This window comes from Salvelinus namaycush, chromosome 14, assembly GCF_016432855.1.
Source record: "Salvelinus namaycush isolate Seneca chromosome 14, SaNama_1.0, whole genome shotgun sequence".
Lineage (NCBI taxonomy): Eukaryota > Metazoa > Chordata > Actinopteri > Salmoniformes > Salmonidae > Salvelinus > Salvelinus namaycush.
Window position 1 is genome coordinate 11,483,100 of NC_052320.1, and position 144,179 is coordinate 11,627,278.

Consider the following 144,179-nt stretch of genomic DNA (forward strand, 5'->3'; position numbering starts at 1 on the left):
AATGGATGACCTTAAGAATAAGATCCCATTTTATTCCAATTTCCTATCCATTACCTGGATAGATAAATAAATGCTGCTGTATTTGATGAATACTGTACAATTCAACTGTGTTCAATAGCTACCAAAAAGTATGCATTCTAAATGTAGTGTTCTTTAATTCCATCCCCATTTTATGTAATAGCCTTGTGATAAACAGAAATAGCATGCAATACCTATCCCAAACGCGTTGATTCAGTTTAAGTAAATTCGTCATTTAAAAGTGGGTTAGCAACACCAAGATGTTGCAAATTCGCCCCTATTTCGAATTCATTGACCGATACAATAAAAATCGACCCATTTTAGCCACTATACGGTCGTGTAGTGATTGTCTCATCATTTGAGAAATTCTCAACAGAAAACATCAAACACGTAATTATTTCAGGCTTATTATTGCTGAAAAACTACATGACTTACCATTTTTTCTGAGGAGGATCGAACAATAAGGGAAAATACAAAGAAATAGCCTACGCAGAGAGATCTCTATTTGTGTCTGAATTAATGGGTGTACTGTATGCTCAGCCCGTCAGCGCCGACGCAACAACTGCTGATGGAGAGGGGCGGCGCTCCCAGATTTATGCACAGCCAGTGCACACTATGTAATGCGCCTGTATGAGGCTGACATTTACGTTTTTAAATCGCTTTGCGATTGAACAAAAAAAAGAAATGTTATGTAGGGAGAAGACATATTTTCTCCAATTGAGGGAATGCATGGGAAGGTAGTGGATTTACCCTAAAGGATGTCCTCTGTCACCCCGTTTAAAGAGATAGTTCACCCCAATTTAAAAAGCATCTTATCACGGATACCACTGAAAGTGAGCAATCCAATGTTTAGATGTAGGGACAGCTTTATCATTATAATTGATGACAAATCAATGGGAGTGACCGTGGAAGCCATGTCAGAATGCTCAAAAAAAACCTGGCAATGTCACCATACCTAAAACAAATACCCACATTTTTAAGTATGGTTATATATAAATTTGCATCCAAAGTCATTTTGTGGAACAGTACCGGATAAATCATGTAGAATGGCAGAATTAGGAGCCAATCCTTCTCACTATCCTCCTCCTATCTCTCCTTCCTCTTTGTCCTAGACTCTCCTCAATGATGATGTCATCCATCTGGGCTGATCACGTGATCACAGTGTCTTGCTGCTGAATGCACTGTGCTGGCCTTAGTGTATGTATGTTAAGGAAGTAATCCGTTTTTCTGTCAACCCATCTATCCAATTCAATACCCACGATGACCAAACATGTATTGACTTTTAGGGCTCAGGTCTCTGCAAGTGCATTTTGGTAATCCAAGCTTTCTGATAAAGCCAGAGCGTACATCATGATACTCATGTTCCCCAGAAGGATTACACAACATCCGATGCTTGAAAATCCTGCATTTTGTCAGACTATCCTGAATACTGGAATTTGGCTGGCAGCTATTTAAATTAAAGTTAACATCAGTTTGTACTACAAAGTCATGTGCTACAAAGTGAATTGTCGCCTCGATACATTCTCTGCAAAATCCACTCAAAAGCATCTGTGACACAAACTACACTAGTTGTATATATCTGTGAATGTATTGTAATGTTTTAAAATTGTATAAACTGACTAAATTTTGCTGGACCCCAGGAAGAGTAGCTGCTTCCGAGGGATCCATAATAAATACAAATACAAATAGCTATTTAGAGCTTTATTTTGAACTTTTCTAAATATAGCCCACCCAGTGAGCAAAAATGGTTGAAATTACGTATTTTCAATCAGTTTTGCTCACTGGGCGGCTTACCAAGCAACAAAGATGTAAAGTGTGGGGTAATACAGTAAGTGTAAGTGTGATTTATGCAAAACAAGACGTGTGGCCCCATGCAAACTGTTCCAGTAGAAGGTCCTCATTCCCCAACAGCTGAGGGACAAGGAGGAGCCTGACATTAAACAGTTGCAAGCAAGAAGAGGGTGGAGTGTTTGAGATGGGAGTGGTCCTCCATGGAATGAGCACACTTATCCTTTAAAGGTCCATTGTAGAAGTTTTTAGTATCTCAATATAAAATAATTTCTGGGTAACACTTAAGTACCTTACTGTGATTGTTTTCGATTAAAATGATCAAAAATAAACAAAAATAGCTTATTTATCAAGCAAGAATTTTGCTAGGACTGTCTGGGAGGGGTCTGAGCAGGGAGGGGAAAACTGAAAATTATCTGTTATTGGCAGAGACGTTTGTAACTCTTTCTTATTGGTCTATTAACTAATGTACCGCCTGGTGACGTCACCAGGCAGGCCAAAACTCCATTCCACCAAAACAGGCTGACATTTCAGGCGGTCTTTTCAAACAACTCTTACACTAAAAGTGCATTATCATAATTTGCACAATTTCACAGTATTATTCCAACCTTATAGTGTGGAAATATACAGTATATAAAACACAGGTAGATCATGTTTTGGACTGCACCGGGCCTTTAATGGAATACAAAGCCTTCAATGCAGTCAAAAAGCAGTTATAGTGTAACGATCGTCTGTTGAATTAGGTGTGGTTGTTATTTTTATTTAAACAGAACACTAAACAAAACGACCCGAAAACACAACAGTTCTGTCAGGTACTCACACAAAACAGAAAACAACTACCCACAAAACCAACATGGAAAATGGCAACCTAAATAGGCTCCCCAATCAGAGACAACGAGAAACAGCTGTCTCTGATTGGGAACCAATTCAGGCCACCATAAACCTACAATCCCCTAGACCATACCAAATCCCCATAGATAAGCAAAACCCCTAGACAAGACAAAAACCCCTAGACAATACAAAAACTAAACAAACCACCCTTGTCACACCCTGACCTAACCAAAAAATAAAGAAAACAAATATAACTAAAGTCAGGGCGTGACATATAGGCCTACTCAGGGGTGTCATGCGCCCCAAAAATCTAAGGGGGCACAAAGTACGTGAGGATGGATGGGTGGGTGGGGGTGGGGGGGTACTGTGGGAGTAGTGGTACTGTGGGGGCTGACCCTTGTGGCTCAGTTGGTATGGCGTTTGCAATGGCGTTTGGTATGGCGTTTGTCAGGGTTGTGGGTTCGTTTCCCACAGGGGACCAGTACAGGGGAAAAGTATGAAAATGTATACACTTTAAGTCCAGAGCTTCTGGTAAATGATTGAAATGTAAAAAATGTCCAGAAGTTGGAGAATTTAGCATTATGCTTAATTCTAAGTAAAAAATAGGTATATTTGTCTCTGCATATCTAAGCATACCTCTTGAGAGGTCTATATCCTCCTGACTGGTGTTTCTTTTCTTTTTTTTTATAAATACGGTATGCTCTTCTGCATCTATGCTAAAATCTGGGTAACAGATTGAAAGGATTGTGAGTCTTATTCAGTACATTTAGTTATTACTTGATTTTCTAAAGTCTACCAACCTTGCCAGCAGGCATGCCAGCTAAGATAGTTAGACTCACTAGGCACAGATGTCAATTCAATGTCTATTCCATGTTGGCTCAACGTAATTATTATTGAAATTATGTGGAAATAATGTTGATTCAATCAGTGTGTGCCCAGCAGGTAGCTACTATAACTTGATAGCCTGAAATGGCTTCTTGGTAGCTAGTTAAGAGGTTGGGAGATTGGGAACCTATCTGGGCTAGCTAAAGCCAACTTCAAATCAAATCAAGCTTTATTTATACAGCACATTTCAGACATGGAATGCAACACAATGTGCTACAGGAAAAAATAAGTAAAACCAATAGAAGAATCATTAAATCAATTCTGAAACTCACAGGCAGCCACTGCAGAGACCTTAACACCTCTGTAATGTGTGCTCTCTGTCTGGTCTTGGTCAGTACCCGTGCATTCTGTATGTTTTGCAGTTGACCAATGGCTTTCTTGGGTAGACCAGACAGGAGAGCATTACAGTAGTCAAGCCCGCTTGTAATAAAAACATGTATCAGAGAGACTCGTCCATTACGACCTGAGAAACACTTTGGCAATGCTCCTCAGGCGGTAAAAAGCTATTATGGTAAAATTACTAATGTGTGATTTGAAATTGAGTTCAGAATCTGAAATAACACCTAGGTTTTTACCTGGTATTTTATCTTTATTGCCTGTGAATTAAAATGTGCAGCTAAATTCTCTCTCTGTGCTTTGGCTCCAACAATAAGTACCTCGGTCTTGTCTTGATTTAGCTGGAGGAAGTTGTGAGCCATTCAAGTATTTAAATCACTAATAAAGTCTAATAATTTATCCATAGAACTATAATCCTCTGTTGACAAAGAAATACAAAATTGTGTATTGTCTGTAGAGCAGTGAAAATCAATGCTGTGCTTTCTGATAACGTTGGCAAGGGGTAACATATATAAACTGAACAGTACCGGAGCCAAAATCGAACCTTGCGGAATGCCACATGTGATATGTATTTTCTCTGAGTTATGTTCACCAAGGGTGACAAAAAAACTATTGACCGGTTAAATAGGTCCTAAACCAATTTAGAACTGGACTGGAGAGGCCAACCCACCTCTCCAGTCTGTCCAGAAGGACATCATGGTCAATAGTGTTGAATGCAGCACTTAAATCTAAGAGTACAAGGACAGAGAGCTGTTTGGCATCTGTGTTGGCTCTAAGATCATGTACCACTTTGACCAATACTGTCTCTGTGCTGTGTTGGGCCTGAAAACCAGATTGGAGTTTTCAAAAATACAGTTGGCACTTAAAAAAAACATTTAGCTGTTTGAAAAACAATTTCTCCAGAATTTTGCTTAACAATAGCTGGCTAGAAACCAGCATTCGTGCAATATTTGGTTCCAGGTGCCAGGTGTATAAGTGACAAAAGACCCTCATATGGCCAAAAGCTGACCTGTAAAGCAAAGAAAATGGCTTATTACATGCTTATAACAGTGTTATTACAGGTTTATAACATCTTTAGCAGACATTAAGTAAAACATGAATTACGTAGGCCCTAATAGGTGAGAGGGGTCGCAGATGCACTTTACCCCATGTCTTCCATACAAACACATATGCAGGGGGCTTGTCACCGCCCATCTTGAAGGGTGTTCCGTCAGGAAAGATACCATTCCAGTCCATGTTTTGTGCAGGATACACTGGCTCAGACTGATGGTAATTTGTTCCTGGAGGAAAACAGGGCGAGTGTTGGTTTCTGCTTTGTCTTTAGACAGAGGAGTATGTATTATGAATTACACTATATATACAAAAGTATGTGGACACTCCTTCAAATTAGTGTATTCGGCTATTTCAGCCACACCCGTTGCTGACAGGTGTATAAAATCGAGCACACATCCACACAATCTCCATAGACAAACATTGGCAGTAGAATGGCCTGTCCTGAAGAGCTCTGTGACTTTCAACATGGCACAGTCATAGGATGCCACCTTTCCAACAAGTCAGTTCGTCAAATTTCTGCCCTGCTAGATCTGCCCCGGTCAACTGTAAGTGCTGTTATTGTGAAGTGGAAACGTCTAGGAAAAACAACGGCTCAGCCGCGAAGTGGTACGCCATGCAAGCTCACAGGACAGGACCGCAGAGTGCTGAAGCGCGTAAAAATCGTCTGTCCTCGGTTGCAATACTCAATACCGAGTTTCAAACTGCCTCTGGAAGCAACGTCAGCACAATATTTATTTGTCTGGAGCTTCATGAAATGGGCTTCCATGGCCAAGCAGCCGCACACAAGCTTAAGATCACCATGCGCAATGCCAAGCGTCGGCTGGAGTCTTGTAAAGCTCGCCACCATTGAACTCTGAAGCAGTTGAAACGCGTTCTCTGGAGTGATGAATCATGCTTCACCATCTGGCAGTCCAACTGACGAATCTGGGTTTGGCGGATACCAGGTGAACGCTACCTGCCCGAATGCACAGTGCCAATTGTAGAGTTTGATGTAGGAGGAGTAATGGTCTGGGGCTGTTTTTCATGGTTCGAGCTAGCCCCCTTAGTTCCAGTGAAGGGAAATCCTAATGTTACAGCATACAATGGCATTCTGTACAATATTGTGCTTCCAACTTTGTGGGAACAGTTTGGGGAAGGGCCTTTCCTGTTTCAGCATGACAATGCCCCCGTGCACAAAGCGAGGTCCATACAGAAATGGTTTGTCGAGATCGGTGTGGAAGAACTTGACTGGCCTGCACAGAGCCCTGACCTCAACCCCATCGAACACCTTTGGGATGAATTGGAACGCTGACTGTGAGCCAGGCCTAATCGCCCAACATCAGTGACCGACCTCACTAATGCTCTTCTGGCTGAATGGAAGCAAGTCCCCACAGCAATGTTCCAACATCTAGTGGAAAGCCTTCCCAGAAGAGTGGAGGCTGTTACAGCAGCAAAGGGGGGAACAACTCCATATTAATGCCATGATTTTGGAATGAGATGTTTGAAGAGCAGGTGTCCACATACTTTTGGTCATGTAGTGTATGTAGAAAAAGAGAACGTGGTATTTAACCTCAAAATGTAATGTTTGCAGACAGTAACATGGCACTGTAGTCTCCAAATGGAGAAAAAAAAACAATACAAATACTGTAGTCTCTCTCGTGACAGACTTCTCTAGGATAGGGGGCAGCATTTTCACTTTTGGATAAATAGCGTGCCCAATTTCAACTTCCTTCTACTCATCCCCAGAATATAAGATATGCATATTATTAGTGGATTTGGATAGAAAACACTCTGAAGTTTCTAAAACTGTTTGAATCATGTCTGTGAGTGTAATAGAACTACCAGAACCCTGATCTTGTTCACCAGACATGGGATGAGGTTACCAAAACCCAGTCAGTCCTGGAGGAGGATTTACCATTGACGGTGCAGTTCTCAGCCCACACCACCTCTCCATCGGGCGTGACCTTCTGGTTGTGTGGGAACTGCAGCTCGATGGTAAAGGTCACATTGGCTCCAGTCAGGGTCGGTGCATCATTACCCACAATGAACTTCACCTTGCCACCTGTTGGGAAGAATGTACACTTTGAAGTCAATATCATTAGTATACTATTTCACAGAGATTACTTGACTTACTTTACATAAAGTGAGCAGAGGTCATCCAAAAATGTCCACACATTTCAGTGTTATTCCAACCTCATAGTGTGGAAATATATATAAAACACAGGAAAATCAAATGTTGGACTGCATTGGGCCTTTAAACCCCTTTACTGTATGAGCAGCAGAGGTAATCCACAAATGTCCACAAATTTCACAGAGATATTCCTGTCACCATCAGTGTACACACATTGTGTTGAGACAGAGGATAATTGTGCATAGCTTTCCAAGAGTCTTTGTACCGAGGATCTTCATCTTTCCAGACTGGATACATTTTCGTATTCCATTATGGATATCGTGTGCAGCGACTTTTGGGCTCTGGAATATAATCATAGAAATGACATAAAAGCAGAGCATGCATTCATTAGAGTTGAAAAGGAAGGAGCTGACCACACTTTCAGTTGCAACCTTAAAGGAGGGCACTGATAAACACTGATTATTTTCATATGCAGTAGTAGTATGTTTGCTTTTTAATCCCGAGTTGGGATTAAACGCCGGTCATCCATAAATGGCACCCTAGCCAAAATCACAATACGGATATCCCAATTGGGGGAGACCGCAAGGTGCTTATCAAGAGTATGATTGTTACAATAGGCTACTGTATTGTGCAATGATCCCACCAACGGTACAAGTTTACTGTTAAATTAAGAATTAACAGCCGCTGACAGATACTCTCTATATTGTTTGGAATTAATGTAAACTGCTGATTGGTGACAAATGACACTCTTGATTTTTAACAATTAATTTAAAGCTCATGCTACTTGACCTATGTTGAAGATAGCATGCATTACTGCATTGGATCTTCCTAGAGGCCCTATGACTGCAATGATGCTTCCCCATAAAATCAAGGATGTCAACAGGTTTAATTCAGATTTGTGCAATGTTTGCAAAGCATTTGGCTATCAAAACGGACAATCTCCATTGAAAGGGTTTTAGTCCAGGACTAGGCTTCATCTGTGTCTGGGAAACTGACCCTTGGTCATGCAAAGGGCACATAGTGTTGCACTGTGGAGCCTCTTTCGTAAAGCATCTAAGACAAGACCAAATGCAGTGTTCCTCAATACACTGAAAGGTTTGAATAAAACAAGTGTTGCCTGAAATGCCAGATGTGCTGGTCCATTTTTAGCCCAGTGGGCATGTCTAACTTGATAATTTTTTTGTGCAATATGATCATTATCTGGCTAATAATGGGGGCCTCAAGGGGGGAAAAAATGGTTCGGTGAGGGCCCTCAAGGGGAAAAAAATGGTTCGGTGAGGGGCCTCAAGGGGAAAAAAATGTCCGGTGAGGGGGCCTTAAGGGGAAAAAAATAGTCTGGTGAGGGGGCCCCCACATTGGGAAATCCTGGTGAGCCACAGCCTTAAATGAGGAATAAATCCCTTTTGTAATTTTAAAAATGACTTTCTTGAAAACATATAATGTAGATATTCCTGGATTATCTGGTATACATAATGATATCCAGAGTGGCTGTACTTACTTGCTGTAGCAGATGAAAAAAGTGCCAGCACCAACACTGCAAGAGCTGTCCCTGTCCTCATGTCCTAAGTGTGCACGCTTCCTTTCCACTTTAAATATGGAACATCCCTTTTCTTCTCCTACACTGCAGGTCAGAACAAACTCACAAAAGCATTGTGATTCCTGGCTTTATAAATGCTCTAATCTCTGACATAACAGCAGTAGTACTAGACCCCTCCTACCCTACTGAAACCTGTGATCCCACCTCCCCAAAGGCACTAGTGACCTATCTGGTTTTCCTAGAACTGTAAAGGAGGGCTCACTTATGTAAGGCACATAATGAAATGGAGATTCAAATGTATTTTACATGCACGATTTAGGTTGACCTTTGTAGACCATGTGTACAAGATTTCAGAAGATACCTGAGTGTAAGAAAGAAGTTTAACTTGTCTGGTGACACAGGGAGTAATTTGGGGAGTGACGTCCACCAATCCAGTTAAAAGTAAGACATGAATAAAAGAGAACATACCTGTTGTGATTATTTCCCATTAGGCTGTGCAGAGTCTTGGGACTCAGGAAATTATTTCTGTCTTCTTTATCTTAGTTTGTTTCCATACTGTAGCCTTATAAACTCACTATTACCTACACATCCTCATGAGTGAACTTAGATTCATACTGTATTTGTTAATCTGATTACGGATGGGTGCAACAACTTGTGAAATCAGAAGTCTACCTTCCCAAGGCATTGAGTTAATAAAGCTGCATACAAACATGGCCTCTTTCTTGCTTTCTTGAGTAAGGCAGCTCCAAAATGCAGGTGTTTCAGCCTAGCTCAGTGCTTTCTGTGGTGGTGGGGCAGCCAGCGGAAAGTACAGAACGTAGGGTTTGGTAATGTTCTCTAGTTGCGCAGTGATTTGCTCAGTGTTCTGCCACTCTTGGGGACACTACGTCACCGCGAAATATACAGGGATCGCAAGAAAGTTCAAACTCCCTTGGGTGCTGCCATAGATTTACATTAGACATGCCCATCCAAGAAGGCTCAAGGTCATTGGCCACAGAAAAAATTATGTCAAATCATGTTATATATTTTTTATATTTTACCCCCTTTATTCTCCCCAATTTTGTGAAATCCAATTGGTAGTTACGATCTTCAATCAAATGTATTTATAAAGCCCTTCTTACATCAGCTGATGTCACAAAGTGCTGTACAGAAACCCAGCCTAAAACCCCAAACAGCAAGCAATGCAGGTGTAGAAGCACAGTGGCTAGGAATAACTCCCTAGAAAGGCTGGAACCTAGGAAGAGACCTAGAGAGGAACCAGGCTATGAGGGGTGGCCAGTCCTCTTCTGGCTGTGCCAGGTGGAGATTATAACAGAACATGGCCAAGATGTTCAAATGTTAATTGATGACCAGCAGGGTCAGATAATAATAATCATAGTGGTTGTAGATGGTGCAAGGAGTAAATGTCATGAGTAAATGTCAGTTGGCTTTTCATAGCCGATTATTCAGTGTATCTCTACAGCACCTGCTGTCTCTAGAGTTGAAACTGGAGCAGCAGCACGACCAGGTGGACTGGGGACAGCAAGGAGTCAGCAGGCCAGGTAGTCCTGTGGCATGGTCCTAGGGCTCAGGTCCTCCGAGAGAAATAGAGAAAGATAGAGAGAGAGAAAGAGAGAGAGAGAGAAAAATAGAGAAAAAGAGAGAGATACTTAAATTCACACAGGACACCGGATAAGACAGGAGAAATACTCCAGATATAACAGACTGACCCTACCCCCCCAACACATAAACTATTGCAGCATAAATACTGGAGGCTGAGTCAGGAGGGGTCGGGAGACACTGTGGCCCCGTCTGACGATACCCCCGGACAGGGCCAAACAGGCAGGATATAACCCCACCCACTTTGCCAAAGCACAGCCCCCACACCACTAGAGGGATATCTTCAACCACCAACTTACTATCCTGAGACAAGGCCGAGTATAGCCCACGAAGATCTCCCCCACGGCACGAACCCGGGGGGGGGGGGGCGGGGCGCCAACTCGGACAGGAAGATCACGTCAGTGACTCAACCCACTCAAGTGACGCACCCCTCCTAGGGACGGCATGGAAGAGCACCAGTAAGTCAGTGACTCAGCCCCCATAATAGGGTTTGAGGTAGAGAATCCCAGTGAAGAGATGGGAACCGGCCAGGCAGATACAGCAATGGAGGTTCGTTGATCCAGTGCCTTTCCGTTCATCTTGTCTCATCGCTGCAAGGTCGAGAGCCATGCGTCCTCCAAAACATGACCTGCCAAGCCGCAATGCTTCTTGACACACCGCTTGCTTAACCCGAAAACCAGTAGCATCAATGTGTAGGGTGAAACACCGTCTAACTGATGACCGAAGTTAGCATGCAGGCCCCCGGCCCGCCACAAGGAGTCGCTAGAACACAATGAGACAAGGAAATCTTCCCGGCCAAACCCTTCCCTAACCACGCAGAGCCAATTGTGCACCGCCCCATGGGGCTCCCGGTCACGGACACTGTGACACAGCATGGGATAAAATCCAAGACAGTAGTGGCGCCTCAGCACTGCGATGCAGTGCCTTAGACAGCTGCGCCAAAATCACGCTATATCTACTGTAGTTTTGATTGGACTGATCATGTCATACACTGATCAACACTGATCAACATCATACCTTCAAAATCTTAGCTAGCAAGCTAGACAAGCAGTCATCTTCATGAATCACATCGACAATCTACTGGCAAATCCTTTTCAATCTTTGTGATATGAAGAGAAATTATAGATAAAACGTATATCAGTGCTCATCGGCCATTGGACATTACACAAGTTGTAAATCACAAATTCAACATGAGGGGTTTGGAAGGAATCAGTGGCTAACTGCAAGAGTTGCAAAGCAATCATTATTTTGCTTCCCCTGCTATTCAGTGGAGAGGGTGTGTGGTCCCAGTCTGGGTTTAAGGGTCACTTTTCCTAGCTTAACAGGATAAACATTCACAAGCAACACCATGGGCCAGAAAAGGTTGAATACATTGGTCATGCTGTCAATCCGGCGTGACTTCTGCTGCGTTCAAAACAACTGGAAACTCAGAACTGGGAAATCTCAGATTTCAGTGAGTTCAAGACAACTGGGAACTCGGAAAAGAACAAGCTCCAACTAGGAAAATATGTTTTGAGCGGTCATCCAATTCGAAATTCCAAGTCAGGAACTCAGACCTCTTTCTAGAGCTCCGACCTGACGTCATGATTTAACATAGTTTTTTTCTGAGTTCAGTTGTCTTGAAAGCACCATACATCCAGAGAATGCCAGATTTTGATGACAAAGTTTCATGACAAAATTTGCAAGCAAGGACCGCCGCGCCACCTTCCTTTTCAAGTGAGCACAGCACAACGGTGAGTCCAAAAATGTCTTGTATACTGGTGCATCAATTATGTAATATGCCGGTGAGATATTTTAACATTTTTTATTTCACCTTTATTTTACCAGGTAGGCTAGTTGAGAACAAGTTCTCATTTACAACTGCGACCTGGCCAAGAAAAAGCAAAGCATTGTGACACAGGCAACAACACAGAGTTACACATGGAATAAACAATAAACAAGCCAATAACACAATAAACAAGTCAATGACACAGTAGAAAAAAAGAAAGTCTATATACAGTTTGTGCAAAAGGCATGAGGAGGTAGGCAATAAATAGGCCATAGGAGCGAATAATTACAATTTAGCAGATTAACACTGGAGTGAACAATGAGCAGATGATGATGTGCAAGTAGAGATACTGGTGTGCAAAAGAGCAGAAAAGTAAATAAAAACTGTATGGGGATGAGGTTGGTAGATTGGGTGGGCTATTTACAGATGGACTATGTACAGCTGCAGCGATAAGTTAGATGCTCAGATAGGTGATGTTTAAAGTTGGTGAGGGAAATAAAAGTCTCCAACTTCAGCGATTTTTGCAATTCGTTCCAGTCACTGGCAGCAGAGAACTGGAAGGAAAGGTGGCCAAATGAGGTGTTGGCTTTGGGGATGATCAGTGAGATATACCTGCTGGAACGTGTGCTACGGGTGGGTGTTGTTATCGTGACCAGTGAACTGAGATAAGGCGAAGCTTTACCTAGCATAGACTTATAGATGACCTGGAGCAAGTGGGTCTGGTGACGAATATGTAGCGAGGGCCAGCCGACTAGAGCATACAGGTCGCAGTGGTGGGTGGTATAAGGTGATTTGGTAACAAAACGGATGGCACTGTGATAGACTGCATCCAGTTTGCTGAGTAGAGTATTGGAAGCTATTTTGTAAATGACATGGCCGAAGTCGAGGATCGGTAGGATAGTCATTTTTACTAGGGTAAGTTTGGCGGCGTGAGTGAAGGAGGCTTTGTTGCGAAATAGAAAGCCGATTCTAGATTTGATTTTGGATTGGATATGTTTAATATGAGTCTGGAAGGAGAGTTTACAGTCTAACCAGACACCTAGGTATTTATAGTTGTCCACATATTCTAGGTCGGAACCGTCCAGGGTGGTGATGCTAGTCGTGCGGGCGGGTGCGGGCAGCGAACGGTTGAAAAGCATGCATTTGGTTTTACTAGCGTTTAAGAGCAGTTGGAGGCCACGGAAGGAGTGTTGTATGGCATTGAAGCTCGTTTGGAGGTTAGTTAGCACAGTGTCCAAGGAAGGGCCAGAAGTATACAGAATGGTGTCGTCTGCGTAGAGGTGGATCAGGGAATCGCCCGCAGCAAGAACATCATTGATATATACCAGAGAAAAGAGTCGGCCTGAGAATTGAACCCTGTGGTACCCCCATAGAGACTGCCAGAGGTCCGGACAACATGCCCTCCGATTTGATACACTGAACTCTGTCTGCAAAGTAGTTGGTGAACCAGGCGAGGCAGTCATTAGAAAAACCAAGGCTATTGAGTATGCCGTTAAGAATACGGTGATTGACAGAGTCGAAAGCCTTGGCCAGGTCGATGAAGACGGCTGCACAGTACTGTCTTTTATCGATGGCGGTTATGATATCGTTCAGTACCTTGAGCGTGGCTGAGGTGCACCCGTGACCGGCTCGGAAACCGTATTGCACAGCGGAGAAGGTACGGTGAGATTCTAAATGGTCAGTGATCTGTTTATTAACTTGGCTTTCTAAGACTTTAGATAGGCAGGGCAGGATGGATATAGGTCTGTAACAGTTTGGGTTTAGGGTGTCACCCCCTTTGAAGAGGGGGATGACCGCGGCAGCTTTCCAATCTTTAGGGATCTCGGACGATACGAAAGAGAGGTTGAACAGGATGGTAATAGGGGTTGCAACAATGGCGGCGGATAGTTTTAGAAAGAGAGGGTCTAGATTGTCTAGCCCAGCTGATTTGTACGGGTCCAGGTCTTGCAGCTCTTTCAGAACATTTGTTATCTAGATTTGGGTGAAGGAGAAGCTGGGGAGGCTTGAGCGAGTAGCTGCGGGGGGGGGGGAGGGGGGGGGAGCTGTTGGCCGGCATGGCCAGCCGTTGAGAAATGCTAATTGAAATTTCGATTATTATGGATTTATCAGTGGTGACCGTGTTACCTAGCCTCCATGCAGTGGGCAGCTGGGAGGAGGTGCTCTTGTTCTCCATGGACTTTACAGTGTCCCAAAACCTTTTGGAGTTAGAGCTACAGGATGCACATTTCTGCTTGAAAAAGCTAGCCTTTGCTTTCCTGACTGACTGCGTGTATTGGTTCCTGACTTCCCTAAACAGTTGCATATCGCGGGGACTATTCGATGCTGTTGCAATCCGCCACAGGATGTTTTTTTGCTGGTCAAGGGCAGTCAGGTCTGGAGTGAACCAAGGGCTATATCTGTTCTTAGTTCTGCATTTTTTGAACGGGGCATGCTTATCTAAGATGGTGAGGAAATTACTTTTAAAGAATGACCAGGCATCCTCGACTGACGGGATGAGGTCAATATCCTTCCAGGATACCTGGGCCAGGTCGATTAGAAAGGCCTGCTCGCAGAAGTGTTTTAGGGAGCGTTTGACAGTGATGAGGGGTGGTCGTTTGACCGCGTACCCATAGCGGATACAGGCAATGAGGCAGTGATCGCTGAGATCCTGATTGAAAACAGCGGAAGTGTATTTGGAGGGCAAGTTGGTCAGGATAATGTCTATGAGGGTGCCCATGTTTACGGATTTAGGGTTGTACCTGGTGGGTTCCTTGATGATTTGTGTGAGATTGAGGGCATCTAGCTTAGATTGTGGGACTGCCGAGGTGTTAAGCATATCCCTGTTTAGGTCACCTAACAGAACAAACTCTGAAGCTAGATGGGGGGCGATCAATTCACAAATGGTGTCCAGGGCACAGCTGGGAGCAGAGGGGGTTCAATAGCAGGCGGCAACAGTGAGAGACTTATTTCTGGAGAGATACATTTTTAAAATTAGAAGTTCGAACTGTTTGGGTATAGACCTGGAAAGTATGACAGAACTTTGCAGGCTATCTCTGCAGTAGATTGCAACTCCTCCCCCTTTGGCAGTTCTATCTTGACAGAAAATGTTGTAGTTGGGTATGGAAATCTCAGAATATTTGGTGGCCTTCCTAAGCCAGGATTCAGACACGGCAAGGACATCAGGGTTGGCAGAGAGTAAAATAAACTTAGGGAGGAGGCTTCTGATGTTAACATGCATGAAACCAAGGCTTTTTCGATCACAGAAGTCAACAAATGAGGGTACCTGGGGACCCGCAGGGCCTGGGTTTACCTCCACATCACCCGCGGAACAGAGGAGGAGTAGGATGAGGGTACGGTTAAAGGCTATCAAAACTGGTCGCCTAGAGCGTTGGGGACAAAGAATAAAAGGAGCAGATTTCTGGGCGTGGTAGAATAGATTCAGGGCATAACGTGCAGACAGAGGTATGGTGGGGTGCGGGTACAGTGGAGGTAAGCCCAGGCACTGAGTGATGATAAGAGAGGTTGTATCTCTGGACATGCTGGTTATAAAATGGGTAAGGTCTGTAGCTAAGAAAGTGTACTGTAGCTAAGAAAGTAATAATTTAAAAAAAGTAAAATCATACTTTTTGGAGAAATGTCCTCTGGTCTGATGAAACAGAAATAGAACTGTTTGGCCATAATGACCATCGTTATGTTTGGAGGAAAAAGGGGGAGGCTTGCAAGCCGAAGAACACCATCCCAACCGTGAAGCATGGGGGTGGCAGCGTCATGTTGTGGGGGTGCCTTGCTGCAAGAGGGACTGGTGCACTTCACAAAATAGATGGCATCATGAGGCAGGAAAATTATGTGGATATATTGAAGCAACATCTCAAGACATCAGTCAGGAAGTTAAAGCTTGGTCGCAAATGGGTCTTCCAAATGGACAATGACCCCAAGCATACTTCCAAAGTTGTGGCAAAATGGCTTAAGGACAACAAAGTCAAGGTATTGGAGTGGCCATCACAAAGCCCTGACCTCAATCCTATGGAAAATCTGTGGGCAGAACTGAAAAGGAGTGTGCGAGCAAGGAGGCATACAAACCTGACTCAGTTATACCAGCTCTGTCAGGATAAATGGGCCCAAAATTCACCCAACTTATTGTGGGAAGCTTGTGGAAGGCTACCCGAAATGTTTGACCCAAGTTAAACAATTTAAAGGCAATGCTACCAAATACTAATTGAGTGTACGTAAACTTCTGACCCACTGGGAATGTTATGAAATAAATAAAATCTGAAATAAATAATTCTCTCTACTATTATTCTGACATTTCACATTCTTAAAATAAAGTGGTGATCCTAACTGACCTAAAACAGGAATTTTTACTTGGATTAAATGTCAGGAATGATGAAAAACTGAGTTTAAATGTATTTGGCTAAGGTATATGTAAACTTCCGACTTCAACTGTAGCTTAAAGACTGTTTTAGAGAAATGTCATCATCGAATATTGTCAGAACTTTCATTGTCTGCTTATATGCCCCCTTTATTTATCCTACGATTCTGACTTGGTGTACAGGGAGAATACAGTAAGAACAGCCCATGTTCTGAATTATGTTGCTGTACATTTACAGCACAAATAGTTATATTGACTACGTCCATCTTAACTTGCTCATTACTGTCTTAATCATAATTACGGATTGCCTCTTATCCGCTCATCGGTCCCTTATGCCATAGTTTGTACATCTCAATTGTCAGTAGAAACCACATTTGTTTAAGCAAGTCAGCCATGTGTTCAGCGAATGTGACAAATAAAGTTTGATTTGATATCTGCTATGTTTTTTTAAAGGCAGTAAATGAGGCTGAATGAACTGTTTCGCTGCCAGACAATGCTCCGCTGATAGTCAGGTGTAGTGGTGGAAAGGATTAACACCATGGTGGTGAAAAGAAGGCTCTGCTGTTGGGACAGCTTTATGCAGGCTCTAACAGTTTGTGGGCACCATTTGTCACTGTTATAGTGCAATTTATGTGTTGTTTAGCTTTGCATGCATGCATCAACAGCAAAACAATTGGGGAGTGTCGTGTCATTGGCTATGCCGGATTAAGTGATATGACATGCTATTCTATAAAATCCTTTCTCTGTAATTAATATTACCTGATTGAGCTAATCATGTAAATGTAATTAACTAGAAAGTCGGGGCACCACGAAATAGTGTTTATAGAGCTGTTATCTTCCGAATAAACTCTTAAAGACCAAGTAATATTTTACATCAATAGCAGTGAATATTAATCTCATCTGAAAGTTGTAAATTCTTGGTTATCTTCACGAACCCTGGCTAACAAGTTGAATCAGCAATACAAAATTGGGTTTAATTATTTATTTACTAAATACCTAACTAATCACACAGAATTACATATACACAGAATGCAAATTATGTCATACAGAAAACGTCCCTGGTGGACGGAGCCGACATAACGGCTGGTTACACAAAGGAAAGGTGGTTGGGTTTGAGTGAAAGAGCGGGAAGACTGAGGAACAAAGGGATAAGCTATGCTATCGTAAATACAGTATCTTATGCATTCTAAATTACCACCCATTTGGAGAAGGGAAATGCAATAATATATTTACTCTGAGCTGCGCTTCGGTAGGTTGGTCGTAGATGCTGGCCGTGTTGGCCAACAGAGATCTTCCTGTCCTCGGAAGAATGTCACTGGTGGTAAATTGGAAACGTTGTAGTATCGTCATTGTGTGTTAGACTGGATACGTCGTCCGTCCTTTCCTAGCCCACGTTTATAGCGGCCGCTGCTAACTCAACGGCTAGGAGGTATCACTTCTGTAGTGAATAAGAGTTCAAAGTTCATACCAATCGCAACCAAAGCTCATGCTAAGGTTGGCTTCGTTCTGTAGTTATTATCTGAATCCTTCTGACATCGGACCGTCGTCCTAATGTACCCGGAACAGCAAGTTATTTGCCCTTTTAACGCAGAGGCTGCAGGCCTCGTGTACTCGGAACAGGAGGTTACATTTTCGTCAAGGGCTTATATAGTGGAGGGAGAGAAGGGTGTGTTTCATAGTTTATAACCCATGTCTCTTCACAGGGGCGGGCCACTGATTGAGCAGAGCTCTAACTTTATAAAAACCCAATTCTCTCATTTGGAAGCTAAAATTACATTTAATCTTTTCACAAATAGTTTCATATTCAAATATTTAAATTGCACAACAATTCCTTGTGAATCTGATAACTAGAATGTGTAGACTTTCCCAGATACATTTTATGTCGTCCTGTCATCAGTCATGATGTCTCAGATGACAACCGAACTGACATCATATTCAACTGGTTCTATTACCGAAATATGGTTCCTTCCCCCCACTTGTTTGATGTTCCCAGACTCTCTATGTTTAACAAAGGCTATTCAAGACTCCTTCAGTAGAGTCAGAGAGAGAGGGAAGGGAGAAAGGTATTTATGGGGGGGGTCATAAACCTTACCCACAGGCCAACGTCATGACAGGAGTTTGCCTCACCAAGATTTACATTCTAAAATCGCCACTAAATATCTACTATGGTGTGTACAGTAGATGTACTTCTTATAGGATACTGTAAGAAGTCTAGTGAAACTGCTGGAGTGTTGAGAATGTTACTAGCTTTTATTAAAATTGGGTAATTACCAGTGATGTATATAAACCCTGGATTGGTGTTTGCTATGTATTGGCTATTGAGAGGCGTTGAAAACACCGGTCGGCCATATTGGTACTCCACGAGTAAAAGCATTCCTCCATAGGAATGAATGGAATTCTAAAGTATTTCAATTAAATTACATGTATTTAAGTATTCTGTAGCGGGGACATAGATTTCAGTAATCTCTAAAAAATTATACTTCAGGGAAAAAATGGTTTTGTATGTTTAGCTCACATAATATAATTTAAAAGTAAGCATTAAGGTGTCTGTAATATGATAAACGTGTCATAAACAAATGTAGTCATTAATAAATGAATTTCTATTGCTTCCAAAATATTTTTTACAATATAATAAAATGCCTTATTAGTCATCTAGTATAGCCTATATATAAATCATTGGTGATTACAGAGTCACGTGTGAAAACTCAGTGCTAATAAGTGAATAGCCATTTAAAATACAACCTGGACCCATTGCATTTAGGCCAATCTGGACTCAATATGTCCCAAAGTAGTCCTAATGATTCTGGGATTTACCCTCAAATAGTTGCAGCTCTATTCTAATGAGGCTATTCAGTATTAAAATATTCTGACAATCCGAGCAATAATGATTAAATCTTGCCAGAATAAACAGTGAATGAAATACCACAACACTCTTGATGCATAAATTCAACAATCTGAGGTATAATAACTGGAATACAGAGGAAGTTGTACTGATTAGTGAAGCGTTTCTGTGTCAACAGAACAATAGGTCATACAATGCTGTTAAGAGAGACTACTTACAAGCAGGAAAAATGGCAGGAATGTAAAGTTAATAAAGATTACTAGGGCGCTTGTGACTCCTAAATTCATGCAGCTTTGTCCTCTCCTCCCTTTAGAACCATAAAAGTCAGTGTAAAAAAAAAAAGTGTATTAATATTTTATGGTCAAATTGTGAGACTGTTTAAACAATGTCACCATTCAGAGCAAAGATATATAATTACTCTCTCCTAATTTTCTATTTAATATTCCTAACTTAACACTTACATCTAAGAAAAACTACACATTGTAAATAAATGCTTTTGTCTTTTTTAGAAAATAAATGCATTCTTTAATAGCTCAATGCGATTCAAAATAATGTAAGCAAATGCTTCTACCATGTATGTCCAAGTAAACATGTGAATCTCTCTTCAGTTATCACTCTCGCTGTGAGGAGAGGTGTTGGAGGCAGTTCATGAATCGGCGCGGGGTGTCCCACTCTGAGCCAAAGTGCTGAGCATCTCATTGTCAGACGACAGCGCAGCCAGATGTGCGGCCAACTCGCTCTGCTTTGCCTCAACAACGTCCTCCCGAACAGACAGCATTATCTCTGCCACGAGTCTTTTGGATGAGTCTATATTAAAGATAGACTCCTTGTCTGAGCGGTCCACCGCTCTTAATGAATAAAAAATACATTTAATATGTGCAGCGCTTTTCATAACAGAGTTCTCAAAGCTCTACGAAAGCTCTACAAAAATAAAAACATTTAGAATCAAGGCTGTTCAAATATCAACAGTGGGCTAGGTGTTAAAAAGCTTTTCAGATTAGGCCTATGAGAAAGAGAGTATTACCTTGGCCTCTGGGACTCTGGAGTTGAGAATTCTCCCTCGAATGATGATGGACTGGTCGATCGCATTGTCTCAGTTGGGAAATGAAAAGCACCCCTGCAAACTGTGTAAATGTGCATCTTTTTGGGGGGCTCCTCTGGAACCTTCCTAAGGCGAAGCACTGGGCGCCGTGGCAGCCGCACCTTTGGCTTTCCCTCTGGAGGAGTAGGGACGAGGCCAGAGACATTGAAGACTGATTTGGAAGAGGTCAGGAGGGATTTGGACAGACTGTCTTCTTCGTCTGTGGAGGAAATCCTTCGGGCCTCTTTGTCAATATGGATATCAGATCGACTGGAGGGAAACTCCAATGAGCTCCGACAGTTGCTCATGGCATAAAGTGAGGATGATGCTGAGACATCCTTTTGCAACTGTGTCAGTTTCAATTCTGTGCCGTATGAAACTTCCTTTGAGGTTGAAGTAGGCACACCAATTACGGAGAGAGAGTCAATGCTTCTACTGAGGTGAGTAGCATTTTCAATGTCTGGCAGCCTCACCTTTGGCTTTCCCTCTGGAGGAGTAGGGACGAGGCCAGAGACATTGAAGACTGATTTGGAAGAGGTCAGGAGGGATTTGGACAGACTGTCTTCTTCGTCTGTGGAGGAAATCCTTTGGGCCTCTTTGTCAATAGGGATATCAGATCGACTGGAGGGAAACTCCAATGAGCTCCGACAGTTGCTCATGGCATAAAGTGAGGATGATGCAGAGACATCCTTTTGCAACTGTGTCAGTTTTAATTCTGTGCCGTATGAAACTTCCTTTGAGGTTGAAGTAGGCACACCAATTACGGAGAGAGAGTCAATGCTTCTACTGAGATGAGTGGCATTTTCAATGTCTTCAGGATTCTTCAAAGCATCAAGGTAGGACATTGACAGGCATCCTTTGACGGGCATGCAATTGACTGGGGATGCTGGTTTTGAAGTAATTACCTTCTGAAGATCAAGGTCTTCCTGTGAGGATATTGCACCAGCGCTCCGTCTGAGGAAACCATCCTCATCCAGTAGGTCATCACAGACAGTGTCCATGAGGCCTGAGGCAATATATTTTATCTTCAGGGATGACATCCAGGTCCCTGGATATCCCTCAAAATCTTCAGTTGAGTAAGATGCTACATCATCTAGGTCAGGCTGGAGTCCAGCCACATTAGGAACAAATGGTGTGTTGCTTGCCTTGAGAGAGGTTCCCATAGCACCCAAAATGTTGCTGACAGCATTGATGGCAGTCTGGCTTGCCTTGGGGGAAATCGTCCTGTTGGGAGAATCTTGTCTAATCATATTGATTATTTTAGTGTTGACCTGCTCCAGAACTTTGATGATTTGGTCTTTGGCAGTAGACTGTAGTTTGGGGGTAAGTGAAATGGCATCTACGTTGGCATTCATGGTCTCACTGGCTTTCCCGGTCAGCTGACAGGCCTGGTCTTTACTGAGTTTTCTGGATACACTTTTCAACATATCCTCAATAATTTCTTTCTCTGAGCAGTCCTCGCTTTTGAGGTTCACCGATCCAAATTGAGGCAAAGAGACAGAATGTCTTACCTCATTCCTCACAGATTGGGCCAGGGTTTCTTTGAAAGGTTCTGTGCTAATTTGGTCCAGAACTCCATCCACAAGGGTGACATAGAGGTTAGGGAAAGAGGTGCTTCTGGTGGCCTGGTGAGCTTTCCTTCTAGGGGATGAGTTAAAGACATAACTTACTCTAATGACTCTTTTTTCATCCGTATTCTTCTCACCTGGAGATATGAGCGCTGTGTCTTGGATCAAAATTGGCTTTACCTCATGGTCTTCAATCTTTACTGCAGGGACCTGTGATTTTGTGTGGCGTTCATCAGATCCAGACAGGCTGCTCTGAATTGGTCCAGGAACAACAACATTTGATGTACCTTCTTCAGGATCGTCATGTAGTAGGGCTAGTGGCTGGTCGTCTAAAATCCTTTCACTGCACATATCGATGGCATCTTCCACTAAATCATCAGCGATCAACTCAACTTTTGCAGAGGCCATTGATTTCGCTGGGTGCTCGCCTGTTGCCTCAGAGAGCATTCCTTCCATATCTGCTCTGGAAGTAGTACAAGAACATGGAACACTGGCCATCACAGTTGTCTCCATGTCACCCAGAAGACTGCTCACAGCATTGATGGCTGTTCGGCTTACCTTTGGAGATAGAATCAGAATAATTTATCGCCATGCAACAAATGCAGTGGTGTAAAGTACTTAAGTAAAAATACTTTAAAGTACTACTTCAGTAGTTTATTTGGGTATCTGTACTTCACTATTTATATATTTTTGACAACTTTTACTTCTACTTCACTACATTCCTCATGAAAATAAAGTACTTTTTACTCCATACATTTTCCCTGTCATCCAAAAGTACTCATTACATTTTGAATGCTTAGCAGGACAGGAAAATAGTCCAATTCACACATTTATCAAGAGAACATCCCTGGCAGACTCACTAAATACACACGCTTCATTTGTAAGTGTTGGAGTGTGCTCCTGGCTATCTGTAATTTAAAATTACAAAAAAATGGTGCTGTTTGGTTTGCTTAATATAAGGAATTTTAAATGATTTATACTTTTACTTTTGATTCTTAGATATATTTAAAACCAAATACTTTTAGACTTTTACTTAAGTAGTATCTTACTGGGTGACTCATTTTTACTTGAGTCATTTTCTATTAAGGTATCTTCACTTTTACTCAAATATGACAATTGGGTACTTTTTCCACCACTGAACAAATGATACTAGGAATGTATCTTGGTGTTGCAAATAGAAGCATCCCCATCAACAATCACATCAACAATCAATCAGATCACCATCAACACAGATAAAACATCAACACAAATACATTAAGAACACCTGCTCTTTCTATGACATAGACTGACCAGGTGAATCCAGGTGAAAGCTATGATCCCTTATGGATATCACCTGTTAATTCCACTTCAAATCAGCATAGATGAAGGGGAGGAGACAGGTTAAAGAAGGATTTTTAAGCACTGGGACCATGTGTGTGCCATTTAAATGGTGAATGGGCAAGACAAAACATTTAATTGCCTTTGAACGGGGTATAGTAGTAGGTGCCAGGCACACCAGCTTGTGTCAAGAACTGCAACGCTCCTAGGTTTTTCACGCTCAACAGTTCCAAGAATAGTCCACAACCCAATGGACATCCAGCCAACTTGACACAACTGTGGGAAGCATTGGAGTCAACATGGGCCACCATCCCTGTGGAATGCTTTCGACACCACTCAATATTAGATTAGGAAGGTGTTCCTAATGCTTAGTATACTCAGTGTACATGACCTCCCTTGTAGGAAAAGTGTCATGGCATCACACAGCACATATAAATGTTGCATACAACATTACACAGTACATACAACATTAATATATTGACTTACTTCTGGGGATAGACATCTCTTGGGAGAACCCTTCTTGATCTTGACAACAAAATTTGTCTTGACCTCCTGGAAAACTTTCTGTATCAGTTGTGCTGCAGCAGATTCTAGTCTGTAGATCTCTTCTTCATCTGTAGCCTCTTCAGCCACGGTGCTAGAGCTTGTTCCTCCGCACTGTCGGGATACTTCCTTCAGCATATCCTCTAGCATTTTCCTCTCAAAGTAATTATCAATTTGAAGGTTCAACAATCCACATCCAGGCATAGAAAGGGTGCGTCTCACCTCATTCTTCACTGATTGGGCCAGATTGTCTTTGAAGGGTTCTGTGCTGAAGTGGTCCATAACTGCATCCACAACAAGTCCATACAGGTTGGGAAGAGAAGCGCTTCTGGTGGCTGCATTTTCTTTCTTCACCTTGTGCAAGAGAATAGGCTTTGAAACAACTTCTTCAGTATTGACTGAGGGGACAGAAAGGACGTTGTCTGTTTCACTGGTGTTACCATTCTCTACTCTTTCTTCTTTGCATTCTACAGTGGTTGTGGTATCCGTCTCCTGGGACGAGATTGATGCAGCTGCGGAGGCCTCTGAGCTGCTTGTCTTACTGTTGTTTTCTGCAACCTCTGAAGTGTCAGATGAAAACACCATTCCATAACTGGGAGAGTTGGATAAAGATGAGATCACTGGCTCCGAGGGAAGTATTTCCAGAGTCAGGGAAGGAGCTTTTTCTACAAAAGAGATTTGTATGTCACTTCTGATAGCCCTTGAGTTGATTGGTTGTTCATCTCTTTCACCCTGATGCTCAGGAAAAGCCAGCTCGAATAGGATGCTGTCATATGCAGTGCTAATAAGGTCACAGGCGACACCTTCTAGTTTTGAACAGGAATCTCGGCGGTTCTCGGGGTCTGCCTTTTTTAATGCAGTCAATGCAGGTGGCTGAATGTTTGTTATACCTGAGGTGCCTTCTTCAGCATCACAGTCTAGTGCAAGCTCTTCAATGTTTTCCTCATTTAATAAGTGTCTAATGTCTTCCAAAACATTGCTTACCACATCAATGGCTGTTTGGCTGGCCTTTGCAGAGACAACTCTGAATTGGGTAGGGGAGTCTTCTCGGATCATTACGATAACCTGCTCCTGGACTTCCTCCAGAACATCAGTGATCAACGTTGTCACATAGGCGTTTATGTCTTCTCCGTTGGCCATCCGCTCCTCTGGTTCTGGATCATCTGCTTGAGCATTGGGTTTGATTGTGTTTCCCCCACGGAGTCTGCAGGCAGGTTCATTGCTAGGATTGGCCGCTCGAGAGACGCACTTCAACACATCGTAAGCGATTCTGGCACTCAGAGCCCTTTGTGCCGCTGGTGTAGACCCTGGAATCGTCAGTTTGACCTCATCCCTGATTGACTCCGCCAGCTGCTTCCTGACAAGCTTGGAGCCTAAGTGGTCGAGGATGACAGATTTCAGCTGAGCTCTGTCTGGGATGCTTTGTCCCTTGATGGCTTTGAAGATCCTAAAAACAGGTTCTTGGAAACCCTTCAGCGGTGCCAGACCATCCAGGCATGGTCTCCTCTGGAGTGGTGCAAGGCTTGGTCTCCTCTGTAGCATGGCTGGCTTTTCCTTAGATTTCCCTATTAATAACACACACACATTTTAAAAAATGTATTTAATTTAGCATTCACTGACTATGAACATACTCTGAAAGATATTTCGTAATGAAATTATGGTTCTTTAGTAAGGAAATGTTCTTACCTGACAGAGAAACTGTTTTCTTTACAGTTTTGGAGTGAGCAGGTTTGAGAGCAGGCTGAGCAGATGCTATAATAGATTTTTTTTTTTTAAATACAAAATACGATATGATATACAGCACAACACATTCAACTGCTCCTTGTAGGTTGCATTTGGCATAGTCATTTAAACATTGCTTAACTGTGTGATGAATTCAAATGAACTCTTACCTGGTTTTTCAAATATTTCTTCCAGCAGCTTATTTGGTTTGATAGAGGCCTCTCTCAACCTCTCAAACTCCTGGAGGTTTTTCAATTCCTCTTCCATTATCCTCAACTGAATAGCCTGTTTTTGTTCCATAATGCACATTTTCTGTGAAGAACATAGAGTCCAAAAATAGCAACTTAGCATCCACAAAAGTTGAGGTAAAATTATTTCTTAATTTTCATGATTTATTCAAACGTGAAAATAATTGTGGGTAGTTTTGTGAAGTATGATGAAAGTGTGACATTTGTACCTTTCTGATTCGCTTTTCTTTGGCCTCTTTCATATACTTGGCCTTGTTCAAATCGTGCCTCACATCCTTTTCAATGAGTTTCAGCCTGGATCGCTCCTTAGAAACCCAATCCTCTTTAAACTCTCTCTCTTGGTCATACAACGCAGTTTGCAGGCCATATTTCTGTCCCCTGTCCCTATCAATACATTAAACAGATGAGTCATGACATTGCCAACACAGAGTAGGCCTATATAACTCTACTTTATTACCTCATGCACTTCTTGCCTACCTGGAACCAATAGTTGACTGCAGATGCTTCAGGTTCTGTGCTCCTTTATTCAGTAAGTACTCTATCATATCTTCCAGGGTAACGTCCTTAGGTATATGGCCTTCCTCTTGCAACTGAACCATTCTCAGTATCTGTTCCTTCTTAAATATGATAAATACAATTTTTGTACATTTTAAACACTTATCTACCTAATAAAATACATGTTACATTGTTTTTAGAGTGATGAATGATCATTTCACATTTTCTCGTGAAAATAACATGTGTGATCTTCACAGAAGTTCACATTTAAGAACGCAGTCAAACTGCCCACATACCAACTTTTTGCTGTACGTTTTATGATGGTCAGTCTTGACCGTATCCAGGTAATGTTTGTATGTGTTATACTCCTTTAATGAGCATACAACCTTGAGAAGAGAGAGAATCAAAATGTTTCTTGCTATAATACTCCTGGAGTTAATTATCGGTAAAGCTTACAGTCTTCTACTACACTGTTCAGAAACAATAATATTAACTTCAAACTTACGTTGTCCTCTTTAGTGATGAAGTTTCGCTTCTTTAACTTCTCATGCATTTCCTTCTGATGGAAGTATTCATTGAGGTTTGGGTCATGCAAACTGTTGTACGTCGGCCTCATAATGTGACAGTTTGGGTCACTGAGGTTGAAATCAGATGTAGGCTGATACAACTGAAGGAACAAGGATATAAACAAAAAAAATAAACATTCTACTGGATCCTTCTTCCATTCTAAAGCACCACTCTACTGGACCCTTCTTCTATTCTACTGCACCATTCTACTGGACCCTTCTTCTATTCTACTGCACCATTCTACTGGACCTTTCTTCTATTCTACTGGACCCTTCTTCTATTCTACTGCACCATTCTTTAAAAAAATGTTATACTGTATCCTGTTAAATATATGTTCTGCTTACCTTTTTACCCAGGCTGGCTCTATGAAATTTAAAGGCGACCCCAGGTAGGACCGGAAGCTTTGTCATGGCAGGCAATCTGCTGCTCACTGACGGCTTTGTTTCTATCATGATCTGAGGAGGCTTCCCTTTCAGTGGACGAGTTTGCTTCTCTGGTCGCGAGGGTATCTGACACAGGGGCTTTGAGGTCTTCTCCTGAAAACAGCAACATAGCAATAATGTATTTCTTACAAACTCACCTGTGATAGTTCATCCGACCATTATGACATGGCGGCGAGCCTGATATGTCATCATAGGTTGACGCCCAATGAACTACTGTTGCCATAGCCTGAGTGCCAATCTATTTGTTTTTTATATCAACTCCCTGCCACTCACTGTCATGCCAAATATGATTTTTGGCTTAGCTATAAGAGCAATGAAGTTGACAAGAGCACAAACAGATCTGGGCCCAGGCTACTGTTGCCACAGAGATTCTAATTATGTGACCTGTGTCTGACCAGTCGCAGTGCATGTGTAAAATCACTGGGGAAGCTGTGGGAGTAAATGGTACATATAGGGACAGATATAAATTTGTACATCAGACCACAGGAGGAGAAGGCGACACATAGGCGCATAGGACAGCTGGACACACTAATGTTAGAGGGACACATAGTCTGCTGATCCTAATAAGGGCAAACATACCAAAGAGCACACCAAGCTAAACATAAGTACGAAGGCCAAAGACATAGGCCCATAGGATAGATGGACATATATTATTTTTAGGACAAGAAGGGGTCCTGCCACCATTATAACCTAACTGAAAGCAGATATGGGCGTTATTGGGCGTGAACAAGCAGGAAGCTTAAACTGAAAGATAATGGTGGCAGATGGACTAAGGGAAGGAACTTCATTTGCATGTGGGATGGACTCATTTGATGTATGTGTATAAGAACAGAGCCAGTACTTATGGAAGTTGGTCTTTTCCGCGGACTGACACGGCTTCTGATATTTTGTATTAAAAGCCTTTATTGAATTCACAAGTTCTTGTAAGTGTTATATTTGTAATACGATTTTCCACGACAAAGCCAAGACAGTAAAAAAGCCATATTACAACCTATGTTGTGATATTTGCTCTTTATACAACGGCTGGATCTAACCCTGAATGCTGATTGGTTTAAAGCTAATTCCAGCCAGTGTCTATTCCACAAGTTACCACCGGCTAAATCTATGATGTTAAAATGCCTATTTACTCTGTTCCATCTGACTGCGTAATCCACTGTCTCGTCAGTCCAGGCAGGGAAGTTAAAACTTGATCTCCACTGTAAAAAGCATCTAGACATTATTTAACAATTATTTTATACTAACAGTGAGTTTTCAACAGCAGAGATTTGTATAAACCTTGCTGTCTGTCTCTCCGACATTTGCAACATTGTTTCAATATTCAAATTTGATCTCCAACTGTCCCATAGTAATGAACGTGTAGGGGTCGGGTTTTGGGACGAGAGAGAGAGGCAGACAGCATTTCTCAGCCAGTCAAAATCACGAATCAGCTGGCATGATTTTTATGGATATATACAAAGAAATGTCAAGTGAAAAAAGGTAAAATAAAACTAAGTGCAGGTAGTTTGCAGTCTTTCCAGCTTCAGTTTGAAGTTATTGTGTTAGCTGTGTTGTTGGCTAGCTCCTCTGAACAACAGTGTCCTAAAAACAGAACAGATGGCGCCGACAGATATGGCAGCTCTGCTTCTAGCTCCTAAGCAACTTTGCAGTATTTTTTTTGTGTGTGTTATTTGTTACATTATTAGCCCAGAAAATGTTTTGTGTTATTAGATGCAGCCGGAAAGAACTTTTGGATATCAGAACGGCGGTACCTCACTTTTCGGAATTGGATCCTTTGTTCATACCCCCCAGGGCAATTTAACTTATTCCAAAGGTTGCTCCAAAACACTGCCGGCGGAGAAGAGGTATTTGGAGTGGACTTCTAGTCCGACTGTGGAGGCGTGCACACCATCCACCGCTTCAGAGTATATTACTTGCTAATGTTCAGTCTCTGGATAATAAAGTAGACGAGCTCAGGGCGAGGATCTCCTTCCAGAGAGACATCAGGCATTGTGACATACTCTGTTTCACGGAAACATGGCTCTCTCGGGATATACTGTCCCCGTCCATACAGCCATCTGGGTTCTCAGTACATCGCGCAGACAGGAATAAAGAACTCTCCAGGAAGAAGAAAGACGGGGGTGTATGTTTCATGATTAACCACTCATGGTGTGATTGATATAACATACAGAAACTCAAGTCCTTTTGTTCACCCGACCTAGAATACCTCACAATGAAATGCCGACCATATTACCGCCCAAGAGAATTTTTGGGGGTTATAGTCACAGCCGTGTATATTCCCCCTCAAGCCGATACCACGATGGCCCTGAAAGAACTACACTTGACTTTATTCCATCTGGAAACCACAGATCCTGAGGCCGCATTTATTGTAGCTGGGGATTTTAACAAAGCAAATTTGAGGAAAACGCTATAAAACGCTGTGGATTTTAACAAAGCAAATGAGGAAAACGTTACTGAAGTTCTACCAACACATTGACTGTGGTCAATATTCCTCCTCAAGCAGATACCACGACAGCCCTCAAAGAACAACACTGGACTTTATGCAAACTGGAAACCACATATCCTAAGGCCGCATTTATTGTAGCTGGGGATTTTAACAAAGCAAATTTGAGGAAAATGCTATCAAAGTTCTACCAATACATTGACTGTAGTACTCGTGCTGGTAAAACATTGGACCACTGCTACTCAACTTTTCGAAATGCCTAGAAGGCCCTCCCCCGCCCTTCCTTCGGCAAATCTGATCACGACTCCATTTTGCTCCTCCCTTCCTATAGGCAGAAACTCAAACAGGAAGTATCCGTGCTAAGGTCTATTCAATGCTGTTCTGACCAATCGGAATCCATGCTTCAAGATTCAAGCCCACGCTTTTAGTTTGTTTTCATAGGCTACCTAGCTACAATTTGTGCTGTCCTAACTTCCTCGCATTTGGCAACAATGAACCAATTATGTTAGCTAGCTAGTTAATGTGAGTCTACTAGGCTACATATTGAACTTCAATCGTCTCAGGCCAGTGGCATGAATTTATGGTTAGATCAGAATTGCCGTTATAATCATTGGCCTGTACAGAGAATTAAGTCAAAACCTCAAGTCTAAATCCCTATCTCCATCCATGCCTCAGGAAAGGGCCGATTTAGCAAACTAGCTACTGCAAGACATCAACACAAGAAGACTAGAAATCAACACCCTTTTCTGACAATGATGACGTTTTGCTCAGGGTGTGATTTGATTGGTGTGAAGCCAAATCGGCCTCCCTTGGGGGGCATTTTGCTGCACCAGGACAACCCACAGTTGAGCTCAGCTCAATGCTGATTGGCCAACAAAATCAAAAAATCAATCAGATTCAGCGACTTGCGAATTTACGGATAATTATGATAACACAGAGACAAAAGAGAAATTATTTTATATTTTTATTGGTTAAATATTTGGGAAAGCCTGGCTTCCCTTGGCATCTATGAATACACACCACTGTGTCTGAGTTTGAACTGGAGTCATCTGCATGCCACAAGACTGTGTTAGCCCACTGCTGACCGAATGTCTAGGCTCTAGCTCAAGTATTAGGCAAGGTTATTCTGTTCACGGAACCACCGCTACACTTCACCCCTCCCCTGACCTCCTCTCACAACACCCCAGCAGCTGATAGACATCAACTGTGCGATCAAGGTCCAATGGCACCAATGAGACTGACTGTGATTGAACCCAGATCATATCCACACCACAAGACTGAGGGCATTAGTTTATGTGGCCCGGGTTACCTCGGTGGGAGGAGTTTGAACTGGTTGAAAAGTGATTGCATTCGTTTTGGAACCGCACCGCCTCCTGGGGGTGAGCCAGGTGCCCCGCTCTGGCCGAAGGCGAAGTCGGCTCAAAACAAAAGTGACGTAATTATTAAGCTCATGGAGTGATGAGTAGGATTATGTGTTTTCACATGCAAAAGTGATTGCTTTGATAAAAACGCTTTATCTGCCTTCCCAATGAAAACTAGTTTGAAGATGCACCATGCTGCCTTGTTGACAACATGACCGACTGGCGCAGATTACTGTTGTATTGAGAAGGGTGCTCCTTCCTCCCTGCTTTCACCCAATGATGTGACTGGCCATTGCCTGGTTCAACCCGGGCCAGCGTAATAGAACTCCCTCACTGTGTGTGTTGGCCAGAGGGTTGTTGCCAGAGGCCGGATCCATAGGATGTCCCAAGGATACCGCCTAGCATCAACCATGAGACTGACTGGGTTTGAACCGAGGTGAATCTGCATGTCACAAGACTGTGTTAGCCCACTGAGCTTAAATCTAGGCATTAGCTCAGACAGATAACACACATTTCAGGCAGGGTTACTCATCACACAAGAATAATTCACTTTGTAGTCCTTTGTAGCTCAGTTCAGAGCACGGGACTTGTAAACTTTGATGACAATTAAGCTTGATTCACATAGTCCTACTGTTTATGTTCAGACTTCATATTATTGGAGTACACAATCGTCTATTTTACCTTTTCAATTACACAATACTTAGGCTAGACAATTGTTTACAAGTTTAGCAAAATGCAAAGGTGAAAGCAAAAGTGTTTACCTGACTGCTTTTAAAAACGTCGTTCTCCATTGCACAGCATGACAGGAAAGAGCAAAATGCCTCTGAACATGATTATTTGTCAATACATATGCATCATAATGTAGTGAGAATACTGTACCATCTGTGACGCAACGCATTGGCATATCCGAAATTCCATTAATTATACCGCATGTATTGGAGTCACATTGTTTAATTTTTCCCTTCTAAATCTGTTGGATAAAAAAAGTAAGGATCAATGTATATAATTAACGATTTAGGCCTATCAATAAAGATATTTTACATGAAAAACTGGGCTATACATTTCATTGTGTCAAAGCAAATTACTAAAGTTACACAGAATTTACACACAAAAACAAAAAAAGATTTATGATAGCAATTTTACTGGATTTTACTGAAGAAGCAGACGGGTCGATTTCTGATGGATGAAACAGATTCCGCATTTAATTATCCAAGTCGTAACGGGCATTCCCGAGTCTTTTCGGTGACTGGTATCATTTGTCTCCATTCACCTAAGGAGCCGTTAATTTTGCTCCCAACGGGCTTGTCGTTCAGTAGTTCTTAGGAATTGACCTAAAACCATGATAAAATTGTCAATATATAATTTAAATCGTAAAAAGTTGCCTACCAGATCGTGAAATTTGAGTTCAAATACACTTTTACCTGACCAGATTATTAGATGGCCTGCAAAAACAAATTGAGAAAAAAATGTAATGCACTGAAAAAATGAGCCCGAACTAGACTGAGGCTCCTCACTAGATTGTTCCTGCACTGAGCAATTACCATCTTCAGTGAATATTTTTATAATTTGTCAGCAGATGATCGATGTCTGGATTCTGGGGCTCAAAAAGCAATAACAGTAGGCTATGCAAATCAGGAAGCCAAATTAACGGCTCTTTCACAGCTGCAATTCGGTTCCCGACGGTCACCAAAAAGAGCCGTTCAAAGAGAGTCGTTCGTTCGCGAATGACCTACCACTACAACAAAGCAAGATGGCTGAAGTTGTGGAACTCCAGAAACTAAAGGTTGTTAACCCGTTTTAGCTTAGTTTGAAACGTCTAATACCGGTATTATATTTTGGGGAAATCAAGTATTGTATGTTGTTAGCTATCTTTACTTTGTAAATCATGATCTAGCACGCTGGGGATCTTCGGACACAAAGAGTCGTAGGTAGCTAGCTAGCAGATGCTAGCGGACAGGACGGAAATAGTCCATGCTTGCTGCACGGTGTAGCTAGCTAACAAGGCATTTTGAGGTTTGAGATATCCATGCGTGTATTGGGTTGGGGTGGCTTTGTTATTCAACGAGGGCCAAAGTTTGCTCTGCTACTGCTGTGAAGTTGGCAACTGACATCAGCGCATGCGCGACTACAAGGGAATGAATGAATGAAATTGTACAGGATGTTTGGCCTAACGTTCAAGCACTTCGCTGTTGGGCAGTAACATTTGAATTGCAAAAATTGCCATTTAGTAGGAAATCTCAAATGTAATCTAACCAGTAATCTACACTCATGTCTCTCCCACAGCTTGCTGAACTGAAGCATGAGTGTGAAACCAGGGGTCTAGATGTGAAGGGCAACAAAGTGGAACTGATCACACGACTACAGGCTTATCTGGAGGAACATGGTGAGCATGCAATAATGTATGGACTAAATACACATGGGGTCAGGTTCCCATACTCTAATAAAGCCTGGTGCTGTTTCCAATCAATCAAATGTATTTATACAGCCCTTTTACATCAGCTGATATCAAATCAGCCGATGTCAATCAAATCACATTTTATTGGTCGCATACACATATAGCAGATGTTATTGCGGATGTAGCGGAATGCTTGTGTTCCTAGCTCCAACAGTGCAGTAATATCTAACGACACACAAATCTAAAAGTATGAAAGTGGAATTAAGAAATATTAGGATGAGCCATGTTGGAGTTGAGTGTGTGTGTGATGGGATTTATGGACAGTGTGGATATAATACGTAGTATATCTGAAGAATACGTGAATAGAATAGTATATGTACAGCAATAGTTGAATAGCATGGCCTTGACTAGAATACAGGATATACATATGAAATGGGGAAAATGGTATTAAACATTTATTGAAGTGACAAGTGTTCCATGTCTATGTACATGGGGCATCAGCCTCTAAGGTGCAGGGATGAGTAACCGGGTGATAGCCAGCTAGTGACTAAGTTCAGGGCAGGATACTGGGTGGAGGCCGGCTAGTGATGGTTATTTAAGTCTGATTGTCTTGAGATAGAAGCTGTTTTTCAGTCTCTTGGTCCCAGTTTGGATGCACCTGTACAAACCTCGCCTTCTGGATGATAGTAGGGTGAACAATCCGTGGCTCATTTGGCTGAGGTCCTTGATTATGTAATTGGCCTTCCTGTGACACTGGGGGCTGTAGATATCCTGAAGGGCAGGCAGTGTGATATGTTGGGCTGACCGCACCACCCTCTGGATAGCCCTGCGGTTGTGTACGGTGCAGTTACCGTACCAGGCAATGCTACAGCCCGACAAGATGTAGGCAATGATACAGCCTGACAAGATGCTCTCAATGGTGCATCGGTAAAAATGTGAGGGTCTTAGGGGCCACATTTCTTCAACCTCCTGTTGCGCCTTGTTCACCACATCGTCTGTATGGGTGGACCATTTCAGATTATCAGTGATGTGTATGTTGAGGAACTTTAAGCTTTTCACCTTCTCCACTGCGGCCCCATCGATGTGGATGGGTGCGTGCTCCCTCTGCTCTCTCCTGAAGCCACGATCAGCTCCTTTGTTTTGTTGAGGTTATTTTCCTAGCACCACTCCGCCAAGGCACTCCTCCTTCCTGTAGGCTGTCTCGTCATTTTTGGTAATCAGGCTGTTGTCATCTGCAAACTTGATGATTTGAATTGGGCTATGAAAGTGTAACTTGCTGAATTCCAAATAAACTTATACTAGCCCCTACCCCTTGACACCCTTTTATATTTAAAAGGTGTGAGCAATATGGTGAAAAGTCTACCCAGTCTATGAAATGGTCAGGTGAATCATAAGCCTGATTTTCATCCTAAACAGAGGATGACATGGGCCTAAATGAAGATGATGTTCTGGGAGAAGAGCCAGAGGTAAGCCTGGTTTTAAACCACTATAGCAGCAATGGCACTTCGTGTATGGATTAGATGGGTTCCACCATGTCCAGTAGAATTTTGATCATACAGTATAAAGTCACTTTGTACATGCTGCAATTGCTTATGTGAAATATCTGCTAGGAAAATAAATGTAAAATCGTAGGTGCATTTCTTGATGATGCTTTATGCATTTGAACATGTAGGACCTCACGAAAGAGGATGCCATCACTGAGGATAATGACAAGAAACCCATAGTGTCTGAGGAGTAAGTTTTTCCTTTTATGTGAACACACATTGAAGAGTGACATTTTCTCCATTTTCCTGATGATCTGATGTCCCTATTGAAATATGTTAATCATGTGATTTTAATGTGTTTTAGGACGGCTGAAAAGAAAGTGGTAAAAATCACACCCCCAGCGTCTGTGGATGAGGTAATATGATGCTTGCTGCAATCTCACCAGTCATGACAAGTCTTCAATGCAATGGTGGTGTGCTAACCTTATAATTAAAATGTTTTATCCTGTTTTCCCAGAGGGTACAGAAAAGAGCAGAACGCTTCAATGTCCCTGCGTCAGCTGATGGCAAGAAGGCCATACGTGCTGCCCGGTCAGTATCCCACAAATATTCCCCACACTATTGATAGGGCATATCTATTAACCTATATTGACAATTTGCATTGTGTTTCCCCCCCCCCCCCCAACCCCTTTACGCTGCTGCTACTCTCATATATGCATAGTCACTTTAACTATACATTCATGTACATACTAGCTCAATGGGGCCGACCAACCAGTGCTCCCGCACATTGGGAAACCGGGCTATCTGCATTGTGTCCCACTACCTGCCAACCCCTCTTTTACACTACTGCTATTCTCTGTTCATCATATATATATGCATTGTCACTTTAACCATATCTACATGTACATACTACCTCAATCAGCCTGACTAACCTGTCTGTATGTAGCCTCGCTACTGTATATAGCCTGTCTTTTTACTGTTTTATTTATTTACCTATTGTTAACCTTATACCTTTTTTGCAATATTGGTTAGAGCCTGTAAGTAAGCATTTCACTAAGGTCTACACCTGTTGTATTTGCGCACGTGACAAATAAACTTTGATTTGATTAAATATGTATTGTGTTCAGGTTTGGTTTGCCCGCTGCTGCACCTCCAACTTCCACCCCAGGTCAGTGTGAATCTTCCAGTGGTTTTATTATTATTTTTTAAATCCAAGAACCATAACCTGCAGTCAGTTTATAAACAAGTGTTGAACAACCTCATTATCACAAGTAATTATGTTTTCTCCTGCATTTGCACTCTGGTTTTAATTAGTGTTTCTCTCTATCAAAGGTGTTACTGTGAATAAATCCACTGTGAGTAATCCAAATATGTGATAAACAGTGACCTCCCCTCATTTAAATAATGTAACCATAAGTGACCCAGAAGATTTAATCAAACATCTATCTCTGTGTAGGCGGTCAGCGTTGAACAGCTAAAAAAGCGAGCAGAGCGATTTGGCGGGAACGTTTCTTCAGTTTCCAAGAAGGTGAGCGCCTAGGGATAGAGCAGCTTCTATCCTCCCTGGACAGCTTTAGGTACACCTATCTAGTACTGCCTTAGACCCCCCCCCCCCTTTGCCTCCAGAACAGCCTGAATTCATCAGTGCTTTCTAAAAGGTGTCGGAAACATTTCACAGGGATGTTAGTCCATGCTAGTGCGATAGCATCACGCAGTTGTTGCAGATTGTACGGAGGTACATTCATGCTGCGGACAGCCTTTTCCATCTCATCCAAAAAATGCTCTACTGGGTTGAGGTCTGGGGACTGTGCAGGCCACTCAAGTAAACTGAATTCGCTGTCATGTTCCATGCAATGTTTTTCTACTCAAATTGTCCAGTGTTTGAACGCGTGCCCACTGGAACCACTTCTTGTTTTTAGCTGATGGGAATGGATCCCGGTGTGATCGTCTGCTGCAATAGCCCATCTGTGACAAGGATTGATGAGTTGTGTGTTCCGAGATGCCGTTCTGCGCCGTTATTTGCCTGTTTGTGGCCCGCCTGTTAGCTTGCACCATTCTTGCCATTCTCCTTTAACCTCAACATGTTTTCACCCACAGGAGTGCTGCTGACCAGATGTTTTTTTGTTTGCTGCACCATTCTTGGTAAACCTTAGACACCGTCATGCTTAAAAAGCCCAGGAGTGCGGAAGTTTGAGATACTGGATCCGGTGCACCTGGCACCGTAGATTATACCACACTCAGTTGCTTAGGTCACTCCTTTTGACAAGTCTAACGTTCTATCGAACAGTAACTGAATGCCTCTGCCTGGTTTATATAACAAGCCACAGCCAAGTAACGCACTGTCTGTAGGGGCGATCCATTTTCGTGAATGGGGTGGTGTACCTAATGAACTGTATAGTGTGTATTTTTGACTACAGGGCATCCTGAAAGAAATACTCAATTGCAACTTTGTGATTATTACACTTCAGCATTTCTGATTAAGCCACCTCCAAGTTAAATATTTAAGACCATATGTCAAATCACATTTTATTGGTCACATACACATTTAGCAGATGTTATTGTGGGTGTAGCAAAATGCTTGTGTGTTACAGGTTGAGGAAGATGAAAAGCTGAAGAAGCGGAAAGAAAGATTTGGGATCCTCGCTGCGGTTACACCTGACGTTGAGGTATGTTTTCACATTCTGTATTGAATCAATACAGGTATTATACAATTTCTTTGATACTTAATACCGTAGAGATTTTTTTTTAGTGGTTACATTTTTTTCCCACAGGCAAAGAAACGGAAGCGTTCTGAACGATTTGGAAATGTGACTGTGTAAATTGTGGTATTTACAGATGTTTTATGTTTATTTTATTTTGTTGCAAACAGAACTGAAATGTACTGTATATAGCTTGTCAATTATCAGTTGCATTACATTTTGTCATTAAAGTTGTTTTCAATTATTTTCTGTGATTCTTTCTATGGGTTTGCTACTTGATTATCATCTAGTTGTACCAAGTGGAGTACACGGCCTGGTAGCAGGGCACCCGCCTCATTGGGTCCCCCAAGATAGCAACTAACTACTTTTTAGCTACTTTGCAACTACTTAGCATGCTCGCTAACCCTTCCCCTAACCTCACTTCGTACCATATGTTTTTCAAATTCGTACCATAAAATGTATGATGGACATCCACAAATTAATACACACCAAGTGACTCGGATTTACATACAGGATAATATGAAATGTCCTGAGACCGGGTTGGTTTGTGAGTAATTCTGCTGAGTAGTAATAAGAATAGTCATGGATTTCTTTGAAATAGCAATTTCTAAGAAGAATCTCGGTCGCTTTTAAAATCGAAGCAAAAATGTTGGATTTATTGGGCGATGTCTTCCACACCTTCAGATGGGCCGTTCAGAAAGCCTATCTTGAGCGGAGGGAGCATTGATACAGCCAGGCAGGGAGGTAGAAACACTCGGACACAGCAGGCCCCGGAGTTCTTCATAGGGGACATGGTCGTCTGACGTTCACAGCTCCTCAATTGGTAGGCTGAATTATCCACTACTGAAGGGTGGTTATTCCACGACTGTAAAAGCGACCAGACCACCACACCTGCAATAATACAAAACAGTCCCCAGACGAGGCGATATTCTGCATCCCACGTCCAAACCGGGAATATGTTATAGATTAACTCACCCTTGTCTCCTGATTGTAGGCCCTTTGCATTTACTTTTCTGTCAGGCCTTGGACACCAGAGAGGTTTTGTTTATTTGCCACAGATGTTTAGAAATTATGTTTAGGGACATATGGCATATGTACGCCATCCACACCATTGACGTCAGTTCCTGTGACGTACCACGAGTCTAAAATATTGTCCTTCTCAGTAATGGCGGCTTCGTTCCCTTCTCCTTCTGGAACAAACAACAAATGGTACTTCACCCGAGAACAGATCGAGAATAGCCCGTCTCGTCGTGCGGGGCTTGATCCAGACAAGGAATTATCCTACAGACAGCAAGCCGCGAACCTTCTACAGGACAGCGACTCAATGTGTATCTTTTTGTCTGGCCGGGGACAATTTGTGCCTGCTAACGGTTAGCTATAGAGATTGATGCCGGTTTGGCGGCATGGCTAGTTGCTATCTTATATGGATACTAGAGGTCGACCGATTATGATTTTTCAATGCCGATACCGATTATTGGAGGACAAAAAAAGCCGATACCGATTAATCGGCCTATTTATTTATTATAAAAAAATGTTTTAAATATATATCATACACACATTTTTGTAATAATGACAATTGCAACAATACTCAATGAACACTTATTTTAACTTAATATAATACATAAATACACACACGCAGCTCTGAAGTGACAATGATACTGAATAGTCTGCTTAGGAGACAAATACTCTCAACTGTTTGAATAAAAATAGAGTTTAAGTTACCTGTGATGAATGTTGAAAACAAAAACTTTAATTTCTATATGCAGGAAATCCTATTTTAATAATGGGCATGGTAAGAATTGACAACCAAAGTGCGAGTCATAATTCCCATGACACCTAGCAAAATCTGAAAAGCGGTTCCTTCATTTATTCCATAGGATATTTTTAGATTCACTTAAAATAAGGTCTGTGTTTCGTGTAGGCTTACATCACCGTGCCAATTTTATAACTGTGTAGATATCCATAGGACAAGTTAACTCTGATCAATATTGGCTAATTATAAGCGAAGATAAAAATTGTAGAGTGGATTTATGAAAATATGTTGACAAACGTTACCTTATCCTAGTGAGATATACACGGTATCAAAACGTCGAGGCGGTTTAAGCCTGCACGAAACACAGACCTTATTTGAAGTAGATTAAGACATTCTCTATGGAAGACATGAACGGTAAAATAACGAAGGAAACCCTTTCAAATTCAGCCGCAAGTTATTACAGGAATTATAACGCGTCGACTATTTCTCTCTAAACCATATACCTTTGACTAATCCAGAAACTATCACCTCGAAAACAAAACGTTTATTCCGTTCCGTATTTTATCTAACGGGTGGCATCCATGAGTCTAAATATTCCTGTTACATTGCACAACCTTCAATGTTGTCATAATTACGTAAAGTTCTGGCAAATTAGTTCGCAAAGAGCCAGGCGGCCCAAACTGTTGCATATACCCTGACTTTGCGTGCAATGAACGCAAGAGAAATGACACAATTTCACCTGGTTAATATTGCCTGCTAACCTGGATTTCTTTTAGCTAAATATGCAGGTTTAAAAATATATACTTGTGTATTGATTTTAAGAAAGGCATTGATGTTTATGGTTAAGTACACATTGGAGCAATGACAGTCATTGATTGATTGTTTTTTATAAGATAAGTTTAATGCTAGCTAGCAACTTACCTTAGCTTACTGCATTCGCTAACAGGCAGGCTCCTCGTGGAGTGCATTGTAATCAATGCAAGATTGGATCCCCTGAGCTGACAAGGTTAAAAATCTGTCGTTCTGCCCGTTCCTAGGCCGTCATTGAAAATATGAATGTGTTCTTAATTGACTTGCCTAGTTAAATAAAGATTAAATAAAGGTGTAAAAAAATAATCGGCAAATCGGTGCCCAAAAATACCGATTTCCGATTGTTATGAAAACTTGAAGTCGACCTCTAATGGATACTATATTCATGTTAGCCTATTTATTAATCTGTGTTGTGTACAGACTGGTGTAGTTACTAACTATTTGTAACAAGCAGCCCAGACTTGCTGCTGTGACTCGCGAGGGCCAGGGAATTGTGTTCTATTAGCACAACTAGATAGTTAGCCAGTTAGCTAACGTTGTGTGTAGGCCTAGGCATACGCTTCCTGCGGAGAACAAAAGCCAAGCAGGGGCCGTTTGTCAAAGTTATTTATTATTAACGGGGTTCAGGTGTATTAAACAGGTTCTTATATTTTGATAAAAGCATTGGTTTTGTTGGCCATAGTGTTAGGGTGATATCAAAGATATGTGGCGCTGTTGTGGGAGCTAAGCTGGCAAACTTTTTCTGCTATTACAAGTGGCTAGCTAGCTAGTAGGCTAAAAACATCCTGGGACAAGCGAACGTTAACTGGCGTTAATTAACTACATAATATAAATGGTATTGGTGAGGTCCAATGCTGTAATGTGATAAAATGCCCCTGTGTATTAAAGCTTGTTAGTTTCTTATTTCTGATACCATGTCATTGGCTTCTTCGTGGCCATTTATTAATTACTTCCTTAACTACAACAAATTCTGACCCAGAATGTCAAACTGGTCTCAGAGTAATTCGTATTATTGTGTACGTAAATCCAAGAAACATAATATAGTATGATATGTTACATTTCGTATGGTATGTATTAATTTGTTCATGTGCATCATCCATTTTGTATATGTTACTAAATACAATACTTAGCAAAACGTACAATATGTTACGAATTCTAGCTAGGTTGCTTACATTAGCTAGCTCACTAATGTTAGCTAGGTTAGGGTTACGTTTAGGAGTTAGCTAACCCTTCCCATGGCCCTTTAACCTAACATAAAATGTAGTTAAAGTTGCTAATTAGCTTAAATGCTGAAGTTGTCCATGATGAGATTCGAACTCGCAACCTTTGGGTTGCTAGACATTTGTGTTTTACCTCACCCATCCACCCCAACCATACTAAATGGATTGACTCGGATTTACATACAGAATCTGAAAACTCAGACCAGGTTGAGAATGCTGTTCTAGCCAGCTAGTATGTTGTTCTAGCTAGCCAGTTATGTCCTACTATGTACCATCAGTCAACAATAGGAGTAGTTACAATAGATCACTTAGCTACACCCACAACTAGCTAGTTTAGTTGAAAATAAGTTGGTAGCTGCTGTTACATAACATAACCGTAATTTCTCAAAAAATACTTTGAGTTAAATCTCACTGAGATATTATGTTATCCTTAACCCTTATGCATCAGGTCCCAGCTAACAATTAATACTGCTATTGTGTATATGCACCGATTCTACATGATCCAGTCCTTCACCAGGTTCCACAGAAATGTAAGTACTTTTGCACACTGACAGCCTCCCTTCCACAATTGTGTCTTGTAAAGTTTTAATTAAATCTTATGTGAAATGCATAATGCGTAGCACTAACAAGACACCAGTTTTGATCAAAATGTACAACTTTTTTTTTTTTACCCCTAGGTCATAGCTCCAGCAACACTGTTCCTGGCTGCAAAGGTTGAGGAACAGCCCCGCAAGTTGGAGCATGTTATCAAGGTGACCCATGCATGCCTCAACCCTCAGGACCCTTCACCAGACGTCCGCAGTGATGTAAGTCTCCATGGTCTGACCACTCCACTTCAAACTCACTATGACATTTGCAGTGTGATCCTCTGACCACAAACTGATTGTGTAGATCCAGTGTTCTACCTTTTTTGGTATTTTTAAACACCCAAAGTACGTACTTGTGTCAATATGCATGATGGTAGTTGCATCATAACTGTTTGACATTGATTTCTCTGCTTGTAGGCTGTTGGTGTGTTATGATTATTATTTTTTTGTTTAGATATTGCTTTATTTGATACAAGTTCTGGCAAGAAACGGAGCAATAACATTTAATGCAACTTGACTTTAAAGTTCTTGATAACATTTGAAGTGGTCTTGATATCGTTTGTGAAAAAGACATAGCTCCAATACATTCTCTCTCACAGGTTGTGCCTCACCAGCTCGTTTTCTCCCGTTGTGCTGTTTACAAACACACATGACTGGCTCAACTGTTCTGGGGAACTACGGTAAGCTTCGTCATGTGACAGGTGCAATGAACGCAATCTGCTTTATCTCTTAACGTGTTGACTGAAGTTATTAACTTAAAGTAGCTACAAATTTTCACATTTATTTAAAATCTTCAAATAGTCAAACTGTGTGAAAATGCCCTAAAAAAGCCTAAGGTCAGGTCCGTGAACAACACACACAAATCAACTTTACATGTCCCATGTTTACTGTACTGTGGTAGTAGCAAGATGCACTCTAGTGCCCCCTGTATTCTCTGCTTGCCATCACATATTGCCCGAGTCTCAACTGACTAACCATGTTGACGCTTAACTGTATCGTTGCTGCTTCAGCACCTGGTGCTCACCTAAAGTATGTATTTCCCTTCCAGAACCACTAATGAACAGGATAAGGATCCACGTGTTGCCGTCAAGCTGGGGCCGTTTGTCCCAGACTGCCCGTACCCAAGAGCCCAAGGCCTGTCCTTCACCCAGCGGCCCTGCTCCCAGCCCTGCCTGGAGGGAGTTCTGCATCAAACACGTCCTGGAGGACAAGAACACCCCCTACAGACAGTGTAGTTATGTGTGTAACAAGAATGGCAAGCGCTTCCCGAATGCAGCCCCTAAGGTTGAAAATAAAGAATGGTGAGTGAAGCAACTTGGATATAAATGTCTTCTATCCAGCTCTCAAAACAACAACTACATGTTGTATGTAGGCTTAAATTGGGGAAATCCCTTGAAGTGTATCAATGAAGAGTCCTTTTCAAGTTTGTTTGCCATAAATACATTGGGAATATCTGCGCCATCTGTGATTCTCTGTGACCTTAGTTCTTGTCTGACGTGTGACTCTTATGTCTACGTTCAGGGTGACCTTCTGCGTGGAGCACTTTAGGTGGAATGCCATGGCTCTCCAGGCCCAGTTGAGGAAGGCCTCATCTGGTCCCTCTCCTGAGGCCTTCCTATCTCTGCTCAGTGGATACAACTGCACTGAGACCGATGAGCAGGACAGTGGCCGCAGTGAAGCCAGCCTCATCCTAGGTGTGAAATGTTTCTGCACCATCTTTTTTCTTTCTACACATATGCATTGGCAACATATTTTAACCTCCTATTTTATTTATCAGAGACCATGCACAACAAAATGTGTTGCACCATATTTAACAGCTCATTTTTTACTCTCCGGTGTCCTGATAGCTGTTCTTTTTTTATAATAGTTGCTATTCCAGGTAAAGGGAGCATTTACTATTAAGTGCATGGTCCCATTCCTGTACATTCCTCCACTGCATTGAGCTAAGTCACAGTCCAGGGGAGCTGATGAGGATTGTCTGTCCAGCTGTCCTCATCTACAGAGTGAGGGTGAGCAGGGACCACTCGTTCCTGACCAGACCTGTAGTGGAGACCCAGACAGTGAAGCTGACAGCATTGACAATAACCACAAGGACCCTCTTAAGTAAGACTGCAATATTCGGATACTGTGTTCTCTACCACATTACATACAGTTGAATACAATTCTTCATACAATTCCTGACATTTAATCATAGTAAAAATTCCCTTAATTAGGTCAGTTAGGATCACCACTTTATTTTAAGAATGTGATGTCAGAATGATAGTAGAGAGAATGATTTATTTCAGCTCTTATTTCTTTCATCACATTCCCAGCGGGTCAGAAGTTTACATACACTCAATTAGTATTTGGTAGCATTGCCTTTAAATTGTTTAACTTGGGTCAAACGTTTCGGGTAGCCTTCCACAAGCTTCCCACAATAAGTTGGGTGAACTTTGGCCCATTCCTCCTGACAGAGCTGGTGTAACTGAGTCAGGTTTGTAGGCCTCCTTGCTCGCACACGTTTTATCAGTTCTGCCCACAAAGTTTTTTTTATAGGATTGAGGTCAGGGCTTTGTGATGGCCAGTCCAATACCTTGACTTTGTTGTCCTTAAGCCATTTTGCCACAACTTTGGAAGTATACTTGGGGTCATTGTCCATTTGGAAGACCCATTTGCGACCAAGCTTTAACTTCCTGACTGATGTCTTGAGATGTTGCTTCAATATATCCACATCATTTTCCTGCCTCATGATGCCATCTATTTTGTGGAGTGCACCAGTCCCTCCTGCAGCAAAGCACCCCCACAACATGATGCTCCCACCCCCGTGCGTCACGGTTGGGATGGTGTTCTTCGGCTTGCAAGTCTCCCCCTTTTTCCTCCAAATGTAACGATGGTCATTATGGCCAAAGAGTTCTATTTTTGTTTCATCCCAGAGGACATTTCTCCAAAATGTATGATCTTTGTCCCCATGTGCAGTTGCAAACTGTAGTCTGGCTTTTTTATGGCAGTTTTGGAGCAGTGGCTTTTGTCGTTATAGGACTCGTTTTACTGTGGATACAGATACTTTTGTACTCATCTCCTCCAGCATCTTCACGGGGTCCTTTGCTGTTGTTCTGGGGTTGATTTGCACTGCTCGCACCAAAGTACGTTCATCTCTAGGACACAGACCTCGTCTCTTTCCTGAGCGGTAAGACGGCTGCGTGGTCCCATGGTGTTTATACTTGCGTACTATTGTTTGTACAGATGAACGTGGTACCTTCAGGCATTTGGAAATTGCTCCCAAGGATGAACCAGACTTGTGGAGGTCTACCATTTTTTTCTGAGGTCTTGGCTGATTTCTTTGGATTTTCCCATGATGTCAAGCAAAGAGGCACTGAGTTTGAAGGTAGGCCTTGAAATACATCCACAGGTACACCTCCAATTGACTCAAATGATGTCAATTAGCCTATCAGAAGCTTCTAAAGTTATTTTATTGTAAAAAAAAAAAAAGTTTATTTATAAAGTATTTTCTTTACTGCATTGTTGGTTAAGGGCTTGTAAGTAAGCACTTCACTGTAAGGTCTACACGTGTATTCAGCACATGTAACATAACGTTTGATTTGATGTCTTGTTTTGAGGTGTTTCGACTGATTTCACTTCTATGCTAATATGGCTAAAATTCGCTAGCTAGCTTATCAACAACTAACAATGTATTTGAGAGACAAGTGCTCATTGTGCAAATGTATATATGTTTTCAATAAACATTTGGAGACTAAATATATTTTGTTAACAATATAAGCCAACCCTGTCTGTTTTGCCCCAATGTTCCGCATGCATCGGTTTTGTTGCTAAATAACCAACCTGTTTATAGCACCGTAAAACCACTCTGCTTGACCTTCCATGTACAATACAGTGCCAGTAGAGGGCACAGTGTGATATTTTGCTGCAGACTGTACAGATAGTTTGCAAGATTTCGTGATTAACTTGTTAGCAACTGCATGTGGAACCTCTGTTCAAGGTTCTCCAGCCACCCAAGTCATAGACTGCTCTCTCTGCTACCGCACAGCAAGCGGTACCGGAGCGCCAAGTCTAGGTCCCAGAGGCTTCTACACAACTTCTACCACCAAGCCATAAGACTCCTGAACATGTAATCAAATGGCTACCCAGACTATTGGCATTGCACCCTCTCCCCCTCTTTTACGCAGCTGCTACTCTCTGTTTGTTATCTCTTCGTAGTCACTTGAATAACTCTAACCACATGTACATATTACCTCAATTACCTTTACTAACCGGTACCCCTGCACATTGACTCTGTACCGGTGCACCGTGTGTATAGCCTCGCTATTGTTATTTTACTGCTGCTCTTTAATTATTTGTTACTTGTATTTTCTTTTTTTTAGGTATTTTTTCTTAAAACTGCATTGTTGGTTAAAGGGTTTGTAAGTAAGCTTAACAATGTAAGGTCTACTTCACCTGTTGTATTCGGCACATGTGAAATTTGATTTGATTTCAATAGCTGACATTATTGATAATATGTTACAGACTGCACCAACTTAACGTGAGTTCATACTGTCTGCGATAGAGGTCAAATGACTCAATCCTAGATCTAAGACAGGGAGAAACAGACACTCAACCCCCCCTTCCTCCCTGGCTCCATCCGTTGCTAGGTAATGAATAAGTTGCTTGGATACAGGCCTAGTATCCACCTTTAGCGTCTTTATCTCTTAGTCACATGACCAAGCTTGAATAACAGCACTAATGGGGAGGAGGACAGAGCTGCATCAGTGGGGGGTGTGACTGTGGCTTTCCTCCCAGACAGTCCCTACCCCATTCCTTCTTTTTATTTTCACTCATCCTGCGTTCAATGAAACAGGGACAATACGGTTTTCTCAATGTAGTATGTGCTGGAATAGAACAAAATGTAGTGAAAAACAAGCATGCTGGCAGATACCCATGGACTCATAATCTCCACCCGGCACATAATCTCCACCCGGCACAGCCAGAAGAGGACTGGCCACCCCTCATAGCCTGGTTCCTCTCTAGGTTTCTTCCTAGGTTTTGGCCTTTCTAGGGAGTTTTTCCTAGCCACCGTGCTTCTACACCTGCATTACTAGCTGTTTGGGGTTTTAGGCTGGGTTTCTGTACAGCACTTCGAGATATTAGCTGATGTACGAAGGGCTATATAAAATAAACTTGATTGATTGATTGATTGACTTCCAGTCATTGCGCTAACGCTAGTTTATTACTGGCTTGCGAAACTGCCTCTTACTTCCTTCACACTGTGCATAGAGACATACAACATTCATCCACGAGTTCATCTGACTCTGGATAAGTAGATAAAGGGCTTCATTGGCAAAATCCTGAAGTATCCCTGCAGTGGAATGACAACAATCAGTAAGCAAATAAACATATTCACAGTCAACAATATGCTTATTTTTCAAAAGTGGCTTGTATCATTCTCTTTCATTCAATAGAGAAGCTTCTACTTGTTCATAGAGATCATCAGTAGGCCCAGAGGCGTCATGCCCATAAGGGACACAGGGGCATGTGCCCACTCAGATTTCTACTGTTTAATAATTATTATTATAATACTGTAATAGTACTAGCCACCTGGCAATTTTCTGATGAAGAAAAGTAATCTAGATTCTAGATTCTTCAACTCGTAGCAATTTTCGGGCCAATCTCCAACCATTCATTCTTAAAAACCTCTCTGTGATAGGCGGGACGCTTGCGTCCCACTTGGCCAATAGCCAGGGAAAATGTAGAGCGCCAAATTCAAAAAAATTATATAAAATCAAACTTTCATTAAATAACACATGTAAGATACCAAATTAAAGCTACACTCGTTGTGAATCCAGCCAATATGTCAGATTTCAAAAAGGCTTTTCGGCGAAAGCATAAGATGCTATTATCTGATGATAGCACAACAGTAAACAAAGAGTGTAGCATATTTCAACCCTGCAGGCGCAACACAAAACGCAGAAATAAAATCTAAATCATGCCTTACCTTTGACGAGATTCTTTTGTTGGCACTCCAATATGTCCCATAAACATCACAAATGGTCCTTTTGTTCGATTAATTCCGTCCATATATATCCAAATTGTCCATTTATTTGGCGCATTTGATCCAGAAAAAAACAGCTTCCAATTTGCACAACGTCACTACAAAATATCTCAAAAATGACCTCTAAACTTTGCCAAAACATTTCAAACTACTTTTGTAATACAACTGTAGGTATTTTTAAACGTTAATAATCGATCAAATTGAAGACGGGTCTATCTGTTTTCAATACAGGAGGGCAACAAACTAACGCTACTTTTTTAGTCTTGTGCAACTCTCAAACAGTACATGTGACGTTACACTGATTCCAGATGGCCGTACTTCTTCATTGCACAAAGGAATAACCTCAACCTATTTCCAAAGACTGGTGACATCCAGTGGAAGTGGTAGGAACTGAAAACGGTGATTAGAAATCTAGTATCCCAATGAAAACTCATTGAACAGACAGTGACCTAAAAAAAAAAAAAAAATGAATGGTTAGTCCTCGGGGTTTTGCCTGCTACATAAGTTCTATTACACTCACAGACATGATTCAAACAGTTTTAGAAACTTCAGAGTGTTTTCTATCCAAATCTACTAATAATATGCATATCTTATATTCTGGGGATGAGTAGAAGGAAGTTGAAATTGGGCACGCTATTTATCCAAAAGTGAAAATGCTGCCCCCTATCCTAGAGAAGTCTGTCACGAGAGAGACTACAGTATTTGTATTGTTTTTTTTCTCCATTTGGCGACTACAGTGCCTTACAGTGTTACTGTCTGCAAACATTACATTTTGAGGTTAAATACCACGTTCTCTTTTTCTACATACACTACATGACCAAAAGTATGTGGACACCTGCTCTTCAAACATCTCATTCCAAAATCATGGCATTAATATGGAGTTGTTCCCCCCTTTGTTGCTCTTCAAACATCTAATTCCAAAATCATGGCATTAATATGGAGTTGTTCCCCCCTTTGCTGCTGTAACAGCCTCCACTCTTCTGGGAAGGCTTTCCACTAGATGTTGGAACATTGCTGTGGGGACTTGCTTCCATTCAGCCAGAAGAGCATTAGTGAGGTCGGTCACTGATGTTGGGCGATTAGGCCTGGCTCACAGTCAGCGTTCCAATTCATCCCAAAGGTGTTCGATGGGGTTGAGGTCAGGGCTCTGTGCAGGCCAGTCAAGTTCTTCCACACCGATCTCGACAAACCATTTCTGTATGGACCTCGCTTTGTGCACGGGGGCATTGTCATGCTGAAACAGGAAAGGCCCTTCCCCAAACTGTTCCCACAAAGTTGGAAGCACAATATTGTACAGAATGCCATTGTATGCTGTAACATTAGGATTTCCCTTCACTGGAACTAAGGGGGCTAGCTCGAACCATGAAAAACAGCCCCAGACCATTACTCCTCCTACATCAAACTCTACAATTGGCACTGTGCATTCGGGCAGGTAGCGTTCACCTGGTATCCGCCAAACCCAGATTCGTCAGTTGGACTGCCAGATGGTGAAGCATGATTCATCACTCCAGAGAACGCGTTTCAACTGCTTCAGAGTTCAATGGTGGCGAGCTTTACAAGACTCCAGCCGACGCTTGGCATTGCGCATGGTGATCTTAAGCTTGTGTGCGGCTGCTTGGCCATGGAAGCCCATTTCATGAAGCTCCAGACAAATAAATATTGTGCTGACGTTGCTTCCAGAGGCAGTTTGAAACTCGGTATTGAGTATTGCAACCGAGGACAGACGATTTTTACGCGCTTCAGCACTCTGCGGTCCTGTCCTGTGAGCTTGCATGGCGTACCACTTCGCGGCTGAGCCGTTGTTTTTCCTAGACGTTTCCACTTCACAATAACAGCACTTACAGTTGACCGGGGCAGATCTAGCAGGGCAGAAATTTGACGAACTGACTTGTTGGAAAGGTGGCATCCTATGACTGTGCCATGTTGAAAGTCACAGAGCTCTTCAGGACAGGCCATTCTACTGCCAATGTTTGTCTATGGAGATTGTGTGGATGTGTGCTCGATTTTATACACCTGTCAGCAACGGGTGTGGCTGAAATAGCCGAATACACTAATTTGAAGGAGTGTCCACATAATTTTGTATATATAGTGTAATTCATAATACATACTCCTCTGTCTAAAGACAAAGCAGAAACCAACACTCGCCCTGTTTTCCTCCAGGAACAAATTACCATCAGTCTGAGCCAGTGTATCCTGCACAAAACATGGACTGGAATGGTATCTTTCCTGACGGAACACCTTCCAAGAAAGGCGGTGACAAGCCCCCTGCATATGTGTTTGTATGGAAGACATGGGGTAAAGTGCATCTGCGACCCCTCTCACCTATTAGGGCCTACGTAATTCATGTTTTACTTAATGTCTGCTAAAGATGTTATAAACCTGTAATAACACTGTTATAAGCATGTAATAAGCCATTTCTTTGCTTTACAGGTCAGTACTGGCAAGTGTCTGATGGCACATCCTCCTCCCTCACCATTGGGACAGACGATGTCCCTCTGGGTTCCTACATCGTGGACATTGTAATCTACCACTACCGCAGCCATGAGAAGTTCATCCCTCTGGGATACGCCTCAACACAGTTCTCCATCACTGGTTAGTGTCATAAATGGATGAATGAATGGATGAACGAATTAATGGATGAATGAATGAGTAGCTGACTTGAAAAATAAGATACGTGTCTGAGGGTTTTTCTCCATCTCTATATCTTTAGATCAAATCCCCTTCGCAGTCTCGATGACCCAAGTGAACGACATCAACGAGGCAGACCTGAGCTTCGTCCAGAACAGAGCCATAGCCTTCACCATCAGCCTCCACGACCCCAGCGAGTACCTGAGTGACGCCGACATCACCTACAACTGGGACTTTGGTGACAGCAGCGGGGCGCTCATCTCCAGAGAGCTGACTGTTACCCACACCTATATAGTGGCTGGTGGCTTCAAGCCCCAGGTGGTTGTACAGGCCGTTATCCCTGATAAAGCATGTGCCACACCAGCTGGTGTCAAACCCACTGGTAATGCTGTCACCATCGGGCCTGCAAACCCGGTCGGCACAACAGGTCATTCTCATCTTGAAGCGCTTTAGTCCAGAAGTGAATTTCTAAAGTCTTAACTTGGATTCTTTGCATCCTTAGTGTCTTCAAGAAGAGAGGATGTGGGGAATCATGGAAAATACTTTTGAGATTCACTCAATATGTAGGCTATGCCAGGATTGACAAAGCAAATAGAACATTTAATCGTCCTGTTTCTACCTCCAGTGAGAGCTCCTGCTGCTGATGCGTCAGCTGCTCCAGTGATGGTGGCCACACAGGAAGCTACAATAAATGTAGGCCCATCAGCTCCCGCTGAGACTGACACAGAGGACATCACTGAGGAGGGAGCCTCCACCGCTCGGGACACGAAGATACCTTCTCAAGTTAATCCTGACACTCCAACTGGCCCTGCTGCTGAGGAATTAGAGCCAGCAGGTGCTGTATGTTCTAAACAAATTAACTGTTCATCTAATGTGCTTTAGATTGTTGGATTTTCAATTTAGTAACTGGAATCCATTGTTGTTTCTCCTGATACAGGACAGACTGCTACAGGCCAAGCTCCCGTGGGGATAGTTGTTAAGCATGAAGCCAATGACAAAAAGGATGATGACTGTGTGATCTATCGCTATGGGTCCTTCTGCACTGGCATTGACATCGTTGGTAAGTCCATTGTCTCTAAATAAATCAAATCAAATGTTATTTGTCACATGCGCCGAATACAACAGACCTTACAGTGAAATGCTTACTTACAAGCCCTTAACCAACAATGCAGTTTTAAGAAAATACCTAAAAAAAGGCAAGAGATAAGAATAAGAAATAATTAAAGAGTAACATGTAACATGTAAATCTCTATCCTATTATTGTATTTGATTTACATTCAGGATTATTTTACGGACCGTCTTTCTGTCTTTGTCTTCAGAGGGCATTGAGAGTTTGAAGATAGTGCAAGTGGACAATGCTGTGATCAAGATGGATGAATCTGAGGTTGAACGAAACGTAGTGGATCTAACTGTCACCTGCCAAGGGAGGTGAGTATTCCTTCTCCAGACCCAATTAAGGGAGACTGTCTCAGACAATCACACCATTTATTATTTCCCTAAGCAGACAAATCCACTAGGTATGTAGACCTATATTCCACCACTTAGGCACTAGGATCAGTTTCATTGCCCCAGATCACAGGATGCTGCTGAGGGGAAGATGGCTCATAATAATGGCTGGATTGGAATAAATGGAATGGTATCAAACACATGGAAACCTCGTGCTTAACGTGTTTTATACCATTCCATTCACTCCGTTCCAGCCATTACTATGAGCCCGTCCTCCCCGATTAAGGTGAAACCAGCCACCTTTGCCTCAGATTAATCCTAATCCTGGATTTAAAATCATTCTTGCATTTTAGTCCAGGATTAGTCTGGGTCAGGGAATTCAGATTCAGAAAACTGTAATGTCCTCAGAGAGGCAATTCATCTTGCAGCAGTCATAAAACATATCACATCTAAAAATAAATAGCAAAGGAATCCGGTCCTTAGAGTTTCACTGAGTGTTTCTGACCCTGTGACTGTTCTCCATCCAGCCTTCCCACAGAGGTGTGCACGGTGGTGTCCGATGCAGACTGTTTTATGCCCATCCACACCATCTGTAACACAGTGGCCCCCTCTTCTGAGTGCCAGCTGGTACTGCGTCACTTTTTCAATGACTCCGGCATCTTCTGTATCAACGTGTCCATGACCAACGATGTCAGTCTGGCAGTCACCAGCGCCAAATTTAGCGTGACCGTGGGTATGTACTGTAAGATGTCTGCTCTGCACATCTGCCTCGCCACGTCTTGAACCTGGGTCCCTGGGACAATCAGTCCAACACCTTCAGTCCAACACCTATTGTTATTTGTAATAATATAATTAATATATTGTAATATGATGTTATATTAAGTTGTTTTACACAAATTATTGTCTGGGTTTTTTGGTGGCAGGTTCCAGTCTGTCCTCAGCGGGCACTGTAGCCATGGCGATGGTGGTCCTGATCGTTGCCCTGGTCGCAGGAACCATGGCCTACACTTACAAGTGAGTCACAAATCAACATTGGTCTACTCTAGTCACAGCTCTCTGAAGAGTTCCATATCACCACAAGGTATAACCTTTTCAGCTTGCTTGAGACATGACCCCTATGGTGTCTGTCTACACTGTATAGCCATGTCTCAGGGCAACTGTATGCAGCATATTGTACCATTGATAACACTTTTCTCATGACCTTTTTATCCTTTATTTTACCAGAAGAGTCACATTGAGATTTACATATTTTTGTAAGTGAGCCTTGGAAAAAATGAATGTAATTAATAATTTTCCTTTTGTTCCACAGACGGTTCAAAGCCTACCTTCCTCTGAAGGAGGGGTCTGTGGTTGGCTCCACCTCCCAGAGCGCTGAGAGCAGTCCTGGTTGGAGCTCTGGGTCTCTACTGTTCTGGAACCTTCTGAGTTGATGGGGCCTCATAGAGAACAGCCCACTTCTCGATGACAGGCTGGTGTGAATGGAAAACAACCCATTCAACTGCCAAATACACAACAGCATAGAAACATCTTATTTTCATCTGTCATCTGAAATGTTTTGCTTTTTCTTTTATCGTTTTTTTAATATATTTATTTTTTACTGAAAGTTCATTAATGGATATAATTTGGCTTATTTCCATCAAACTTAAATGTGCATCCTCAAATGTTTATACTGGAAGTTTTATCAGTGAATAGTATTGTAAACTACTGTGAAGTCAGACATTTTTATGTCTTTTCCCCATTAAAATCCACCCAAAACTGTACTAATGTCTTTCTTTTTGTCAAGATAAGGTGGTGAATAAGGTCCAAGAGAACAAATAGCTAATTGATTCAATGTTTTATTAGGTATCATAATAAGATCATGCAACAGTAACAGTGTTTGACAATGGCTTGCCTGCAGGGGCATTTCAATACTCTTCTCCCTCCTCCTCTCCCTCACCCTCAATGGAGTCAACCCCTACCTCTTCATAATCCTTCTCCAGGGCAGCCATGTCCTCTCTGGCCTCAGAGAACTCTCCCTCCTCCATGCCCTCACCCACATACCAGTGCACAAAGGCACGTTTGGCGTACATCAGGTCAAACTTGTGGTCAAGCCGAGCCCAGGCCTCTGCCACAGCAGTGGTGTTGCTCAGCATGCACACAGCCCTCTGGACTTTGGCCAGGTCTCCACCAGGGACTACAGTGGGAGGCTGATAGTTGATGCCAATCTTGAAACCAGTTGGACACCAGTCAACAAACTGAATGGAACGTTTGGTCTTGATGGTGGCAATGGCAGCATTGACATCTTTGGGTACCACGTCACCACGGAACAGAAGGCAGCAAGACATGTACTTGCCGTGGCGAGGGTCACATTTCACCATCTGGTTGGCCGGCTCAAAGCAGGCGTTGGTGATCTCAGAGACAGAGAGCTGCTCATGGTAAGCCTTCTCTGCAGAAGTAACTGGGGCGTAGGTGGCCAGAGGGAAATGGATACGGGGGTAGAGCACCAAGTTGGTCTGGAACTGTCAGATCAACATTGAGGGCACCATCAAATCGAAGGGAAGCAGTGATGGAGGAAACGATCTGGCTAATGAGCCTGTTGAGGTTGGTGTAGGTAGGACGCTCAATGTCGAGGTTCCTACGGCAGATGTCATAGATAGCCTCATTATCCACCATGAAGGCACAGTCAGAGTGCTCTAGGGTGGTGTGGGTGGTCAGGATGGAGTTGTAGGGCTCCACCACAGCTGTGGACACCTGGGGAGCTGGGTAGATGGAGAACTCCAGCTTGGACTTCTTGCCGTAGTCAACAGACAGGCGCTCCATCAGCAGGGAGGTGAAACCAGAGCCGGTGCCACCACCAAAGCTGTGGAAAACTAGGAAGCCCTGAAGGCCTGTGCACTGGTCAGCCTGACGAGAAAGAGGAACACATCAATAAATGGGCAGAAAAAGATGTCCACATTATGAACAGATAGTTGATAAAATATTTAATTCAGTCATTCTGAAATTCACACCAGTTTGCGGATCCTGTCCAGCACCAGGTCGATGATCTCTTTGCCAATAGTGTAGTGTCCACGAGCGTAGTTGTTGGCAGCGTCTTCTTTGCCAGTGATGAGCTGTTCAGGATGGAATAACTGGCGATAGGTCCCAGTGCGCACCTCATCTGAGGAGAGAAAATTAACAGCTCATTAAGGAGCTCAATAGCAAGAAAGCAAAGGAAAACCTCTTTGACATACCCTTTTTTCAATTGAATGAGAAACAGAAATCTTACCAATAACTGTGGGTTCCAGGTCCACAAACACAGCCCTGGGGACATGCTTTCCAGCCCCAGTCTCACTGAAAAAGGTATTGAAGGAGTCATCTCCTCCGCCGATGGTTTTGTCGCTGGGCATCTGCCCGTCCGGCTGGATCCCATGCTCCAGGCAGTAGAGCTCCCAGCAGGCATTGCCAATCTGGACTCCAGCCTGACCTACATGGACAGAGATACACTCACGCTGGAAAATAAATGGAAAAACATGTAATGTAACAGAATTACAATACATTTGACAAAAATGTACAATTGGCTAAATCACCACCTAGTGGAAGAATGGGTAGGCTACATGTAAACTAGAGAACCGTTACAATGGATAAACTAGAGAACAATTACAATGGATAAACTAGAGAACAGTTACAATGGAGACAAATCAACTGATGTGCAGAGGAATATTGCCATTTACACCTATGACCATTACTAAGCTGACAATGAGGTCATATTACATCACTAAGGAATTAAAAGGAAGCTGGGGTGGAATAGGTTTATTTTCAGGGTTAAACTAGACAGTCTACAACTGTAGACACATGTTACAGTAGAGAGAGACATATATTCCCCTTCTGTCCCCACCTAGTCTGCCCTCTCCCACCTAGCAACACAATGGATGACCTTAAGAATAAGATCCCATTTTATTCCAATTTCCTATCCATTACCTGGATAGATAAATAAATGCTGCTGTATTTGATGAATACTGTACAATTCAACTGTGTTCAATAGCTACCAAAAAGTATGCATTCTAAATGTAGTGCTTTGTTCTTTAATTCCATCCCCATTTTATGTAATAGCCTTGTGATAAACCGAAATAGCATGCAATACCTATCCCAAACGCGTTGATTCAGTCTACGTAAATTCGTCATTTAAAAGTGGGTTAGCAACACCAAGATGTTGCAAATTCGCCCCTATTTCGAATTCATTGACCGATACAATAAAAATCGACCCATTATAGCCACTATACGGTCGTGTAGTGATTGTCTCATCATTTGAGAAATTCTCAACAGAAAACATCAAACACGTAATTATTTCAGGCTTATTATTGCTGAAAAACTACATGACTTACCATTTTTTCTGAGGAGGATCGAACAATAAGGGAAAATACAAAGAAATAGCCTACGCAGAGAGATCTCTATTTGTGTCTGAATTAATGGGTGTACTGTATGCTCAGCCCGTCAGCGCCGACGCAACAACTGCTGATGGAGAGGGGCGGCGCTCCCAGATTTATGCACAGCCAGTGCACACTATGTAATGCGCCTGTATGAGGCTGACATTTACGTTTTTAAATCGCTTTGCGATTGAACAAAAAAAAGAAATGTTATGTAGGGAGAAGACATATTTTCTCCAATTGAGGGAATGCATGGGAAGGTAGTGGATTTACCCTAAAGGATGTCCTCTGTCACCCCGTTTAAAGAGATGGTTCACCCCAATTAAAAAAGCGATACCACTGAAAGTGAGCAATCCAATGTTTAGATGTAGGGACAGCTTTATCATTATAATTGATGACAAATCAATGGGAGTGACCGTGGAAGCCATGTCAGAATGCTCCAAAAAAACCTGGCAATGTCACCATACCTAAAACAAATACCCACATTTTTAAGTATGGTTATATATAAATTTGCATCCAAAGTCATTTTGTGGAACAGTACCGGATAAATCATGTAGAATGGCAGAATTAGGAGCCAATCCTTCTCACTATCCTCCTCCTATCTCTCCTTCCTCTTTGTCCTAGACTCTCCTCAATGATGATGTCATCCATCTGGGCTGATCACGTGATCACAGTGTCTTGCTGCTGAATGCACTGTGCTAGCCTTTCCGTTTTTCTTTCAACCCATCTATCCAATTCAATACCCACGATGACCAAACATGTATTGACTTTTAGGGCTCAGGTCTCTGCAAGTGCATTTTGGTAATCCAAGCTTTCTGATAAAGCCAGAGCGTACATCATGATACTCATGTTCCCCAGAAGGATTACACAACATCCGATGCTTGAAAGTCCTGCATTTTGTCAGACTATCCTGAATACTGGAATTTGGCTGGCAGCTATTTAAATTAAAGTTTACATCAGTTTGTACTACAAAGTCATGTGCTACAAAGTGAATTGTCGCCTCGATACATTCTCTGCAAAAGCAAAAGCATCTGTGACACAAACTACCCTAGTTGTATATATCTGTGAATGTATTGGAATGTTTTAAAATTGTATAAACTGACTCAATTTTGCTGGACCCCAGGAAGAGTAGCTGCTGCCTCGGAAGCAGCTAATGGGGATCCATAATAAATACAAATACAAATAGCTATTTAGAGCTTTATTTTGAACTTTTCTAAATATAGCCCACCCAGTGTGCAAAAATGGTTGAAATTACGTATTTTCAATCAGTTTTGCTCACTGGGCGGCTTACCAAGCAACAAAGATGTAAAGTGTGGGGTAATACAGTAAGTGTAAGTGTGATTTAGGCAAAACAAGACGTGTGGCCCCATGCAAACTGTTCCAGTAGAAGGTCCTCATTCCCCAACAGCTGAGGGACAAGGAGGAGCCTGACATTAAACAGTTGCAAGCAAGAAGAGGGTGGAGTGTTTGAGATGGGAGTGGTCCTCCATGGATTGAGCACACTTTTCGGCAGCCACTGCAGAGACCTTAACACCTCTGTAATGTGTGCTCTCTGTCTGGTCTTGGTCAGTACCCGTGCATTCTGTATGTTTTGCAGTTGACCAATGGCTTTCTTGGGTAGACCAGACAGGAGAGCATTACAGTAGTCAAGCCCGCTTGTAATAAAAACATGTATCAGAGAGACTCGTCCATTACGACCTGAGAAACACTTTGGCAATGCTCCTCAGGCGGTAAAAAGCTATTATGGTAAAATTACTAATGTGTGATTTGAAATTGAGTTCAGAATCTGAAATAACACCTAGGTTTTTACCTGGTGTTTTATCTTTATTGCCTGTGAATTAAAATGTGCAGCTAAATTCTCTCTCTGTGCTTTGGCTCCAACAATAAGTACCTCGGTCTTGTCTTGATTTAGCTGGAGGAAGTTGTGAGCCATTCAAGTATTTAAATCACTAATAAAGTCTAATAATTTATCCGTAGAACTATAATCCTCTGTTGACAAAGAAATACAAAATTGTGTATTGTCTGTAGAGCAGTGAAAATCAATGCTGTGCTTTCTGATAACGTTGGCAAGGGGTAACATATATAAACTGAACAGTACCGGAGCCAAAATCGAACCTTGCGGAATGCCACATGTGATATGTATTTTCTCTGAGTTATGTTCACCAAGGGTGACAAAAAAACTATTGACCGGTTAAATAGGTCCTAAACCAATTTAGAACTGGACTGGAGAGGCCATCCCACCTCTCCAGTCTGTCCAGAAGGACATCATGGTCAATAGTGTTGAATGCAGCACTTAAATCTAAGAGTACAAGGACAGAGAGCTGTTTGGCATCTGTGTTGGCTCTAAGATCATGTACCACTTTGACCAATACTGTCTCTGTGCTGTGTTGGGCCTGAAAACCAGATTGGAGTTTTCAAAAATACAGTTGGCACTTAAAAAAAACATTTAGCTGTTTGAAAACCAGAATTTTGCTTAAGAATGGATGGTTGGAGATTGGCCCGAAAATTGCTACGAGCTGAAGAATCTAGAATCTAGATTACTTTTCTTCATCGGAAAATTGCCAGGTGGCTAGTAGTATTACAGTATTATAATAATAATAATTATTAAACAGTACAAATCTGAGTGGGCACATGCCCCTGTGTCCCTTATGGGCATGATGCCTCTGGGCCTACTGATGATCTCTATGAACAAGTTGAAGCTTCTCTATTGAATGAAAGAGAATGATACAAGCCACTTTTGAAAAATAAGCATATTGTTGACTGTGAATATGTTTATTTGCTTACTGATTGTTGTCATTCCACTGCAGGGATACTTCAGGATTTTGCCAATGAAGCCCTTTATCTACTTATCCAGAGTAAGATGAACTCGTGGATGAATGTTGTATGTCTCTATGCACAGTGTGAAGGAAGTAAGAGGCAGTTTTGCAAGCCAGTAATAAACTAGCGTTAGCGCAATGACTGGAAGTCCATGGGTATCTGCCAGCATGCTTGTTTTTCACTACATTTTGTTCTATTCCAGCACATACTACATTGAGAAAACCGTATTGTCCCTGTTTCATTGAACACAGGATGAGTGAAAATAAAAACAAGGAATGGGGTAGGGACTGTCTGGGAGGAAAGCCACAGTCACACCCTCCACTGATGCAGCTCTGTCCTCCTCCCCATTAGTGCTGTTATTCAAGCTTGGACATGTGACTAAGAGATAAAGACGCTTTATGTGGATACTAGGCCTGTACCCAAGCAACTTATTCATTACCTAGCAACGGATGGAGCCAGGGAGGAAGGGGGGGTTGAGTGTCTGTTTCTCCCTGTCTTAGATCTAGGATTGAGTCATTTGACCTCTATCGCAGACAGTAGTTCTATGACAAGCAAGAACTCACGTTAAGTTGGTGCAGTCTGTAACATATTATCAATAATGTCAGCTATTGAAATCAAATCAAATCAAATTTCACATGTGCCGAATACAACAGGTGTAGTAGACCTTACAGTGTTAAGCTTACTTACAAGCCCTTAACCAACAATGCAGTTTTAAGAAAAAACACCTAAAAAAAAGAAAAAAAAGAAAATACAAGTAACAAATAATTAAAGAGCAGCAGTAAAATAACAATAGCGAGGCTATACACACGGCGCACCGGTACAGAGTCGGGAGGGGGTGCAATGCCAATAGTCTGGGTAGCCATTTGATTACATGTTCAGGAGTCTTATGGCTTGGTGGTAGAAGTTGTGTAGAAGCCTCTGGGACCTAGACTTGGCGCTCCGGTACCGCTTACCGTGCGGTAGCAGAGAGAACAGTCTATGACTAGGGTGGCTGGAGTCTTTGACAATTTTTAGGTCCTTCCTCTGATACCGCCTGGTATAGAGGTCCTGTATAGCAGGAAGCTTGGCCCCAGTGATGTACTGGGCCGGTACGCATTACCATCTGTAGTGCCTTGCGGTCGGAGGGCGAGCAGTTGTCATACCAGGCAGTGATGCAACCAGTCAGGATGCTCTCGATGGTGCAGCTGTAGAACCTTTTGAGGATCTGAGGACCCATGCCAAATCTTTTCAGTCTCCTGAGGGGGAATAGGTTTTGTCGTGCCCTCTCACGACTGTCTTGGTGTGCTTGGACCATGTTAGTTTGTTGGTGATGTGGACACCAAGGAACTTGAAGCTCTCAACCTGCTCCACTACAGCCCCGTCGATGAGAATGGGGGCGTGCTCGGTCCTTCTTTTCCTGTTGTCCACAATCATCTCCTTTGTCTTGATCAAGTTGAGGGAGAGGTTGTTGTCCTGGCAACCCCCGGCCAGGTCTCTAACATCCTCCCTATAACTTATCTCGTCGTTGTCGGTGATCAGGCCTACAACTGTTGTGTCTTCGGCAAACTTAATGATGGTTTTGGAGTCGTGCCTGGCCATACAGTCATGAGTGAACAGGGAGTACAGGATGGGACTGAAGACGCACCCCTGAGGGGCCCCTGTGTTGAGGATCAGCGTGGTGGATGTGTTGCTACCTACCCTTACCACCTGGGTGAGGCCCGTCAGGAAGTCCAGGACCCAGTTGCAGAGAGAGGTGTTTAGTCCCAGGGTCCTTAGCTTAGTGATGAGCTTTGAGGGCACTATGGTGTTGAATGCTGAGCTGTAGTCAATGAATAGCATTCTCACATAGGTGTTCCTTTTGTCCAGGTGGGAAAGGGCAGTGTGGAGTGCAATAGAGATTGCATAATTTGTGGATCTGTTGGGGCGGTATGCAAATTGGAGTGGGTCTAGGGTTTCTGGGATAATGATGTTGATGTGAGCCATAACCAGCCTTTCAATGCACTTCATGGCTACAGAAGTGAGTGCTATGGGTCGGTAGTCATTTAGGCAGGTTAAATTAGTGTTCTTGGGCGCAGGCACTATGATTTGATATGGAATTGGTTATGGGATCGTTACGGGAAATCTACCCCATTTGAAGAATGTTTCTTTTTTTATATAATTTTTTACAGCTGGATATGGTCATGCTGCAACGGACAGTAAACATTAAAACAAATATCTTCATAGCTTGAAATGGATATAAATCATCACTATGACACTCATGTACTACATAGGTCTACATTTCACTAACAATCCACGACGATGTCAGTGGATCCCTCTCAGTGGATAGGACCGGGATGCCTGCATTCTGCAAGGTTATCCTATCCCAAGAATACACTTAATATGTTGTGAAATCTGTTGGAGAAATCTGTTGTGAATGTATTGTAATGTTTTTAAAAATGTATAACTGATTTAATTTTGCTGGGTCCCAGGATGGGGATCCTTATTAATAAATACAAATAGAAGTATTCTAGATTTCACATTTGTCACAAGGATCATATGGTGTATTTGGTGTAAATATGGTGTAAAAAATATATTTAACCTTTATTTTGACAGTGGGTCATGCTGAGACCAGGGTGAGCAGATGAGCCCTGTATACACATCAATACACATCAACACACTCTACACACATAAATATACACATCAATATTCACATCAATATTCACATCAATACTCAAAAAGCAAAGCACAACTATAGAAACCAAACACATTTTTCTGTAAAATGCTAGGCATCTCCATTAGATGTGTTTCTTTGAAGCAGCTTGGAGGTGGTGAGAAGATAATGAGGCTCTTTTCTGCAGATCAATATGAATGGAATAGGCTACGATGGAAACATTTTCAAGGCATTCTCTATGCAGGATATATGCGACTTTTTTCTGCAGATCAATATGAATGGAGTAGCCTACGATGGAAACATTTTCAAGGCATTCTCTATGCAGGATATATTATACTTATTTCTGCAGATCGATATGAACGTAGTAGGCTACGATGGAAACATTTTCAAGGCATTCTCTATGCAGGATATATGCTACATTAGACTAGGCTAACAGATTTCAAATCAGTGTTGACATGAAACTCAAATTCAGTCAGTAGTGAAATATATATATTTTTTTGTGTGGATTTGCCTGTAGTCTTATTGAGATAATACAATAATCTACTGTATATGAAAATACCATCACTGAAACAGGGATATGCAATAAAGGCTACTGGTGTAGGTGGTCCGTTCTTGCAATTAATCTGTTTGCGGCTGCAAAAGTGTTTGCATAGGCATTAAGGTATAGCATTTATAACAGCTGGGTGATGTTAGGGGGAGGTGCTTTTGACGATGCTCTCGTTTATCCAATGGAAAAATGCAGAGTTTTCTTTACTGGGCAGATTTACCACGACTTGCCCAGTAGCGATAAAGGAGACGAAGTCGTTAGGCCAAGACTTGTATATATATTGAGCTGTACGTAGTCATTTGCATAGAATTTTACATCGACTTCCTTGCAGTCATATTGTAAGACGCCCTATCGAGTAGCCGAAATAAAATAAATATGGTAAGATTGTTTTTATTGTATTTACATTTATTTACTGAATAATTTGAAATTGTATATTTGAAAAATGTGACATTTATATCAAACTCTTTAATAAGAACCTGATTTAGAACCGTTTATGCCTAAACAGCTATTATTGTTATTATATATATATATATATATATATATATATATATATATATATATATATATATATATATATATATATATATATATATTTGTTAAGTGTTTCATTTGATTCTATATGACATTTTAATTATAGCATTAGTATTAAATAGATATCCAAGGCAGACTTCTGTTCTGCTCAAATTATGTCTGCGCCTGATATAACATGAAATACCAGATTCGAGCGCATGTTACAATAATGGCGTAATGTCCCAGACAAAACCGGGGTTAGGAAGGTTGTGATGTGAACGGAATTCCGTAGAATGTTCCAACCACTAGGGGTGCCAACAATATAATTAAATAGGCTAGAACAACTTAATGTATCTCTACGGTGCCAACCGGTCCCGTTTTGTCCCGGTGTTTTTGTAAATAAAATAGCACGATCTTCGATATGTTCACCGCTTCCTTTCTCATCCCCGACTGCAGTGGGATAATTTAGCTCAATAGATCGAAATGGAGGATGCACAGTGTTCTTATTTCATCAAATGGCTTACGCCCAAAGAAACATTATCCTCTTTTGCTGAAATGCACTGACAGCATGCATCATAGTCATCAAACATGCATGTTGCCGGTGATAGAGGATCAGGATACCCACCAGGAGAGAAATGATTCTGGATAATGTAGCATATTATTATAGAGCTATTATTATTATTTGAGAGATTCTGATACTGGGAATGCTGTTAGAACGTAACTACCATATAAAGTCTACACTGATACATGAATGCCTAGCACAGAGCAATTCCTAAGGCGTTGCCTTTCTTTCAAAACAAACCTACATTAAAACATACTTAACTCTCTTACAACTTATTTTGAGAACATTACACCTCTGGGTGATTTATTTTCAAGATGTTCTGAATGTATAGAAAAGTTGTCCAGACAAAATAGGCCTATGTTTTCTCCACAGCGTGAGTGTATCTCAGTTCATGTGGGTCAGGCTGGAGTCCAGATGGGCAATGCCTGCTGGGGGCTCTACTGCCTGGAGCATGGGATCCAGCCAGATGCCCAGTGACAAGACCATCGGAGGAGGAGACTACTCCTTCAACACCTTCTTCAGTGAGACTGGGGCTGGAAAGCATGTTCCCAGGGCTGTGTTTGTGGACCTGGAGCCCACAGTTATCGGTAAGATTTCTGTTTCTCATCGAATATGAATTGAGTCAAAGTGGTGTGGTAGAAATGATTTATTGCTTTCTTGCCATTGAGCCCCTTATTAATCTGCTGCTCTCCTCAGATGAAAAAGGTTCCATGTAGAACCCTTTCCCCTGTAGAATAACTCTTTTAGAACACCCCTTTCTCTGAGTGTTCTGCTTCTCATGAGCTGCTGTTTTTCTCTCCTCAGATGAGGTGCGCACTGGGACCTACCGTCAGTTATTCCATCCTGAACAGCTCATCACTGGCAAAGAGGATGGTGCCAACAACTACGCTCGTGGAGACTACACTATTGGCAAAGAGATCATCGACCTGGTGCTGGACAGGATCCGCAAACTGGTGGGTACCACATAAATAATCAATTACATATTTTATCAACAAACTGTTCAGAATGTGGGGATCTTGTGTTCTCCATTTATTGATGTGTTCCTCTTTCTCGTCAGGCTGACCAGTGCACAGGCCTTCAGGGCTTCCTAGTTTTCCACAGCTTTGGTGGTGGCACCGGCTCTGGTTTCACCTCCCTGCTGATGGAGCGCCTGTCTGTTGACTACGGCAAGAAGTCCAAGCTGGAGTTCTCCATCTACCCAGCTCCCCAGGTGTCCACAGCTGTGGTGGAGCCCTACAACTCCATCCTGACCACCCACACCACCCTAGAGCACTCTGACTGTGCCTTCATGGTGGATAATGAGGCTATCTATGACATCTGCCGTAGGAACCTCGACATTGAGCGTCCTACCTACACCAACCTCAACAGGCTCATTAGCCAGATTGTTTCCTCCATCACCGCTTCCCTTCGATTTGATGGTGCCCTCAATGTTGATCTGACAGAGTTCCAGACCAACTTGGTGCCCTACCCCCGTATCCATTTCCCTCTGGCCACCTATGCACCAGTTATTTCTGCAGAGAAGGCTTACCATGAGCAGCTATCTGTGGCAGAAATCACCAATGCCTGCTTTGAGCCGGCTAATCAGATGGTGAAATGTGACCCTCGCCACGGCAAGTACATGGCATGTTGCCTTCTGTACCGTGGCGATGTGGTGCCCAAAGATGTCAATGCGGCTATTTGCAACAATCAAAACCAAACGTTCCATTCAGTTTGTTGATTGGTGCCCAACTGGTTTCAAGGTTGGCATCAACTACCAGCCTCCCGCTGTGGTCCCTGGTGGAGACCTGGCCAAAGTCCAGAGGGCTGTGTGCATGCTGAGCAACACCACTGCTGTGGCAGAGGCCTGGGCTCGGCTTGACCACAAGTTTGACCTGATGTACGCCAAACGTGCCTTTGTGCACTGGTATGTGGGTGAGGGCATGGAGGAGGGAGAGTTCTCTGAGGCCAGAGAGGACATGGCTGCCCTGGAGAAGGATTATGAAGAGGTAGGGGTTGACTCTGGCGAGGGTGATGGACAGGAGGATGAGAGGAATACTGAGTGTTCATGCAAGGATGCCCCTGGCTCCCATATCTTATAAAAGCACAATAAAAAAAGCAATGCATTTTTTTTAACGGTTTCATATTTTATTGTTGCTTGTTTAGGTTTAAAACACAACTGGCCTGTCATAGTGACAGTCACAGGGAAAAAAACGAGTGTCATTGAAGATTCACCAATAAAATGTGTTGAAATTGATTCCCATGTATATGTTTTGTTGTATACTATTTCATAAATGACTTATCTATGTTTTCAAAACCAACATATTCACCAGAAGTAGAGGAATCTGTATTCAATAGACCTTGGTGGCAGATAGCCTAGCGGTTAAATGAGCGTTGGGCCACTAAGTGAAAGATTGCTGGTTTGAATCCTAGAGCTGACTAGGTGAAAAATGTATCATTGTGCCCTTGAGCAAGGCACTTAACCCTAGTTATTCCTTTAAGCTGCACTGGATAAGAGCAACTAAAAAATATACTGCAGTTACAATGTAGTAAAATCTTAATAATTTGGTGACATATGAATTCTGAAATTGTAGTACTGCAGTTGAACTGCAAAATCAATGGATACAGCATACTACAGTGAATGGGAATATTTTGGACATATAACTGCAGTTATACAGTGTTACTTCAACTTGCACAAGTAGGCTCTGAAGATGCTTACACTTATATCAGAGAAAAACCCTCATGCAGAGTTTCAACATGCCTATGAGATACTGTGTAGTATTCTACTCTGATAGCCAATTGGGACAAGGCATATCATAAGATCTTCCAATCAGTTTCGACAAAGCCTGTCTGTCCACTGTATCGTGGAACTATAAATGGCCCCACCCACTGAATTTGGTATCACACTGACTTCTTACTACAGACTCCTAAAGGTCTGCCTGTAAGTGTTGAACTAAAAGAAGATTCATTTTCTCCGCACCACATATTGAATCTTCTCAGCTTAAACATGGTGAGTATAAAACAAATACTATTATTGTTGCTTTCAATAATTTTGTATCAGTGTTCGGATGAAGGCTGTTTCTATTTTATTTCTTCAACACAATTCGTCAATTCGACTAAAACGATTTTTAAAGTCATACTCTTACACAGATTTCGTTTTGTAGCCTAACCCAAACCCAAATGATAAACAGTCACAATTATTTTGATAATTCCAGTCAACTACTCTAACAAAACTTGATGTCAAAATGGATGTCTCTGCTTAGTGGCATATTTGTCAGTGACATTTCTCTCTGCTTTGATGTCTGGATTGTCTACATTAGAAGTGACCCAGGGAAGATGACTTATTATAGAGGTAAATGTAAACTCGGTCATTGACACTCATAATATATTCAAATAATTGCCTCGTTTATGAACTAGGCTATAAGTAATGAGTAGGCAAGTCTATCCTGTAAAATGTATTTAGAACTCAAATATTTCATGAGATATTTCAGAATTTCTGATGATATCAAAGTTCAAACTGCTTTGCTGATATGCTATTACATTTTTTAGTGCAATATTAAATACCTTGATTTAACATTGCATATTAAAATAGATTTGGTTAGCATTAAAGGTCTACTAAATACATTTGAAGTAAAATGCATTGTGTTGGTCAGATGAGAATGATTTGTCAAATGAACCACCCACAGTAAACTATGTCGGACATTTGGCTTCAAAAACACTGTCTGTTTGTCTGTTCAACAGCTGATCACTTGTTTCTTCAGTCAGGTGATGCGTTCCCATGTGTTCTGGTTTAAGCCGGTAGCCTATCTTCTTCTACAATGAAAGCATTTTCTGTCATGCCCCGTGCCCACACCTCTCCTCCCCTACAGAGTTGCTAAGAATAATGTAGAACAAACAATCCTATTGGCATTTTTGAACAAATTAAATATTGTTGTTGCTATTCCAGTTTTAGATGAATGTTTTGGTACAATTGTCTATTGTGCCCAAAGATGTACTCAGATATAACAGTTTGCCCACTGGGCACACACTGGTTGAATCAACGTTGTTTCCACGTTTCCATTTCAATGTAATTACGTTGAAACAACTTGGGATAGGTGTTGAATTGACATCTGTGCTCAGTTGTTCTTTCAGAAGATTGTACATTAAAACTTTTGACTATAACTAGACTTATGTGTATAGTTCATATTTGATCGATTTTCAAATTAAAAGTAGTTATTGGTTTGAGAAAGTCGTAAACAACTCTCTTTCCCCAGCGTGAGTGCATCTCGGTCCACGTGGGTCAGGCTGGAGTCCAGATTGGCAATGCCTGCTGGGAGCTCTACTGCCTGGAGCATGGGATCCAGCCGGACGGACAGATGCCCAGTGACAAAACCATTGGAGGAGGAGACGACTCCTTCAACACCTTCTTCAGTGAGACTGGGGCTGGAAAGCATGTCCCCAGGGCTGTGTTTGTGGACCTGGAACCCACAGTTATTGGTAAGCTTTATGTTTCCTACATTGAGTCAAAGGTGTTTCTTAGATATGATTTTTTGCTTTTGTGGTATTGAGCTCCTTAATGAGCTGCTCATTTTCTCTCCTCAGATGAGGTGCGAACTGGGACCTATCGTCAGTTATTCCATCCTGAACAGCTCATCACTGGCAAAGAAGACGCTGCCAACAACTACGCTCGTGGACACTACACTATTGGCAAAGAGATCATCGACCTGGTGCTGGACAGGATCCGCAAACTGGTGTGAATTTCAGAATGACTGAATTAAATATTTTATCAACTATCTGTTCATAATGTGGACATCTTTTTCTGCCCATTTATTGATGTGTTCCTCTTTCTCGTCAGGCTGACCAGTGCACAGGCCTTCAGGGCTTCCTAGTTTTCCACAGCTTTGGTGGTGGCACCGGCTCTGGTTTCACCTCCCTGCTGATGGAGCGCCTGTCTGTTGACTACGGCAAGAAGTCCAAGCTGGAGTTCTCCATCTACCCAGCTCCCCAGGTGTCCACAGCTGTGGTGGAGCCCTACAACTCCATCCTGACCACCCACACCACCCTAGAGCACTCTGACTGTGCCTTCATGGTGGATAATGAGGCTATCTATGACATCTGCCGTAGGAACCTCGACATTGAGCGTCCTACCTACACCAACCTCAACAGGCTCATTAGCCAGATCGTTTCCTCCATCACTGCTTCCCTTCGATTTGATGGTGCCCTCAATGTTGATCTGACAGAGTTCCAGACCAACTTGGTGCCCTACCCCCGTATCCATTTCCCTCTGGCCACCTATGCACCAGTTATTTCTGCAGAGAAGGCTTACCATGAGCAGTTAACTGTCTCTGAGATCACCAATGCCTGCTTTGAACCAGCCAACCAGATGGTGAAATGTGACCCTCGTCACGGAAAGTACATGTCATGCTGCCTTCTGTACCGTGGTGACGTGGTACCCAAAGATGTCAATGCTGCCATTGCCACCATCAAGACCAAACGTTCCATTCAGTTTGTTGACTGGTGTCCAACTGGTTTCAAGATTGGCATCAACTATCAGCCTCCCACTGTGGTCCCTGGTGGAGACCTGGCCAAAGTCCAGAGGGCTGTGTGCATGCTGAGCAACACCACTGCTGTGGCAGAGGCCTGGGCTCGGCTTGACCACAAGTTTGACCTGATGTACGCCAAACGTGCCTTTGTGCACTGGTATGTGGGTGAAGGTATGGAGGAGGGAGAGTTTGCTGAGGCCAGAGAGGACATGGCAGCCCTGGAGAAGGATTATGAAGAGGTGGGACGTGACAGCGGCGAAGGAGATGAGGACGGGGAAGAGTATTAGAAATGGCTGTCTTTCAAACTCTTTATCACCCTCTTCTTTCATTTCTCTTTTCCATAGATCCACCTTTATCTTTTCATTCTGCCTTTCCATAGATCCACCTTTATCTTTTCATTCTCCCTTTCCATAGATCCACCTTTATCTTTTCATTCTGCCTTTCCATAGATCCACCTTTATCTTTTCATTCTCCCTTTCCATAGATCCACCTTTATCTTTTCATTCTGCCTTTCCATAGATCCACCTTTATCTTTTCATTCTCCCTTTCCATAGATCCACCTTTATCTTTTCATTCTGCCTTTCCATAGATCCACCTTTATCTTTTCATTCTCCCTTTCCATAGATCCACCTTTATCTTTTCATTCTGCCTTTCCATAGATTCACCTTTATCGTTTCATTCTGCCTTTCCATAGATCCACCTTTATCTTTTCATTCTGCCTTTCCATATATCCACCTTTATCTTTTCATTCTGCCTTTCCATAGATCCACATTTATCTTTTCATTCTGCCTTTCCATAGATCCACCTTTATCTTTTCATTCTGCCTTTCCATAGATCCACATTTATCTTTTCATTCTGCCTTTCCATAGATCCACCTTTATCTTTTCATTCTGCCTTTCCATAGATCCACATTTATCTTTTCATTCTGCCTTTCCATAGATCCAGCTTTATCTTTTCATTCTGCCTTTCCATAGATCCACATTTATCTTTTCATTCTGCCTTTCCATAGATCCACCTTTATCTTTTCATTCTCCCTTTCCATAGATCCACCTTTATCTTTTCATTCTGCCTTTCCATAGATTCACATTTTCTATTATTTCCATCCACTACACTTCTAACTTCAGTCAAAAAGCACTTTAATTTTGGCAAGAAATGTACATTGTATGGAAAACTACATGTTTACTTGTCGTAATTTTCAGGTTCCCCTTTAGAGGTGTTCATACCTTTAGTTTATAATCCTCTCCCTTATGTGTATTCTTGTATTGGTGGCTTAGACAAATTCATTGGATTCTAGGAACACTGTTAACAATCACACAATTTTAAATAATGTCTATCAGTGGAGGCTGCTGAGGGGAGGACAGCTCATAATAATGGATGGAATGGAGTCAATGGAATTGTATCAACCACATGGAAACCACGTGCTTGATACCATTCCATTCACTCCATTCCAGACATTATTATGAGCTGTCCTCCCTCAGCGCTGCTGTCTATTATGGATTCATAATAATTTATAAACTATTTTTTTTAACTACTAACTTAAAGTTGAAATAATTTCAGTATTAAACTTTGTCATGAGACCTTATCTTTAAAAGAGTGGTGCTTGTGTTTGTTAGTTTGCTTTGCTACTTAACCACTTTCATGTCTAGAGGGCAGTGTTGTGCAATAAATACATGTCCATTTCCTTCTGTGAACATGAACGGGTAACAATTCCCAATACATACCCCAACAGATCAATACTTTCCTGAACGCTAAAAAATATCACAAAGGTAGTATTAAAACAACACACTCAGAAAATCACAGCCATAACTGCATAGAGGGTAGACATAGACTCTGCATTTTCTCACCCTCAGAATGCTAACGAATAATACATGCAGAATATTACATTCTATGTTATCTACATTCATTGTGAATTGGAAATGTGAACTGTGAAATGTACTCTCCAATTTACCAATGTGAAAGCCAGCTAGGCCTGAGAAGAGCCCAGTCCCAGTTCACAGCCCTGATCTAAAATAGGTCCTGGTATTCATACCCTGCCCTGTCATGGGGGAGATCTGTCAAGCTGTTGGACAGGACAGGTGGGGTTTAAAAATACTGTTCCCAATGTGTCTAGATTGGACCTAAACTGGACGACTGCAGATGCAAAACATGATATAGGCTCGTTTACAATTATATTGTTGTTACCTGCCTAGCAACCTCTTCAAGAGGTTTGAACCTTGTGGCGTAACGGTTAAGGTGTTGGCTTGACAGTTCCTTGGACCTGTGTCCAGGTCCCGGTCAAAGCTATCCCCCGATTTTGATAAAATAGACATATATGAGCAAGGGGCTTCACGTGGGTCTGATGTCATGAGACCAGAAGGATGCAAACAACAATATATACTGTAGATCATTAGTCATGTGCAAGTACGTGCCCCGTGAAGAAAATAACATATAGAGTGCAAGCGGAAAGTTTTCAGATCCCTTGACTTTTTCCACATTTTGTTATGTTACAGCCTTATTCTAAAATGGATGAAGTTGTCCCCCCCCCTCATCAATCTACACGCAATACCCCATAATGACAATGCAAAAACAGGTTTCAGATTTTTTTTTTTTTTTTACAAATGTATAAAAAATGAAGGTTTTCATCAATGAACTTTGCTGCTTTCATCTTTCCCTCAATCCTGACTAGTCTCCCAGTCCCTGCAGCTGAAAAACATCCCCACAGCATGATGCTGCCACCACCATGATTCACAGTAGGAATGGTCCCAGGTTTCCTCCAGACGTGATGCTTGGCATTCAGGCCAAAGAGTTCAATCTTGGTTTCATCAGACCAGAAAATTTGTTTCTCATGGACTGAGAGTCCTTTAGGTGCCTTTTGGCAAACTCCAAGTGGGCTGTCATGTGCCTTTTACTGAGGAGTGGCTTCCGTCTGGCCACTCTACCATAAAGACCTGATTGGTGGAATGCTACAGAGATGGTTGTCCTCTGGAAGGTTCTCCCATCTCCATAGAGTAACTCTGAAACTCTGTCAGAGTGACCATCAGATCTTGGTCACCTCCCTGACCAAGGCCCTTCTCCCCCGATTGCTCAGTTTGGAAGAGGATGAGTCTTGGGGGTTCCAAATTTCTTCCATTTAAGAATGATGGACGCCACTGTGTTCTTGGGGACCTTCAATGCTGCAGAAATTTGTTGGTACCCTTCCCCAGATCTGTGCCTCGACACAATCCTGTGTCGGAGCTTTACAGACAATTCCGTCGACCTCATGGCTTGGTTTTTGCTCTGACATGCACTGTCAACTGTGGGACCTCATATAGACAGGTCTGTACCTTTCCAAATCATGTCCAATCAATTGAATTTACCACAGGTAGACTCCAATCAAGTTGTAGAAACATCTCAAGGATGATCAATGGAAACAGGATGCACCTGAGCTCAATTTCGAGTCTCATAGCAAAGGGTCTGAATACTTATGTAAATAAGTTATTTCTGCTTTAATTTGCAAACATTTCTGAAAACCTGTTTTCACTTTGTCATTATGGGATATTGTGTGTAGATTGATAAGGAAAACGTTTATTTAATCAATTTTAGAATAAGGCTGTAACGTAACAAAATGTGGAAAAAGTCATGGGGTCTGAAAAGTTTCCGAATGACTTTTTCCACATTTTGTTGCATTACAAACATTGATTAAAATTGATTTGTCTTTTTTTATCTACACAAAATACTCTGTAATATTTTTATTTTATTTCAATTAACAAAAAATAAAACATTAGTATACACTATATATACAAAGGTATGTGGACATCCCTTCTAATTAGTGGATTTGGCTATTTCAGTCACACCCGTTGCTGACAGGTGTATAAAATCGTGCACACAGCCATGCAATCTCCATAGACAAACATTGGCATTAGAATGGCCTATCCTGAAGAGCTCAGTGACTTTCATTGTGGCACTGTCATATGACGTCACCTTTCCAACAAGTCAGTTGGTCAAATGTCTGCCCTGCTAGAGCTACACTAGTCAACTGTAAGTACTGTTATTGTGAAGTGGAAACGTCTTGGAGCAACAATTGTTGTCGAAGTGGTTGGCCACACAAGCTCACCGAATGGGACCATGAAGCGCTGAAGCGCGTAAAAATCGCCTGTCCTCGGTTGCAACACTCAGTACCGAGTTCCAAACTGCCTCTGGAAGCAACATCAGCACAAGAACTGTTCGTCAGGAGCTTCATGAAATGGGTTTCCATGGCCAAGCAGCCGCACACAAGCCTAAATCACCATGTGCAATTCCAAGCATTCACTGGTGTGGTGTAAAGCTCACCTCCATTGGACTGGAGCAGTTGAAACGAATCTGGGTTTGGTGGAAGCCAGGAAAACGCTACCTTCCTCAATGCACAGTGCCAACTGTAAAGTTTGGTGGAGGAGGAATAATGGTATGGGGCTGTTTTTCATGGTTCGGTCTAGGCCCCTTAGTTCCAGTGAAGGAAAATCTTAATTCTACAGCATACAATGACACTCTAGATGATTCTGTGCTTCCAACGTTGGGGAAGGCTCTTTCCTGTCTCAGCATGGAAATGCCCCAGTGCACAAAGTGAGTTCTATACAGAAATGGTTTGTCACGATCAGTGTGGAAGAACTTGACTGGCCTGAACAGAGGCCTGACCTCAAACCCATTGAACACCTTTGGGATGAATTGTAACGCCAACTCCGAGCCAAGCCTAATCGCCCAACATCAGTGCCTGACCTCACTAATGCTTTTGTGGCTGAATGGAAGCAAGTCCCAGCAGAAATGTTCCAACATCTAGTGGAATGCCTTCACAGAAGAGTGGAGGCTGTTATAGCAGCAAAGGGGGGACCATCTCCATATAAATGACCATGATTTTGGAAATAGATGTTCGACGAGCAGGTCTCCACATATTTTTGGTCATGCAGTGTACAGTATTTTTATGTTTAGTGTTAGAGAAAATGTGCACATTTTCTATAGGTCTCTCTTGATCAAACATCTGCCCTCATCACAGTGAACGTCTCACAGAGCTCTAGCTTTGCTTCCTGAGCTTGTTAATATTTCTTCTCATATTAGTATTTGTCTATGACAAAGAGAAAGTGTTTTTTTGTTTAAAATCCATGAATAATTTTAGATGAATGGCTATAAATCGATCTCTGAATATGCTACAGTGATGAAACCACTCTCCTGGTGCGCTATGATGTAAGGATTGCAGGCATGTGCTTTGTCAGTTGCTTTGACATAAGGTTCAGCCAGGAGTTGATGGACAGTCGAGAGAGCGCATTAAATGGAAGGAGGGGCATCCCAGATTCAAGTGGTTTCAGATTTCACATCTTTCATCACACACACTCAGAAAATCTAATACGGTGTCCGTGGGAACCAGGGCTATCACTCAATGCAAGCCATTTCAATCTATGGTGTCCACAGATTGATTTATAAGTGAAAATGGCAGTCGAAACCGGTACCAGAACCACGCAGGTCCCCTAAACAGGGGACATTACATCTAAGAGCTTTTTAAATAAATACATGTTGGCTCCTGGGTCAAACTAAAGTCACTTCTGATTGTGGGCCTCTTTAGTGTATTATTGCAATGAAATATGTTACAGAAACTTTTGATGTTTTACAAAACAATGTAATGGAGAGTAAGGAAACTGGTAGGGAGTCTTATGTAGTTATGACCATGATATAATGCAAGTGCATTGTCCATAGCGGGGAGTTGAAACAGTAAGGAAATAGATCTATAGAAATAGAGTCCTCTTTTACATTACCAGGAAACTGGCAAGAGTACCTTATTTCAAATAACTTTTTCCACTTATTTATCAATCATCTTTTGAGGCGAAGACAACCTTTTGGGACAATAGGTAAAATAAAGCTAGGAATAATGATTTAGAGAGTGCACAATCTCAGAGTGATCTCCATTAAAATACGCTACATTTTCCTCTCTCCCCCAAACATGAGGTATAATCTCATTGACTCTACAACAAAAAAATATATATATGTGGGATTGGATATTACTCAAAAATGCAACAACAGAATACTTTCGTAGATTAAAATACGTGTACTTCAAAAAGGTACAAAAACACACACACAAACAAACAGTGCCCAGATGCTTACAAAAGTTGGGAGGAAAATCTGCTTAATTGATTTTGAAGCGCAAACTGTTTGTTCTGAATGAAATGCATTTTAAATAGTGTGACCTACTCAAACATACAGACCAACAAAATCCCTAAACAACTGCTCACAATTACATTCTAACAAAGCAAACCCATTTGTTCAAATAATTACCCTCTCAAAATCTTCACAAAATGTTCCCCAATTGTTTTGACAGAATTGACCCCCCACCCACCCACGTTTGTCACTGTGACTCCATTTAGTCATGCTTTTATTGAAATCAAACCATAAAATAGGGTGCTTTACCTTACTTTTGATCAGACAAACAGAAAACAGTTTACATACAGTAGACATTACACCAGAAATTCAATACCACACACACTGGTTAAAGTCCTAAAATGTATCCTCTATTCTGTGTCATTTGAAAACCTCTTACTGAATTATACAACGCCTTTTATTAGTGCAGTACCACTCCCGTTACAGATATTGTTTTAAACACAAGTGCAGTGTGACACACTCAAACATTTGCCTTGGAAAGCGAATATTTGATGTGAAAACATAACCGTACATGACATTGCACTGCTGTGGTGGGTTGTGTTGCCATTGTGGTTAAAAGAATCACTGATTCTCAGGCATTGCCGAATCAATATTCTATATTTCATGTCTTACAAGAGCCCTGTGATGTCAAAGAGACTGCGTCAAAGAGACTGTGAGATGTCTTTACTGATGTCTACTGAAGAAAGTTGAGAATATGGCAAAAAAAGAAAACAGATAATCTAATGTTGGCATAATATATATTTTTTCTAAACAAATTGGAACACTGAGTATTACCCCCCCCAAACAGCTAATCTTTACTGTCTTCATCTATCTCAGCGTTTCCCAAACTCGGTCCTCGGGACACCAAGGGGTGCAAGTTTCGGTTTTATGCCCTAACACTATACAGCTGATTCAAATGATGATTAGTTGATTATTTGAAACAGCTGTGTAGTGCTAGGGCAAAAACCAAAACGTGCACCCCTTGGTGTCCCGAGGACCAAGTTTGGGAAACCCTGATCTATCAAACTAAATTTCAAGGAAAAAAATGAGTGATGGATATTCAGTTTATTTGAGATTTTCCAAGAGATTACATTTCTATAGGCAAGACATCAGTTAAATGAATATCTAATTACATAACTAATTATTTAATGACACTCAGGCTGCGTTTAGGCAGACAGCCCAATTCTGATATTTTTTTCACTAATTGGTCTCTTGACCAATCAGATCATCTCTAAAAAAAAAAAAAAGATCTGATTGAAAAGATCTGATTTGATTGGTCAAAAGACCAATTAGAGGAAAAAATATCAGAATTGGGCTAACTGTGTGAACACAACCTCACCTGTCCAGTCAACAACCACTCTAATCTGTCGGTGTTAAGCCGTTTGATAGCGTAGACTTAACTTGTGTATAACATGCAACAACATCTCCAGTGTAGATACTGAAACTCACCAGTGGATCCCCCCTTTACAAGCACAGTGTCCATTCAGACCCTCTTCCTGACATTCAGATTCATTGATGTCCTGTAGTCTCGATTCATATGGATTCATATGTCCTTCAATTCGGCTCCAGATATTCCAAGACTGAAAATCAGTTTGGGCTCAAAGAGCCTCAACACAGTCACAAGAGGCTGTGTGTGGAGAAGCTGTTGTCAGTTTCCTTCCATATAAGGCTTGAATTTCTTGGTAGTCTCTTTGTTCTGGATGATCCTTGCTTAAAAATGTGGGCAATCTTACCTCAACACCAATGCAAGCTGGTGACCTGTGGGGAAAAGTTCAAGCAGACAAAACAAATTTGAAGACAAGTTAATATGTCTCATCAACATTATCACATTGAAGTACCTCAGAGTCAAAACAGTAACTTTTGGTGTAATCAGATCAAACAGACATTTCCTTACATGTTGCAAGGGTAAGAAGTTGAGCGCCATTGTGTTTTGACTGCTTGAAACAAAAGCAACAGGTGCCTTCAGTGTATATCTGTAACTGGCAGGACAGTCAGAGAGCTGTGTTAGTTACCTGGGTCGACAGAGTTTCATGACAAGATGTGTACGAAGAGAATGGCCAGGCCAATGTTGAGCAGAATCACCATGGTTATCATGATGGTGTTCGGACCCTGCAAAAGAGAGAGTAGATATATTTAATGTTTTATTTAACCTTTATTTACACAGGTTTATCATGTTGTGATAAATTCTGCAAGACAGACCTGTTCAAGATAGTAGCAGTCAAGATAGCAGCAGATGTTGTTAGAACAATGAATATGCCGGTAAAGTACTTTTAAACTCCTATAGATCTATAAAACATCAGCGATATGAATGGGATGAACAAAAATCTCAATGATCCTTATGGTAACATTTTACAATGAAGCTGCATCTATTCCTGTGTAGCAATTCTGTAATGACTCTAGTAAGAACATTTTTTAAATGTGGTGACGGGGAGAAAAGCTGCTGCATTATAAGGAACACAATCTGTCTACATCAGCTGTGGCCGACTGGTAGGTTCTCATATGCAGTAAGCCCCTTTCAACACAGGGGGCCTGGGCTATTGGAAAACCTCCCCTAGAATACATGCCTTATAGGGCAGACTGCTTAGGGCTCACATACCAGTCAAACCCCTAGTCTGCACGGCATCTAAAATCTACATAATAATTCCGAACAAACAACTGTTGCTTCTGTAAACACCTATGTAACAGTCACCTATGTTTATTTACATATTTTCATTGATGGGAATTGGTCATCTGGATGACAAAATAGGAATTTTCTTAGCAACTCAGAGCTACTGATGGTAGCTGTTGGTTGCTGGAGAAAAATGTTTGTCATGTAATCTGTTCATAATTTCACTTGTACGCTCCCAACCAGAAATGGGAGAATTGTCTTGATTGTGTTAGTCAAAAAGTAAATGCTGTTGAGAATATGTACAAACATAACTAGAGGGGTAATTATTAACATAACGGAGTAGAGGAGGAGGGGAGGTTACTGAGATAGGGAGTCTGATTAGTCTAGTTTGAAGGACCAGCACCAATGGCAGTAAACAGTCTCCAGAGTAACATCATGTTACAAATTTGCACTTAGAGGAGAGAGAGGACCTACTGTATGCTATGAGTCTACTTTTAGAACTCAGGTCATGGGAGAATGTACTACAGAACATATAAGAAGAGTCTTCATTTGACTTAATTTGTTCTCAAAACTGTTCATTACATGAGATATTAATTGCTTGAATTGCCTTACCTGCTCAAATTCATCTAGCTCTGTAACTTCACTTGTACCTGGGCTCTTTACCATGTTCTTCATCAGCTTGGCCTCCGCTTTGGGTTCAACCTTAGGTGCTGGTTTGGGTGCAGGTGTGGCAGGTTTGGAAGCCGGACTGGCCTCTCGTTTTGGCGATGGCTTTGGTGACGGCGATGGCTTGGGTGACACTTTATTAACAGACTGAGCGCTGGACCCTGGTTTGCTCTGAGATACAGTGGACACTGGTCGTTCATTGACCGACTCTGTTCTTTGTTTGGGCTCTGCCTCATTAAGCTCGGGGGTGACGGCAGCTTTGGAAGACTCTTTGGAGGCGGGATGAGGGGGTGGGACTTCTTCTTCTGAGTAGGTGACACTGGTCCTTACCAAGAGAGTAGCGTCGGACACTTTAGCATCAGAGATCGTCTTCTCCAGGGGCTTGATCTCCAGGTCGGAGCCCTGCTCTATCTTGTTGCTCAGGCGACTGGAGGCGCGGGAGTTCCCCCGGCTGCTAATGGGGGCAGAAGTGGGGCACTCTTCAGGGGGAGCAGTGGCAGGGGCGGAAGTGGTGGTGGCCACATTGGACGAGGGGGTGGTGGGTCGGCTGTTGGTTCTGCTGTTGGGACGGCTGCTCCCCCGACTTCCACCACCTTTGTCCCCGTTCCAGCCAGCAGGGCCGAGCAGATGGGAGTCCTCTTTGCTGATGCTGCCCTGTTTGGAGTGCCTGGATGCTGGAGGGGTGATGGCCGGGCTGGGGGAGGGTGTGCAGGCTGGAGTGGAGCCAGGCCTGTCGTGCAGCATTGGGCTTTCAGCAGGTGTCAGTGGCTGCTCTGCTAACAGTTGCTCATGCATTATAGGGTCTGTGTGCTCATTGGCCTCTGAGATCTCCTGTAATGCTCTCTTCTTCATGTACTCTGGGCCTGTGGAACAACATGAATAAATGTTATGGTTGATGAGACTCTAATCTCAACAACAAGCTAACACCCTGACTAGACTGGCCACGTTGTGTGAGCGGCGAGCGTTGCAAGATAAATGTACACATACATGTTATTCAATCAAATTATCAAAACTGCTCACGGGCGTTTACGTAGCCAGGAGCGAAAATAGAACTTGGTTCTATTTGAGATGCTTGATGAGCTGCAAGTCCCGCCTCTTCCATCTACTTATTGGTTTTCACGAGCATACTAACCCACATGGGTGATTGAAAGATAAACGAGGAGAGATTAATTAAAGAAAAACAAACTAAGTTTCCTCTTTTATCTGTGGATTGTCAGAGTAGAGAGTACAAGATTTTTTAGGACTCAAAATGGGTCAAAATTCTACAAAGATCCAGAAAAAAGGGACCATATACATTTCAGGTAAAATAACAAACCAAATCTCCCAGGACAAATTAGCTAGCAACAGCAAGCTAGCTAAACATCCATGAATGTTTCATGTGTGTTTCGACCTTTCCCCAAATTAATATAGTTGGTTCACGGTTGTTTTTGGTATTTTAACCTTCGTGCCATGAAAGCGTCTGGTGGGGACACACAAAATCAACATGCGCACGATGGCGCACGCGCTGTGCCAGTTTGGCCAATATGTAAGACTAGATCAGACTAGATAAAGATCAGACTAATTTGTTTAGCTAAGTGGAGACAGTGAAGGATGGATTTTCCGTGGTATCACCAAGGTCTCTATTTGAGGGGTATCACCAAGGTCTCTATTTGAGGGGTATCACCAAGGTCTCTATTTGAGGGGTATCACCAAGGTCTCTATTTGAGGGGTATCACAAGGTCTCTATTTGAGGGGTATCACCAAGGTCTCTATTTGAGGGGTATCACCAAGGTCTCTATTTGAGGGGTATCACAAGTTCTCTATTTGAGGGGTATCACAAGGTCTCTATTTGAGGGGTATCACAAGGTCTCTATTTGAGGGGTATCACCAAGGTCTCTATTTGAGGGGTATCACCAAGGTCTCTATTTGAGGGGTATCACCAAGGTCTCTATTTGAGGGGTATCACCAAGGTCTCTATTTGAGGGGTATCACCAAGGTCTCTATTTGAGGGGTATCACCAAGGTCTCTATTTGAGGGGTATCACAAGGTCTCTATTTGAGGGGTATCGCCAAGGTCTCTATTTGAGGGGTATCGCCAAGGTCTCTATTTGTATTTGGAGCCACTCTGTCTGCTTGTAACACAGTCATGTTCCAGTCACCCCAGGAATGTCTTGCTAGAAAACCTCATGTGGGGTGACTACAGCTGAACTGAGAAAACAGAGCAACTGCTGATCCCATTAAAAATCCCATTAAGATTGATTATTCATAGTTCTCATTTTCACAGTCTGATAAAAAACATGGTACTTTAGGCTGTAAATATCACAGAGTGGACAGCTGGATTGCAATATGCCAATCCAAACAAGTTGAGTCTGTAATATAGGCCTAATGAAATATGAACTGCTAGCTGGTTCTTGATGTACAACCTATAACATAATTCTGCATGGTAGGATTTGAAATACTGACTTGTAAGAGCCTTCTATTTACAGGCTCTGATGTAACTACTTACTATCTGACCTAAAGTGCAGGCAAGCAAACACGGACCCAGACAAAAAGACTAATAGATGGAGTGAGAAAAGATCGATCACATACTGTTGTTTAGCTCCCAATTTTTCATTCAAGAAGATCCAGGAAAATTCTTGCAGGTAGAATCTGGGAAATATTATATCCTCTAGCAATGTTTCTCCCTGTCAGCTTTGTGTGAGTGATAGTTGATGGTGGAATTCACAGTGGGGTATGCCCATTTGTACCATAAGACACAGACATTTCAGGCAGGCACTCAACAGTCAGTGACAACTTGTTATCAGTGTCTTTTTAGATCTGCTAAGCACTCCACGGTGTCCTGTGTGGGTAGAGAGTGACTGAGAGGAGAAAGAAATGCAGGGGCACACTGTGTGGCCCTAGGCCACTGACAGACCTGTAAGGAAACTGATATGATCCCTCTACCCAAGTAAGACGCTTCTTTTTTTAGACCTTCAAAGGCGACTACCCTTGCAGAGAGCCTACCTCAGCCAAGCAAAGAACAGAAACAGCAGCAAGACAGATCTTTCTATCGGTCTGTACAGCAAGATGCTAGATACCTTGAACAGGACTTTACTTCGCTTTTAAAATCTTGTAATATCGTTCAATTCACTTTTCAATACTGTTCTTGAAAGTATTGCTTTACTGTTCTTCCAAGTCTTGTACAGCACTTGGCTATTGGAAGGTATGTGAGAAAGCCTGGATATCCAGGTTCTTGGGTACTGTATCTCTTGTCAGTATCATGCCCTGGATCATACAGTTGAGAAGTCCACTTCACATACCTGGCTGATAGAAGGAAGGGGACAGTTCCCTGGCCACCACCCTGGCGACGCTGGACTCCTGGTTGGAGGCCTGGGAAGCCTGATTGGCAGCATCTGACTTGGCCTTAGCATGGGTTGTCCTGCAGGGAAACAAACAAAGCCTAATTTACTCAATATCCACAAACCCAACCTAATAATGACTTACTTGACTTATTTCTTATACTCCTGATATACTATATACAGTGCATTCGGGAAAGTATTCAGACCCCTAGACTTTTTCCATATTTTGTTACACTACAGACTTATTCTAAAATGGATTAAATAAATGTTTTCCCTCATCAAACTACACACAATTGTTGTATTTTTGTATTTAACTTTTATTTAACTAGGCAAGTCAATTAATTAAGAACAAATTAGTATTTACAATGACGGCCTACACCAGCCAAACCCGGATGACGCTGGGCCAATTGTGCGCCGCCCTATGGGACTCCCAATCATTGCCGGTTGTGATACAGCCTGGATTCGAACCAGGGTGTCTGTAGTGAGATGCAGTGCCTTAGACCACTGCGCCACTCGGGAGCCCCAATAGAACACCCCATACATTTTTGCAAATGTATTACAAAAAACAAACAGAAATACTTTATTTACATAAGTATTCAGACCCTTTGCTATGAGACTCGAATGAGCTCAGGTGTACCCTGTTTCCACTGGTCATCCTTAAGATGTTTCTACAACTTGATTGGAGTGCACCTGTTGTAAATTCAATTGCTTGGACATGATTTGAAAGGCACACACCTGTCTATATAAGGTCCCACAGTTGACAGTGCATGTCAAAGCAAAAACCAACCATGAGGTCGAAGGAATTGTCCGTAGAGCTCCGAGACAGGATTGTGTCAAGTCACAGACCTGGGGAAGGGTACCGAAACATTTCAAAACATTGAAGGTCCCCAAGAACACAGTGGCCTCCATAATTCTTAAATGGAAGAAGTTTGGAACCACCAAGACTCTTCCTAGACATGGCCGCCCGGCCAAACTGCGCAATTGGGGGAGAAAGGCCTTGGTCAGGGAGGTGACCATGAACCCAATGGTCACTCTGACAGAGCTCCAGAGATCCTCTGTGGAGATGGGAGAACCTTCCAGAATGACACCCATCTCTGCAGCACTCCACCAATCAGGCCTTTATGAAAGCCAGTCCTCAGCTTGGAGTTTGCCAAAAGGTACCTAAAGCACTCTTAGACCATGAGAAACAAGATTCTCTGGTCTGATGAAACCAAGATTGAACTCTTTGGCCTGAATGCCAAGCGTCACGTGTGGAGGAAACCTGGCACCATCCCTACGGTGAAGCATGGTGGTGGCAGCATCATGCTGTGGGGATGTTTTTCAGCAGCAGAGATGGGGAGACTAGTTAGGATCGAGGCAAAGATGAATGGAGCAAAGTACAGAGAGATCATTGATGAAAACCTGCTCTAGAGCGCTCAGGACCTCAGACTGGGGCGAAGGTTAACCTTCCAACAGGACAACGACCCTAAGCACACAGCCAAGACAATGTAGGAGTGTCTCTGAATGTCCTTGACTGGCCCAGCCAGAGCCCAGACTTGAACCCAATCAATATCTCTGGAGAGACCTGAAAATAGCTGTGCAGTGATACTCCCCATCCAACTTGACAGAGCTTGAGAGGAACTGCAAAGAAGAATGGGAGAAACTCCCCCAAATACAGGTGTGCCAAGCTTGTGGCGTCATACCCAAGAAAACTCGAGCCTGTAATCACTGCCAAAGGTACTTCAACATAGTACTGAGTTAAGGTTCTGAATACTTCTGTAAATGTGATATTTCCATTTTTTTTTTTTTATACATTTGCACAATTTCTAAAGAACATTTTTGTCTTTGTAATTCTGGGGTATTGTGTGTAGATTGATGAGATTTAAAAATAAAATCAATTTTATAATAAGGCTGTAACGTAACAAAATGTGGGGTCTGAATACTTTCCGAATGCACTGTATATATACTTTTTTTTTTACATCACATAAATGTTTGGGGTGAAAAACAACATGTTACAAAGAAAAATACATTGAACAAATATTTGTAATTACTTTTTATTGTATGTGCACTGTATTGGCCATTAGGACTCAGTTGATGGTAATTATGAAACATTTAGTATTACAGTAAATGGGGACAGTGGGTATAAAACATAGTTAGAGCATCCTGATTTCCACTACAGAGGACATGTATTAACAAGCTTTTATTAACCTCTTGAGACCCAGCAATACATTTTTGTCCTGTCTAGGGGAGATTTGTTTTTGGTCCGTAACTCTAAAGCCACACATGCCACTTTGTACCTTTAGAGAGGATATTCTGGGCTTTTCAAAGATATTTCATATGTGGGGTGTCACCGTGTGTAATTATTAATTTTGTGAGTAAAATTGTTTCTAATGGGTAAATATCTCAGGAATAGTTTGGTGAGTTTTTAGAGTAGTGTAATAATTTTTTCACATTAAATAAGAGCTTATAGCTCCTAGCGGAGCAAAGGACCACAAAAGTGCATCTTTAGTGAACTCTGTCTGTTAAACTTTACAATGGCTAAATCTGTAGCTACTTACGTCATCGTGATCAAATATTAAAATGTTCAAATAAACAGATCTGACCTAAAAGCTGAAATATTGTTAATCAGATTTTGATCATTGATCATGACAATTGTCTGTGAAAATGATTGGGATATTCTGCTACCCTTTCACTAGGTTTTAGGTGATCACTGTTGCCATTGCAAACCCAAGCACCCCATAGACCTCATTCCCCTCCTATTTATTTGGAAAGATACTTTGGCTGGACTATAAAAAGCAAAGAGAACATCCCCAACACTTAAGTCTGTTCCCATGCCTTATAGCCAGCTAGCCCTTTGGTCCAAGAGATGAATACTGATACGAACCAAAAACTGAGGGGTTGTGCTGTAAGAACCAACGTTACTGTAACAATCCAAAACCAGACTCAGATGGACCAAAATACTACAGAGATTATTGTTTACAATATTTCATCTTTTAAAAAATATTTTATAGGGCTGTTGTGTGGAGTTGAGTTGGTTGCATGGTTTATTATTAGTATTAGCTGGAGAGGGTGTCCTATTCTGCCGTTGGAGAACTGGAACAGAAATAAATGACTCTAACACCTCAACCCAGACAACGAGATACTGCCAGGGGACGTTATCCTGTATGTTATATTCACAGAAGTATTAGTTTATCATGTGAATTTATTAATTAAGTTATTTCTTAATTAGAATACTGTATAAGAGGCAAATGCAATAAATTAACATTCCCAGTCTGCTGGTACTCCATTAAAAAAGTTGACCTATTTGCTGTGTACTACTTTAAAAATAAATAAAATGCATATACAGTATATCGTGTCTGCACAATGTGTCTGTGTGGCATAATGGCTACATAATATTGCATTAAATAAATGTATATCAAATGTTGGACCTTGACAGCACTTCAAGATGTATACTGTATTTAAACATAATCTACAGAGACTCCTCCTCCTGCCCAACACTTTCTCTTCTATTTTTCTCTGGTTACCTCACAGGGTTATTATAAACCACTCGTGAAGGAGTGAGTGTGTTATTATAAACCCTAGTGAAGGAGTGAGTATGTTATTATAAACCCTAGTGAAGGAGTGAGTGTGTTCGGGGTTCAATGCTACTGATATCTACCCCAGGCTTACTGATTGTGATGACTCCGTGAATACTTGACATACTGTAACGTTACACTGGGACTTTAAATAGATCCATCCACTTGAAGACTTTGAGGGGTAGGCAGCACCATAGAGATCCAACCTGGACTCAGGGGTAGATGTAACATAGTAAATGTAAATCCAGGACATTACAATTAGTCTGATATTTCACTTTTCATTTGGTATGTATTAATTGGTGGCTGTCCATCATCCATTTCATATGAAATGTTTAATACAAATTACAATTTGTATTATATTATATGTTACGAATTGCAATTAGTACAATATGTTACGAATTTGCAAAACATATGATATTTTACGAATTCCAATTTCTTGTGGCTGATGTTAGCTAGGTGGCTAGATGGCTTACGTTAGCTAGGTGGCTAACATTAGCAAGGCTAGGAGTTAGGGTTAGGGGTTAAAGTTACAGTGAAGGTTACAGTTCATATTAGGGTTAGGTTAAAGGGGAAGGGTTAGCTAACATGGTAAGTAGTTGCAAAGTAGCAAGTAGTTGCAAAGTAGCTAAAATGCAAAAGTTGTCCGTGATGAGATTCGAACACGCAACATTTGGGTTGTTAGACATTTGCGCTATACCCTCACCATTCCACGCCGACCAACCACCCTTAACCATACCAAACACAACATTCAAATTTGAGTGTCCTGGATTGACTTTACTATGTTACATCTAGTCTATGAGACCAGGTTGAGAGATCCTATTAAATTACTAGAGGGACTATGTCATAAACCCTCAAAGTTCCAGAATGGTCCAAAAATTCTAGTATTCTAATTCCTAATTATGTGGAAGCACTTCCCCAACAGAATAATTACGTTGAGGAGGCTGAGAATCCCTGTCTTTATATAGTACAGTAGATCAACAACTGTCTGCTCTTAAGTCAACAATCCCTCTTTTAAGGGCTTCTTCACTGTTTCTTATACAGTAGTCTCAGACACGCTGAAGTCTTGATAAAATGGCAAACAGAGAGGCAGAGAGTCTGTTCGATTGAACAGCTGACAAGCCCATCTGCAGTTTACAAGTTTATGAACTAGGATATGACGTATCTTAATATAAAACAAACTCTTGAACACTAAAACTCAAAATGAATACTTAAACAAATTCAATTCTTCTAGACTAGAATGGCAGTTATAGCAGTGTAGCGTTATAACAGTATAGTGAGTGTAGTTGGACTTCAATGAACATACAGTATATACCTAAAATGTAAACAGTTGACAGATACGACAGGCTCCTTCAAGGAATACATAACAAATACGACCTGGTGTGTAGTGTTTAGAGGTTCCTAAAATGGCCGTTCTGTTGGGTTGCCAGGCAGTGCTGTGCCTTTCCGTGGGAGGAGTGTCATGACAGATGGTGCTTCTTGACTACCTGCAGTACTCCTCACAGTCCTCTTAGATAGCTTGTAAAGTAAACCATCAGTGTAGGCCCTGATCCCAGATCTGTTTGTGTGAAGTGAACCGACGAGGAGAGGGCCACCAATGCTAGTATATTGCTTCTGAACTACTGATGGTAGCCTTGTTCCAGATCTGTTTGTGCTATTTAGCCAACTCCTATTGTTCGGTAATAACCATAGGAATTGGCAAGAAAGACAGCACAAACAGTTCTGGGACCAGCCTGCACTGGTGGTTTTACGTAGCCTGGTCACAGATCTGTTTGTGCTGTATAGCCAGCTCCTATTGCACGACAATGACCATAGGAGTTGGCAAGACAGCACAAACAGATCTGGGCCCAGGCTACAGAATTATCAGTGCTCACTGCTCCTGAACCAAGGCAGTTTTACCACACATAGTGGTCCTCTACTCATTGGTTCACTTCAAAAAGTTTGTTGAACAAAGTCTATGTGAAGCTGCAACCTAAATACCTATGCACTATTCTGAGGGCAAGAGGCCAGTGAAAGCAAGACACTCAGTCGGTCGTCACAAACTTGTCATAGACAGAAATATTCCTCAGCACCTCCCCCCCATCCTCAGACGATCCTGCAGGTGAAGAAGCCGGATGTGGAGGTCCTGGGCTGGCGTGGTCTGCGATTGTGAGGCCTGTTCCCTGGCAAAAGCTCTGTTGGACATTCCTGTAGTCAGCATGCCAATTGCACACTCCCTCAAAACTTGATACATCTGTGGCATTGTGATACATCTGTGGCAAAACTGCACATTTTAGAGTGGCCTTTAATTTCCCCCAGCACAAGGTGTGCCTGTGTAATGATCGTGCTGTTTAATCAGCTTCTTGGTATGCCACACCTGTCAGGTGGATGGATTATTTTGGGAAAGGAGATCACTAACAGGGATGTAAACAAATTTGTGCACAACATTTGAGAGAAATAAGCTTTTTGTGTGTATGGAAAATTTCAGGTATCTTTTATTTCAGCTAATGAAACATGGGACCAACACTTCACATGTTGCGTTTACATTTTTGTTCAGTATATATTTTTAAACATTAACATAAAGCTAGCTTGACATTCATTTGAAAAATAATAGCTAATGTAATTTTCCTTAAAAAGCCTTCATTAGCCATGACTATCACTGGACATTACATTTAGGTCAGTCTGCTTTTCGTCATGCTACAGCTCAGACTCTGTCATTGTGCCTGTCACTGGAGCTCTGCAGATGAGTGAGGTCCTGAACTTATGCCAGTGGGAGGGTTTTATAGTACTACTAGCAGTATGGATGTGCTAGTTGACTGAGCAGTCAAGCGATACAGTATCTGTTTGTTGTTCTGGGTGAAAGGACACCAACATTAGACTTTCATTACCTCTTCTGATTTGAAACAATGTAAACATGAAAACTGCTGACAATGTAGTCAGGTAAAAGTTTGTCTCATTACTTCACAGTTTTCAGCATCACATTAATTCTGACAATAGACATTCAATGTACTCTAAATGGGTTTTGAGGGAGTGTACATACAGTACAACGGTTAGAATAGACAGTGTTATCCCAAACACTCATATTTACTAATCATATGATTGGCTGCATTGAGGCAAAACCCACTGGGCACAAGCGTCATTTAAATTTCTAGTTTTGATTTACATTTGGTTGATTTGTCAACTAACTTGAATTTAACGTGAAATCAACATTAAATGTCACCATGTCATTAGATGAAATTTAAAAGTGAAAAAATTACGAAATGCCCTTATGTTGATGATTTTTTTACAAAAACAATCAGTTTCCCACTTGATTCAATATCATCACGGTGAATTATTTGGATTAAATGACATAGAAACAATGTTGATTCAACAGGTTTTTGCCCAGTGGGAATGTACATGCCAAACTCTTACCTCCACTGCTCTAGTATCCATGAGGTGTTGCTAGGCTACTGACTGCCCTAGTATCCATGATGTGTTGCCTGTCCGCTAGGCTACTGACTGCTCTAGAATCCATGATGTGTTGCTAGGCTATTGACTGTCCTAGTATCCATGATATGTTGCTAGGCTACTGACTGTCCTAGTATCCATGATGTGTCGCCTGTTCGCTAGGCTACTGACTGCTCTGGTATACATGATGTGTTGCTAGGCTACTGACTGTCCTAGTATCCATGATGTGTCATCTGTCCACTAGGTTACTGACTGCCCTAGTATCCATGATGTGTTGCTAGGCTACTGACTGCTCTAATTTCCATGATGTGTCGCCTGTCCGCTAGGCTGCTGACTGCTCTAGTATACATGATGTGTTGCTAGGCTACTGACTGTCCTAGCATCCATGATGTGTCGCCTGTCCGCTAGGCTACTGACTGCCCTAGTATCCATGATGTGTTGCTAGGCTACTGACTGCTCTAATTTCCATGATGTGTCGCCTGTCCGCTAGGCTGCTGACTGCTCTAGTATACATGATGTGTTGCTAGGCTACTGACTGTCCTAGCATCCATGATGTGTTGCTAGGCTACTGACTGCTCTAGTACACATGATGTGTTGATAGGCTACTGACTGCTCCAGTATACATGATGTGTTGCTAGGCTACTGACTGCCCTAGTATCCATGCAGTGTCGCCTGTCCGCTAGGCTACTGACTGCCCTAGTATCCATGATGTGTTGCTAGGCTACTGACTGCTCTAGTATCCATGATGTGTTGCTTGGCTACTGACTGCTCTAGTATCCATGATGTGTTGCTCGGCTACTGACTGCTCTAGTATCCATGATGTGTTGCTAGGCTACTGACTGCTCTAGTATCCATGATGTGTTGCTCGGCTACTGACTGCTCTAGTATCCATGATGTGTTGCTCGGCTACTGACTGCTCTAGTATCCATGATGTGTTGCTCGGCTACTGACTGCTCTAGTATCCATGATGTGTTGCTCGGCTACTGACTGCTCTAGTATCCATGATGTGTTGCTCGGCTACTGACTGCTCTAGTATCCATGATGTGTTGCTCGGCAACTGACTGCTCTAGTATCCATGATGTGTTGCCTGTCCGCCAGGCTACTAACTGCTGTAGTGTCCATGATGTGTTGCTTGCAGACCTGGGTTTAAACACTATTTGAAATTGTTAAAATACTTTTATTGATTGCTTTAGCCTGCCTGCAATGTCAGATAGGTGAGGTTTGTATTGCGCCAGGCAAGCTCATTTAAGCCCAGCTACAGTACTTGAAATTATGTCAAATACTATTTAAACCCAGGTCTGGTTTCTTGTCTGCTAGATACCAGTCAGTAAGTTCTAAAACCTATTTGAAAGCCTTGTCACTGCATGGGGACTGGTTAGCAAACTGTTCCAAAAGACCACAAAGTTGTCTTCAGGTTTAGTTGAGGATACTAACACCATAAACATAGTACATTTTTAGGTCTTAAGAAGCAAGCCTGTAGTCATTCAAGTAAGCAAGACTTGGTTGTTTAATTCATTGATGAGCTGTTTTACAGATGTACTACTTCTACAGTAAACTATGATGTGACGTTACTAGTCTACCGTGTCAGACAGAGCGTAGACTATTTAGCAGAGAAAACATCCTTTGGCTGTGGCTGACTGTGACTGGGCAGGAAAGATGAAGGAAGACGGGAGAGCAACAGCAATCAGCTGTTGCCTGCATTCCCTTGTGATTGTGATACAGCAACAGTGTGTGCCTGCCCTTATTTAGCCAGCCAGTCAGGGCTCCAATTTGTACTGAGTACTGACACTAGGCCTTTCTTTCTCTGTGCGTCATTTACACCCAGACAGTCCCAGACAGCCGTGGCCTCTTCTACCTTCAGATACTCTGAAGAGACTCAGCCCACATCAGACACACACACGTGCGCACACACAATACCAGGGACAACTCAAAATATTAACTAAAAGTCAGGGCAGGGAGGCATGGGGGCAGAAAGGGAGCATTAACTAACCTAACCTGCGGGCGGCTGAGTGTCTCAATAAACCAACCACGTCTCAAAGCATTTCTTATAAATCTGTACGTAAATTCCAGACACTCCATTTAGTATGATATGTTACATTTCGTATGGTATGTATTAATTTGTGAATGTCCATCATCCATTTCGTATGATATGTTCTGAAATTGCAATTTGTACAATATGTTACGAATTGCAATTTGCACAATATGTTACGAATTTGCAAAACGTATGATATGTTACGAATTCCAATTTGTTGTGACTAACATTAGCTAGATGGCTAATGCTAACATTAGCTTGCTGGCTAATATTAGCTAGGCTAGGGCTTAGGGTTAAGGTTAGGGTTAATGTTAGGAGTTAGGTTAAATGGTTAAGGTTAGGGGAAGGGTTAGCTGAAAGGGTTAAGGTTAGGATTAGGGCTAGCTAACATGCTAAGTAGTTGTAAAGTAGCTAAGAAGTAGTAAGTAGTTCAAAAGTTGCTAATGAGCTAAAATACAAAAGTTGTCTGTGATGAGATTCGAACACCCAACCTTTGGGTTGCTAGCCGTTCGCATTATACGCCCACCCATCCACTCCGACCAACCACACTCATTTTTGCCTTAAGTAAACTGCTGTCTTATGTAACCATACCAAACGTAACATATCTTAGTAATTTGACTGTCCCGGATTTACATTTACTATGATACGTCTATACTATGAGACCAGGCTGAATAAATAGGTTGTATTTATAAACCCCTGACTTAATCACAATGGCTGCTGGTTGTTTGGCCCTGGCACCTTGGCTGTTGCCTGTGCAGTGGACAGGGAGCACTGCTGCTCTGCTGTCAGGGACATGGTTCACGTCATGCAAAAGGATACCATCCTGGCTAGCTGCCCTGCCCTGTTCTCCACCCCACAACAACAGAGCAGAATGCTTCAATGGAAAACTCCTCTGGATATACGGGTGATTCAATCACTTCCCGGTTCTATTTCTAGAATACAAGTGACAATCTTCTCATGACTGTTTCCAGAGTAGCAATATGATTAAGTAGAATTATAATTTTTTTCATCACTATTGCATTACTGGCTGTTAGAGATTCTGGGTACCACTAAAATGAGCTGGATGTATGGGACAATCAGATTTGACCTCATCCATTGATGAAAAAGTCAAGAGACCAGACAGGTTATAACCACTGTGGTGTCCTTAATCCACTAAGTGTCGGTTTCCACAGTAAGTCCTCAAAAGGCTTCTGGTTGTTTCAGATGTCTATTCATGGAGTCTTCGGGACTAGGCCTGTCTAGAAGATAATGTAGCTGAGCCTTAAAACAATACAAAACACGTTTGGCCCATAATTCTTGTAATACTGCTTGTCTCTGTGGTAAAATATTTAGATTTCCATCTGTCTAGGAGTCAGCACAGGATCTGCAGTTCATCAGCCTGAGTATGTGTCTCAAATGGCAACCTATTCCCAATGTAAGTGCACTAATTTTGACCAGAGCCCTATGGGCCCTGGTGAAAAGTAGTGCACTATAAAGGCAATAGGGTGACATTTGGGATGTAAACCTACTGTTGTAAACACAGGGCTTATTTCAGGTGCTGCTGTGGCTTACAGTAGATCTAAAAGCTGCTGCCTTCTATGGTGAGGCACGAAAGAAACCTCTGTCATCTTGAAAGTCAGCGACTGGGTTTCTCTGTGTTGGTAGCCTAAGCATGTATGGACAAATTAGGTCTAGCCGGCCTACAGTAAACAAAGAACAAAATCATATTCTGATATCAAAACTTAATTGTAAAGAGACGTCTCAGAGATTTCCTTCCCTATCAGTTTAAGAAAATAGGGGAGTCTCAACCAACACCCTCTCTCAAAAGTGTACTGTATCAATATAAATTGAAGTGCACTGCAGATAATGATTTCCTGCCACAATGCCTAACGTCACACACAAATGACAGAGGTAAGAGGGATGTCACATAATCAATCAGACTTTGGTGTAATGGTGACGTGGGCCTTTCTCTAAAAAGTATGTTTGGTTCCCTGAGATCCCCCTTACCTTGCCAAGGGGGCTGCACAATAAACTGAAACCATGGCATTGCTTGCGCTGTCGAACCTGACATTGATTTCTGTGTGACATGGCTGACTTTGCCCCATACACTGCAGGAAGAGAATGGCCTTCGTGGTTTGAGGCACTGTGCTGTCAACGAACAGTGGTGCCAATTTGTCAAGGAACAACCTTCTACTACAACGGTTGCCCTCTGTATAGCACACAAGAGAAGCAGAAAAAATAGCTGCAGAAGACTTTCAAATAAGACTAGATGAGACAGGGTGGCACACAGACATTGTCCTTTTCTCTTCAGTCTGTTACAAGCTGTATATAATGACTCCACACAGAAGAAGTAACTTTTTTCTCTCTGTCTTCTATGACTCCTATTGTGACCACAGCCAGAGAAATCACAGGAGCAACACCTACAACTGCTGAATCTGATCTAACTCAATGGCGTCTTTATTTGCCATCATCAACCTATTTTTACCATTCAGTGCCATACAGTAGCCCTCCTGTCCATGTACTGTTATGCAGAGGTAGGCATCAGTGTCTAAAACATTGAACATTGACATTGATGCAGAGCCTTGTTCTTGTGGGTGCATTTCTTGGTGAATTGCTAAAAGGAATAGTGGGAGGAAATGTGGTGTACTTGAAGGATTTTAAAAGTATTCTTTTTTAAGAAGGAAAGTGATTATACATAGACAATAAATATTTATAATACAATGGGTTGAATAAGTGTGATTGTTATTTTGGTGCTACTGAAGTGTTACTGAAAATGTGTCTGATCATGATCACCTAGTCTATCCCAGTAATGAATATGCATGGTCTTTTCCATACCTGGAGGCAGCGATCTCTGCTTTCTGTTTGGCGATGGCCGCCGCCCGCTGAGCTCCCTCCACACTGCGCTCCACTTTCTGCCTGATCTTGCTGCCCTTCAGTTGGATAACCCTCTTCTTCATGGCCTTCACCAGCATGTTGTTCATATACTTTCCTTCCTCCTTCCCTCCTTCCGCAAAGGTGGTGCATCCATAGCCGTGTCGCTGGTTGTCCAGCCATTCGCCTTCATACTTTAGCCCACTGGAACGTTCGCTTATTCCATAGCCTGAACGCTTGTCGTTCTTCCACTCCCCCATGTATACCTCTGTGGTGGTGGCATCGATGTCGGCCTCCACAGGGGGGAAATCCTCTGCCCCGGCTAGGCTCTCATCTCCCAGACTGATGGTGGAGTTGGCATCGCTGGCCACATCGCTGGCCGCTGAACTCAACGCTGACTCGCTCCTCGCTCCCAGGAAGCTTAGCTTACTCCTCACGCTGGATAAGGAAGTACGGGAGTCAGACTTCTTCAGTTTCCCCAGGAGAGACCCCCTTCGGAACAGGCCCTTCTTCTTGGGCTTGACGGCGTCTGGGTCCACCTGGAGCGTGAGGGCGAAGCCACCCCGGGAGGGTCCCAGCTGGGTGGGTGTGGTGACTCGGGCCTCCTGGCCGGCGGCGTTGGTGGCAATGATGACGGGGACGTCCTGCTGGAGCAGAGTGCCATTACTTTGCTCACTGCGGAGGGATGTGAGGGAAGTGCGGAGAGGGGAGCGAACCACCGCCGCCATGCCGTAAGGCACGCTCTGACGTACTCCGTACCCGTGTCGCATGCCGCCAGTAAATTGGCCCTGAAATGTGCCTGGAAAGACAAGAGAGGGAATTGATAGATATGTTAACATCTGGAGAAATAGCCAATAAAAAATTACGCTTTGCCGTCCTCTGATTTGATTGAAAATGTTTGGGCTAGCTGTTTAACTCACACCAAATGATCACCCTTATATAATTGCAAGCACTTCAACAGTGAGACAAGATGAGTGGTTTTGTTTTGAAAGTAAAATAAAGTAACCAGAACTTTTTCCTGCACTGTGAAGTGCATTGGCATAGTCAGCCTATACGGTTTGACACAGTAGGGATCATACACTGAACTAAAATATAAAAACAACATGTAAAGTGTTTCATGAGCTGAAATAAAAGATCCCAGAAATGTTCCATATGCACACATTTTTCTTTCTTCAAATTTTGTGCACGCATTTGTTTACATCCCTGTTAGTAAGCATTTCTCTTTTGCCAAGATAATTCACCCACCTGACAGATGTGGCATATCAAGAAGCTGATTAAACAGCATGATCATTACACAGGTGCACCTTGTGCTGGGGACAATAAAAGCACACTCTAAAATGTGCAGTTTTGTCACACAACACAATGCCACAGATGTCTCAAGTTTTGAGGGAGCATGCAATTGGCATGCTGACTGCAGGAATGCCCACCAGAGCTGTTGCCAGATAATTGAATGTTAATTTCTACCATAAACCGCCTCCAATATCGTTTTAGAGAATTTGGCAGTATGTCCAAGTGGCCTCACAACGGCAGACCACGTGTATGGCGTTGTGTGGGCGAGCGGCTTGCTGATGACAATGTTGTGAACATACTGCCCCATGGTAGCGGTGGGGTTATAGTATGGGCAGGCATAAGCTACAGACAACAACCACAACTGCATTTTATCTATAGCAATTTAAATGCACAGAGATACCGTGACAAGGTTCTGAGGCCCATTGTCGTGCCATTCATCTGCCGCTATCACCTCATGTTTTATCATGATAATGCATGGCCCCATGTCACAAGGATCTGTACACAATTCCTGGAAGCTGGAAATGTCCCAGTTCTTCCAAGGCCTGCATACTTACCAGAAATGTCACACATTGAGCATGTTTGGGATGCTCTGGATCAACATGTACGACATCCTGTTCCAGTTCCCGCCAATATCCAGTAACTTTGCACAGCCGTTGAAGAGGAGTGGGACAACATTCCACAGGCCACAATCAACAGACTGATCAACTCTATGCGAAGGAGATGTGTTGTGCTGCATGAGGTGGTCACATCAGATACTGACTGGTTTTCTGATCCACACACGTACCTTTTTTAAAAAAGATATCTGCGACCAACAAATCCATAGATTAGGGCCTCATGAATTTATTTAAATTGACTGATTTCCTTATATGAACTGTATCTCAGTAAAATCTTTGAAATCGTTGCATGTTGTGTTTATATTTTTGTTCAGGGTAGTTGGAAAGTCTGTAGTTCAACTAAAGTTATTAATGTGACTCAAACTAATCATGGGTCTCTCATGCAAAATCAGACATGTGTCTGGATGCCATCGGCTGTAGCTATAGCTAGGCCGTCTGCTGGGCTATTATTACTTCCTGACACATGGTGTCAGAACCTCTCAATCATCCAATCAAAAGGGCCCAAAACTGATGAGTCAGCTACTGAGGGCACCAGGGGCTTGAAACAGACAGCAATGCCACCAATATCATTGGTGTGATCTCTCAGCAGGTTCAAGTGTAGTGCCAGTATGAGGACAATATAGCTTGGTCCTAGATCTCTACTGTATGTGTGTTTGCCAACTCCTCTGACTATTAGTTCATTCAACAGTAGAGCAATCAGTGTTTCTCCTCCTGTTCCTTTCATTTACTCTCACCGCTTCTTTGGGGCCCATTAAATGTCTCAGATTAGGAGTGCAGTTTTTCCTTTTAGCTCATAATGAATACAATTACATAGACAGTGGGGGACCTGATTCTAGATCAGCACTTTTACTCTAGGCCCATGACTTCTTGTGTGTGTGTTTGAAGGGGTGTTCGTTTGTGTGACAGCAATTGAAACAATAACTTCCACATAAAAACACAGCTTAACATCCCACAACATAGCACACACTTTTGTATGGACACACACTGCTAATGTGCCATCCGCTGCCACTATCGTTTGGCAAGAGGCCCTTAGGAATGGGCAAGATCCCAATAGACCATCTGCAGCAACACTTGGGTTCCTCTTCTTGGTTCACTGCTGCAAGCTTGAGTCACTCATTCTCTCATAAAACACCCAAATGGAACATTAGTATTGTACTGTAGTGTATAGCACACTGTGCTTTGTTGATAATCACTCATATTCCTGCTCTTATATTCTCAGCTGCACCTGGATATATCAGCATAAACCAAAATTGCATACCTGTCCTACGTAATTAACTACCACTACCCTTTACCTTCTTCAAATGTTAAATGTCAGGTATGACAAATGTCAATGAGGCTAATAGATGTGCTATTGTTATTACACAGTTATTACATATTACAAATGCAACATTCCCATGTTGTGTCTAGGAAGTACATGATGTGTCTAGGAAGTACATGATGTGTGTAGGAAGTACTCCACCAGATTCAGGACAACATATAAATAAAGGAATAAAAAACATACCACCATCAGCATAGGTCTCTGTGCCATATCCATCTTGCAATCCGTTATTCCACGTTCCTTCATACTTCGCCCCACTACCAACACTCAGCCTCAAGCCATATCTCCCCTTGAAGCCATGAGTCCATTCTCCCTTGTAAACCCAATGTCCTTTAGTCTCAACTCCTAGACCATGGCGCTTCCCTTGCGACCAGAAGCCTTCATAGGCGTTTCCGCTTGGCCAGGTGTAGACTCCAACCACCTCAAACCCGTAATTCCAGGAGCCGGAGAACTCGCCCTGTCCTTTAGGTCCGGTGCAGATCCCATGCCCATGGGCTTTGCCACCTTCCCAACCACCACAATAAGCTCCACCATCATCAAATTCAAAACGACCTCCACTCATACCTTCCCTTCTGTGACTGCAGACAAAAAAAAAATAGTTTTAAAGGCGGAGTCAAATCAATGACTTTTTGAAAATCTTGGTCAAGATAAAATATCTTCTGTCAGAATGGATCCGCCTTCACCTGTCATATAAAACGATTTAAGAGATCCTTGACACTGTGTTTAGAATATGTTCTTTGTATTGTTCTTGAATATTTTGGGGGTATTTTCCATGTAGCCTTGCACTCTATAGACACTTCAAATCAATTTGTTTCAGGCGCGCATTTTAGGCTACTTAATTATCTCTTATTCCCTTTGATTATTTCAGTACTCTTCTTCTGTTGATCGCTGTTCGATTTCAGAGTCATGAACTTCATAAAGGCTCTGTGCTGACTGAGTAAGATTTGTTACGGTTGTTTTCCCCCCAGAGGTAAAACTAATATGCGATTATTTAGTTGAACTGTTTTTGGATGTCTTCTTTTTTCTGGTTGAGCCAGGGATCTTGCATGGCTTTCCAAGGTGGCCATAGAAAAGCCCCTTTCCCTGTCCCTGCCTCCCCTCACTGGCGCTGCTATCACAACAGTTGGTGCTATTGGAAATGTTTTAGCAGACCTAACAAGGCGACCAGATCCACACACACTGTTCCAAAAATACAACCCAATCCTTACGCTGCTGCAAGGAGTGATGCCAGATCACTTGCCACTTCGGGGTTGGGCGTGCATATGGTCTATCTACAGTCACATACTCTAATCTAGTGCATTTAAAATAGGCCCCAATCTTTTATTTAACGCGTCAACCAATTGTGCACCACCAACAACGTATGGTGAAAGTAAAATGTCAAAATATTAAAAAGATGGCGTAATAGCGTAGTAATTGCTAAATAGTAGCACTGCTAAAATACAGTAAGTATTCCCCTTACTGGGACCAATAGACAACGACTTGGATGGGAAATAAGTAAGCTACAAATAATCAACCAAATTGTACTAAAACTTAGCTGCAACCACAGCCTTACTGCTTATTCATTTGACGCATCTTAAAACTTGAATTTCTGCCATTTACAGTGGCCGAATTTCTATTGAAACATTTCATATTCTGCACAACCATTCGTTCATTATGCACTTGATTTGCACACTTAGCTTTACGCCGCCTTGAGGCTTGCTTGGGATATCTTTTGGCACTATAGTCCAGTGACTCAGATCCTGATTGCTCAGCCCAAACATGTTATGTCGCCCCCTCTACTGGCACCGATCAATCATTGCAATATTTGCGGTTCAAAAACACAAAAATTGCTTTATACATGTGCATTCATTCTGGGGGGTTTGTATGTGGAATTAACACATGAACTGCAAGGAATTCAATGGAGATTTTTTGGCTATCATTCGCGGGATTGGGCTGTATCTTATTTCCACCTAAACACATTTTCATTTGGGTGAGTTTTAATGCAACTATCAATGTTGGAAACTATTATTTATTGTTTCAAAAATATTTTCTTTAATTAAGGTCTTTAATTAACTGCTCTCCGACACCCTGTTCTAATAGAGAGCACTTTGACCTTCTTGTCAAATGCACCCTCCTCCCATCACTAGCAAGGGGTTCCACCGCGCATGTTTGTGCGTGTGTGATAGTCTACACATTGATTTAATCGTAAACGTATTTACATATTTGAGTTATTACGGGTTAGTGTTCTGTGGATTACGCGGTACCATTTTTGCAAGCTACCTTTATCGAAAGAGATCTAGATTTCAGAACCGGGCGCTGTCCGAAACTGATTATACCACATCGCGTTGAATTGATGATGCTCAGTTCGTGGTGCTGACATCCTTTGCGCTTTCGCTCTCTTTCCTTTCCTCTCTGTCCCTCCCTCCCTCCTCCATCTCCCCCTCCCTTGGTTCTCTCTCATACGCACAAACCCCTCTGTCATGGCGTCTTCCAACAATGTTACCCCCACCAACTGTAGCTGGTGGCCCATCTCAGCCTTGGATGAAGACGGTGAAATGACAGACGGAGAGAAAAGCGAAGAGCCAGCTATCGAGTCGAAACCAAATTTCTCTAAAGACAAGCTTGTTTTGTATCACTGGACGCAGTCTTTCATCTCTCAAAAGGTAACACACAGACATCATGAAAACGAAATGGGGGTGTCTCTCTCATACATGTCATATCTGCTATAGGAGGTAAATGTGTTATTCGATAAGAATTATTTGAAATATAATGTTATAGGTCTGTGTTAGAAATTATTTAATTCTGGCAATATTTCCAATATGAGACGTTATGAAACGTCTGCAGCATGTGTGGACATTTTCCTTGACATTGGTTTATACGAGATAGGCTATAGCTGGATAGGTGATCAATATTATATAACAATGGATGATTCAGCGAGAAGAAGATGGTGTCTAATTCTAACAGGACGTCTGTTTTGACAGTTTTTCCCTCATCGATGAGAAATCAGTCTACACCGCATATGTGGTCCGACGTGACAAATCTAAATAATTTATGTAAAATTAGGTATCTCTGTGAAAAACAAAGGAAAGGCAACATTTCAACCCTCCTTGTGGCTTTCTCTCAGGGCAGCGCTTGTAAGTTATTCTGAAATATATCAATAGACTTGGCCATTTTTATTCAAATGGTATGTAGAACCCCACATGAGTCTTTATGAAACAGAGATCTTTCCCTTCAGATGTGTAGAGCATGATCTTATTCATGTTGTCTGCAGACCACCATAGCTCAATCAATGCCTTGACATCTCAGCGTTTTGAGTTAGTGCCACTTAAACCCTTACAGCCGTGGGGCCTCTGTTAGAGATGTTGTATTATAACAGAGCTTCAATCTCCTTTCATTATTATCAACAGCTTTCCAGATTAGGAGTTAACTGTCAATTTAACCAACAGGCGGATGACAAAGTCTGAGATTATTGCCTCATCTAACATTTTCTGTGAAAAAATAATGTCCACCTCATTTTGATATTATTCTATCCTCTTTGCATGTGCTTTTCAATGTACAGTATATGTAATAGATAGGCAGGCCTACAGTATGTTTCGATACTCGGGCATAATGCTTACATTTCCAGCCCTGAAGGACATGTAAATTGGCAATGAAAGGTGTAGACCAAATCTATATTTACGCATTTTGAATGTAGAGACAGAATTTTTTACCTTTCCCGACATACAATTATAGTGAAACCAGGATTGACACCTAGCACCAATATGACATGATATGGTAAGTTACTAATCATTGTGAAATATCATGCAATGCAGACATGGGCCAGTGTTGCTCTGCACCTGATGAGACATCCACTCTCACAGCTGTTTGGACTGTGCTCAGCTAGCTTTGCTCCACTCCCCATGTGGCAAAGATGTGTGATTTAGTCTGTCAACCATTAGGATATTGGCTACGAGCCTCTCTGGAAGCTACTGCTGATCTGCCTGTTGTCACTCAACAGTACTAGTAAAACATGAGGCTCATTGTCGTGGTTCCACTCAATACAGGCATTAGAGATGCTGCATTCATTTAAGTTAAACAATGCGAAGTGGTCTTCTGGTCAGGCTCCGAAGACGGGCACATCGCGCACTGCTCCCGAGCATACTACTCGCCAATGTCCAGTCTCTTGACAACAAGGTTGAGGAAATCCGAGCAAGGGTAGCATTCCAGAGAGACATAAGAGACTGTAACGTTCTTTGCTTCACGGAAACATGGCTCACTCGAGACATGCTATCGGAGTCGGTACAGCCAGCTGGTTTCTTCACGCATCACGCCGACAGAAACAAGCATCTTTCTGGTAAGAAGAGGGGCGGGGGGGTATGCCTTATGATTAACGAGACGTGGTGTGATCATAACAACATACAGGAACTCAAGTCCTTCTGTTCACCTGACTTAGAATTCCTCACAATCAAATATCGGCCGCATTATCTACCAAGAGAATTCTCTTCGATTATAATCACAGCCGCATATATTCCCCCCAAAGCAGACACATCGATGGCCCTGAACTAACTTTATTTGACTCTATGTAAACTGGAAACCACATATCCTGAGGCTGCATTCATTGTAGCTGGGGATTTTAACCAAGCTAATCTGAAAACAAGACTCCCTAAATTCTATCAGCATATCGATTGTGCTACCAGGGCTGGTAAAACCCTGGATCATTGTTATTCTAACTTCCGCGACACATATAAGGCCCTCCCCCGCCCTCCTTTCGGAAAAGCTGACCACGACTCCATTTTGTTGCTCCCAGCCTATAGACAGAGACTAAAACAGGAAGCTCCCGCGCTCAGGTCTGTTCAACGCTGGTCCGACCAATCTGATTCCACGCTTCAAGATTGCTTCGATCACGTGGATTGGGATATGTTGCGCATTGCGTCAAACAACAACATTGACGAATACGCTGATTCGGTGAGCGAGTTTATTAGCAAGTGCATCGGCGATGTCGTACCCACAGCAACTATTAAAACATTCCCAAACCAGAAACCGTGGATTGATGGCAGCATTCGCGTGAAACTGAAAGCACGAACCACTGCTTTTAACCAGGGCAAGGTGATCGGAAACATGACCGAATACAAACAGTGTAGCTATTCCCTCCGCAAGGCAATCAAACAAGCTAAGCGTCAGTATAGAAACAAAGTAGAGTCACAATTCAACGGCTCAGACACAAGAGGTATGTGGCAGGGTCTACAGTCAATCACGAATTACAAAAAGAAAACCAGCCCGTCGCGGACCAGGATGTCTTGCTCCCAGACAGACTAAACAACTTCTTTGCTCGCTTTAAGGACAATACAGTGCCACTGACACGGCCCGCTACCAAAACCTGTGGACTCTCCTTCACTGCAGCCGACGTGAGTAAAACATTTAAACGTGTTAAACCCTCGCAAGGCTGCAGGCCCAGACGGCATCCCCAGCCGAGCATGCGTAGACCAGCTGGCTGGTTTGTTTACGGACATATTCAATCAATCCAATCCCAGTCTGCTGTTCCCACATGCTTCAAGAGGGCCACCATTGTTCCTGTTCCCAAGAAAGCTAAGGTAACTGAGCTAAACGACTACCACCCCGTAGCATTCACTTCCGTCATCATGAAGTGCTTTGAGAGACTAGTCAAGGACCATATCACCTCCACCCTACCTGATACCCTAGACCCACTCCAATTTGCTTACCGCCCCAATAGGTCCACAGACGACGCAATCACAACCACACTGCCCTAACCCATTGTCACGTTCCTGACCTGTTTTCTTTGGTCTTGTATTTATTTAGTTGGTCAGGGCGTGAGTTGGGTGGGTTTGTCTATGTGTGATTTTCTATGTTGGGATGTTTGTGTTCGGCCGGGTATGATTCTCAATCAGAGGCAGCTGTCAATCGTTGTCCCTGATTGAGAATCATACTTAGGCAGCCTGGGTTTCACGTGTGTGTTGTGGGTGTTTGTTTCCGTGTTTGTATTCGTGCCACACGGGACTGTTGTCGGTTGTTTCATTTTGTTTCATGTTAGTGTTCAGTTTCAATTTAATAAATTATCATGAGCACTACCCACTCTGCGTGTTGGTCCGATCCATGCTCCTCCTCGTCTGAGGAGGAGAACGACTATGACGACCGTTACACCCATCTGGACAAGAGGAATACCTATGTGAGAATGCTGTTCATCGACTACAGCTCAGCATTTAACACCATAGTACAGCAGAGGGAGCACCCCCCTATCCACATCGACGGGACAGTAGTGGAGAGGGTAGAAAGTTTTAAGTTCCTTGGCGTACACATCACGGACAAATTGAATTGGTCCACCCACACAGACAGCGTGGTGAAGAAGGCGCAGCAGCGCCTCTTCAACCTCAGGAGGCTGAAGAAATTTGGCTTGTCACCAAAAGCACTCACAAACTTTTACAGATGCACAATCGAGAGCATCCTGTCGGGCTTTATCACCACCTGGTACGGCAACTGCTCCACCCACAACCGTAAGGCTCTCCAGAGGGTAGTGAGGTCTGCACAACGCATCACCGGGGGCAAACTACCTGCCCTCCAGGACACCTATACCACCCGATGTCACAGGAAGGCCATAAAGATCATCAAGGACAACAACCACCCGAGCCACTGCCTGTTCACCCCGCTATCATCCAGAAGGCGAGGTCAGTACAGGTGCATCAAAGCAGGGACCGAGAGACTGAAAAACAGCTTCTATCTCAAGGCCATCAGACTGTTAAACAGCCACCACTAACATTGAGTGGTTGCTGCCAACATACTGACTCAACTCCAGCCACTTCAATAATGGAAAAATTGATGTAAAAAATTTATCACTAGCCACTTTAAACAATGCCACTTAATATAATGTTTACATACCCTACATTACTCATCTCATATGTATATACTGTACTCTATACCATCTACTGTATCTTGCCTATGCCGTTCTGTACCATCACTCATTCATATATTTTTATGTACATATTCTTCATCCCTTTACACTTGTGTGTATAAGGTAGTTGTTGTGAAATTGTTCGGTTAGATTACTCGTTGGTTATTACTGGATTGTCGGAACTAGAAGCACAAGCATTTCGCTACACTCGCATTAACATCTGCTAACCATGTGTATGTGACAAATAACATTTGATTTGATATTAGCCAAAGTCTACCGTCTTCTCATTGAGGTTGGTTTAATGATAGTTATGGGGCATTCATGTTGAGATAATGAACAAGGAATGTTAGGATCCCCTGGTTACTCTGTCCTCTCAGCAGCTGTATATGTGGCCTGTAGACAGGCAAATAGAGTATATTTTATACTTACAATCTTAGAAAAAGGGTTCCAAAAGGGTTCTTCGGCTGTCCCCATAGGAGACCCCTTTTTGGTTCCAGGTAGAACCCTTTTTACTTCCAGGTAAAACCCTTTCCACAGATGGTTCTACATGGAAATGTCTGCCGTGCTAGAGCTGTCCCAGTCAACTGTAAGTGCTGTTATTGTGAAGTGGAAACGTCTAGGCACAACAACGGCTCAGCCGCGAAGTGGTAGGCCACACAAACTCACAGAATGGGAATTTTTACGTAGTGCGTAAAAATCGCCTGTCCTTGGTTGCAACACTCACTACGAGTTCCAAACTGCATCTGGAAGCAACGTCAGCACATTAACTGTTCGTCGGGAGCTTTATGAAATAGGTTTCCATGGCCGAGCAGCCGCACACAAGCCTAAGATCACCATGCACAATGCCAAATCAAATCAAATTTATTTATATAGCCCTTCTTACATCAGCTGATATATCAAAGTGCTGTACAGAAACCCAGCCTAAATCCCCAAACAGCAAGCAATGCAGGTGTAGAAGCACGGTGGCTAGGAAAAACTCCCTAGAAAGGCAAAAACCTAGGAAGAAACCTAGAGAGGAACCAGGCTATGAGGGGTGGCCAGTCCTCTTCTGGCTATGCCAGGTGGAGATTATAACAGAACATGGCCAAGATGTTCAAATGTTCATAAATGACCAGCATGGTCAAATAATAATAAGCACAGTAGTTGTCGAGGGTGCAACAAGTCAGCACATCAGGAGTAAATGTCAGTTGGCTTTTCATAGCCGATCATTGAGCATATCTCTACCGCTCCTGCTGTCTCTAGAGAGTTGAAAACAGCAGGTCTGGGACAGGTAGCACGTCCGGTGAACAGGTCAGTGTTCCATAGCCGCAGGCAGAACAGTTGAAACTGGAGCAGCAGCACGGCCAGGTGGACTGGGGACAGCAAGGAGTCATCATGCAGGTAGTCCTGAGGCATGGTCCTAGGGCTCAGGTCCTCCGAGAGAGAGAAAGAAAGAAAGAGAGAATTAGAGAGAGCATACTTAAATTCACACAGGACACCGGATAAGACAGGAGAAATACTCCAGATATAACAGACTGACCCTAGCCCCCCGACACATAAACTACTGCAGCATAAATACTGGTGGCTGAGACAGGAGGGGTCAGGAGACACTGTGGCCCCATCCGATGATACCCCTGGACAGGGCCAAACAGGCAGGATATAACCCCACCCACTTGGCCAAAGCACAGCCCCCACACCACTAGAGGGATATCTTCAACCACCAACTTACCATCCTGAGACAAGGCCAAGTATAGCCCACAAAGATCTCCGCCACGGCACAACCCAAGTGGGGGGGGGGGGGGGGGGGGGGCAACCCAGACAGGAAGACCACGTCAGTGACTCAACACACTCAAGTGACGCACCCCTCCTAGGGACGGCATGGAAGAGCACCAGTAAGCTAGTGACTCAGCCCCTGTAATAGGGTTAGAGGCAGAGAATCCCAGTGGAGAAAGGGGACCGGCCAGGCAGAGACAGCAAGGGCGGTTCGTTGCTCCAGTGCCTTTCCGTTCACCTTCACACTCCTGGACCAGATTACACTCAATCATATGACCTACTGAAGAGATGAGTTTTCAGTAAAGACTTAAAGGTTGAGACCGAGTCTGCGTCTCTCACATGGGTAGGCAGACCATTCCATAAAAATGGAGCTCTATAGGAGAAAGCCCTGCTTCCAGCTGTTGGCTTAGAAATTCAAGGGACAATTAGGAGGCCTGCGTCTTGTGACCGTAGCGTACGTGTAGGTATGTAAGGCAGGACCAAATCGGAAAGATAGGTAGGAGCAAGCCCATGTAATGCTTTGTAAGTTAGCAGTAAAACCTTGAAATCAGCCCTTGCCTGAACAGGAAGCCAGTGTAGGGAGGCTAGCACTGGAGTAATATGATCAAATGTTTTGGTTCTAATCAGCATTCTAGCAGCCGTATTTAGCACTAACTGCAGTTTATTTAGTGCTTTATCCGGGTAGCCGGGAAAGTAGAGCATTGCAGTAGTCTAACCTGGAAGTAACAAAAGCATCAATTTTTGACCAGAAAGTTTCAGATTTTTGCAATGTTACGTAGATGGAAAAAAGCTGTCGTTGAAACAGTCTTGATATGTTCGTCAAAAGGGAGATCAGGGTCCAGAGTAACGCCGAGGTCCTTCACAGTTTTATTTGAGACGACTGTACCACCATCAAGATTAATTGTCAGATTCAACAGAAGATCTCTGTGTTTCTTGGGACCTAGAACAAGCATCTCTGTGTTGTCCGAGTTTAAAAGTAGAACGTTTGCAGCCATCCACTTCCTTATGTCTGAAACACAGGCTTCTAGCAAGGGCAATTTGGGGCATCACCATGTTTCATTGAAATGTACAGCTGTGTGTCATCCGCATAGCAGTGAAAGTTAACATTATGTTTTCGAATGACATCCCCAAGAGGTAAAATATATAGTGAAAACAATAGTGGTCCTAAAACGGAACCTTGAGGAACACCGAAATTTACAGTTGATTTGTCAGAGGACAAACCATTCACAGAGACAAACTGATATCTTTCCGACAGATAAGATCTAAACCAGGCCAGAACTTGTCCGTGTAGACCAATTTGGGTTTCCAATCTCTCCAAAAGAATGTGGTGATCGATGGTATCAAAAGCAGCACTAAGGTCCAGGAGCACGAGGACAGATGCAGAGCCTCGGTCTGACGCCATTAAAAGGTCATTTACCACCTTCACAAGTGCAGTCTCAGTGCTATGATGGGGTCTAAAACCAGACTGAAGCATTTCGTATACATTGTCTTCAGGAAGGCAGTGAGTTGATGTGCAACAGCTTTTAAATTTTTTTTTGAGAGGAATGGAAGATTCGATATAGGCCGATAGTTTTTAATATTTTCTGGGTCAATGTTTGGCTTTTTCAAGAGAGGCTTTATTACTGCCACTTTTAGTGAGTTTGGTACACATCCGGTGGATAGAGAGCCATTTATTATGTTCAACATAGGAGCGCCAAGCACAGGAAGCAGTTCTTTCAGTAGTTTAGTTGGAATAGGGTCCAGTATGCAGCTTGAAGGTTTAGAGGCCATGATTATTTTCATCATTGCGTCAAGAGATATAGTACTAAAACACCTGAGTGTCTCCCTTGATCCTAGGTCCTGGCAGAGTTGTGCAGACTCAGGACAACTGAGCTTTGGAGGAATACGCAGATTTAAAGAGGAGTCCGTAATTTGCTTTCTAATGATCATGATCTTTTCCTCAAAGAAGTTCATGAATTTATTACTGCTGAAGTGAAAGCCATCCTCTCTTGGGGAATGCTGCTTCAAGCGTCGGCTGGAGTGGTATAAAGCTCACTACCATTGGACTCTGGAGTAGTGGAAATGCTTTCTCTGGAGTGATGAATCACACTTCACCATCTGGCAGTCCAACGGTCGAATCTGGGTTTGGCGGATGCCAGGAGAACGCTAGTGCCAACTGTAAAGTTTTGTGGAGGAGGAATAATGAGCTGGGGCTGTTTTTCATGGTTCAGGCTAGGCCCCTTAGTTCCAGTGAAGGGAAATCTTAACGCTACAGCATATAATGACATTCTAGACAATTCTGTGCTTCCAACTTTGTGGCAACAGTTTGGGGAAGGCCCTTTCCTCTTTCAGCATGACAATGCGACCTTGCAGAAAGTGAGGTCCATACAGAAATGGTTTGTCGAGATCAATGTGGAAGAACTTGACTGGCCTGCACAGAGCCCTGATCTCAACCCCATCAAACACTTTGGGGATGAATTGGAACGCCAACTGCAAGCCAGGCCTAATCGCCCAACATCTGTGCCCTACCTCACTAATGCTCTTGTGGCTGAACGGAAGCAAGTCCCTGCAGCAATGTTCCAACATCTAGTGGAAAGCCTTCCCAGAAGATTGGAGGCTGTTAAAGCAGCAAAGGGGGGGGGACCAACTCCATATTAATGCCAATGATTTTGTAATGAGATGTTTGATGAGCAGGTGTCCACATAGTTTTGGTCATGTAGCGTATGTCCCTGCACAATTCACATGATCCATATGGATTCTTTATCTAAGGAGGACTAAGGCGGATGTCCAATATGCTGCAAATATAGCTGAGACAGACAGAAAATGGCTGTGTCATTGCACTACCCTGTACAAACCTGTTTTTCTTGCTGTCTTTAGAAATGCATCAAGATATCTAAACTACTTCTGAATAGTTATCTCATATAGTAGTTCCTTTGATCACTGATCCATCTGTCATACAGTAAATTATGGATTGGTGCACACAAGAGGAATGACTGTAGCGGGAGTTTGATAACTTAATGTAACCGCATATTTGGAAGCCATTGAAGATCAATACTCCACTGTCATTCTAAACTGCTGCAGCAGGTTGGAGATTTACACTTTCGTCACGATAGTATAACTCAGAGCCTGTAGGTCTCTACTGCTAGATCTATACAGTAGTCAACACTCAGTTGTCAGTCAGCAACTCAGATGACAGTGAGTCCAACTCGGGTGTCAGAAGTTCTCTGAGTAAGGTATAGAGATCTCTATAACTATCTGTGGCTCTGGTGGTTCCAGCTCAGATGTCAGAGGTTGTCAGTGGATCCATGTCAGTTTATGATGACGAGTTAATGTTAGGGTGTCATTAATTGTCTGGTTAGCAATTATATTGATACAATTGCTGCAACCAGAGATTATGTCATTGATTAAGAGATAAATATGATTGAGAAATATTTGTCATTGTTGAATCACTTGGTCTGGTTGATTGTATCCCCTAATCCTTCTCTATAGTCATCTACTCCAGTCACTGTTAAAGTTGAGGTTTCATGCTAATACATACGTAATCAGTGATGGGAATTGTTGCAGTATTCTTGGAAAAATAATAATTATACAGTAAATTGAGCGAGCTACAAGGTCTTCCTGTTCTGTCTTGCGCAAGGTTATCCTGTACTAGACGGGAGTGGTAACAATTCCTACACTAACTGTTTACTCAGTCGGTGCACTCACACTTTGTGATGTTTTGTTACAAGTTTACAACAAAAGTCCAATGTTTCTCACTCCATGGCCCCCTCACCTCCATAGTGTGATCTCCTGTACACAGTGCTTGACTTGGACTGAAATAGATGAGTGCCGGTACTGTTTACATTTAGGTGCAGGAGCTCCACAATACTTTTGAGCTAATATTCTATGAGAGGAACAGGAACTCAAACTGTAGAAAATTTGAGCTGCCGGTACTCAGTTCCGGTGAGCTCCTGCCAAAGTCAAGCGCTGACTGTACATTCATTCATCTTATTTCTACAAATAACCCTCCATGCATCTCCATGGCTTTAAATAGACACTGTAAATGGATATTGTCTGCCTCACAGAAGCCATTTTTGTTTCATATTGAGCTCAACAAAACATTATTTTGCCTGGGGATAGGAAAACAAAAGATGTAGGGCCTATGTCTGGCAATGATGCATGACTGTTACTTCTTCTAAGGCCTTTTAACGGACTGTTTTATGCCTGTACTTGTGTAGGTAGAGCAGGGTTCCCTGCTCTAAGGTGTGCAGTTGGTTAGAAATAGAGATATCATTGTTTTCTTTTTTAATTGTTCTTTAACAAAACATTGTAGACTACAAGTAGCAGCAATAAGCCAAATTACGAAAAGCAAATTACAATTTGCTTTTGAATATTAACCTTTGTAGACCTGAATGAGTTTCTCTATCAGAGTAACTTGCCAAGCACATTTATGTGTTATAAAATTGTAATAACATAGACCATTAGAGTACTGATTGTACTAAAACACAAAAACACATACAAACAAGAGTCAAGCTATGAGACGAAGATGTAACTTGTGTCTCTGTTCGCCGTGTTTCTCTGTGTTAATCTTCCTCTAGGTGCGTCTGGTGATCAATGAGAAGGGTCTGCTGTGTGAAGAGAGGGATGTGAGTCTCCCTATTGCCGAGCACAATGAGCCCTGGTTTATGAGGCTCAACCTGGGGGAGGAGGTGCCTGTTTTCATCCACGGAGATACCATCGTCTCAGACTACAACCAAATCATAGAGTACCTAGAGGCTAACTTTGGGGGAGGTATTGCCTTTTAGACTACTTGATTTCTTTCCATGATGATAGTGACTGCAGTGTGATCTGATGCGAGTGACTGCAGTGTGATCTGATGCGAGTGACTGCAGTGTGATCTGATGCGAGTGACTGCAGTGTGATCTGATGCGAGTGACTGCAGTGTGATCTGATGTTAGTGACTGCAGTGTGATCTGATGCGAGTGACTGCAGTGTGATCTGATGCGAGTGACTGCAGTGTGATCTGATGCGAGTGACTGCACATGCTCTTTTTAAGGTTAATTTAGGAGAGGTATTGCCTTTCAGACTACTCATCTCTTTTCATCCATGATGTTACAGTAGTGACTGAATAGCATACAGTATACAATCAGATAATAGAGTATAGACTCTTGTAAAAAAAGGTGCTATCTACAACCTAAAAGGGTTATTTGGCTGTCCTCATAGGAGAACCCTTTGAATAATCCTTTTTGGTTCCAGGTAGAAACCTTTTGGTTCCAGGTAGAGCTCTTTTGGGTTCCATGTAGAACCCTGGCCAAGTCTACTTTGGGGGAGGTATTGCTTTTCAGACTACTCGTATCTTTATTAGTGACTGTAAACAGTATCTACCAGGTTATTGACTACTTAGAGACTGAATTTGGGGGAGGTATTGCTTTTGACATTACTATTGATCTATTTTCATAGTTTTTTTATGTCTTTTTAAGTTTGCTATTACAACCAGATCATTGAGTAAATAGAGACTAACTTTGGGAGGGGGTATTGCTTTTCAGACTACTCATCTCTTCCGGTGTCCATGATGTTTAGTGAGTGACTGCATAGTAAAACAGTATACCGTCTTCACGGTTACTTTGGGAGAAGTATTGCTTTTCAGACTAACTTGATCTCTTTTGTTGATGATGTTAGTCAGTGATGGACTGCATAGGAAACAGTATGCACATTTTAAGAATACTGATCTCTATCAACCATTTTTTCATATTAGGTGCAGTTATGAACATGTCAGAGATACATCTAACTGGCCAATTATATGGTTCATTGCAGCTCAAGGATCAATGATCGTCCATGAAGTTAGTGACTGGCTGGCGGCTGCATAGCAAAGATTAGGAATATTTTAAGGTTTCTATTGAGCCTAAGGTTGCTATTTTAAGGTTTATAAACATTGGTAAAATGTTGCTGTTTTTCATCAGGGAAGTGTAATTCAAGTATGTATGTCGTTTGTCCTATCATGGTCCTATGGGTCATTTTAGGTGCCGGTGATTGTGGGTCGTTATGTAATGACCTGAAAGGATGACCCCAGGAAGGCTGGAGGGGATATTGAACATGGCCTATGGATGAAGGACGACTTCTCAGTTCAGATGGAGATACTGCATGCTTACCCCCCATGACAGAGAAGCTTGGTGCTATAGCTGCCAACTACTGTACAATGATTTCAGATTTCAGAGGCAACGGATAGGCTATTGTTCAATGGTTGCTCAATATCCTAACCCAGCTCTTGTCATTAATGTCCGTTTGCTACTTTGAAGCCCATTTACTTTAAACAAATGTAGCTATTTTTATGACATCTCCATTATTTTCAGTTGATATTTTTAATGAACGAATTTAATAACAGATTCGTGTTCAGCAGGGTACAGTGTAGCAAAGCGTTTAGCATTTGCTTATTTGACAAGTTCACACAGTGGTATACCTCACCGTTTCACTTCGTTGGAAAACGCTTTCTGCCTAATGAACATGACTCAGACCTCATGCTCATTCTAAAGAGGATATTTTGTCATTCAGCAGCTTGATTTACAGATATTTTCTCAACTCTGTGTAATTTCTAATGCACCCTGCCAAAGGGGATGGAGCTTGCCTAGGAAGTGCAGATGGTGCAGCAGAGAAAATCCTATTATAGTGGACAGAATCTCCTGCCAAGGCAACTCAAGTTACCCTATAGTGTAGTGGACCCAGGTGAAATCCTACCTCCAGCAAGGTGTAATCCACTGCCAAATCACATAGTCTTTTATGATAGCTAAGAGCCTTAAGCTCTCCGTATGCTCTCCTTATGCTTTCTCAGGGAGAATCTTGTTTTGGTATTTTGTCAGCTGTAGCCCATTTGCTTGATACATTCTTAGAAAAAAAGGTGCTATCTAGAACCTAAAAGGGTTATTTGGTTGTCCCCATTGGAGAACCCTTTGAATAACCCTTTTTGGTACCAGGTAGAACCCTTTTTGGGTTCCATGTAGAAACCTTTCCACAGAGGGTTCTACATGGAACCTAAAATAGTTATATCTGGAACCAAAAAGGGTCCTCCTATGGGGACAGCCGAAGAACCCTTTGGAACACCTTTTTTCTAAGAGTGTAAATGTGACTGAGCAGTAACACAGTCAGAGATGATTGGGTTCTCTCCTGTGTGACATTTCATTGTGCACCATCACCATGTCGGTCCAGCAGTATTGTGTACCCAAGCCAAGGCCATGCCCCCTGTTTGTGCTAAGAACTGATTTAAGGAGCCTGCTCTGATATTCACACCCCTGTACTGCTTAGCGCTGCAGCAGAGAGCACCAGCAGATTTCCAGAGCCAGGGCACGTACAGCCACACCCATGCCCAGGTCAACATGTTAGTGATTGACTGATTAGTCAGTAGTCTGGCCCTCCGCCAGGTGCAGCCCCGGGCATCGTCCTCCACCCTAGAGCCATGCAACCGGAGAAACAGCACAGACTGGAATATCCCTGGGCCTTTCCTGTGTCCCCACTCCAAATCATCAGTCATCATCAGTAAGCCTTCTCCAGCCCATAGCCTACCTTTATGGTGTCCTAACTTAAAGTAAAAACACAGAGCTATCTGTTAATATGGTGGAATGTTTGCTTCTATTTCTGTCTATTGGCCTATGGATCCCATTCTCAGAAACAGTTTTGTAGCTGAGTGTACTCCATTCACAGGAAAATACCCCTAATGCACCATTGTTATCCTTTGTGATATGTTAAGTGGACTGTTGCACATAAAGTAAAGGCTGAAGTTGGTATACAGTGCTGTATCTTTATGTTACAAACCTAATATGTTAGAATGCTGTACACTCCTATATGTGTAATTATGTCACAGTGCTGTACACACCTCTGTCTGTTTGAACCTGGTGTCCTTGTAGAAACGGTGGCCCAGCTGATTCCCGATGCTGGCTCTCCTGTCCACGAGTGTGTGCAGCAGTACCGTAAGCTGCTGGACGGCCTGCCCATGGATGCTTACACACACGGCTGTATCCTGCACCCAGAGCTCACCACAGACTCCATGATCCCAAAGTACGCCACCGCTGAAATACGTAGTAAGTCAAGTCAGAATTCTGTGTTTGACAGTGGGAACACCCCATTCACAATTCATGAGAAATATTGCTGTAGAATATGCAGGACATGAAAACACACATGTAAATAACATTCAATATAATATTGCATATAATTATTTAATATAAATTTGATTGATAGTATCTGCAATTTGCCATTAATAATGCACTACTCAGCATTCTCACAACATTTTCCGATTAACAGGTTGTGTCTCAACCAAATCATGCTGTCCAATTTGACCTTGTTTAAAATTAAAATCCCTATCACAGCAAAGTTCTTGGAAGCAATGTCATTAATTCCCTGTAGGAGATATTAGGTAATTGAGTCTGCAGGCACTGCATTGCTCCTTCATGGACGTGTTTGTGTAAATCAAGAAAAAGGCTGGTCCGGCCTAAACCCTGCAGTGGAATCAATTAACCAGAGATCCCCCTGCCCAGTGTGTTGTCTGTTAAATCATATTGATGCTTTATTTGTTGTTTATTTGTTTGAGGAAGTTCACCGATGTTAATATTTTTAATCAGTCATTCATGTGTTTTCATGAACAACACTTTATTGATTTATCTCTCACATTTTATAACTGAAATTGGTTGTCGCTGGCAAATGAAGATTTAGCAGGAAAACAGAATAGTCTATGGGGTCTCTGCGCATTTGTAAATTGTGTATTTCTAACACAATATATTCTTGTATGTAGGAAAGTATACACTAGTTATAATTTGTTGTTATTGAACATCCACTCTCTGTTTTGGTACTACTTTAGACCACAGAAGGGTTTCAAATGACTATTTCCTCCGATAGTCACTGACTATTGTCTCTTACCTCAGAGCAGTATTTCATCCAGGAGTCATTAATGTCTCTATCTCTCTGTCCTCAGGACACTTAGCCAATGCTGCGTCTGAGCTGATGAAGCTGGACCACGAGGAACCCACGCTGACAGAGCCATACCTCTCCAAGCAGAAGAAACTCATGGTGAGACTGATAGCATGGCACCACACTGCACAAGAAGGGTTAGGGTTAGCATGACCCTAAACAGGGTTAGGGTTAGCATGGCACCACACCGCACGAGAAGCGTAAAAAGAGCGAAACAATGGTTGATATAATGCAATAGCAACAATAGACTTTTCCAGTCGCCCTATATACCATTTATGTGTGTGCATGTGTTTCTGTATGTTAGAGGCATATTAGGATTTCATTAAATGAAATGGCCTCACAAGATTGTTAAGATGACCTGATAATGGTCCGACTCATAGTGTCACATACTGTACACAAACATCAAGCAATATGAGTTATTGAGTAAGTTATTACTAAGCAGAGCAATTCCAACGTGGTTGTTATTTACAATGTTTCAGTGTGATGTAGGATAGATATTTCAAAATGACCCTAATTGCTTGTGTCAGGGTCTGTGCTAGTTCTGTATCGACCCATAATGAATCAACATGGATAGCTGTCATTGCCAGGGCCAATCTGCTGGCAAAAAAAAAAAGATTTCCTTTTAACGGCTTGGCTCGGCCCTATAGTCAGTACCTTTATTTTCCATTGTTATTAGTTACACTGTTACAAATAGGTTTATTTTACTCTGTTATTGTATTTCAAGGGGACATATAGATGCTTGCTTACCCCAGACGAAGACATGCCATAGCTGTCTGTTGTTCAAGACAGCTGGTAGGCGCTCTGTTCTGAGACCAGTCTCTTGGCAGATGTTGTCAACCAATGTTTTCTGTGGTCTTCACCTATGAGCGGATAGCGACAATACGAGACTGCATAGACAGACATATTGATGGGTTGTACACATGTGACATGAGCTTGTTCTTGTGCTCACAGGCAAAAATATTGGACCACGATAATGTGACGTACCTAAAGAAGATCCTTGGAGAGTTGGCCATGGTACTAGATCAGGTAGAGGCCGAGTTGGAAAAGAGGAAAATCGAGTATGAAGGTGAGTGCAGATTATTACTGATGTTTATGTTCTTCAGTTCAGACATTACATTATCAAACATGGTGGCCGTGTCCGAATACCTATACTACCGCATGACATACCTAAACTGCACATTCATTTCAACCATTTGATCTAGTAGAATTCACTCCTCTTTTCCGACAACAGCTGATAATCAGATAAATTGACAAGCTGTACCAAAATGAACGAATGGCGAGAGTCAACGCAATCATGCATTAGATGACGCATTCGGCTTACTATTTAAAATTTTTCCGCATTCTATTTAGTATGGGTATTTGGACATGGCGACTCTGTTTCATCTTCCTAGCCTGATCCCAGATCTGTTTGTCCCGTCGTATATGACCATAGGAGTTGCAGTTGGCAAGATAGCACAAACAGATCTGGGACCATGCTACTTTGTACCACTCTGCTACAGTAGCATGTTTTATTTTGGCAGGTCAAAAGTGTGAGTTGTGGCTATGTGGACCTGAATTTACATTAGCTGATGTCTGCCTGGGAGCCTTGTTGCACAGGCTTAAGTTCTTGGGACTCTCAAAGAAATACTGGGAGGACGGCAGCCGACCCAACCTCCAGTCCTTTTTCGAGCGGGTGCAAAAACGCTACGCTTTCCGAAAAGTTCTGGGCGACATCCACACAACCCTTCTGTCAGCAGTTCTACCCAATGCATTCCGAATGGTAAAAAAGAAGCCGCCATCTTTCTTCGGGGCCTCTTTCCTCATGGGCTCTCTGGGAGGGATGGGCTACTTTGCCTATTGGTTTCTAAAAAAGAAATATGTGTAGTGAACGCCCCCCCTCCATGTCTTAAATGTCTGTGTATTTGTGTGATGTTTCAATTTTTCTGTAATGTTTTACAACAGGAGGAAAATATGAATCTATATAGGGAACACTATTACTTACCTAGGTGAACAAAGATAAGAACATTCCATACACAAAGGAATTGTTAACAGCACATTTTTCTGGTATTCCAATGCCTTCATCTATTTAATTTCTGGCTCCCTTCATCAGATCTCTATCAACCTACAGTATTACTTTCTAATCAGCTCATTTTGGAGGCATGCATTATCCCATTATTTTAATTAACGGAACACTTATTTGTATGTTTTTAACGATCATTAGGGTCATATTCCCTACACATGAGAGAGACAATGTTTTGACATTGCATCGCCATATCCAAAGTGGGGCTCATCCACACCCTGCATGTCACTATAGAGTTTTATTAAGTCGTTTTTCATCACAGTTTTGGCGTTCACCTATTGCCCTTTATGCCGCTGTTGGCCATTGGTTTATTTTATTAAATCCTTCTGATACTTCCTGTGCTGCCAGAAACTGCCAGATGAGAAGATAGTGAGACGTCCAGTCAGTCCCAATTCGCTCCCTTTCCTTTTCCCCCTTGACCATAATTCTTGTTTGCAGATTTGTAAGTTTCACCACTGTTTATACCAATCCAGACCCTTCAGATATGCAAACATTGAAGGATCTGGCCAAAGGAAAGGGGTAAGGAGTGAATTGGGACTGTATACAGACACTCTCAGCCATATACAGACACTCCCTTTAAAGCACTATGAGAGTATATGCACTCCATCAATTCATTCATTAATAAAATGTGATTGTCATTTCTCACACCACAGGCTTGAGCTGATCATGAAGTGATCTCTGACTTTAAAGTCAGAGAGGATGGGTCTGATAGAGAAATACTATAAGGGTCAATTGAGCCGTCCGCAATATTGAGCGAGGAATCACTCAGTGGCTTTTGACAGTGTCCATACAGAGTGACTATGAAATTATACATTGTTCAGTTAAATAGTCACATAAATAGTTGACATGGTTGGTTTGATCCTAGCAACATTGAGCAGCACCAGTTTTAGTTCAATAATCCAAGCTTTTTTTCATGACTTGTATGACTAGCCATTTAAACTAAACCTCTTCTTAGAAAACTGTGACTAGGGTTGCAAAATTCTGGGAACTTTCAACACATTCCCTGGTTTTTCCAGAAGTCCTAGTTGGAGGATTCCGGATTTCCTGCTTATTCTCTCCAGGATTCCCGGAATTAGGAGAGAATAAGCAGGAAATCCAGAATCCTCCAACTAGGATTCCTGGAAAACCAGGGAGTTGATTGAAAGTTCCCAGAATTTTGCAACCCAAATCCTCTGGAGTCTAACTGACCTATACAATGTTCCCCTCTGTTCAGGAGTGCTAGAATGTACACAGCTGAATGTCAATAGGGTTTACATTGTACAACTACGAGGATTTATTTCAATTTAAATAAGGTCTGGGTAGAAAAATAAAACAACATACAGTAACTTGACACTCAATGCATAACAAGACAACATACAAGACAGGAAGATCCAGTTCTGGTTTGCCACTGAAATAGCTCTTTCTCAATAGTCTTTCCTCATGTCCTCCTCCCATCCTCCTTTTCAAAATGGCAGAGGGAAGTGAGGTGACAGGAGAGCATTAAAGGAGAAGACAAGAGTAACCTTGGATCTTCAGTTAAATCTCATTGTGAAGTCATGGGCAGCAGACTTTGACAAAGAATATTTTTCTTCCTTGTAATTTTAGAAAAAGGCAAGATTTTTGAGTGTACAGAGTAACCGTGAGTATGGTTATTAACAGACTGCATGCCTGAAAAACAATGACCAATGTTTCCTTAACAGTGTGTCAGCTGTGTGGGATATCTATGTTTAAGTACTAAATGGCACCCTATTCCCTATGTAGTGCACTACTTTTGACGAGGGGCCACAAGGCTCTGATCAAAAGTAGTGCACTATGTAGGGAATAGGGTGTAATCATAAGGCTCTGATCAAAAGTAGTGCACTATGTAGGGAATAGGGTGTAATTTTGGATTCACAAAAAGGTTTCACTTTGAATACTTGTAAGACACACCTGGAACCGGTTTCTGAACACATATTAAAGCTAGTCCTGGACTAAATAGCATGTTCAACGGAGAATCTCCATTGACATAACTTTTTAGTCCAGGGATAGGCTTAATGTTTGTCTGGGAAACCAGCCCTACAAGTTCATCTGTAAACAGGAAGTTGAGACGTCACAGTTCATCTCATCACATTGGGTGTTTGTTGGTGAGAAGAAAACATTCACAACTGAATAACTGTCTGGCGTTTTCTTCATGTTGAGCTTTGGAGATCTATGTAATGGAAAGAACATTTGACACCAGTAGCTGCCTGTATAACAACAATAACATAAAATGGCACAGGTTTGAAAATCTTAAGTTTGAGCTTTTTTGTTGTTGCTGGAAGTAAGCAAGTTAACACATTTTACATTTAGCCTAGTACTCAACTAATACACTGGCTTTCATTATTAGCCATACAGTAGTTAAAATCAAGTGCGTCTACAATCCACTTTATTTTGTGGGTTTTTTCCTGGGACTTTCACCGATACATAAACTAACACTTACATAAACTAAGGATACATAAACTAACACTAACACTGGGTGTAATGTCAGAGACCAATTGAGAAATTACATTTCCATAACTAGCCTATCATTGTCAGTGTTTTTCTAGGTTTCATTATAACAAGCACCATTGTTACCAATAATTCACTGCCTCTTAAAACTGAGTTCCTGCAAATTATGTGTTTATTTCATATGGCTCACATAACTCTCGAGCCAAGGAATTCAACAAGTTGAGTAATCCTAGTTGTTATTTGTGGCCATTATATTTCACAATAGTATTTTTTATTTTTATATTTATAAATATGCATTTATTTAGTGCTTTTGATGATGTCTGTTCATAAGCCTTAATTTATTCAGTTGTCAAGGAAAAATAAATTCTGAAAATGAAAAACGTAACTTGCAGTTTACAGAATTGTTATTTCAACATGATTGAATGTAATGCATTTTCTCTTATTTTGTACTATATGGCTTTTTCGCAATGCCAAGCAAAACAGACACAATTCTCCTGGTTATGAAGTGTTATAATGCATTGTCAGGCAACCTACTAAAAATCTATTTTATTTTACTTGCACATCATGCTGAATATTCCCTTGGTAGTGCTGAGAATAAACAGATAGGCCTACAGCTAGTAGTAGCCATAATATGATTAGAATCTTTTGGTTCTGGAAATAATTGCATGTTGTCCTTAATGATTTGTATAAAAATAAAAATTTTAAAAAAAAAGTTAGGATAGCATCTTATCCAGAGCGACTTACAGTTACTGCATTAATCTTAAGATAGCTAGGTGGGACAACCACATAAGAACTGATCTCATTTCTATTTGGAGGGTTGTGTTACAATAAAATGAGTTGGCAAAGCACAAAAAAATTATATTTAATTGTAAACATTCTCAAGTGTTCCCCACTACATTTGCCACTAAAATTGATTACTTTATATATTTCTCTCCAATATACATTTCCACACAAATAAAATAATGAGAATTGAAACAAACTGAAAATGAACTAACACTAAAATGACACTCTCCAACCCTACATGCACATACAGCAAAAGCTTTCACAACAACATTGGCTTTTAAAAGATGAAGTATACAAAAAAATAACACGACCCTAGAGTTGTGGTGAATTTATTTTTCTTTAGGTTGGGGTGCACACCTTTTTCTTAAAAAAAAGTCAGTTTAAAATGAAATTAAATTGACCCCAACCCTGGGGACGACTAGCTAGTGGATAGGCCTTGGCACTAACGCCATGCACTGCACTGATCTCGGATGACATCAGTGTCATTTTAAGAACACCAGCTACAGCCACACAGGGAGTCGAGACCCGCGTGTGCAAACCAACCCTGGTCCCCTGTCCAATGACCTTTCTGAAGGAAAGAAAAAAAACTTTCAATGGCAACAGTCAACTTGGAACGTGAGAAGAATGTCAATGTTTTTAACGTGAGTGTTTTGAAGGTGGCACAATACAGTAGGAGAGTAGAAGGTCTAGCCTAGTGTTAAGTAGTGCTGGTTTTAAGCTAGTTGTCTCTGCTCTTTTGGCTGATATGGGAGACCAGGAGAGAAGGGCATTGAATACCATATCCGATATGTGACAAACCATGGCACAATCCCCAAAACTGTCCCGAGAAGCTTCTCAGGGAAAGAATGAAAGTACACCGAGGTACACACAAACATCCATATCCAGATGATTACTATCCAATTAAGGGAAACATATAACAAATCCAAAACAGTATTCCTGTTCTTCTTCACCATGTGCACCATAGGTGCCATTTCTTCGGCAATGACGAGTGCAGAGTACGACAGAATGAACGAGTGTCCTGAGATGGCAATGCCGTCCCATTGACCCCCAGCATTCCTGCATGAGGTGATGTCATCATGAGGGACTTGATCCATGGCTTCAGATTCAGGAACGTGACAGGTACCTGTGGCATTGTTGATGTAGGAAAAAAACTTGGTGATGGTGTACCAAACAGCTGTGGCCACCACCAATGAGCTCAGTCGCCGGAGGGCAAAGGTCAAGTTCTTGTATGACGTGAAGAGGATGAACGGGGTCAACAGCAGCAAGGACCAGCCCCAGGAAACTTTGACAAAATACCTGGAAGAGATACAGGAAGTGGTCATTTAGGTAGCACTGTCACACACAGTTGAGAACCAGACTTCAGGTATTGGTAAATACATAGCTGCAGGCAAACTCTCTCGCCGACGTGTGTCTAACGTGAGCCTAGAAGAAGAATTTGGTAAGGGGTTGTTGTAGCTAGCGATCTTAGCCCCATGTCACTCCTTCTTGACAATGTAAAGATGGCACAATGGGCTGACGCACCATAGGGGGCACACTGCCTGCCCTCCTGGACATCTACAGCACCCAGTGTCACTGGAAGGCCAAGAAGATCAAGGACCTCAGCTACCCGAGCCACAACCTGTTCACCCTGCTACAACCGAGAGACTGATAAACAGCTTCTATCCCCAGGCCATTAAACTGACCCTGCCATTTAACTAACCCCGACCACATTCGCATAGAAATGTGAGTTATACATCTGTCATTCTAATTGAATGCAAGTCTAAGAAGCGGTAGATCTGTTCTGTGTGCTATTTCTATGCTTTTTTTCCCCCTTTCTAAGTTTTTTTTCTTCTTTCATCTTTTAGTTTTCTACACCAGCTTCAAACAACTGAAAATAAAAACATTTTTGTCGATGGGATATATATAAAAATATTTAGATGGTACAATGACTCTACTGCTTGTTTTGTCACATTAACTCAAATTAGGCAAACTATTAGAATTTTAGCAACCAGGAAATGGTGGAGCGATATCTGCATATTAAGTGCCATAATGGTATTTTAGCGATCAATGGTAGATGTCCTTCCTAATAAACATGCCCCCCCCCACCCATCCAGCTGATTTGAGCTGCTGAAAAGTATTTGCACTTGAGATGTGTTTATGGATGAGAAAGTGAACTTTCCATTTCCAAAAAGTTTGGAGGGGATGCCCTGCTTTGCGATGTATTGCTCTAGGACACCAAGAGCCAGCCAGGGTGTCCATTTAGGCCTAATTCAACTGACACATTTGGCGATGTTCAACTTCAATTCACTTGGCACTATGTATTGTAGCTTAGCCATACTCATTGATATTAAATTATAGATTAGGCTATACTTTTGGTGAATTTACAAGGCATTGCAAGCCAAGACATTGAAAGACACAGATTATCAATATCCCTTGCTGGCTCACCTGCTCTTTATCTTTGCTATGAAAGATGCGAGTGTGTTCAGTCACAGAGTTTCTAAATCCAGAGGCACAACATCGCAAGACCTCTGGGAAAGCTTGCGAAACACACCAAACAGGCCAGGCAGAGGTTTGGGGTTTGAGAAGTCCATGAAAGAAGTAAAAAGTATGCCTTAGTTGTACATTTTCTTGAAATCTAAAGGCATAACCTAGATTCGGGCCAATGTCTTAAGTAGTTGAACATGTTATTACTCCAAACTCGTGAAGGCGACAAACTGACATTTTCGTGAAAAACAACTTTATATTGAAGGAGTGCCTTTGATTTGACGGCCTATATATGCCGAGTTTGGCGTGAGACGACTGCTAGACCCGGTGACTGTTTCCTTTTCTATTGGAGATGCAGTTTTATCCTATCTTCATACTGTGCTGTGTATGGTTCAGTCTATTGCATGTAGAATATTCAGCCTACTCATTGATAGACTCTACTTTAGTGAACTTGAGAGACATTGCAAGCCAAGAAATTGCGAGAGCCTACAGCGTTGTGACAGCCTATACATATTTTGATTACCGCAGTTCTGACTGTAGGCCTGCTGGCCGACCTGCCTACCTATGCCGCTCCCATCTCTCTCCCTTCTCTTTGCCGTTGAAGACGTAAGAGATTGTATTCTCTGAAGTAGCCTATAGCAACTACTCAGTATCCTCTGTTGCAAAAATACTGAATCTTAGGAGTCGATTCCGCTACTTGAGTCAACAGGCAAGGAGTTGAGGAATCTATTATTTTGTAGTCGACAATCTCTCAACCAGTGGCATAAGGGCTTTTTAGGTGAGCTTTGATACCGCCCAGTGATAAGCAGTGCCCATTTTGTCAAAGGCAGGGGCTCAACATATTTCCCTTGTACATTCCCAGCGCGCCTCTCTAGTGCAAAGTAAAATGGACAATATAGAATGGACAATCACAACTGTTGTCCAAGAATTTCACCCCATTGTCATGATCAGTGGTTCAAGTTTGTATCTGACAATATTTGACAAGCTGATCATAGCAAAAACAAAATACTTTTGCATTTCCCATTGTGTAAACACATTGCAAAATAGGCTCACAATAACCCCTGATGAAGTTGGGTAGCTGGGTAGTATGAAAAAAGTATGACAATTTATTGGTGTATACATGTATTGGTTTTTGGTCTAGTCCGGACCAAATCATAGATGTTAATGTTTGGTTCAGATTTTGTCCGGTCTGGACCAGCCTTGATTTGGACCAAACATAGACAATTACGTCTTTTCTACTTTCATTCAAACCAACATCCGGGAAATACGTATTTTCAACTTTCATTCAGAACCGAAAATGAACCTGATTTCAACGTCCCGAAAATATGCATTTTAAACTTATGTAAAAATGCATATTTTCACTTGTCATTCATTACTTAAATTTAACGTCTGCACCTATCCGCTGTACAGTATTTGACAAAAAAACACAATCATGGCTGTGCTCGAAAGGGTTTGCCACTTCGCAAGCTAACTTAGGTAGCTAGCCTACAGCCTCAATGATTATCGAGCTGTCATTGTGGCTAGCTAGTTTGCTAATGGATAACCGCTACTTACATATTGACAACATTTCTTCTGTTGCTGAAATATGTCTCCGGAACGAGCTGTGTCCAATTTACAAAGGATCCCACTATTGAAATAGCAAAAAAGATCTGAGCCAATATAACACGATTAAACGGTTTACTCCACAGTGCCGCAAAGTTGTCCACGATGACATCCACCGCTGCCATGTTGAACTGCGGACACTTGGAACAAGAATGATCTGGGGATTGGTAGGTACATCAGCCCTCTCTAGCCAATGAACTCTTTGAATGTTGGCATTTTGGTGTTACGACAGGCGGTTCTGACTAGGTGGAATAGAGCAGTGTTGGAAAAAGTAAACAATTGTCATACTGAAGTAAAAGTAAAGATACCCTAATAGAAAATGACTTAAGTAAAAGTGAAAGTCACCCAGTAAAATATTACTTGAGTAAAAGTTTGATTTAAATATACTTAAGTATCAAAAGTAAAATGTATTTGCTAAAATATACTTAAGTATCAAAAGTAAAAGAAGAAATCATTTAAAATTCCTTATGTTAAGCAAACCAGATGGCACAATCTATATATATTTTTTAAATAATTAGGGATAGCCAGAGGCACACTCCAACACCCAGACATAATTTACAAATGAAGCATTTGTGTTTAGTGAGTCTGCCAGATCAGAGGCAGTAGTGATGACCAGGGATGTTCTCTTGATAAGTGCGTGAATTGGACCATTTTCCCGTCTTCCTGAGCATAAAAAATGCTATGAGTACATTTGGGTGTCAGGGAAAATGTGTGGAGTAAGGAATGTAGTGAAGTAAAAGTGAAAGTAACAAATATATATCAATAGTAAAGGTTAGGAAAAAGGTTAGGGTTAGCAAAATTGCGCTCCTAACCTGCTATGAAAAGTCACTTCAAGTCGTAGATGTATGCCGGGTCCACATATTAGTCGGAACTAGGAAACTTGGACATTTCCGACTTGCTGATTAGTTGAACGCTGCACGTGCATAATTACAACCAGTTAGCAAGCAGTAGCGGTGCTTGGGTAAAATCACTAGGAGAGTCAAGCCAGAAAAAAAGCCATATTACAACCTATGTGCTGTGATAATTGCATTGTTTGCTCTTTAACCTGTTAGTTCATATGCCTTGCGACCATGATATACAGTGCATTCAGAAAGTATTCAGACCCCTTGACTTTTTCCACATTGTTACGTTACAGCCTTAATCTGAAATGGATTTTAAAGTTTTTTTTCTCTCATCAATCTACACACAGCACACCATAATAATAACACAAAAACAGGTTTAGGAATTTTAGCAAATTTATTAAATAGAAAAAAATAGAAATATCACATTGACATAAGTATTCAGACCCTTTACTCAGTACTTTGTTGAAGCACCATTGGCAGCGATTACATCCTTGAGTAATGCTTACTTACAAGCCCTTAAAACAACAATGCAGTTCAAGAAATAGAGTTAAGAAAATATTTACGGTGATGCAACCAGTCAGGATGCTCTCAATTGTGCAGCTGTAGAACTTTTTGCCAAATCTTTTCAGTCTCCTAAGGGGGAAAAGGCGTTGTCGTGCCCTCTTCACAACTGTCTTGGTGTGTTTGGACCATAATAGATTGTTGGTGATGTGGACACCAAGGAACTTGAAACTCTTAACCCGCTCCACTACACTACTTTGTTGAAGCACCGTTGGCAGCAATTACAGCCTCAAGTCTTATTGGGTATAACGCTGCAAGCTTGGCACACCTATATTTGGGGAGTTTCTCGCATTCTTCTCTGCAGTTCCTCTCAAGCTCTATCAGGTTGGATGGGGAGCATCGCTTCACAGCTATTTTCAGGTCTCTCCAGTGATGTTTGATCGGGTTCAAGTCCGGGCTCTGGCTGGGACACTCAACAACATTCAGAGACTTGTCCCGAAGCCACTCCTGTGTTGCCTCGGCTGTGTGCTTAGGGTCGTTGTCTTGTTCACCCCAGTCTGAGGTCCTGAGCCCTCTGGAGCAGGTTTTCATTAAGGATCTCTCTGTACTTTGTTCCGTTCATCTTTCCCTCAATCCTGAATAGTCTACCAGTCCCTGCCACTCAAAAACATCCCCACAGCATGATGCTGCCACCACCATGCTTCACCGTAGGGATGGTGCCAGGATTCCTCCAGACGTGACGCTTGGCATTAAGGCCAAAGCGTTCACTCTTGGTTTCATCAGACCAGAGAATCTTGTTTGTCATGGTCTGAGTCCTTTAGGTGCCTTTTGGAAAACTCCAAGCGGGTTGTCATGTGCCTTTTACTGAGGACTGGCTTCCGTCTGGCCACTCTACCGTAAAGGCCTGATTGGTGGAGTGCTGCAGAGATGGTTGTCCTTCTGGAAGGTTTTCCCATCTCCACAGAGTAACTCTGGAGCTCTGTCAGAGTGACCATCAGCTTCTTGGTAACCTCCCTGACCAAGGCCCTTCTCCCCCGATTGTTAAGTTTGGCCGGGCGGCCAACTCTAGGAAGAGTCTTGGTGGTTCAAAACTTCTTCCATTTAAGAATGATGGAGGCCACTGTGTTCTTGGGGGACCTTCAATGCTGCACACATTTTTTGGTACCCTTCCCCAGATCTGTGCTTCAACACAATCCTGTCTCGGAGCTCTACGGACAATTCATTTGACCTCATGGCTTGAATTTTTGCTTGGACATACACTGTTAACTGTAGGACCCCTTACAGACCGGTGTGTGCTTTTCCAAATCATGTTCAATCAATTGAATTTACCACAGGTAGACTCCAATCAAGTTGAAGAAACATCTTAAGGATGATCAATGGAAACAGGATGCATTTGAGCACAATTTTGTCTCATAGCAAAGGGTCTGAATATTTATGTAAATAAGGTATTTCTGTTTTTCCATTGTAATAAATCAGCAAACATTTGTAAAACCCTGTTTTCGCTTTGTCTTTATGGGGTATTGTGTGTAGATTGCTGAGATGTTTTATTTATTTATTAATACATTTTAGAATATGGCTGTAACTTAACAAAATGTGGAAAAAGTCAAGGGGTCTGAATACTTTCCGAATGCACTGTACATACAATGATATGTGGACACCCCTTCAAATGAGTGGATTCGGTTATTTCAGCCACACCCGTTGCTGACAGATATATATGCAATATCCATAGACAAAACTTGGCAGTAGAATGGCCTTACTGAAGAGCTCAGTGACTTTTAACGTGGCATTGTCATAGGATGCCACCTTTCCAACAAGTCAGTTTATAAAATGTCTGCCCTGCTTGAGCTGCCCCGGTCAACTGTAAGTGCTGTTATTGTGAAGAAGAAACGTCTCGAAGCAACAACGGCTCAGCCGCACACAAGCCTAAGATCACCATGCACAATGCCAAGGTCAGTAAAGGAAGAGAATGTGCTTAACTCTAAATTCCCTTCTGTAACCCATTAAAAAGGATGCTTGGAACCTGACATTTATTTTTATTTTGTATGATACCCATCAAGGACGAGACTGGTGAGGCCACCTCCAAGGTGATAGTGGACATCTTCATCACCCACGGTTCTCCTGAGGTCATCTCGAGTTTTGGAAGGTAGGCTATACCTTCCAAAACTGTTGAAAAGTACATTTCTCTGTCACGAATCCCGCCGAGGATGGTGCCTCTTCCTGTTCGGGCGGCGCTCGGCGGTCGTCGTCACCGGCCTACTAGCTGCCATCGATTCCTTTCTTTTTTGTTTCTGTTAGTTTGGGCTGATTGGGTGCACCTGTTTTGAGTTTAGTTTGGTGGGGAGGCTATTTAAGGGCAGGTAGCCCGCTGGCTGTTGTGCGGGCTTGTTTTCTGTTATGTTGGTGTTGGATTGTGAAGTGGATTGTGGTATTTTCTCAGAACAGTTTAGTCCGGTGTTTTGGACTTATCTTTTTCATGCGCCCGTGTGTTTAGGGCATGATCGTTTTTCTGTGTGTTGGAAAATAAATCCACGTTCGTTAAACCTGCTCTCTGCGCTTGACTCCATCCACCCATTACTCCTAGTAGCTCTGACATTCTCCCTTTTATAATACCTTACAGGCTGTCATTGTAAATAAGAATTTGTTCTTAACTGACTTGCCTAGTTAAATAATGGTTACATTTAAAATTAAAATAATCAAAAATGCTGGGGACAATAAAAGGCCACTCTAAAATGTGCAGTTTTGTCACACAACACAATCCCACAGATGTCTCAAGTTGAGGGAGCATGCAATTGGCATGCTGACTGTAGGAATGTCCAACATAGCTGTTGCCAGAGAATTTAATCTTAATTTCTCTACCATAAGCCTTCTCCAACGTCGTTTGAGAGAATTTGTCAGTACGTCCAACCGGCCTCACAACCGCAGACCACGTGTAACCACGCCAACCCAGGACCTCCACATCCGGCTTCTTCACCTGCGCTACCCAAACAGCTGATGAACCTGAGGAGTATTTCTGTCTGTAATAAAGCCCTTTTGTGGGGAAAAACTCATTCTGATTGGTTGGGCCTGGCTCCCCAGTGGGTGGATCTGGCTCCCAAGTGGGTGGGCCTATGCCCTCTCAGGCCCACCCATGGCTGTGCCCCTGCCCAGTCATGTGAAATACATAGATTAGGGCCAAATAAATTTATTTCAATTGGCTGATTTCCTTCTATGAACTGTAACTCAGTAAAATCTTAGAAATGTTTGCATGTTGCGTTTATATTTTTGTTCAGTATAGAAACGCAGGTAAAACAAATACAAATGCGCATAGTTTGCTGTCATTTCAGCTGCTTGATCTGATTGTGTGTAGTTGGCTAGCAAAGGAGAAGTAAAGTAATTAGCCGAGCTATCCTCCATAACTAACGTTAACGTTGTATTATTGACTTGATAATCAGCAGTTTTTTGCCTATTTATACATTATTTATTAAATTATTATTTATAATATATTATTAAGTTCTTGTCTCTCGTGATCATTGAACCTCTGCTAGCTACTGTAGCTAGCTAGCTACATGCCAAGGATTTGTTCAGCATAGCAACATGGAATGAATATAATGAACGACTGAGTTAAAACATCCCAAAATAATTAATGACCAGCCTGTTTGCTTAGCAACTTCAGAACCTCATAAGTAACAACTGGCTTTTGCCCTGACTATATCATATATAACACATTTACACATTAAAATAAATGTTTTACTTAAATGTTGGCAACCACACATCAACACAATGCTGGCTTTATTCCACTTCACATACAGCAGGTTGCCCTCCCTCCTCCACCTTATGGATCCACTCTGGGATTTCATGGTCAGGGCATTTGTCTCAATGTGAACAGGGTCTTCAAGCACCAATTTTCCTGGATAATAAATCCTGGAACAGTTTTGGAATTGTGTAGAAATTGTCACAGTAGAGATGGTAACCAGTGCCCAAGTAGGACGGCTGAATGACACTCATGACAGCGTCGTAGCATTGTCCGTTGCCAGAGGAGGAGTTGGACTTTCCAGTGTACACACTGAAGTCAATGGTGTAGCAATTGCTGGAGTCAGGGCTTGAAGCCCCACTTGACCGGCATTGCTCTTCATGCACTGAGGCTTTTAAGATTTAGCCGTAGATGCCACCATTTGCTCATCGATGGACAGATTTCTGTAAGGATGGTAATATTTAGCGAGTATTAAAAAAAAAAATGTAAAAAAGGTTATGGTTAAAAATGTTCATGTTTTACTGTGACTTGTTGTACGCTCCTAAGTGGACCATAAGGTTAAAAACCAAACCAAATTAAGAAAACTAAACTAAAAAAATAAATATAAAAAATAAAAAATAAAATGTGAGTGTCACTTTTGTGTCACTTTTGTACATTTCAATGAAACATGGTGAAGCCCCAAAATTGCCTACCATGGAAGCCTTTGTTTCAGATATAAGGAACTGAATGGTGAAAAAGTTGTTTGTTTTGTCCAAGTTTAAAAGTAGAGGTTCTAGGTTCTAGGTCCCAAGAAACAAAGAGATCTACTGTCGGATCTGACAGTGAATCTTGATGGTTGTACAGTCGTCTCAAAAAAAACTGTGAAGGACTTCGGCATTACTCTGGACCCTGATCTCTCTTTTGTTGAACATATAAAAAATATTTAAAGTACAGCCTTTGCAAAAATCTTAACGTTTTGTCCCAAAATTATGCATAAAAGCTAATCCATGCTTTTTTTCACTTCAATATTAGACTACTGCAATGGTCTACTCTCTGGCTACCCAGATAAGGCACTACATAAACTTCAGCTAGTGCTAAATACGGCTGCTAGAATCTTGACTAGAACTAAATTTGAGCATATTACTCCAGTACTCGCCAATGGCTTCCTGTTAAGGCTGATTGATAGGGCTGATTTCAAGGTTTAACTGCTAACCTACAAAGTATTACATGGACTTGCTGCTACCTATCTCGCCGATTGGTCCTGCCGTACATATCTACACATACACTATGACCACAAGACGCATGCTGCCTTATTGTTCCTAGAATTTCTCAGCAAACAGCTGGAGACATGGCTTTCTCCTATAGAGCTACATTTTAATGGAATGATCTGCCGATCTATGTGAGAGATGCAGACTGTGTTTCATCCTTTACTGAAGACTCATCTCTTCAACAGGTCCTATGATTGAGTGTAGTCTGGCCAGGGATGTGACGGTGAACGGCAAGGCACTGGAGTGACGAACCACCCTGGCCGGCTCCCCTCTCTCCACTGGGAGAGGGTCTCTAACCCTATTATGGGGGCTGAGTCACTGGCTTGCTCACGCTATCCCATGCCGTCCCTAGGAGGGGTTTATCTCGTCGTGCCAGGCTTTTTTCTGCTATACTCAACCTGAGTGGGTTGAGTCACTGACGTGATCTTCCTTCCTATCCTCGGGCTCGTGTTGTGGGAGAGATCTTTGTGGGCTAAATTCGGCCTTGTCTCAGGGTAGTGAGTTAGTGGTCTGTTGATATCCCTTTAGTGGTGTGGGGGCTGTGCTTTTGCAAAGTGGGTGGGGTTATATCCTGCCTGGTTGGCTCTGTCTGGGGGTAACTTTGGACGAGGTCTCCTGTATCTATGCTGCAATAGTTTATGTGCCAGGGGTCTAGGGTCAGTCTGCAATATCTGGTGCAATTATTTTATTATTATTATGTTTATTTGTCAGGGACCATGTATAACATGCCATTGCACCAGATTTAGCTAGATAGCTAATTTTCATCTGTAGTCCCTGGGCAGAAAACAATCAACATTAATACATCAATGTCTTATCTGGTGTCCTGTGTGATCTTAGATTTGCTCCCTCTAATTTTCCCATCTCTCCCCTCCTGGAGGACCTGAGCTCTTGGACCATGCCTCAGGACTACCTGACCTGACGACTCCTGGCTATCCCCATCCCCAATCCACCTGGTCCTGCTGCTGATCCAGTGTCTGCTGCTGTTCTGCCTGCGGCTATGGAACCCTGACCTGTTCAACAGTCGTGCTACCTTGTCCTGGACCTGCTGTTTCGACTCTCTCTCTCTCTTTACTGCACCTGCTGTCTCGACCTCAATGCTCGGCTATGAAAAGCCAACTGACATTTACTCCTGAGGTCCTGACCTGTTGCACCCTCGATAACCACTGTGATTATTATTTGACCCTGCTGCTAATCTATGAACGTTTGAACATCTTGAAGAACGATCTGGCCTTTATGGCCATGTACTGTTATAATCTCCAACCGGCATATCCAGAAGAGGACTGACCACACCTCACAGCCTGGTTCCTCTAGGTTTCTTCCTAGGTTCCAGCCTTTTCAAGAGTTTTTCCTAGCCACCATGATTCTGCATTGCTTGCTCTTTGGGGTTTTAGATTCAGTTTCTGTATAAGCACGTTGTGACAACTGCTGATGTAAAAAGGGCTTTATAAATACATTTGAGTGCTTGATAATATGAATTGCCCTGTTGTCCTATCAGTATAGCCATATCTGAAAAACACAGAATTCAGATTGTATTTTGTCATAGATAAGGCTATATCTAACAGATCGGATACTTGTAGAGTTACCACCACGATGCAGTAATTTCTAAAGTAAAATGTAAAGAAAAAAAATTGGACATCCATTTTTTTATACCTTTTTGTTCACAAATGTAATAAATCTGCTTCATTTATTGTTACAGAATAATAAGTAGTTTTCAGTTATATAGGCTATTGTTATATCAGTGTCCCAACAGTATGGGACCAGGCATCGCATGGCCCCTAGATGGCTGTCTAAGCATGAGGGATATTGAACTCGAGGGTTCAGAAGTGGGCTATCCTTCAGTGTAGCTTGATGCACTTGATGCACTTTGACTTGGCCAATAAGCTTCTCTTAGAAATCACATTTCCCCATCAGTGTCTTGTGTTTGGCTGTTGTTCTTGAAATCACTCTGTCTCAAGAATCCATGCCTGACTGTACAGTCTGGGCTGGGTTGAGGTGAAACACTGGTGTTTGAAATTAAATGGTTACAGATTTCAACAATGTCTGGCAGAGGCAGGCATAGTTTAGAAGGATATGCTAGTTACATTTGGACGTCCAATTGTAATCTTGAGTCAGATCTTTACCATGTGTTTGTACAAGACGAGTTATAGAAAATGTTTCAATGTGCTGCACATTACAGCAGACACTGCAGTTTGAGATTGACATTGCTTTATAACAGTGACATGAACATACTTGGTGGTTATGATATCCAGCTCAGTGCTTTCTGATCATTTGTCAATATAACATTTTATGGATTGGTGAGCAGCCAGAGATTACACATGTTGGTTGGATCCATATGTTTTCCAAGCAAGAGCAGGCGACTTTTGCAGTATTTTTGTTGGTCTGTTTTCAAGCAAGGACAAGAAACATTTGTGATTATGATGCATTGCAAAATGTATGATAAATATGATCACATACACACAGTATTGAATGCCTCAACAAATCCAGTCATTGTTCAAATTGAGTGCAAAAAATCACTGCAAACTAATTTAAAAGTCAGTTGGCGAGAGTGGGGAGGGAGACCCTTTCCAAGTTTCTCTGGAGTTTCAAAATGTTGAACAAATACTGTGCAGGAGATAAAACATTGGATGCTGTCCTGCAGACATTTTGGCCCAATGATCAAGAGGGTCTGGACTTACCCAGAGTACAACACTTAGACTGTACATTTTTTAAACAAACTCCCCTGACCTGGCCTTATAGGGTGCCAACTCTACATGCATTCCCCCACAATGACGGGCATGGTGACTACTGTCTGTTTTACTGTCCATGTGTTTATTAACTTCAAGCTGAAAAACAAAGCAGACCCAACTTTGTCTGAGACCTTTCTCTAATTGACATATGTATCAAGTACTCCTACCAAGTTTGTTTCTTTATTTGATCTCCTTGCTTGGAGAGTAATGTAGTCAGTGTTATTTTCCCCTTGACTATGGGATATATTTGCTGTCCATTCTAGACTGTTAGTTGTGTGTCTGCTGTGACACATAGGTAGAGCCTATATTTCACCTGCCAAACCTCTTCCCTCAAGGCACCAGCTGCTAATGTAGCCAGGGTGAAGAGGAGCTAGCTGGCTGAAAATTGAATGCTGTGGCTAAGGGACTTCAGATACATTTTTTTTTTGTAAGGTTCATTTTATGCTCACTGAAGGTAAATACGGGGTTCATTTAGTGAGCAGGAATTTTCTGTGCCATGCATTTGGCACTACCTAGACACTACAAGGTCACAGTGTGCTTTTGTATGCAAGGCCACAGTCAGCTCTGTCTAGACCCAGACAGATGATGTCATATTGCAGGGCCAGGGGGTGGGATTGTCTCTGGACTGATTGTCTGGTCTGGGTATCATCCTCCCAAGCTTCAGTCTGACCTACTCCAAGCTTTCCCGAAGAAAGGTCTGGTCAGATTTATTGGACAGTTAGCAATGCTTCAGCAGAGTTCCAAACGATAAATCACCAGTCCAGACCTGGGTTCGAATAGTATTTGAAATTATTTAAAATACTTTAGCTGTGCATGATTAAGCTTTCCTGTTGCAATGTAAGCAATAAAGCACTCCCAAAAGTGCAAACCATGCCCACCTGGCACTCCAGGCAGGCTAAAATGAACTCTCAAAGTATTTGAAAGATTTCGACCAAGGTCTATACTAGCCTGGCAATTATTAATTTGGTGTTTTAGGTGATCGGCTAATTGAATACTAAGTGACATAATCTTCTAAAATAGTAGCCTTAGTTGTTTTAGCTTGAGGGATTGTGTAGTTTGTGATCATGTACAGTAAATGTCAAATAAATACATGGAAGAGAAGACTGAATAAATGTTGTGCTGAATTTCACACAGTTAACACTTTTGGGACTATTCCGTTGGTTCCATTGTACCAGGCCAATTAAATCAAGCACAGCTTGATTATTTGAAGTATTTGACATAATGTATTTGACCCAGGTCTGATACACATTATATAGCACAATATTACGCTGGTTATTTCAAGTCCATTACGAATGTGGCAATTAGCATAGTTTCCTCTCTACTGGCGGTGCTGGGAATAACAGTGTCTTGTCTTTCTAAAGTTCACTGACGTACATAAAACACACAAACGTTCCAGAAGTAGGCCTAATTATGTGTGAAGGATTAAATTCTATAACATTGTCATTTTTGGACCTTCATAACACCTGTCAAACCATTAATTGTGTCTAAATGCCTGGCTGAAAGTTTCTCCTAGAAAGCAGAATGTTCAATTCTTTCAGTTCCTGTAAATTCCACCAGGAACGATGACCCAATTGTCACTGTCTACCTCCGTCTGTCTATGTTTCACCGGTCGGTCCGGGAAGGGCTCGCTGCTACATCACTGGGTAAATTTGTTTTCTTGCTGCCAAAATAAAGTTTGGACAAAGTTTTCTGACATGAAAAAACAACAACGGCTCATTACATGGAAGCAGCAGGAGCATAGAGAGCAGGACTCTTTCTTGGATTTATGCTAAATGACGTGCTTCACACAGAGATAGCTAGGCGTTACTCTACCATTTCCTTGACTGGGAGGGGAGGGAAAATCACACAGCCGTGCACTCCTTGACCTTCATGTCTACAATTAGTTGTTATTCAACATCCAACTGGCCTGGGACTGGGAGAAAATAAGGAAATATCACTGCTGACTGCTCATATGTACTGACTCTTGAGGCAATGAGTTTGTCTGAGGAGGAGGAGGAAATCATTTTTTGACAAGCTTGTTGCCTACATTACACCCAAACACACCAATAACACCATCACCCAACATGTCCTGTTCCATCCCATAATGTTGCATCATTCATCTAAATCTTGCATGATAGTCCATGTCCTCCTCCTTGTAGGCTACTACTGTGCAGGTTTGATGGATCCATTTTATATTGCCACAACATTTTTCCTCTCCTTTGATGTGTGATGACAGAACTGGTAACTATGTGGCAGAACTGACATGGGTGTGCTTGTTGCTATATTTAAATGCTAGCCCTGACAAGGCTCTGTTGTCAGTCGTAGACCTGGCACTTGGTGTCTCATGGTCATCCTTCATTTTATCATAACCAACACCAAAACCTTCCATTGATGTAACTCTAAAGATAACAGTTTGATTCAGGCCAGTGTCACTGGAAAATGCCAATTGTTTAAAAATGAGGGCAACAGCAACTGTATGACACAGCGCTAAGAGACCATTAGGTCAGTGTCTATTATATAATCATGCTGGTTGGCACATATATCCAACATATTAAAGTATACAAACATGTTAAGTGAAATAAAGTATTTCTTAAATTTTTTAACAAGTAATTCAAACAACTGTCTAAATGAAGTACAAAATGAATGTCCAAGTCTTTTGTGGTACTACCACTGCAAATCAGTGAAGATTGAAGATCACCAACAAGATGTTGAGGGTAAACCTTGACACAGACAAGGGTCTTTAGCTTTCTGGTGACCTCCTATGACATCCTGAGCTCACACAGACTCTTTGAAGGAGTTTGCTGTGCATTTTAGACACTCAATCGCAAAGTCTGACAACACTACTAGACTGTGTTGAGGTATTTTTGAAGGCTTTGAAATTGGGGCATATAATTGAGTGATCAGGTTTTACAGGCATATGAAATTGGCTTTGGTTCAAGATTGGTTGTTTTGTAAGCATTTGACCATGGCTGCATGGACAGCCTGCCAATCTTTTGAAAAAAGGAGGACATGTTTAATGAAGCAACAAAGACTGTGGCTGGCAAGGAAATTAAGGCACCTTGCTTTTCATAACCTACATACTAACATAAATCACAAGAGCATGTAAAATGTAACTCAAAAGGGCAAAATGCTTGTGTTTCTACTCAGGTGCCTACAGTCAGAGTTCCAGAACTCTCTGGAACCTATTCCTGAACCTAATCACTGTCACCATGGTGATCCAAACTGGACTAGGTCGACTTGGCGGTATGTCTTGATTTACAGAATAAAAACAAACCTCTCAAGTTAAAATTTGGTGACAACTCAACAGAGTCTAGAGTGCTGATTCTGCTTTTTGGTATTGTACCGATTTCTGCAATATACCCTGTTTTCATCCTTTCACATACAATTAATGCCGAAGTTAACACAGACAATCTGTCAGTGAATTATATAAGGTTTTTATGAATAATGGCAGTACAATTTGGTGTTTAGATCAGGGCTGTTCAATGTCGCTCCTGGCGGGCCAAAACACTTTCATCCTCTCCTTCTAATAAGGGACTAATTCAGACCTACACTCTTAGAAAAAAGGGTTCTTCGGCTGCCCAACCCTCTTCCTGGAGATCTACAGTCCTGTGGGTTTTCAGTCCAACCCTAATTTAACACACCTGATTCTACTAATTAGCTGCTCAACAAGACCTTAACTAGCTGAATCGGATACGCTAAATTAGGTTTGGATTGAAAATCTACAGGACAGGAGATCTCCAGGAAGAGGGTTTGGCAGCCCTGCTGTAGGGGAACCATTTTTGGTTCCAGGTAATGGGGACAGCTGACGAACCCTTTTAGGTTCTAGATAGCACCTTTCTTCTAAGAGTGTACTACACCAGGTGATTGCAATTAACCACCAGGTAGAAAAAAACAGACATTTTTTGACCCTCCAGGACCAGAATTGAACATTCCTGGTTAAGGTAGTGACCTCAAGTATCTGAAACTTCATCAGAAAGATCCGACTTACAGGTTCCAAACACCTTGTGCAGACCTGAGGTAAAGACGAAACAGATATTCCACAACACCTTTACTGTAATTTGGTTTCTATTCACCATGGCTGTGTGGAATAGAAAGGAAGAGGGGGATTACATGCATGTGCAGGCTGTATTGCCATGCTCCTATACAGACTGTATACCTGGTTTTCTTTCTCAAGCTTGCTTTATTGAATTTGACGTCCCATATACAGTACACACACTACTCTGTCACACTGTCCGGGCCAATTCTTTTTGCCAGGTCATTAAAATGGGAAAGTCTGTCCATATACCATAAATACTCTATATAAAAATGTATGGGGTTTATTTTCATTTCCTATTAATTTTTCCATTGTGTGGTCTGACTGCTCCTTGTTCCATGAGTGTCACATTCCTCTCACACCAACATGATGTCAAGATTAGCCAGAGTTGAGGGAATGTCAATAATTTCACCACACATAGGTCCAGTTAGTACCTACAGCAGGCATCAATACAGTTGTACCTGAATGATTTATTCAAAACAGGATGCTTTTCAGGAAGTCTATATTTTACTGACAGAATTATGGGTTTTCATTTGCATGAAAAAATTGTACTTATTACAGTTTGCATTTAGGCCAATTTGACTGAAATCCATTAAACTCTACTATAAACTGAGCTAAACAAATAAGGACTGAGATCCCGAGCTTTTCCTATCCACTCAATGTGAGAGATAGACTCACTGGAAGGCCTAAGTTAAAGACTGCTGGTCATTCTGTACACAGACCATGTTTCTCCTGGGACATGGCATGGAGGCAGCGCAGGGTTTCACAAATTCGGTCTTGGGGCCCACCCTGGGTGCACATTTTGGTTTTTGCACTAGCACGACACAGCTGATTCAAATAATTAAAGCTTGATGAGTTGGTGATTTGAATCAGACGTGTAGTGCTAGGATCAAGTTTGGGAAACCCTGGGGTAGAGAATAGATGGAGCCTCCAAAAAGTAAGGAATATATAAATATGAGCAATGTCAGAGAGACATAGACTAAAATACAGTAGAATAAAATATAGTATATACAGTTGAAGTCAGAAGTTTACATATACCTTAGCCAAATACATTTAAACTCAGTTTTTCACAATTCCTGACATTTGATCCTAGTAAAAATTCCCTGTCTTAGGTCAGTTAGGATCACCACTTCATTTTAAGAATGCGAAATGTCAGAATACTAGTAGAGAGAATTATTTATTTAAGCTTTTATTTCTTTCTTTCATCACATTCCCAGTGGGTCAGAAGTTTACATACAATCAATTAGTATTTGGTAGCATTGCCTTTAAATTGTTTAACTTGGGTCAAACGTTTCGGGTAGCCTTCCACAAGCTTCCCACAATAAGTTGGGTGAATTTTGGCACATTCCTCCTGACAGAGCTGGTGTAACTTTTTCAGTTCTGCCTCCAATATTTTCTATAGGATTGAGGTCAGGGCTTTGTGATGGCCACTCCATTACCTTGACTTTGTTGTCCTTAAGCCATTTTGCCACAACTTTGAAAGTATGCTTGGGGTCATTGTCCATTTGGAAGACCCATTTGTGACCAAGCTTTAACTTCCTGACTGATATCTTGAGATGTTGCTTCAATATATTCACATAATTTTCCTCCCTCATAATGCATCTATTTTGTGGAGTGCACCAGTCCCTCAAGCAGCAAGCACCCCCACAACATGATGCTGCCACCCCCGTGCTTCACGGTTGGGATGGTGTTCTTCCAAACATAACGATGGTCATTATGTCAAAACACTTCTTTTTTTGTTTCATCAGACCAAAGAACATTTCTCCAAAAAGTACGATCTTTGTCCTCATGTGCAGTTTCAAACCGTAGTCTGGATTTTCTATGGCGGTTTTGGAGTAGTGTCTTCTTCCTTGCTGAGCGGCTTTTCAGGTTATGTCGGTATAGGACCCGTTTTACTGTGGATATAGATACTTTTGTACCTGTTTCCTCCAGCATCATCACAAGGTCCTTTCTGTTGTTCTGGGATTGATTTGCACTTTTCGCACCAAAGTACGTTCATCTCTAGTAGACAGAACGCATCTCCTTCCTGAGCGGTATGGCGGCTACATGGTCCCATGGTGTTTATACTTGCGTACTATTGTTTGTACAGATGAACATGGTACCTTCAGGCATTTGGAAATTGCTCCCAAGGATGAACCAGACTTGCGGAGGTCTACAATTGTTTTTCTGAGGTCTTGGCTGATTTCTTTTGATTTTCCCATGATGTCAAGCAAAGAGGCACTGAGTTTGAAGGTAGGCCTTGAAATACATCCACAGGTACACCTCCAATTGACTCAAATGATGTCAATTAGCCTATCAGAAGCTTCTAATGCATGACATAATTTTCGGGAATTTTTCAAGCTGTTTAAAAGCACAGTCAACTTAGTGTATGTAAACTTCTGAACCACTGGAATTGTGATACAGTGAATTATAAGTGAAATAATCTGTCTGTAAACAATTGTTGGAAAAATTACTTGTGTCATGCACGAAGTAGATGTCCTAACCGACTTGCCAAAACTATAGTTTGTTAACAAGAAATTTGTGGAGTGGTTGAAAAATGAGTTTTAATGAATCCAACCTCAGTGTATGTCAACTTCTGACTTCAACTGTATATATGGTATAAAAACATTTTGATTAAGTCCCTAACCACTGATTTAATCACTGGATAGTTACCTCTCCTTTGCCATTTACAGTTTAAGTGCTCCACTGACGATGCCAGTGTCTTGGCGATCTCTTTGACCTCACGCTGCTGGTAGAGCTTTGCCAGTTGTTGCCGTGTAGTGTACCTTGGCAGTTCCATGGCACTTGTGCCGTGTAGTGTACCTTGGCATTGCCAGAACCTTCTTTCCTAGAAATCCCCAGGACAGCTGGAGATGAATGCTATTGGTGCAGTGTCAGGGACTTTCAAAATAGGACCATTAATTCTTAACATGCATTCTTCTGTCTTTTCATTCCCAAAGGCTTTCTGCTTATTTATTATTTATTTTTATTCTGTTTCATTGAAATAACCTGGGGATGGCTGGGGAGGTAGAGGGCCAGCCAAAGCATGTGTTCTACGATTACAAACAGCTCTTTAGGCAGACCTAAACACTCCCAAAAAATATTGGTAAATAAACATGTCCCAAACTCCAAACGAAATGGATGGTTTTTATAGCTGTTTTCTTCCCTGAATAATCTGCTCCTTCTTTTGATGGAAAAATCTCATTCTATAGTTAATCTATATGGAAGGATGAACCACACCATCTTAATTATTCATTGGTACTATTTTTCAAGTAAGCAATACATCTAAACAAGAAAATACAAAAAGAAATGGCAATGTTTAACAATTCTATAGAAACAGAAGATAATTCTGTACAGTATATACAGTGCCTCCGGAGAGTATTCAGACCACTTGACTTATTCCACATTTTGTTACATTACAGCCTTATTCTGAAATGGATTAAATAAATAAAACTTCTCAGCAATCTACACACAATACCCCATAATGACAAAGCGAAAACAGGGTTTTAGAAATGTATGCAAATGTATTTAAAAAAAGAAATACCTTATTTACATAAGTATTCAGACCCTATGAGATTGGACATCATTTGTAAAGGCACACACCTGTCTACATAAGGTCCCACAGTTGACAGTGCACGTCAGACAAAAAAACAGGCCATGAGATCGAAGGAATTGTCCGTAGAGCTCCGAGACAGGTTTGTGTCGAGCCACAGATCTGGGGAAGGGTACCAAAACATTTCTGCAGCATTGAAGATCCCCCAAGAACACAGTGGCCTCTATCATTCTTAAATGGAAGAAGTTTGGAACCACCAAGACTCTTCCTAGAGCTGGCCGCCCGGCCAAACTGAGCAACCGGGGAAGAAGGGCCTTGGTCAGGGAGGTGACCAACAACCCAATGGTCACTCTGACAGAGCTCTAAAGTTCCTCTGTGGAGATGGGAGAACCTTCCAGAAGGACAACCATCTCTGCAGCACTCCACCAATCAGGCTTTTATGGTAGAGTGGCCAGGCGGAAGCCACTCCTCAGTAAATGCATATGACAGCCCATTTTGAGTTTGCCAAAAGGCACCTAAAGACTCTCAGACCATGAGAAACAATATTCTCTGGTCTGATGAAACCAAGATTGAACTTTTTGGCCTGAATGCCAAGCGTCACGTCCTTGAATGTCCTTGAGTGGCCCAGCCAGAGCCCGGACATGAACCCGATAAAACATCTCTGGAGAGACCGCTCCCCATCCAACCTGACAGAGCTTGAGAGTATCTGCAGAGAAGAATGGGTGAAACTCCCCGAATACAGGTGTGCCAAGCTTGTAGCGACATACCCAACAAGACTCGATGCTGTAATCGCTGCAAAGGTGCTTCAACAAAATACTGAGTACTTATGTAATATTTATATAAATTGTATAAATTTGCACACATTTCTAAAAACCTGTTTTTGCTTTGTCATTATGGGGTATTGTGTGTAGATTGTATTGTGTGTAGACTATTTAATCCATTTTAGAATAAGGCTGTAACGCAACAAAAAAGTCAAGGGGTCTGAATACTTTCCAAAGGCACTGTATATATATTTAAATGATTACTGGAAAATCTTGTGTTTGTGTATTTTACAGGACCGAGTTTACATAATGAGTGTATTGAGAAAGTTAAATTGCCTATCAAATAGTTTTCTGGCCCCTGGGAAGGAACATCTCTGTGGGAGAAAAAGAAGAAGAGGGAGAAGAAGAAGAGGGAGAAGAAGAAGAGGAAGAAGAGGGAGGAGAAGAGGAGAAAGAAGAACAAGACAGGAGGGCTTGTGAGTGCGTCAGATATCCTGAGAGAGTTGGCCCAGTTAAATTTCCCTGCCACAGATGTCAAACGGTCTTGTTTGCAAAGCCTAGTGTTTAAGTGTGGATCTGCTAGGCTTCTCTTCTCCTATCTGGCTGCTCTGCTTTGCTCTACTGCGCTAGAATCACTGATGAAGGTATGTACTGTCTGGGTCTGGGGCACTGTTACATCTGATGAAAGTATGAACTGTCTGGGTCTGGGGCACTGTTACAGCTGATGAAAGTATGTACTGTCTGGGTCTGGGGCACTGTTACAGCTGATGAAAGTATGTACTGTCTGGGTCTGGGGCACTGTTACAGCTGCTTTTTCATGCTGCCTTTTTATTTATTGAATATAAATGAGATTATTTGATAACTGTATGCAATAAGAAAGTTACTAGTATTTATTGATGTTATTAGATATGTGAGAATGAATTAATGGCTACTTGTTCAACAGACAATTTTTTTGGTCAAATTGAATGAATATTATATTGATTACAAATAGTTGTCTAAAGTACAGTTTGAGCAATACTTATAATGTATGTTAAAAAATGTCATGATTACATTCAGTCTGTGCAATTGATGTATTAATTAATATGGTTGAAATATGGTTATATTGTCTCTATATTAGGGTCTACCTACAGTACTGGTATATATATTGTTTGCCAAACTACAGACAATACGTTAGGAATTGAAACAATTTTATTCTCTTTGTCTCCTGTGTAAACTTGATTCTGACTTCAAATCATTAAGTTGCTTATTAATTCTTAATTGATAAAAATGTTGATAGAGTCCAGCTAACACTTTGGACAGGAATTAGAAAAAATTATGAGGCAGTTAGCCAGGGGGTTGCTTTAGAGAAAGAAGCTTTCCCCCAACCATTTTTGCCCTTTTGACTATTTTTAAAAACATACGCAATTTAACATTGCCCTCAATGCCTCTGCCCTCCACAGAAGCCTACTAGAACCCTGTGTTGCCAGAGCCCTACCCAGAGACAAGAGAAGAGGGTCGAGATGCGTCCTGTTTGTGCTCAGCTCCTCTTAGCTGCCATCTTGTGGTCAATGCCTTACACTGGAGCTGCTGCTGTGCGGATCCTATCCAAATCCAACTGGACCAACCATCTCCACCTAACTAGACCTGGCTTCGAGTCAGACCCTGACTCTGACTGGAGTAATCTGAATCTTACCAGCATCAGCGTGCCTCGTATCCGAAGGAGGCGAGCCATCTCCTCCAGAGAAATGAATTCCTTGTTGGATTATCACAACCGTGTCCGCTCCCAGGTCTTCCCTCAGGCTGCCAATATGGAGATCATGGTGAGGCCCCTGCATCTGCTGAACCAGGGGAGGAAAACAAGGGGCTGCTCCTCTGTCACATTCTATGGCTGGGCTTACTAACACTTAATCAAATCTGAAACATAACTGTGGTCTTCTTGCTCTACACTAGAGTTAGATTTGACATTTTAGAATTCTATTTTTTTAATAATTGTTTTATTATGTATATTTATTGAATTAGTAAAATCTCACATAAGTAAGTACAGACAAAATCAAACATAATGTGAAAAAGAGTCGCGAGAAAGATAGGACCAGTGAATATCTGTAAAGCCATCCTCTTGGCAGGGACAGGGTGAATGTCGTTAAAAAAAAATATATATATATATTATTTGAGAAGTGTTGAACAGCTGCTCTCTCTCTCTCCATGCTTTAGGTGTGGGATGAGCAACTGGCTAAATCAGCAGATTCCTGGGCTTCCCGCTGCATATGGGATCATGGACCCTCACAGACCATGAGATATATGGGCCAAAACCTGTCCATCAACTCTGGCAGGTACTGTAGAACTACCCCTGTTCTTTCCATGTTTACAACTGTTTTATAGCTGTTGCTTATGTGATTGTTGGAGATCTGGTGTGTTTTTGTTCAACAATGACTGTTATAGGAACACTGTCTCCCTGTTATAATGGAAGACTTTTAAGAGTTCATTGTTTCTGGTCAAATATGAAGTAGGGTGGTATTTTAAGAAACATGAAATGCTGAAAGGTCTTTTCCTTCTCCTAGATACTGGTCAATCATTGAGCTGGTGAGGTCCTGGCAAGATGAGAAAAACTCCTTCTCCTATCCCAACACATGCAGTGGACCAGTTTGTTCCCACTATACACAGGTGTGTGTGGCTTAGATATTGCACTAAATAAGAATGTACAGATGTAGGATTTTAATTTGAGCCAGTTTGCTACAGCAGGAAAATAATCCTGCAGCTACATGAAATGTGAATTATTATGTGGATTATAATTAATGTACATTTTTGTAGGGGTTGATAAATTTTTCATTAGGGCAAATCAAGTATTACATTTCAAAGTGGAAATTACAAACTTTAGAAGCCTTTTAAAACTCAAATACGCAACAAAAGAGTGTTCCAATTAAGATCCTACATATTTTTTGTGGTATGTACTATACATGGTCTTCTATTTACAGAAGATCTGTGCTGTCCTGGTATAGTTTATATTTGTATTAGTAAGAAATTGGGTGACTGTGTGTGAGAACTGTCTGTGATTGATCATGTTGACCATGAGAACTACACATTACATCAACAAATTTCAGATGGTCTGGGCCAATACCAATAAGATGGGATGTGCCATCAACAAATGCTCAAACATGAATGTGTACGGGAGCTCTTGGAGGACAGCAGTGTTCCTGGTTTGCAACTACTCTATCAAGTAAGTACACACTTCTCTGTTCATGGCAAGAGCAAGCCATCTTGTTATAATGAACACTTTACAGTATATGCAAATATACGTT

General features: G+C 42.0%; 10 protein-coding genes and 1 pseudogene across 13 annotated transcripts in view; 7 read left to right on the forward strand and 4 right to left on the reverse strand.

Moving 5' to 3' along the window:
- LOC120059142 (tubulin alpha chain-like) overlaps positions 1-534 on the reverse strand; it is a 2,397-nt gene extending 1,863 nt beyond the window's left edge. The window contains exon 1 of the mRNA XM_039007976.1: positions 454-534. Within this exon, the coding sequence (XP_038863904.1) occupies positions 454-456 (3 nt within the window). The 5' untranslated portion in view covers positions 457-534. The remainder of the gene's footprint in view (positions 1-453) is intronic.
- Positions 535-32,583: 32,049 nt separating this feature from the next.
- Positions 32,584-37,724, forward strand: LOC120059143 (SAP domain-containing ribonucleoprotein-like). The gene is made up of 11 exons (XM_039007977.1): positions 32,584-32,683; positions 33,184-33,283; positions 34,712-34,761; positions 34,968-35,029; positions 35,144-35,195; positions 35,297-35,370; positions 35,907-35,947; positions 36,112-36,134; positions 36,236-36,307; positions 37,371-37,445; positions 37,551-37,724. Exons 1-11 carry the CDS (start codon positions 32,651-32,653, stop codon positions 37,596-37,598), a joined length of 630 nt encoding a protein of 209 aa, XP_038863905.1. The 5' UTR covers positions 32,584-32,650; the 3' UTR covers positions 37,599-37,724.
- A 919-nt stretch (positions 37,725-38,643) lies between these two features.
- On the forward strand, positions 38,644-44,053 carry LOC120059609 (cyclin-T1-like). Its single transcript, XM_039008739.1, has 6 exons — positions 38,644-38,804; positions 41,710-41,791; positions 41,939-42,067; positions 42,448-42,528; positions 42,897-43,149; positions 43,370-44,053. Exons 1-4 carry the CDS (start codon positions 38,644-38,646, stop codon positions 42,499-42,501), a joined length of 426 nt encoding a protein of 141 aa, XP_038864667.1. The 3' UTR covers positions 42,502-42,528; positions 42,897-43,149; positions 43,370-44,053.
- Positions 44,054-49,915: 5,862 nt separating this feature from the next.
- Positions 49,916-53,704, forward strand: LOC120058839 (melanocyte protein PMEL-like). The gene is made up of 9 exons (XM_039007574.1): positions 49,916-50,165; positions 50,301-50,462; positions 50,581-50,925; positions 51,124-51,333; positions 51,436-51,558; positions 51,818-51,926; positions 52,472-52,677; positions 52,868-52,958; positions 53,254-53,704. Exons 1-9 carry the CDS (start codon positions 50,075-50,077, stop codon positions 53,372-53,374), a joined length of 1,458 nt encoding a protein of 485 aa, XP_038863502.1. The 5' UTR covers positions 49,916-50,074; the 3' UTR covers positions 53,375-53,704.
- Positions 53,705-53,848: 144 nt separating this feature from the next.
- Positions 53,849-56,365, reverse strand: LOC120059144 (tubulin alpha chain-like). Its single transcript, XM_039007978.1, is given in 5 exon segments — positions 53,849-54,446; positions 54,448-54,827; positions 54,932-55,080; positions 55,189-55,411; positions 56,285-56,365. Coding segments are annotated over 5 exon segments (1,353 nt in total). The 5' UTR covers positions 56,288-56,365.
- A 7,404-nt stretch (positions 56,366-63,769) lies between these two features.
- On the forward strand, positions 63,770-65,469 carry LOC120059610 (annotated as a pseudogene).
- A 1,428-nt stretch (positions 65,470-66,897) lies between these two features.
- On the forward strand, positions 66,898-69,176 carry LOC120059145 (tubulin alpha-1C chain-like). The gene is made up of 4 exons (XM_039007979.1): positions 66,898-66,915; positions 67,621-67,843; positions 67,949-68,097; positions 68,202-69,176. The coding sequence occupies exons 1-4, from the start codon at positions 66,898-66,900 to the stop codon at positions 69,174-69,176; spliced, it is 1,365 nt and encodes a 454-aa protein (XP_038863907.1).
- Positions 69,177-77,034: 7,858 nt separating this feature from the next.
- jph2 (junctophilin 2) lies at positions 77,035-97,239 on the reverse strand. The gene is made up of 5 exons (XM_039007575.1): positions 96,861-97,239; positions 93,420-94,254; positions 81,558-81,676; positions 78,227-79,143; positions 77,035-77,115 (listed from the first exon to the last, which is right to left on the reverse strand). The coding sequence occupies exons 1-5, from the start codon at positions 97,237-97,239 to the stop codon at positions 77,035-77,037; spliced, it is 2,331 nt and encodes a 776-aa protein (XP_038863503.1).
- A 1,897-nt stretch (positions 97,240-99,136) lies between these two features.
- On the forward strand, positions 99,137-116,065 carry LOC120058841 (ganglioside-induced differentiation-associated protein 1-like 1). 4 transcript variants are annotated; one of them, XM_039007576.1, is made up of 7 exons: positions 99,137-99,319; positions 108,559-108,567; positions 109,848-110,040; positions 113,145-113,318; positions 114,206-114,300; positions 115,153-115,267; positions 115,722-116,065. In XM_039007576.1, the coding sequence occupies exons 1-7, from the start codon at positions 99,137-99,139 to the stop codon at positions 116,063-116,065; spliced, it is 1,113 nt and encodes a 370-aa protein (XP_038863504.1). The 4 variants fall into 4 exon arrangements, with proteins under 4 accessions (XP_038863504.1, XP_038863505.1, XP_038863506.1 ...); XM_039007577.1 differs by lacking the exon at positions 108,559-108,567; XM_039007578.1 differs by lacking the exons at positions 108,559-108,567; positions 113,145-113,318.
- A 2,961-nt stretch (positions 116,066-119,026) lies between these two features.
- LOC120059147 (fat storage-inducing transmembrane protein 2-like) lies at positions 119,027-123,713 on the reverse strand. The gene is made up of 2 exons (XM_039007981.1): positions 123,506-123,713; positions 119,027-120,784 (listed from the first exon to the last, which is right to left on the reverse strand). Exons 1-2 carry the CDS (start codon positions 123,676-123,678, stop codon positions 120,202-120,204), a joined length of 756 nt encoding a protein of 251 aa, XP_038863909.1. The 5' UTR covers positions 123,679-123,713; the 3' UTR covers positions 119,027-120,201.
- An 18,735-nt stretch (positions 123,714-142,448) lies between these two features.
- LOC120058842 (peptidase inhibitor R3HDML-like) overlaps positions 142,449-144,179 on the forward strand; it is a 2,847-nt gene continuing 1,116 nt past the window's right edge. The window contains exons 1-4 of the mRNA XM_039007580.1: positions 142,449-142,703; positions 143,095-143,213; positions 143,442-143,544; positions 143,982-144,097. Coding sequence (XP_038863508.1) covers positions 142,452-142,703; positions 143,095-143,213; positions 143,442-143,544; positions 143,982-144,097 — 590 coding nt within the window. The 5' untranslated portion in view covers positions 142,449-142,451. The remainder of the gene's footprint in view (positions 142,704-143,094; positions 143,214-143,441; positions 143,545-143,981; positions 144,098-144,179) is intronic.

What these genes read in the sequence shown, in the direction of transcription:
- LOC120059143 (XM_039007977.1), top strand. Translation starts at nt 32,651, where the DNA reads ATGGCTGAAGTTGTGGAACTCCAGAAACTAAAG. An exon ending in AAACCCATAGTGTCTGAGGA is followed by an intron (nt 35,030 to 35,143) that starts GTAAGTTTTTCC and finishes AATGTGTTTTAG; the next exon opens with GACGGCTGAAAAGAAAGTGG. An exon ending in CGGTTACACCTGACGTTGAG is followed by an intron (nt 37,446 to 37,550) that starts GTATGTTTTCAC and finishes TTTTTCCCACAG; the next exon opens with GCAAAGAAACGGAAGCGTTC.
- LOC120058839 (XM_039007574.1), top strand. Translation starts at nt 50,075, where the DNA reads ATGGACTGGAATGGTATCTTTCCTGACGGAACACCTTCCAAGAAAGGC. An exon ending in AAACCCGGTCGGCACAACAG is followed by an intron (nt 50,926 to 51,123) that starts GTCATTCTCATC and finishes TTCTACCTCCAG; the next exon opens with TGAGAGCTCCTGCTGCTGAT. An exon ending in CAAATTTAGCGTGACCGTGG is followed by an intron (nt 52,678 to 52,867) that starts GTATGTACTGTA and finishes TTTTGGTGGCAG; the next exon opens with GTTCCAGTCTGTCCTCAGCG.
- LOC120058841 (XM_039007576.1), top strand. Translation starts at nt 99,137, where the DNA reads ATGGCGTCTTCCAACAATGTTACCCCCACCAACTGTAGCTGGTGGCCC. An exon ending in AGAGGCTAACTTTGGGGGAG is followed by an intron (nt 110,041 to 113,144) that starts GTATTGCCTTTT and finishes GTGTCCTTGTAG; the next exon opens with AAACGGTGGCCCAGCTGATT. An exon ending in CGCCACCGCTGAAATACGTA is followed by an intron (nt 113,319 to 114,205) that starts GTAAGTCAAGTC and finishes CTCTGTCCTCAG; the next exon opens with GACACTTAGCCAATGCTGCG.
- jph2 (XM_039007575.1), bottom strand. Translation starts at nt 97,239, where the DNA reads ATGAGTGGAGGTCGTTTTGAATTTGATGATGGTGGAGCTTATTGTGGT. An exon ending in GCAGAGATCGCTGCCTCCAG is followed by an intron (nt 81,677 to 93,419) that starts GTATGGAAAAGA and finishes GTTTCCCTGCAG; the next exon opens with GACAACCCATGCTAAGGCCA. An exon ending in CCCTTCCTTCTATCAGCCAG is followed by an intron (nt 79,144 to 81,557) that starts GTATGTGAAGTG and finishes GTTGTTCCACAG; the next exon opens with GCCCAGAGTACATGAAGAAG.
- LOC120059145 (XM_039007979.1), top strand. An exon ending in CCTGGAACCCACAGTTATTG is followed by an intron (nt 67,844 to 67,948) that starts GTAAGCTTTATG and finishes TTCTCTCCTCAG; the next exon opens with ATGAGGTGCGAACTGGGACC. An exon ending in TGGACAGGATCCGCAAACTG is followed by an intron (nt 68,098 to 68,201) that starts GTGTGAATTTCA and finishes CTTTCTCGTCAG; the next exon opens with GCTGACCAGTGCACAGGCCT.
- LOC120059609 (XM_039008739.1), top strand. Translation starts at nt 38,644, where the DNA reads ATGGCGGCTTCGTTCCCTTCTCCTTCTGGAACAAACAACAAATGGTAC. An exon ending in CTACAGGACAGCGACTCAAT is followed by an intron (nt 38,805 to 41,709) that starts GTGTATCTTTTT and finishes CTTATGCATCAG; the next exon opens with GTCCCAGCTAACAATTAATA. An exon ending in TCACCAGGTTCCACAGAAAT is followed by an intron (nt 41,792 to 41,938) that starts GTAAGTACTTTT and finishes TTTTACCCCTAG; the next exon opens with GTCATAGCTCCAGCAACACT.
- LOC120059147 (XM_039007981.1), bottom strand. Translation starts at nt 123,678, where the DNA reads ATGGCAGCGGTGGATGTCATCGTGGACAACTTTGCGGCACTGTGGAGT. An exon ending in AGAAGAAATGTTGTCAATAT is followed by an intron (nt 120,785 to 123,505) that starts GTAAGTAGCGGT and finishes TATCTCTTCCAG; the next exon opens with GTATTTTGTCAAAGTTTCCT.